This window comes from Chiloscyllium plagiosum, unplaced genomic scaffold (assembly GCF_037043375.1).
Source record: "Chiloscyllium plagiosum isolate Xiang-an unplaced genomic scaffold, Cpla_swu_hap1 HiC_scaffold_21, whole genome shotgun sequence".
In the NCBI taxonomy this organism is placed as follows: domain Eukaryota; kingdom Metazoa; phylum Chordata; class Chondrichthyes; order Orectolobiformes; family Hemiscylliidae; genus Chiloscyllium; species Chiloscyllium plagiosum.
Window position 1 is genome coordinate 97,356,836 of NW_028270159.1, and position 144,179 is coordinate 97,501,014.

Here is a 144,179-nt window from a genome sequence, read left to right on the forward strand (position 1 = left end):
TGACAAGTCGCCAAACTGAAAAGAAAATCACTTTAAACTTAGTAAGCGAGAATATTGATTTGGCATGGGCATTTGTCCTGGCAACTGGAAATAAAGTCATTACTTTTTTTAAATTTGAATGATTCAGTTCAGCGATTTATACATGTTCAATTTTTACAACGCCTACCAGGAGTACCAACAACTGCAAGGACAGTCTCGTAAACCTTTTCGACCCTTTCCACAAGACGACGCATTTTGTTGCTTGACAGACAACCTCTCTCTTCCTGAAATCTGTATGAAGTGGAACATTGCCTTGAAATTTCTGATGACACCGTGCAAGGGACATTATTTTAAGTTGTGTTGTATGCCCAAAGGGAAACTATGATTCCATCTTCAGTTTATTTCATTTTTCGTTATTTGAATAAACTGATTCTGAGAACATATTTATTTTAATGATGTGGCACCATTGGGATTTAAGTCTGCAATTGAATACCCCAAAGATCTGGTGAATATTAAACCTACTAATTAGCAAATGTAAATTGCAATTTGTCGTTAAACAACAATCTCTACATTCTTTCAAAATCGCTATCAATCCCATAAACCTCTCAATATCTTTTGACATTCTGTTTCGTGATAACCTTCATTTAGCTGAGGTTATTCTGTCATTCAGTACCTCATGTTGTGCAGCTCCTTGAGAGCTATTCTATTGCACACAGTTATTTTTTTCCCACTGCTTTTGTCGTTAGTTCACTCGTGTGGGAAATTCTATGTGTGAATGTATACTTCAATATAGAAAGTGAAGCTGAAATCTTGATCTTCTACTAGGTATGTTTTCTCAAAATACATGCAAAACAATTCAGAACTTTAAATTCAGAATCATTGAATGATGGCAACATGCAAGATCTTAAAGTTACACTAAAAGCTACACAAGTTTCATATTACGGCACTTAGTCTGTAGTCTTGAATATTATGTCACTCCAAATACGCATTTAAGTAATCTTTAAAGGCTGTGATGTTTCCCGCCTCAACTACCTTCCTGAGAAAGGCATTGCAGGTCCCTTCCATTATCTACATGAGACAATGTTTCCTCATGTTCCTCTAAAGCTCTCGGTTTTTCATTTTAAAAACTTGCCATCCTGTTATTAGCTCTTCGAATAAGAGGACCAAGTGTTCACTGATACAATTGATGACATCCAGATAAGATGTAAAAGGTCTTAGCCCCCGTGTTCTGTTGTCTGTGCCTTACTGTTTCGACTGATTCCAATATAAATTAAAATTAGTTAACAGTGTCTTACATGGATTCATGCAGTTTTTGAGCAAAGTACAATGTAAAACTGCAAGTACAAATTCACCCAACAAACGTGTATATGTGTGTGAAACACACATCTGAAACACTCGGGGACCCTCTGGGATTCCCAATCTCTCACACACACTCGGGAAGTCTCTGGGATTCCCTATCTCTCACACACACTCGGGGACTCTCTGGAATTCCCTATCTCTCACACACACTCTGTGATACTCTGGGATTCCCTATCTCTCTCACACTATCTGGGATTCCCTATCTCTCACACACACTCTGGGATTCCCTATCTCTCACACACACTCTGGCATTCCCTATCTCTCACACACACTCTGGCATTCCCTATCACTCACACAAACTCGGGGATTCCCCATCTCTCACACACACTCTGGGATTCCCTATCTCTCACACACACTCGGGGATTCCCTATCTCTCACACACACTCTGGGATTCCCTATCTCTCACACACACTCTGGCATTCCCTATCACTCACACAAACTCGGGGATTCCCCATCTCTCACAAACACTCGGGGATTCCCCATCTCTCACACACACTCTGGGATTCCCTATCTCTCACACGCACTCGGGGATTCCCTATCTCTCACACACACTCTGGGATTCCCTATCTCTCACACAAACTCTGGCATTCCCTATCACTCACACAAACTCGGGGATTCCCCATCTCTCACACACACTCGGGGATTCCCCATCTCTCACACACACTCGGGGATTCCCCATCTCTCACACACACTCGAGGACTCTCTGGGATTCCCTATCTCTCACACACTCTCTGCGATTCCCTATCTCTCACACACACTCTGGGATTCCCTATCTCTCACACACACTCTGGGATTCCCTATCTCTCACACACACTCTGGGATTCCCTATCTCTCACACACACTCGGGGACTCACTGGGATTCCCTATCTCTCACACACACTCGGGGACTATGTGGGATTCCCTATCTCTCACACACACTCGGGGACACTCTGGGAATCCCTATCTCTCACACACACTCGGGGACACTCTGGGAATCCCTATCTCTCACAGACACTCGGGGACACTCTGGGAATCCCTATCTCTCACACACACTCTGGGATTCTCTGGGATTCACTATCTCTCACACACACTCTGGGATTCTCTGGGATTCACTATCTCTCACACACACTCTGGGATTCCCACTCTCACACACACTGGGATTCCCTATCTCTCACACGCACTCGGGGACTCTCTGGGATTCCCTATCTCTCACACACACTCGGGGACTCTCTGGGATTCCCTATCTCTCACACTCACTCGGGGACAGTCTGGGATTCCCTCTCTCACACACACTCGGGGATTCCCTATCTCTCACACACACTCGGGGACTCTCTGGGATTCCCTATCTCTGACACACTCGGGGACACTCTGGGATTCCCTATCTCTCACACACACTCTGGGACACTGTGGGATTCCCAATCTCTCACTCATCCTCCGGAATTCGCTATCTCTCATACACACTCGGGGACAGTCTGGGATTCCCTCTCTCACACACACTCGGGGATTCCCTATCTCTCACACACACTCGGGGACTCTCTGGGATTCCCTATCTCTGACACACTCGGGTACCCTCTGGGATTCCCAATCTCTCACACACACTCCGGGAGTCTCTGGGATTCCCTATCTCTCACACACACTCGGGGACTCTCTGGAATTCCCTATCTCTCTCACACACTCTGGGATACTCTGGGATTCCCTATCTCTCTCACACACTCAGGGATTCCCTATCTCTCACACACACTCTGGGATTCCCTATCTCTCACACACACTCTGGCATTCCCTATCTCTCACACACACTCGGGGACTCTCTGGAATTCCCTATCTCTCTCACACACTCTGGGATACTCTGGGATTCCCTATCTCTCTCACACACTCAGGGATTCCCTATCTCTCACACACACTCTGGGATTCCCTATCTCTCACACACACTCTGGCATTCCCTATCTCTCACACACACTCTGGCATTCCCTATCTCTCACACACACTCGGGGACTCTCTGGGATTCCCTATCTCTCTCACACACTCTGGGATACTCTGGGATTCCCTATCTCTCTCACACACTCAGGGATTCCCTATCTCTCACACACACTCTGGGATTCCCTATCTCTCACACACACTGTGGCATTCCCTATCTCTCACACACACTCTGGCATTCCCTATCTCTCACACACACTCTGGGATACTCTGGGATTCCCTATCTCTCACACACACTCAGGGATTCCCTATCTCTCACACACACTCTGGGATTCCCTATCTCTCACTCACACTCTGGAATTCCCTATCTCTCACACACACTCGGGGATTCGCCATCTCTCACACACACTCGGGGACTCTCTGGGATCCCCTATCTCTCACTCACCCTCGGGAATTCCCTATCTCTCACACACCCACGGGGATTCCCTATCTCTCACACACACTCGGGGATTCCCTATCTCTCACACACCCTCGGGGATTCCCTGTCTCTCACACACCCTCGGGGATTCCCCATCTCTCGCACACACTCGGGAACTCTTGGGATTCCCTTTCTCTCACACACACTCGGGGATTCCCTATTTCTCTCACACACTCGGGGATTCCCCATCTCACACACACACTCGGGAACTCTCTGGGATTCCCTATCTCTCTCACACACTCTGGGATTCCCTATCTCTCACACACACTCTGGGATTCCCTATCTCTCACACACACTCTGGGATTCCCCATCTCTCACACACCCTCGAGAATTCCCCATCTCTCACACTCCCTCGGGGATTCCCCATCTCTCACACACCCTCGGGGAATCTCTGGGATTCCCTTTCTCTCACACACCCTCGGGGTTCCCTATCTCTCACACACCCTCGGGGATTCCCCATCTCTCACACACACTCGTGGACACTCTGGGATTCCCAATCTCTCACTCACCCTCGGGGATCCCCTATCTCTCACACACACTTCGGGACAGTCTGGGATTCCCTCTCTCACACACACTCGGCGACACTCTGGGATTCCCTATCTCTCACACACACTCGGGGACACTCCGGGATTCCCTATCTCTGACACACACTCGGGGACACTCTGGGATTCCCAATCTCTAACACACCCTCGGGGATTCCCCATCTCTCACACACACTCGGGGTCACTCTGGGATTCCCAATCTCTCACTCACCCTCGGAGATCCCCTATCTCTCACACACACTCGGGGACAGTCTGGGATTCCCTCTCTCACACACACTCGGGGACACTCTGGGATTCCCAATCTCTCACACACAGTCGGGGACACTCCGGGATTCCCTATCTCTCACTCACCCTCGGGGATTCCCTATCTCTCACGCACTCTCGGGGACACTCCGGGATTCCCTATCTCCCACACACTCTCGGGGACACTCCAGGATTCCCTATCTCTCACACACACTCTGGGATTCCCTATCTCTCACACACACTCGGGGCGACATTCTGGCATTCCCAATCTCTTACTCACCTTCGGTGCTTCCCTATCTCTCACGCACTCTCGGGTACACTCCAGGATTCCCTATCTCTCACACACACTCGGGGACTCTCTGGGATTCCCTATCTCTCACACACACTCGATGACTCTCTGGGATTCCCTATCTCTCACACACACTCGATGACTCTCTGGGATTCCCTATCTCTCACACACACTCGATGACTCTCTGGGATTCCCTATCTCTCACAAACACTCGGGGACTTTGTGGGATTCCCTATCTCTCACACACACTCGGGGATTCCCGATCTCTCAGACACACTCGCGGACACTCTGGGATTCCATATCTCTCACACACACTCCGGGACTCTGGGATTCCCTATCTCTCACACACACTTGGGGACTTCTCGGATTCCCTACCTCTCTCACACACTCGGGGACTCTGGGATTCCCTATCTCTCACACACACTCGGGGACTCTGGGATTCCCTACCTCTCACACACACTCAGGGACTCTGGGATTCCCTATCTCTCACACACACTCGGGGACTCTGGGATTCCCTATCTCTCACACACACTCGGGGACTCTGGGATTCCCTATCTCTCACACACACTCGGGGACTCTGGGATTCCCTATCTCTCACACACACTCGGGGACTCTCTGGGATTCCCTATTCTCACACACACTCGGGGACTATGTGGGAATCCCTATCTCTCACACACACTCGGGGACACTCTGGGTATCCCTATCTCTCACACACACTCGGGGACACTCTGGGAATCCCTATCTCTCACACACACTCGGGGATTCCCTCTCTCTCACCCACTCTGGGATTCCCGCTCTCACACACACTTGGGGATTCTCTGGGATTCACTATCTCTCACACACACTTGGGGATTCTCTCTCTCACACACACACTCGGGAACTCTCTGGGATTCACCATCTCTCACACACACTCGGGGACAGTCTGGGATTCCCTCTCTCACACACACTCGGGGATTCCCTATGTCTCATACACACTCGGGGACTCTCTGGGATTCCCTATCTCACACACACATTCGGGGACTCTCTGGGATTCCCTACCTCTCACTCACACCTGGGGACACTCTGGGATTCCCTATCTCTAACACACACTCGGGGACTCTCTGGTATTCCCTATCTCTCACACACACTCGGGGACTATGTGGGAATCCCTATCTCTCACACACACTCGGGGACTCTGGGATTCCCTACCTCTCACACACACTCGGGGACTCTGGGATTCCCTACCTCTCACACACACTCAGGGACTCTGGGATTCCCTATCTCTAACACACACTCGGGGACTCTGGGATTCCCTATCTCTCACACACACTCGGGGACTCTGGGATTCCCTACCTCTCACACACACTCAGGGACTCTGGGATTCCCTATCTCTCACACACACTCGGGGACTCTGGGATTCCCTATCTCTCACACACACTCGGGGACTCTGGGATTCCCTATCTCTCACACACACTCGGGGACTCTGGGATTCCCTATCTCTCACACACACTCGGGGACTCTCTGGGATTCCCTATTCTCACACACACTCGGGGACTATGTGGGAATCCCTATCTCTCACACACACTCGGGGACACTCTGGGTATCCCTATCTCTCACACACACTCGGGGACACTCTGGGAATCCCTATCTCTCACACACACTCGGGGATTCCCTCTCTCTCACCCACTCTGGGATTCCCGCTCTCACACACACTCGGGGATTCTCTGGGATTCACTATCTCTCACACACACTTGGGGATTCTCTCTCTCACACACACACTCGGGAACTCTCTGGGATTCACCGTCTCTCACACACACTCGGGGACAGTCTGGCATTCCCTCTCTCACACACACTCGGGGATTCCCTATGTCTCATACACACTCGGGGACTCTCTGGGATTCCCTATCTCACACACACATTCGGGGACTCTCTGGGATTCCCTACCTCTCACTCACACCTGGGGACACTCTGCGATTCCCTATCTCTCACACACACTCGGGGACAGTCTGGGATTCCCTCTCTCACACACACTCGGGGATTCCCTATCTCTCACACACACTCGGGGACAGTTTTGGATTCCCTCTCTCACACACACTCGTGGATTCCCTATCTCTGACACACTCGGGGACACTCTGGGATTCCCTATCTCTCACACACACTCTGGGACTCTCTGGGATTCCCTATCTCTCACACACACTCGGGGACAGTCGGGGATTCCCTATCTCTCGCACACACTCATAGAACATAGAACATAGAAGAATACAGCGCAGTACAGACCCTTTGGCCCTCGATGTTGCGCCGATCCAAGCCCACCTAACCTATACTAACCCACTATCCTCCATATACCTATCCAATGCCCGCTTAAATGCCCATAAAGAGGGAGAGTCCACCACTGCTACTGGCAGGGCATTCCATGAACTTACGACTCGCTGAGTGAAGAACCTACCCCTAACTTCAGTCCTATATCTACCCCCACTTAATTTAAAGCTATGCCCCCTTGTAATACCCGACTCCATACGCGGGAAAAGGTTCACACTGTCAACCCTATCTAACCCCCTAATCATCTTGTACACCTCAATCAAGTCACCCCTAAACCTTCTTTTCTCTAATGAAAACAGCCCCACGTGTCTCAATCTTTCCTCATACGATCTTCCTTCCATACCAGGCAACATCCTGGTAAACCTCCTCTGCACCCGTTCCAGTGCCTCCACATCCTTCCTATAGTATGGCGACCAAAACTGCACACAATATTCCAGATGCGGCCGCACCAGAGTCTTATACAACTGCATCATGACCTCAGGACTCCGGAACTCAATTCCTCTACCAATAAAAGCCAGTACGCCATATGCCTTCCTCACTGCACTATTTACCTGGGTGGCAACTTTCAGAGATCTGTGTACATGGACACCAAGATCCCTCTGCTCATCCACACTACCAAGTATCTGACCATTAGCCCAGTACCCCATCTTTTTGTTATTCTTCCCAAAGTGAATCACCTCACACTTAGCTACATTGAATTCCATTTGCCACCTTTCTGCCCAGCTCTGCAGCTTCTCTATATCCTGCTGTAACCTGCCACATCCTTCCTCACTGTCAACAACCCCTCCGACTTTCGTATCATCCGCAAACTTGCTCACCCAACCTTCTAACCCCTCTTCCAGGTCATTTATAAAAATGACAAACAGCAATGGTCCCAAAACAGATCCTTGCGGAACACCGCTAGTGACGGCACTCCATGAAGAAACTTTGCCATCAACTACTACCCTCTGTCTTCTTCCATCCAGCCAATTCCTAATCCAAACCTCCAACTCACCCTCAATGCCATATCTCCGTATTTTCTGCAGTAGCCTACCATGGGGAACCTTATCAAACGCCTTACTAAAATCCATATATACCACATCTACCGCTTTCCCCTCATCAACCTCCTTCGTCACCTTTTCAAAGAATACAATAAGGTTTGTGAGGCACGACCTGCCCTTCACAAAACCATGCTGACTATCCTTGATCACATTATTCCTATCCAGATGTGCATAAATCCTATCCCTTACAATTCTCTCTAAGACTTTGCCCACAACAGAAGTGAGACTCACCGGCCTATAGTTACTAGGGTTATCCCTAGTCCCCTTTTTGAACAAGGGAACCACATTTGCTATCCTCCAGTCTTCTGGCACTACTCCAGTAGACAAAGAGGACATAAAAATCAAGGCCAATGGCTCTGCAATCTCCTCCCTTGCTTCCCAGAGAATCCTAGGATAAATGCCATCAGGCCCAGGGGACTTATCTATTTTCACCTTTTCCAGGATTTCCAACACCTCTTCTCTACATACCTCAAAGCCATCCATTCTACTTATTTGTGACTCAGTATTCACATCGACGACAATGCCCTGTTCCTGAGTAAATACTGAAGAAAAGTATTCATTCAGTGTCTCCCCAATCTCTTCCGCCTCCACACGCAACTTCCCACTGCTATCCTTGACTGGACCTATTCCTACCCTAGTCATTCTTTTATTCCTAACATACCTATAGAAAGCCTTAGGGTTTTCCCTAATCCTACCGACTAAGGACCTTTCATGTCCCCTCCTTGCTGCTCTTAGCTCTCTCTTCAGGTCCTTCCTGGCTACCCTATAACTCTCAATCGCCCCAATTGAACCTTCACGTCTCATCTTGAGATAGGCCGCCCTCTTCCATTTAACAAGGGATTCCAATTCCTTATTAAACCACGGCTCCCTCGCACAACCCTTTCCTCCCTGCCTGACAGGTACATAATTATCAAGGACACTCAATAGTTGCTCCTTGAACAAGCTCCACATATCATTTACACTCTTGCCTTGGAGTCTACTTTTCCAAGCCACACATCCTAAGTCATGCCTCACCGCATCATAATTTCCCTGACCCCAGCTATAACTCTTGCCCTGTAGTACACACTTATCCCTCTCCATCACGAGTGTAAAAATCACCGAATTATGGTCACTATCCCCAAAGTGCTCACCTACCTCTAATTCTAACACCTGGCCTGGTTCGTTACCCAGAACCAAATCCAGTATGGCCTCACCTCTTGTTGGCCTGTCTACATATTGTGTCAGGAAACTCTCCTGCAGACATTGAACAAACACTGACCCATCTAACGAACTTGAGCTATAGCTTTCCCAATCAATATCAGGAAAGTTAAAGTCCCCCATAACAACCACCCTATTACTGTCACTCATCTCCTGAATCACCTTCCCTATCCTTTCTTCAATGATTCTAGGACTATTAGGAGGCCTGTAAAAGACTCCTAACAGGGTGACCTCACCTTTCCTATTCCTAACCTCATCCCAAACTACCTCAGATGGCAAGTCCTCATCCATCGTCCTTTCCACCACTGTAATACTATCTTTGACAAGCAATGCCACACCTCCCCCTCTTTTACCCCCAACTCTGACCCTACTAAAACATTTAAATCCTGGAACCTGCAACAGCCAATCCTGTCCCTGTTCTAGCCATGTCTCCGTAATAGCCACAACATCGAAGTCCCAGGTACCAACCCACGCTGCAAGTTCACCTACCTTATTTCGTATACTTCTTGCATTGAAGTATACACACTTCAAGCCACTTTCCTGTTTACAGACACCCTCCTTGGAAATTGATGCCATGTTCCTAACCTCCCTACACTCCAGGCCCTGCACCCTGAAGCTACAATCTGGGTTCCCATGCCCCTGCAGAGTTAGTTTAAACCCCCCCCCAAGAGCACTAGCAAACCTCCCCCCAAGGATACTGGTGCCCCTCAGGTTCAGGTGTAGACCATCCTGTTTATAGAGGTCCCACCGTCCCCAGAAAGAACCCCAGTTATCCAAAAACCGGAATCCCTCCCTCCTGCACCATCCCTGTAGCCACGCATTTAAGTGTTCTCTTTCCCTATTCCTCGAATCTCTATCACGTGGCACGGGTAACAAACCAGAGACAACAACTCTGTTCGTTCTAACTCTGAGCTTCCAACCTAGCTCCCTGAAAGCCTGTCTAACACCCTCGGCACTCCTCCTACCTATGTCGTTGGTGCCAATATGGACCACGACTTCGGGCTGCTCCCCCTCCCCCTCCAGGACCCGGAAAACACGATCAGAGACATCACGTACCCTTGCACCTGGGAGACAACATACCAAACGTGAGTCTCTCTCGTTCCCACAAAACCGCCTATCTGTGCCCCTAACTATCGAGTCCCCAATTACTACTGCTCTGCACTTCTTCACCCTTCCCTTCTGAGTAACGGGGACAGGCTCCGTGCCAGAGACCTGAGCCCCGTTACTTACCCCTGGTAAGTCATCCCCCCCACAAGTATCCAAAACGGTATACTTGTTCTTGAGGGGAATGGCCGCAGGGGGTCCCTGCTCTGGCTGCTTCCTCCCAGTCCCCCTCACTGTCACCCATCTATCTGCCATCTTTGGAGTTACCACCTCCCTATAACTCTGATCTATGACCCCCTCTGCCTCCTGGGGACTCTCTGGGATTCCCTATCTCTGACACACTCAGGGACACTCTGGGATTCCCTATCTCTCACCCACACTCGGGGACTCTCTGGGATTCACTATCTCTCACACACACTCGGGGACTCTCTGGGATTCCCTACCTCACACTCACACTCGGGGACACTCTGGGATTCCCTATCTCTCACACACAGTCAGGGACACTCTGGGATCCCGTATCTCTCACACACACTCGGGGATTCCCTATCTCTCACACACACTCGGGGACTCTCTGGGATTCTCTCACACACTCTCGGGGATTCCCTATATCTCACACACACTCGGGAACTCTCTGAGATTCTCTCACACACACTCGGGGACTCTCTGGGATTCCCTATCTCTCACACACACTCGGGGACGCTCTGGGATTCCCTATCTCTCACACACACTCGGGGATTCCCTATCTCTCACACACACTCGGGGACATTCTGGGAATCCCTATCTCTCACACACACTCGGGGACACTCTGGGATTCCCTATCTCTCTCACACACTCGGGGAGACTCTGGGATTCCCTATCTCTCACACACACTCTGGACTCCCTATCTCTCACACACACTCGGGGACTCTGTGATTCCCTATCTCTCACACACACTCGGGGACTCTCTGGGATTCCCTATCTCTCACACACACTCGGGGACTATGTGGGATTCCCTATCTCTCACACACACTCGGGGACAATCTGGGAATCCCTGTCTCTCACAGACACTCGGGGACACTCTGGGAATCCCTATCTCTCACACACACTCGGGGACTCACTCTCTCTCACCCACTCTGGGATTCCCGCTCTCACACACACTCTGGGATTCCCTCTCTCACACACACTCTGGGATTCCCTTCTCTCTCACCATTCTGGGATTCCCTCTCTCACTCACACTCTGGGATTCCCTTCGTTCTCACCCACTCTGGGATTCCCTCTCTCACACACACTCTGGGATTCCCTCTCTAACACGCACTCTGGGATTCCCACTCTCACACACACACTAGGATTCCCTATCTCTCACACACACTCGGGGACTCTCTCGGATTCCCTATCTCTCACACACACTCGGGGACTCCCTGGGATTCCATATCTCTCACACACACTCGGGGATTCTCTCGGATTCACTATCTCTCACACACACTCTGGGATTCCCACTCTCACACACACACTGGGATTCCCTATCTCTCACACACATTCGGGGACTCTCTGGTATTCCCTATCGCTCACACACACTCGGGGACTCTCTGGGATTCCCTATCTCTCACTCACACTTGTGGACACTCTGGGAATCCCTATCTCTCGCACACACTCGGGGACATTCATGGATTTCCAATCTCTCACTCATCCTCGGGGATTCCCTATCTCTCACACACACTCGGGGACAATCTGGGATTCCCTCTCTCACACACACTCGGGGATTCCCTATCTCTCACACACACTCGGGGACAGTTTCGGATTCCCTCTCTCACACACACTCGTGGATTCCCTATCTCTGACACAGACTCGGGGACTCTGTGGGATTCCCTATCTCTGACACACTCTGGGACACTCTGGGATTCCCTATCTCTCACACACACTCGGGGACTCTCTGGGATTCCCTATCTCTCACACACACTCGGGGACTCTCTGGGATTCCCTATCTCTCACACACTCGGGGACACTCTGCGATTTCCTATCTCTCACACACACTCTGGGACAGTCTGGGATTCCCTCTCTCACACACACTCGGGGATTCCCTATCTCTCACACACACTCGGGGACTCTCTGGGATTCCCTATCTCTGCCACACTCGGGGACACTCTGGGATTCCCTATCTCTCACACACACTCGGGGACTCTCTGGGATTCCCTATCTCTCACTCATCCTCGGGAATTCGCTATGTCTCATACACACTCGGGGACAGTCTGGGATTCCCACTCTCACACATACTCGGGGATTCCCTATCTCTCACACACACTCGGGGACTCTCTGGGATTCCCTATCTCTGACACACTCGGGGACACTCTGGGATTCCCTTTCTCTCACACACACTCGGGGACACTGTGGGAGTCCCAATCTCTCACTCATCCTCGGGAATTCGCTATCTCTCATACACACTCGGGGACAGTCTGGGATTCCCTCTCTCACACACACTCGGGGATTCCCTATCTCTCACACGCACTCTGGGATTCCCCATCTCTCACACGCACTCTGGGATTCCCCATCTCACACACACCCTCTGGGATTCCCCATCTCACACACACCCTCTGGGATTCCCCATCTCTCACACACCCTCGGGGATTCCCCATATCTCACACATCCTCGGGGATTCCCCATCTCTCACATACCCTCGGGGATTCCCCATCTCTCACACACCCTCGGGGATTCCCTATCTCTCACACACCCTCGGGGATTCCCTATCTCTCACACACCCTCGGGGATTCCACAGGATGGAATTGCATTGCACAGGGTGGGGGGGGGGGGAAGCGTTGCACGGGGTGGGGTGGAACGGCGTTGCACGGGGTTGGGGTGACGGGGTTGGGTGGAACAGCATTGGGGGTAGGGCGTTGCACGGGGTTTGGGGAACGGCGTTGCACGAGGTTGGGGGAACAGCGTTGCACGAGGTTGGGGGAACAGCGTTGCACGAGATTTGGGGGAACGGCGTTGCACGGGGTTGGGGGGACGGGGTTGGGTGGAACAGCATTGGGGGTAGGGCATTGCACGGTGTTGGGGGGTCGGGGTTGCACGGTGTTGGGGGAACAGCGTTGCACGGGGTTTGGGGGGGGGAACTGCGTTGCATGTGGTGGGGGGGACGGGATTGGGGGAACTGCGTTGCACGGGGTTGGGGAAACGGCGTTGCACGGGGTTGGTTTTACGGCGTTGCACGGGGTTGGGGATACGGCGTTGCACGGGGTTGGGGATACGGCGTTGCACAGGGTTGGGGAAACGGCGTTGCACGGGTTTGGGGAGAATGGAGTTGTACGCAGCTGGGGGATGGGGTTGGGGGAAAGGCGTTGCACGGAGTTGGGGGATGGAGTGAAGGGGAATGGCATTGTACGGGGTGGGGGGAAAAGCGTTGCACGGGGTGGGGGGGATCGGCATTGAACGGGGTGGGGGGGAACTGCGTTTCACGGGGTGGAGGGGACGGGGTTGGGGACGAACGGCGTTGGAGGAGAACAGTATTACATGTGGTGCGGGGGAACGGCGTTGCATGGGGTTGGGGGAAACGGCGTTGCATGGGGTTGCGGGGACAGGGTTGGGTGGAGCAGCGTTGCACGAGGTTGGCGGGATGGGGTTGGGGGAGCGGGGTTGCACGGGGTGGGGGGACCGGGTTGGGGGAAATGGCGTTGCACGGGGTTGGGGGGAATGGTGTTGGAGGAGGTTGGGAGGAACTGTGTTGCGCGCGGTTGTGGGGACGTGGTTGGGGGGAACGGCATTGCACAGGATTGGGGAATGGACGTCGCACGGGGTGGGGGAACGGCGTTGCACGGGATTGGGGGAACGGCGTCGCACGAGGTTGGGGGGAACGGCGTCGCACGGGGTTGGTGGAACGGCGTCGCACGGGGTTGGGGGGAACGGCGTCGCACGGGGTTGGGGGAACGGCGTCGCACGGGGTTGGTGGAACGGCGTCGCACGGGGTTGGGGGGACGGCGTTGCACGGGGTTGGGGGACGGCGTTGCACGTGGTGGGGGGGACGGGATTGGAGGAACGTCGTTGCACAGTGTTGGGGGATGGAGATGGGGGAATGGCGTTGCACGGGGTTGGGGGACGGGGTTGGTGAGAATGGCATTGCACAGGGTGGGGGGGGAGGGCGTTGCACGGGGTGGTGGGTGAAACGGCGTTGCACGGGGTTGGGAGGAACGGTATTGCACAGGGTGGGTCGGTCGGGGTTGGGGGTAAACGGCATTGGGGGAGAACAGTGTTGCACGTGGTGAGGGAACGGCATTGCATGGGGTTGGGGGGACAGGGTTTGGGGAGCAGCCTTGCGCGGTGTTGGCGGGACGGGGTTGGGGGCATGCGGTTGCACGGGGTGGGGGGACAGGGTTGGGGGAACGGCATTGCACGGGGTTGGAGGGGAACGGTGTTGCACGGGGTTGGGGAACAGCGATGCAGGGGGTTGGGGGAATGGCATTGGGGGTACGGCATTGCACAGCGTGGGGGGAACGGCGTTGCACAGGATTGGGGGAACGCCATTGCACGGGGTTGGGGGAAACGGTGTAGCACGGGGTTGGAGGGACGGGGTTGGGGGAACGGCGTTGCACGGGGTTGGGGGAACGGCGTTGCACGGTGTTGGGGGAACAGCGTTGCACGATGTTGTGGGAATGGGGATGGGGGAACGCCGTGGGACGGGTTTGGGGGGGATGGAGTTGCACGGGGTTGGGGGAAAGGCGTTGCACGGAGTTGGGGGATGGGGTAGGGGGGAATGGCATTGCACGGGGTGGGGGGAAAAGCGTTTCACGTGGTGGAGGGGACGGGGTTGGGGACGAACGGCGTTGGAGGAGAACAGTATTACATGTGGTGCGGGGGAACGGCGTTGCATGGGGTTGGGGTGGAAACGGTGTTGCATGGGGTTGGGGGGACTGGGTTGGGGGAGCAGCGTTGCACGAGGTTGGCGGGATGGGGTTGGGGGAGCGGGGTTGCACGGGGTGGGGGGACAGGTTTGGGGGGAATGGAGTTGCAAGGGGTTGGGGGGAACGGTGTTGGAGGAGGTTGGGGGGAACTGTGTTACACGCGGTTGTGGGGACGGGGTTGGGGGGGAACGGCATTGCACAGGATTGGGGAATGGACGTCGCACGGGGTTGGGGGAATGGCGTCGCACGGGGTTGGGGGAACGGCGTCGCACCGGGTTGGGGGGAATGGCATCGCACGGGGTTGGGGGGAATGGCGTCGCACGGGGTTGGGGGGAATGGCGTCGCACGAGGTTGGGGGGAATGGCGTCGCACGGGGTTGGGGGGAACGGCGTCGCACGGGGTTGGGGGGAACGGCGTCGCACGGGGTTGGGGGGAACGGCGTCGCACGGGGTTGGGGGAACGGCGTCGCACGGGGTTAGGGGGAACGGCGTCGCACAGGGTTGGGGGAACGGGGCCGCACGGGGTTGGGGGAACGGCATCGCACGGGGTTGGGGGGAATGGCGTCGCACACGGAGTTGGGGGGACGGGATTGGAGGAGGTTGGGGGGAACTGTGTTGCACGCGGTTGTGGGGACGGGGTTGGGAGGAACGGCATTGCACAGGATTGGGGGATGGACGTCGCACGGGGTTGGGGGAACGGCGTCGCACGGGGTTGGGGGAACGGTGTCGCACGGGGTTGGGGGGAACGGCATCGCACGGGGTTGGGGGGAACAGCGTCGCACGGGGTTGGGGGGAACGGCGTCGCAAGGGGTTGGGGGAACGGCGTCGCATGGGGTTGGGGGGAATGGCGTCGCACGGGGTTGGGGGAAACGGCGTCGCACGGGGTTGGGGGAAACGGCGTCGCACGGGGTTGGGGAGAACGGCGTCGCACGGGGTTGGGGGGAACGGCGTCGCACGGGGTTGGGGGGAACGGCGTCGCACGGGGTTGGGGGGAACGGCGTCGCACGGGGTTGGGGGGAACGGCGTCGCACGGGGTTGGGGGGAACGGCGTCGCACGGGGTTGGGGGGAACGGCGTCGCACGGGGTTGGGGGAACGGGGCCGCACGGGGTTGGGGGAACGGCGTCGCACGGGGTTGGGGGTAACGGCGTCGCACGGGGTTGGGGGAACGGCGTCGCACGGGGTTGGGGGGAACGGCGTCGCACGGGGTTGGGGGGAACGGCGTCGCACGGGGTTGGGGGGAACGGCGTCGCACGGGGTTGGGGGGAACGGCGTCGCACGGGGTTGGGGAAACGGCGTCGCACGGGGTTGGGCGGAACAGCATCGCACGGGGTTGGGGGAACGGTGTCGCACGGGGTTGGGGGAACGGTGTCGCACGGGGTTGGGGGGAAGGTGTTGCACGGAGATGGGGGGAAATGTGGATGGGGGAATGGCGATGCACAGGGTTGGGGGGAACTGGGTTCGGGGGAACGGGGTTGTGGGGGGCGGAATGGCATTGCACAGTATTGGGGGGTTCGCCGTCGCACGGGGTTGGGGGAAAGGCGTCGGACGGGGTTGGGGAGAACGGCGTCGCACAGGGTTGGGGAGAACGGCGTCGCACGGGCTTGGGGGGAATGGCGTCGCACGGGGTTGGGGGGAATGGCGTCGCACGGGGTTGGGGGGAACGGCGTCGCACGGGGTTGGGGGGAAACGGCGTCACACAGGGTTGGGGGGAACGGCGTCGCACGGGGTTGAGGGTGAACAGCGTCGCACGGGGTTGGGCGGAACGGAGTCGCACGGGGTTGGGGGGAACGGCGTCGCACGGGGTTGGGGGGCGTTGTTGCACAGGTGTATGGGGAATGTGGTTGGGGGAATGGCGATGCACAGGGTTGGGCGGGGCGGTATTGCACGGGTTTGGGGGGACGGCGTTGCACAGGGTTGGGGGAACGGTGTTGCACGGGGTTGCGGGGACAGTGTTGCACGGGGTTGGGGGTTGTGGTTGGAGGGAAATGCGATGCAGGGGGTTTGGGGGAACGGCATTGTGGGGGTATGACGTTGCACGGGGTTAGGGGGAACGGCGTTGGGGAAACGGTGTTGCACGGGGTTGGGTGGAACGGTGTTGCACGGGATTGGGCGAACGGCGTTGCACCGCGTTGGGGGAACGGCATTGCACGGGGTTGGGGGGAAGGGTGTTGGGGGGAACGGTGTTGCACGCGGTTGGGGGAACGGCGTCGCACGGGGTTAGGGGGAACGGCGTCGCACAGGGTTGTGGGGAACGGCGTCGCACGGGCTTGGGGGGAACGGCGTCGCACGGGCTTGGGGGGAACGGCGTCGCACGGGGTTGGGGGGAAACGGCGTCGCACAGGGTTGGGGGGAACGGCGTCGCACGGGGTTGGGGGAATGGCATCGCACGGTGTTGGGGGGAACGGCGTTTCACGGGGTTGGGGGGTCGGAGTTGGGGGGAATGGTATTTGGGGGTAGGATGTTGCATGGGGTTGGGAGAACGGCGTTGCCCGGGTTTGGGGGAATGGCGTTGCACGGGTTTGGGGGGAACGGCATTGGGGGGTACGGCGTTGCACGGGATTGGGGGGCGAAAGGCGTTGCATGTGGTTGGGGGAAACGGTGTTGCACGGAGTTGGGGGGAACGGCGTTGCACAGGGTTGGGGGAGCGGCGTTGCACGGGGTTGGGAGCATGGGGTTGGGGGGACCGGCATTGCGGGGTACGGCACTGCACGGTGTTGGGGGGGCAGGGTTGCACGGGGTTGGGGGTGAATGGCGTTGCACGGGGTTGGGGGAACGGCGTTGCACGGGGTTGGGGGAACGGCTTTGCACGGGGTTGGGGGGAACGGCATTGCACGGGGTTGGGGGGACGGGGTTGAGGTGGAACGGGGTTGCACAGTGTTGGCGGGACGGTGTTGGGGGGAACGGGGTTGCTCAGTGTTGGAGGCCGGTGTTGGGGGGAACGGTGTTGCGCGGGGTTGGGGGGACAGGGTTGGGGGAACAGCGTTGCACGGGGTTGGGGGACAGGGTTGGGGGGAACGGCGTTGGGGGGAACGGCGTCGCACGGGGTTGGGGGGAACGGCGTCGCACGGTGTTGGGGGGATGGGGAAGGGGACGGCATGGGACGGGTTTGGGGAGAAACAGCGTTGCACGGGATTGGGGGTACGGCGTTGCACTGGGTTATGGGGGTGGTGTTGCATGGGGTTGAGGGGAACGGGGTTGTGTGTGGGGAAACGGCATTGCACAGGCTTGGGGCAACGACGTTGCACGGGGTTGCGGGGACGGTGTTGCACAGGGTTGGGGGGAACGGCATTGCACGGGGTTGGGGGGAACGGCGTTTCACGGGGTTGGGGGAACGGCGTTTCACGGGGTTGGGGGGACGGGGTTGAGGGGGAACGGGGTTGCACAGTGTTGGGAGAACGGTGTTGGAGTGAACGGCGTTGCACGGGGTTGGGGGAACGGCGTTGTACTGGGTTAGGGGGAAAGGCATTGCATGGGGTTGGGGGGAGAACGGCGTGTCACGGGGTTGGGGGGAATGGCGTTTCACGGGGTTGGGGGACGGGGTTGAGGGGGAACGGGGTTGCACAGTGTTGGGGGGACGGGGTTGGGGGGTACGGGGTTGCTCAGTGTTGGTGGAAGGTGTTGGGGGACCGGCGTTGCACGGGGTTGGGGGAACGGCGTTGTACTGGGTTAGGGGGAAAGGCATTGCATGGGGTTGTGGGGGAACGGCGTTTCACGGGGTTGGGGGGAATGGCGTTTCACGGGGTTGGGGGGACGGGGTTGAGGTGGAACGGGGTTGCACAGTGTTGGCGGGACGGTGTTGGGGGGAACGGGGTTGCTCAGTGTTGGAGGCCGGTGTTGGGGGGAACGGTGTTGCGCGGGGTTGGGGGGACAGGGTTGGGGGAACAGCGTTGCACGGGGTTGGGGGACAGGGTTGGGGGGAACGGCGTTGGGGGGAACGGCGTCGCACGGGGTTGGGGGAACGGCGTCGCACGGGGTTGGGGGGATGGGGAAGGGGACGGCATGGGACGGGTTTGGGGAGAAACAGCGTTGCACGGGATTGGGGGTACGGCGTTGCACTGGGTTATGGGGGTGGTGTTGCACGGGGTTGAGGGGAACGGGGTTGTGTGTGGGGAAACGGCATTGCACAGGCTTGGGGCAACGACGTTGCACGGGGTTGCGGGGACGGTGTTGCACAGGGTTGGGGGAACGGCGTTGCACGGAGATGGGGGGAACGGCGTTGCACGGGGTTGGGGGGAATGGCGTTGCACGGGGTTGGGGGAACAGCGTTGCACAGGGTTGGGTGGAACGGCGTTGCACGGTGTTGTGGGGACAGGGTTGGGGAAACGGGGTTGCTCAGTGTTGGGGGACGGGGTTGGGTGGGGACGGGGTTGGGAGGAACGGGTTTGTGGGGAACGGTTTTGGGCGGGGACGGCGTTGCACAGGGTTGGGAGAACGGGGTTGGGGGGTCGTTACATGGGGTTGGACGGGGACGGGGTTAGGGGAATGGGGTTGGGGGAACGGGGTTGCACAGGGTTGGGGGGAATAGCATTGCACGGGGTTGGGGGAACAGCGTTGCACAGTGTTGGGGTACGGGTTTGGGCAGGAATGGCATTGCACGGTGTTGGACGGGTACGGGGATGGGGGAACGAGGTTGGGGGGAACGGGGTTGTGGGGGAACGGCGTTGCACGGGATTAGGGGGAACTGCGTTGCACAAGGTTGGGGGGACGGGGTTGGGAGGGCGGCGTTGGGGGGGGGCGGGGTTGGGGGGACGGTGTCAGACGTGGTTGATGGGAGCAGCGTTGGACGCGGTTCGGGGTGGGTGGGGAGACAGGAGCCCCCTGTAAATTGAGGTACATCCCACCCAGCCCCTCAGAGTCCCCTGTACCCACTGACACATTCCCCCTCCTCACCCCCCCCAACTCGGAGCCCCCTGGAAACACTGACACATTCCCCCCGCCCACCCCTCTCGGAGCCCCCTGGAAACACTGACACATTCCCCCCGCCCACCCCTCTCGGAGCCCCCTCGAAACACTGACACAATCCCCCCACCCCTCTCGGAGCCCCCGGGAAACACTGACACATTCCTCTGGTGTATTAATCCGTTCCTGAAAGTTAGTGTCAACATCCCCACAACCACGATCAATCAGCTTCTCTCAAGCTCCCACTCACAATGAAAGCAATAGTTCCCTCTACAAATGGGTGAAATGAACAATCCAAATGATACCCTTCCATTTCCTACACCAAAGCAGTGACTACTCTTCAAGCTGACAATCTGGGCCTCCAATTAATCTCTCTGTTCTAGGAATTCACTGAGTAAATATTAAAGAAATATCCATTATGAACCTGACAGACCACTTTTCAGGGATTCCCCCTGAGGGAGAATGTGTATATTGGGTATCTCCTGAATTGTCGCAACTGCTGGAAGTGTTTCTCCATCGAGATCCTCTGATTCAGAGTCCAGAAGCCAGGATGTGTGGAAGGACAGGACTGTGAGAGCTACTGTATACCACATCTGACTGTGTCAGTCACAAAAATAAATCTCTCGGTTTGAATCCTGTCATGGTCAGTGAGGATCAGTAATGGACGTCTGATTCCCTGTCTGGGAGAAAACTTTGCTATTTTGCAAGATCAACATTTTGAATTGAATATTCCCATATATCAGAACTGCCTCCAGAGTCAGCGATGAACAATGGGCCCTAATTTACACCCAGACATCAATGAAACCCAGAAAGAGTCCTTGCTGTTTCAATAGCGCAATCACAGTGCCACAGCCAAGCAAATGAGGGGATTGTTTCTCCCAAAAAAAACTTTAGCAACACAGACAGAACGATACCATTTAGCCCCTGGAGCCTGACTGGACCTTAATAACATTCTTTGTTCTGATTAAAAGTTTGTAGGTAGCACGGTGGCACAGTGGTTAGAACTGCTGCCTCACAACGCCAGAGACCCGGGTTCATTTCCCGCCTTAGGCGACTAACTGTGCAAACTCCACCCATTCTCCCTGTGTCTGCATGGGTTTCCTCTGGGTGCTTGGGTTTCTTCCCACAGTCACAAAGATGTGCAGGTTAGCTGAATTGGCCGTAGTGTTAGGTGTAGGAGAAAGGATCTGGGTGGGTTGCGCTTCGACGGGTCGGTGTGGACTTGTTGGGCCGAAGGGCCTGTTTACACACTGTAAGTAATCTAATCTAATCAAATGCAAAGCATTTACTCTGCTTCTCTCTCTCTACATTAGCTGACGGTCTGTTTCAAATTTCTAGCAGCCACAGCATTTGTGTTCATTTTAGTAACATCATCTTTAACTTTTCAGAACTCACCCAGTTTCTGCAACATCTTTTGATCCACTTAGTATTGCAAACATTGCAAATTATTCTCTGGAATGTAGTCAGTGATTCCGTTCTTGAGGTGGAAATGATCACAGATTCCCAGGTGTTTGAGTGAAGTCATTTCTCCTTATCTCAGTCACTCAGGCTGCTCTCCAGTCCTGAGCTGTGACCCATCGTAGATTCCTATCAGCAGAGACAACTGCCAACATCAATCCTGCCAATCTCTTTGGTCATAATATCCAATTCAACGAAAACACCTCTTATCACATGCAGTACAGGATATCTGAATCTCACCCACTTATTCAACAATCTCCAGATCCAGTAATAAGTTGGTGCCCCTCTGTTACAAACACTCTGATGGCAACGTGTGCTTCCTTCAGTGAGGAAAACAAATTTGCACCCATCCGGGTCTATCTGTCTGCCTGAGGTTCCAATAAGTGCATTGATGGAAATCACATTGGAAAACCAAATCCCTTTCCAGGTGTTTAAATCACTTCATGCAGAATTTACAAAGGAAATCTGCATTATTGGGAGCATAATCTTATTAGTGACAGTCTGTTGCACACATCAACATGATCCTCTCACAAACACAAGCTATTGTTTTATGTTGAAATTGAAATATTAAGCCAAAAAGGTTATGTAAACAATCTACTGCTTGTCACTTTAATAAACGAACTTTCTGATAAGGTAATGCTCAAAGTGTTATAAAGTTGAAGGTGTGTACTCTATCTTTAAGAGGGAGAGAACACTCTTCTGAACTGTGTACTGTATATGACTAGCCAGCAAGCCAAAGTGTACTGGGAAAAGAAACAAATGTAACATTTGGCTGTGAAATATAGACCTATGTTGGTTGCTGTTTTGACAAAATTCAAAATTAACCTATCAGTTTAAATTATACCCCAAGATTCTAAAACCCAATTGAGTTTGAATTTATTGTTTTGCCAGCATCAAGCCAATGAGATGATCTGATGGGGGCGTATAAAATGTGGACATTTTAAAAATTGGTCAGAGAGTAACTGCTGTCTGGGAGAGTCAACATCTTGCTCACCAATAAATTAGGAAAGTCTCTCAATCAAAGGGTACCTTTTCATATGAAACAAACTCGGAGTAAAAGAAGACAACGACGACCCAGGGAGATCCTCAGCCAGAAACAGAAAGACACAAAAATCACGAGTCACTGTGTGGGTTAGATATTAAATTGATGTAATTTTAATAAGTGTCTTATTGAAATAACGTATAGTTATAGAGCTGGAGGCAGATAATATGCAGTGAAGAGAAAGGGAGAGCTAAGATTTATGAATAGTTGTTTAATATTCACTTGGAGTTAAAAATAGATTAATGCTATTTTCTTTAAATAGTGGAATGTGTGAGTTTTCTGTCACTCATACTTTAACAGATTATGTGGGGAGGTGAACTTTTCTGGGTGTTTGGTTTAACTAACAGAGGGGGTCACCGTCATGTTGTAACAAAAGAAACACGACAAAGAACAGCACAGCACAGGAGCGGGCCCTTCAGTCCAGAATGTTGTGCTGAATGTGACACCAAATTAAATTCATTGTTTCTTCCTATCTTTGTTCCATATCCTTGCATATTCACATGGTCACCCAAAAACCCCTTAAACAACCCTCTCATTTCTGCCTCCTCCACCATCCCTGGCAACATGTTCCAGATTCCGACCACTCTCTGTGGAAAACATATTACCCCTCACATCTCCTTTGAGCTCTCCTCCTCTCACCTTAAATGCACATTCTCTAGTAAAGATATTTCAACTCTGGGTAAAACATTTTGACCAGCAACCTTGTGCATCTCATGGCGCTGCGCTGACTGTCCCTAATTAGGTCATTCTTTACCAAATGCACATAAATCCTATCCGTAAAAATTCTGTCCAAAGCTTCCCAACCACTGAGGTGAGACTCACCAGGCTATAACTTCCTGGATTGTCCCTATTTCCCTTCTTGAAGAGAGGAACACCATAAGCTACTCACCAGTCCTCTGCGACCATTACACTGGCAAGTGAGGACTCAAAAATCATGTCCAAGACCCCAAAAATCTCCTGTCTTGCCTTTCTCAATAACCTGGGGTATCTACCGTCGGGCCCTCAGGATTAATCCACTTTAATGCTGTTCAAGAAATCTAATGCTTCTTTCTCGACCTCAAAAATGCCCGAGTACATTAGCATACTCCACACAAATCTCATTATCCCCAATATCCTTTTCCTGGGTGAATGCCGATACAAAGTAATTATTTAGGATCTCGTCCACTTCCACTGACTTCAAGCACAAGTTCCTTCCTTTAGTCTTGACTGGCCCGACTTCTTTCCAAGTTATGTGGAAGCTGTGGAAAGAGTGCAGAGTAGATTTACTAGGATATTGCCTGGAATGAAAGGAAGGTCTTACAAGGAAAGGCTGAGGAAATGGAGGCTGTTTTAGTTGGAAAGAAGAAGGTCGAGAGGTGACTTAATTGCCTGCAACAGTAGTAGAATCGCCGACGCAAAGGACATTTAAAAAGGCATTGGACATACATATGGGTAATATAGGAAGGGTGTTGGTTAGATAGGCATCAGATTATTTTCCCAGGGCGGTGCAACATTGAGGGCCAAAAGGCCTGTACTGCGCTGTAACGATCCATGTTCACATCCTCTTGTGGGTAATTATCTCCAGAACGATTTGGGATGCTCTTTAACCTTCCTTGCGAAGGGCATGCCCCTCCTTGCTCTGCTCATTCCCTGTTCAGGTTCCTTCCAGCTTTTGTTTTTTTACGTTCCTCACATGCCATGCCCGATTCTAGCTTCCCAAACCTTGCATAGGCTTGTTTTTTCCCCTTTTGACTAAATTCCCAGCCTCCCTTGTTATCCAAGGGGCCCTTACATTACCAGCCTTATCCCTCCTCCTTACTGGAACATGCTGGTCGTGAACTCCAATCAGCAAGCCTTTAACTAACTCCCACGTGCCCAATATGGCATTGTCTGATGACAGCTCCTCCCAATTAACACTCCCTAGAGCCTGCCTAATACTAACATCATTTGCAATCCCACAATTTAGAAATATCCCATTTATTCGTAGCTGCCTTAAAAAAATCTTAAGTTGTGATCACTGTTTCCAAAATGGTCTCCCACTGAAAGGTCAGTCACCTGGCCAGGCTCATTCAGCAATATAAGGTCCACTATGGCCCCAACCCCTCCTTTACACTACCATTTCAAGAAACCCTCTTGGATACACTTAATAAACTCTGCGCTGTCTCAGCCTCTTGTTCTAAAGTAGTGCCAGCAAATGGTGGGGAAGTTAAAGACACTTTGAGAACTCTGTTGTTATTGCCTCTGCCGAGATATTCTGCCAAGATATTTGTACCTCGAGGTATCGTTGGCAGATTGAGGGTCCTATAGCATAATCCCATTAACTGCATCCTTCTTATCCACATTGCCTCAGTGGGCGAGCCCCTCCAATATGTCCTGAGTGCAGACATAACATTCACCCGATTGGTAATGCAACTCCTCCACCTCTTTTACCCTCCTCTCCATCTCATCTGAAACAATAAAACCCTGGAATATTGAGCAGCCAGTCCTATCCTTCTCCGAACCAAATCTCTGGAATGGCCACAATATCGGATCTGTGCTCATCTACCTTAACTATGTTGCGCCTTGTGTTGAAATTAACACAATCAGCCTATTCGTACAATGGTGTTCATTTCTCTGTATTTCCTTTCTGATTGACTCGTATACATCTTCCGACCTTCCTTACCCCCCACGTGCTGCCCTGCTGCTGTGATTCCAAGGACCTTGCCATTCTAGGTTAAACCCTTCCCTTGTAGCAGGAACAAGCCTCCCAGTGAGGATATCAGTTCCCCTCTAGTTCAGGTCCCAATTATTCAAGATCCTGAAACTCTCCCCCTATACCAGCTCTTCAGCCATGCATTAATCTCTGCTATCTTTCAATTCCTTGTCTCACAAGCACATGGGACTGGTGGTAACGCAATGATTACTAGCCTCAAGGTCCTGCTTTTCAGTCGTTCCCTACTTCCTGTGCTTACTGCTCAGGATCTCATCCCTCTTTCTATTCGTGTCGTTGGGAGCAATGACCTCTGGCCTCCCATTCTCCCAATTCAGAATTTCAAGCAAATGCTCAGAGATGTCCTTGACTCAGGCACCAGAGATACAACAGTCTCAGACGCAGCCACAGTAACACCTGTCTATGCCCCCAACTAGTGCTTCTCCTCCCATTTTCGCTCCCTTGGATTTTGCCCGACCTTGGTCTACAGCAGAGTCAGTTATAGAGTCATAGAGTCCTACAGCACAGAGAGAGGCCCTCAGGGCCAGACTGATCCCTGGCAACCATAATGTCCATCCATGGCAACCCCATTTCCCTACCCATGCCCCATATCCTTCTAATCCTTTCCTATCCATGTATTTGTCCAAATGCCTTTTAAATGTTGTTAATGTACCTGCCTCAGCCACTTCCACTGACAGCTCATTCCGTATGAGAATCAGCATCTGTGTAAAAAAGTTGCTGCTAACGTTCCCTTTTATTCTTTCCCCTCTAACGTTAATCTAATGCCCTCTAGTCCTCAATTCTTCAACCCTGGGAAAAAGACTGAATGCATTCACCCTATCCATGCCTCTCATGATCATATACATTTCTATAAGATCTCCCTTATGTCTCCTGTGCTCTGAAGAAAAATGTCCCAGCGTGTCCAACCTCTTCCGATAACTCAGGCCATTGAGTATTATAGACCTGGCTACCGCTGTGCTACTCCCCTGAGAAGCTATCCCCAACAATACACCAGCTCTCTCTCCTTAAACATCCCGCATCCAACCCCATCTTTGTCCCCTGTGCGATCCTCAGTTTCCTGCTCTTGCTCCAACCCAACCACGCGGACACCCACCTACCTGATGGAACCTGGATGCTTGGACAGGACAAGATCATGGGTGTTTTTAAACGCAATGAATGGAATTCTGAAATTATATTTGGACTGAATGTAATGTAGAGCAGCGTGAAATGGAGGTGGATGACTTACGTGACTTGCTGTAAGGATACTGACAGTAGAATCTGAGGTGATCGTGAGTATATGAAGGTAGAATGTGGGAGACGAGCTGGGACAGTATTGGAGTAGTCATGGTGAGAGGGAACAAATGCTGGATGGAGGGTTTCAGCAGCTGACGGCCTGACATTGAGGTCAACCATCGGAAACTGTGCAAGTGGCCACCATCTAATAGGACAGAGAAACTGATCCATCAGCCTGAAACTGACTGACCACATGGCTGTCAATGAATCCAAGACAAGTGAATGGATTCTCATACGGAAACATTGCTCAGAGTCTGTTTCTGTAACATTCAACACAACCAGGAAATGGAAAGTGAATACTGAGCTGAAAACAAGGCCACTGCTCTGTTAGAGTCAAAATCATTCAAAGTTCAGTCACTGAATATTCTCACCTGCAGAAAGGAATCTCCCAGAATCACAGCAGAAGGAGAAAACAAACTTGGCAGAGACAGAATGAAGCCACCGCCTGCATCACAACAGCTCAGAACAAAGAGACTGAATTCTCAACCAACTGACAAGCAATACAGATACTTTCAGAGTTACAGATAGAGTTCAGAATTATTCAGGAAACAGACTTACCAGATACATTGGTAGGTGGTGTGTGCCAGAAATCCATGAAATAGCTTTGTGATGTGCCGTTTTTTCGTTGATAAATGATTCTTTGTTTTCGCCAAGAAGAGCAGATGCATAGTTCACTGATCATTAGATTTACAGACAAAGGAAACCTGATCTAGGACTCACAGGTCAATTACACTGTTAGTGACAGTCCATCGCACACAACAACAGCCTGTTACACAGATAACAGAACAGATTCTAGTTTAACAGAGACATTCTCACAATGAACATCTGCTGCTTTAATAAAAATGTTACCTGTTTGAAGAAAAGGAACATATCACCAATACAGCGAGACTTTTAAACTGCCCAATGTAACTGCGGAGTTTTTACCCAATTCAGTGATCACTGTTTCTATGTATTTTGAAGCTATTTTGAGCAGGGTATGTATCGCGGGTCGGTGTGGACTTGCTAGACTAAGGGCCTGTTTCCACATTGGAGGGATACTATTCAATATAATTATCAACCTGTCCCACAGCAGGATGGGTAAGGCCCGAGGGGACTCTGAACTGGGGAGGGGTTGTGTCCCACAGCAGGGTGGGTAAGGCCCGAGGGGAGTCTGTACCGGGCAGGGGTTGTGTCCCACAGCAGGATGGGTAAGGCCAGAAGGGAGTCTGTACCGGGCAGAGGTTGTGTCCCACAGCAGGATGGGAAAGGCCCGAGGGGAGTCTGTACTGGGGAGGGGTTGTGTCCCACAGCAGGGTGGGTAAGGCCCGAGGGGAGTCTGTACCGGGCAGGGGTTGTGTCCCACAGCAGGATGGGAAAGGCCCGAGGGGAGTCTGTACTGGGGAGGGGTTGTGTCCCACAGCAGGATGGGTAAGGCCCGAGGGGACTCTATACCGGGAAGGGGTTGTGTCCCACAGCAGGATGGGTAAGGCCCGAGGGGAGTCTGAACTGGGGAGGGGTTGTGTCCCACAGCAGGATGGGTAAGGCCAGAGGGGGGTCTGTACCGGGAAGGGGTTGTGTCCCACAGCAGGATGGGGAAGGCTCGAGGGGACTCTGAACTGGGGAGGGGTTGTGTCCCACAGCAGGATGGGTAAGGCCCGAGGGGAGTCTGTACCCGGCAGGGGTTGTGTCCCACAGCAGGATGGGTAAGGCCCGAGGGGACTCTGTACCCGGCAGGGGTTGTGTCCCACAGCTGGATGGGTAAGGCCCAAGGGGACTCTGTAACGGGGAGTGGCTGTGTCCCACAGCAGGATGGGTAAGGCCCGAGGGGAGTCTGTACCCGGCAGGGGTTGTGCCCCACAGCAGGATGGGTAAGGCCCGAGGGGATCTGTACTGGGGAGGGGTTGTGTCCCACAGCAGGATGGGTAAGGCCCGAGGGGAGTCTGTACTGGGGAGGGGTTGTGTCCCACAGCAGGATGGGTAAGGCCCGAGGGGAGTCTGTACTGGGGAGGGGTTGTGTCCCACAGCAGGATGGGTAAGGCCCGAGGGGAGTCTGTAACCGGCAGGGGTTGTGTCCCACAGCAGGATGGGTAAGGCCCGAGGGGAGTCTGTAACCGGCAGGGGTTGTGTCCCACAGCAGGATGGGTAAGGCCCGAGGGGAGTCTGTACCCGGCAGGTGTTGTGCCCCACAGCAGGATGGGTAAGGCCAGTCAAGAGTCTATGCCGGGGAGGGGTTGTGTCCCACGGCAGGAAGGGTGAGGCCCGAGGGTACTCTGTACCAGGGAAAGTATGCGACCCAAAGTAGGACAGATAAGGCTCAAGGGTAGACTGTACTGGGGAGGGGTTGTGTCCCACAGCCAGACGGTTAAGGCCCGAGGGGAGTCTGTACCTCGGAGGGGATGTGTCCCACAGCAGGATGGGTAAAGCCCGAGGGGAGTCTGCACCAGGGAGGGGTTGTGTCTCACAGCAGGATGGGTAAGGCTCGAGGGGAGTCTGTACCCGGCAGGGGTTGTGCCCCACAGCAGGATGGGTAAGGCCCGAGGGGAGTCTGTAACCGGCAGGGGTTGTGTCCCACAGCAGGATGGGTAAGGCCCGAGGAGAGTCTGTACCCGGCAGGGGTTGTGCCCCACAGCAGGATGGGTAAGGCCAGTCAGGAGTCTATGCCGGGAAGGGGTTGTGTCCCACGGCAGGAAGGGTGAGGCCCGAGGGTACTCTGTACCAGGGAAGGTATGCGACCCAAAGCAGGACAGGTAAGTCTCAAGGGTAGACTGTACTGGGGAGGGGTTGTGTCCCACAGCCAGACGGTTAAGGCCCGAGGGGAGTCTGTACCTCGGAGGGGATGTGTCCCACAGCAGGATGGGTAAAGCCCGAGGGGAGTCTGCACCAGGGAGGGGTTGTGTCTCACAGCAGGATGGGTAAGGCTCGAGGGGAAGTCTGTTCCTCGGAGGGGTTGTGTCCCACAGCAAGACGGTTAAGGCCAGAGAGTAATCTGTACTGGGGAGGGTATGCGTCGCAAATTAGGATGGGTAAGCCTCAAGGGTAGACTGTACCAGGGAGGAGTTCGGTCCCACAGCAAGATGCGAAAGGCCTGAGGACAGTCTGTACTGGGGATGGAATGTGTTGCACAGCAGAATGGGTAAGGCCAGAGGGAAAACTGTACCCAAGTGGGGTTGTGTCCAACAGCAGGGTGGGCAAGGCTCAAGATTAGACTTTACCAGGGAGGAATTTAGTCCCACAGCAGGATGGGTAAAGCATAAGGGGTGTCTGTATCAGGGAGGTGTTGTGTCCCACAGCAGAATGGGTAAGGCCCGAAGGGAGTCTGTACCGGGGAGGAGTTCAGTCCCACAGCAGAATGGGTAAGGCCCGAGGGCCATCTGTACCGGTGAGGGATTGTGTCCCACTTCAGGAAGGGTAATTAGATTAGATTACATTACAGTGTGGAAACAGGCCCTTCGGCCCAACAAGTCCACACCGACCCACCGAAGCGCAACCCACCCATACCCCTACATTTACCCCTTACCTAACACTACGGGCAATTTAGCATGGCCAATTCACCTGACCTGCACATCTTTGGACTGTGGGAGGAAACCGGAGCACCCGGAGGAAACCCACGCAGACACGGGGAGAACGTGCAAACTCCACACAGTCAGTCGCCTGAGGTGGGAATTGAACCCGGGTCTCTGGCGCTGTGAGGCAGCTGTGCTAACCACTGTGCCACCATGCCACCCACAAATGTCCGAGGGAAGTCTGTACCGGGGAGGGTTTGTGTCCCACAGCAGAATGGGTAAGGCCTGAGGAGTGACCGAGAGCAAAGATTTACTTAGGGAGCTGAGGGGCAACATTTTCCACAGAGGACGGTTCATATACAGAATGGACTGCCAGTGGCACATGGGAGAAACAAGAACAATTACAACATGGAAAAGACATTTGGGCAGGAACATGGAGGGGAGAAAGTTTGAAGGGCCATGGGCCAAACGCAGGGAAATGCAACTCATTCAGTTCAGGAAACCTGGCCAGCATTGGTGACTTCGGCCAGAGAGTCATGCAGCACAGAAACAGATCCTAAGTCTTGCGTTATTGGGGGAGTGGACTCTCGTGACAAGGCATGTTATCGAGACTGAAGTAAGTTACAGAGATATGGATGGTCGTCTGGACTGGAGCAGGTTCAAACGTATGAAGTGATTGGTGAGAGGGGAGGAAAGTACAGAGATAGGAACTGTTTTTAGCATTAGAATAACTGATCCACATGACAAGCCATAGATACAGTGTGGGAGAGGGAACACAGAATGGAACATTCCCAGACAGCATTCCCACCGTCTCATGGAAGGCCTGCTTTCCCCTCTTTTGTACTGATGCTCACGAAGACAGCACAGGCTTGGATTGATAACTGTGACACTCCCGATGTTGTCTTAGTACAACAAAACTTGCAGTAAAGGCGGTGACCGAACCTGGGGTGTGTCTGTATTGTGCTCCCCTTCCAGCACTATAGCTATGTCATGTCCTGTTAACTGATGTTTGGAGCCCTCTCATTGCTCTCTGCACTGTGAGTGATCTTACCTCACTGCAGGATTTATTGAAGGCTCCAGATCTCCCTGCCCTGTGTCTCTCTGGCTGACAAACCATCTTCAATGAGGGATGGATGAGACACCCAGCAGCTGGGAAGTCTATTAGGTCAGGACCTTCCTGAGTACCTACAGACAGATAAACAGAATTGGAAATTAGAATGATGCAGTGATGGCTACACATGTCAAATGGCACTGAGTCCGACAGAAATCTGGAACACCCCAGTCTCCATCGTCTATCTGGAGTGGAGAATTCTGTTTGCTCAGGATCTGGAGTAGCTGCAAGAGCGAGGGACACTGACAGAGGCAACAATTCGACCCACACAGTGAGGGATACCACATGGAGAGTTACTAAGTAATATCACCAGAGTGCAAGATCAAACAATTGTGCAAGAAGAAAGGGTTTTGATTCTTGTTGCACTGGGATGCACAACTTGTGAGCAGGCGAAGTGATGGCCTATTGGCATTATTGTGGAACAATTTATCCAGAAACTCAGCAAGTGTGCTCTGGACACAGGTTCAAATCCCACCATTGCAAATGATTGAATGTGAATTAAATGCTTCAAAAAAGATGTAACTAAAAACCTGTGAGTGAGTATTAAACAATTGCTAATGTTAAGAAAAATCCACCGGGTGCATTCATGTCTTTAGTGAAGTAATCTAAGGTGGGTCTTTCCTCCAATTGTCCTCGACCCCAATAGCCCCGCCCACCTGCACATTGACCTTCTCAAGATGGCGGCTCTGAGGCCCGCGCTCCCTCTTCCCTCAAACAAATGGCGGCCGTCACCCTGGGCCGCTTTCCCGACAGAGACCACCATCTCCTTATCAGGGCCTGGAGGGTCTTTTTCGGGTTTTTTCACCTATATCCGCGTCTTGTGAATTCTCTCCGCTCCTTTCTCCCAGTGAGTCTCCCACACGCCACTCTCTGAAGCCGAGCGTAGCCGCACCCGGAGAAAGCTGCTCTATGTCTCGCCGTGTCCTGGTTAATGTGACACTGCGCATGCCCTTCATAGAAACCAAACTGCGCGTGCATCGAAGATTATCAGTGGGTTTATAGAGAATATTCATAACTGCATAGAATCACGGGAGAAATATTAGACATTAACAATTGCTCTGTCGAGTTACAGTCATTGAGATGGTTCATATCCAAATAGATTTTTCCATCCAACTTAATCATACCGGCCAGGTATATAAATTTCCAATCATTCTGGGAATTTGAAAATAAGTTTGTTACTCGAGTTGTGTAAATCGATTGGAAATATGTACATTGTCATATTTACATCTTAACTATGTTGTCAGATTTACATCTTAACGATTTCTTTAAAACCTCACATTGTTTTATGAGAGGGGATAATACTCCACTATGTCGTGAGAATGATCAATCCTGCAAAACAGTTTACTTTCTGACCAATGCTGAAGCGTTCACTCCCGAGAATGCATTGGTCCCGCTCCTCACTCACTCTGTTTGGAGGACCGGACGCTGCTCTGTCCTCCAGTTCCGCCCCTTCCTCCCAATTGCAGTGTTGATTGTGGCGCGACTCAGCAGCTAAGCAACAGAAACATTAAGGGACAAGGGAATAAGAGAGAATCTGGATAAAGTAGACTGGAAACAAAAATTTTATGGTGGGAAGTTGATGAGCAGTGGAAGAGTTTCAAAGACATTTTACAAAGGTCTATTCCAGTGAAATGGAAGGACTGTATGAAAAGGCATACTCAGCAATGGGTATCTGAGGAAAGTGATCAAATTAGACCATAAGACCATAAAACATAGGAGTGGAAGTAAGGCCATTCGGCCCATCAAGTCAACTCCGCCATTTAATTATGGCTGATGGACATTTCAAGTTCACTTACCCACATTCTCCCCGTAGCTCTTAATTCCTTGTGACATCAAGAATTTATCAATCTCTGCCTTGAAGACATTTAGCGTCCCAGCCTCCACTGCACTCCATGGCAATGAATTCCACAGGCCCCACGCTCTGGCTGAAAAAATGTTTCCGCATTTCTGTTCTGAATTTATCCCCTCTAATTCTAAGGCAGTGCCCACCGGTCCTAGTCTCCTCACCTAACAGAAACAATTTCCGAGTGTCCACCCTTTCCAAGCCATGTATTATCTTGTAAGTTTCTAATAGATCTCCCTTAACCTTCTAAACTCCAATGAATACAATCCCAGGATCCTCAGCTATTCCTCATATGTTAGACCTACCATTCCAGGGATCATCCGTGTGAATCTCCGCTGGACACGCTCTAGTGCCAGTATGCCCTTCCTGAGGTGTGGGGATCAAAACTGGACACAGTACTCCAAATGGGTCCTAACCAGAGCTTTTTAAAGTCCCAGTAGCACATCGCTGTTTTTCTCTTCCAACCCTCTTGAGATAAATGACAACATCGCATTCGCTTTCTTAATCACAGATTCAATCTGCATGTTTACCTTTAGAGAATCCTCGACTAGCACTCCCAGATCCCTTTGTACTTTGGCTTTATGAATTTTCTCACCGTTTAGAAAGTAGTCCATGTTTGTATTCATTTTTCCAAAGTGCAAGACCTCGCATTTGCTCACGTTGAATTCCATCAGCCATTTCCTGGACCACTCTCCCAAACTGTCTAGATCCTTCTGCAGCCTCCCCACTTCCTTAGTACTACTTGCCTGTCCACCTAACTTTGTATCATCAGCAAACTTCGTTGGAATGCCCCCATCCCTTCATCCAGATCATTAATATATCATGTGAACATGCAGGAAACCATGCCTGGGATCCAATGAACAACAAGTCCAGCAGTAACTTTAGTGCAATTGCCGAATGGGCAGACTGTTCAAGTCCAAGTCGTTATCCAAGCAGCTCAGTCCTCAGTCACGCAGTCCCCTCAAGTTCAGACTGCTCAGATTTCTACTATACTTTAAAATGAAGACTCCCAGGAATCGGTGGATAGCACGACTGACTCTCAGAAACCTAGAGAAATTCTATCGAGACAGCCTTCATACAGGAAAATCCTGAATGAACTTTCTTCTGATCCCCCCAGTGTACCAAGAAATCGATGAGGAGAAATCAGAAGAAGAGACTGTCTCAACCATTACTACAACAATGATGCAGACACCCATCTATCAGGTTAGCAGTGGACAATACATTGCTATGACACAGGGGGAAGCAATTCAGCTGGCCAACAATGGTACAGATTAAATGCAAGGACTCCACACATGAACAATGACCAATATAGCGACAGCCAAGGTTGGAGCAGCCATTATACAGTATGCACAGAGCTCTGATGGACCACAAATCTTTGTGCCGGGCAGCCAAATGCTTGTTCAAGTTGCTGCTGGAGATGTCCAAACCTATCAGATCCGTGCAACTCCTAACTCTACTGCTGACCAGGGAATGGTTATGGCATCTTCACCAGTCCTGCAAAGCCAGCCCCAGAATGCTGAAGAAACCACTCGTAAACGTGAGGTCTGCCTCATGAGAAACAGGGAAGCAGCTCGAGAGTACCATCGCAAGAAGAAATAGTATGTGAAATGCTTGGAGAATTGGGTTGCTGTTCTGGAAAATCAAGTTGAAAAAGAAGTCGGACAAAGTGGCCAAAAACAGCATGAAACTAGAACTGGGAAAATGTTAAAGGTCAACCGAAAGCCACAGGAGCTATAAAGAAAAGTAATATAGAACATGAGAAAAATAAACTAGCACAGATTACAAAGACAGAAAGGAAAAGTTTATATAAATATATATAACAAGAAAAGAATGGCTAAAGTAAATGTTGGTCCTTTGGAAAATGAGAAGAAGCATTTAGTTATGGGATATCACAGTGGAGGATACTAATATCTTTCCAGTAACTAGCAAAGAGACAAAGGTAGGTGAGGATTTGGAAACTATCATTATTACAGAACAGCTAGCTTTAGACTGTTTTGAGGTAATTGAGCTAACGATAGAATAGTCTCCTCACCTTGATGGAATGCATCCCAGCGTACTAAAAGAGATGCTAGGAAAAATAGCAAATTCACTGGCAGTAATTTTCCAAAATTCACTGGAGCCTGTGGCAGTCCCAGCAGACTGCAAAACAGCAAAAGTGACACCAATGTTTTTAAAAGGAGGTAGACAAAAAGTGGGGAATTATGTACCAGTTACTTTATTCTCTGTAGTGGAAAAGATGCTTGGGTCTATTATCAAGGAAGAAATAATAGAGAATCTCGATAGAAATTGTCCCATTGTACAGACACAGCATGAGGGGCAGGTCATGCTTGACCAATCTTTTTGAATTCTATGAAGACTTTTCAAGTAAGGTAGACAACGGGGACCCAGTGGATGCGGTGTACCTGGATTTCCAAAAGACCATCAACAAGGTGCTGTGCAAGAGGCTGTTGCATAATATAAGGGTGCATGGCGTTACCGGCAGAGTATTAGCATGGATAGAAGATTGGTTGACTAATAGGAAGCAAAGTGTGGGGATAAATGAGCATTATTCTGGCTGGCAATCATTGACAATTAGTGTGCCTCAGGGATCGGTGTTGTGACTGCAATTATTTACAACTGATACAGATGATTTGGAGTTGGAACCACATGTAGGGTGTCAACGTTTGCATGTGACACTAAGATGATTAGCGGAACAAAGTGAGCGGAGGACTGTGAAACTTTGCAGAGGAACATAGATACATGGAGTGAGTGGGTAATGGTCTGTAAAATGAAATAGAATGTTTGTAAATATAAAGTTTATACTCTTTGGTTGTAGTAACATTTTTTAAAAAAATCACTTGAATGTTAAAAAGTTGCATTATTTGCTCTACAGAGTGACCTAAGCATCCTTCTACATGAAGGTTGGTCACCAGATACAATAATCAGTTCAGAAAGCAAATGGAATTTTGTCCTTCATTGCTGAAGGGATTATGTTTAAAAGCAGAGGTTTTGTTTCAGCTGTATTTGGGTGTTGGTGAGGCCACACCTGGCGTACTGCATGTAGTTTTTGTCTCCTTACTTGAGAAAGGATGTACTGGCACTAGAGGGGGTGCAGAGGAGGTTAACTGGGTTGATTCCAGAGTTGAGAGGTTCGACTTAACAGAGACTGAGTAGATTGGGATTATATTCATTGGAATTCAGAAGAATGAAAACATATAAAATAATGAATGGAATAGATAAAATAGAAGTAGAGAGCTGTTTCCATTGGCAGGTGAAGCTAGGACAAGAGGACATCACCGCAAGACTAGAGGCAGCAAATTTAAGACTGAATTGACAAGGAACTTCTTGACCTCTATGGAATTCACTGCCCAGGGAAGTAGTTGGTGCTCGTTCAGAAAACGTTTTTAAAACTAGGTTAGATTTTTAAAAATGTAATTAATTAATGAACACGGTGAGAACGTGGGTAAATGGTTCTGTGTCCACGAAATGATCAGCCATGATCTTATTGAATGGCAGAGCAGGCTCGAAGGGCAGGACGGCCTTCTACTGTTCCTAGATCTTAGGTTATACATCCCCCGCTCATTCGTGACTTGGAGGTGTTGGTGTTGGATTGGGATGGATAAAAGTAAAATTCACAGAACACCAGGCTATTGGTCAACAGGATTATTTGGAAGCACTAGGTTTGCTGCTTCTTCATCAGGGGGTTTTGAGATGCTGTTGTCATTTTTGTAACTCATGAACAGCAACAAAAGCCACGAAGCAATCCGCATGCTCCAGCCAACAATGCGCCCCGGGTGATTGATGTCAGCGGCGGACCAATGGAAAGGCAGGGACAGAGCTGGAGGACCTGGCGCACAGTTGGTCCTCCGACCAATCAGGGTGAATGAGGGGCGGGACTAGACTAGACCACTTGATCATCCTCGCGGTCTGTTCGGGATGTGTGGATGGAGAGCTGTTGGTAAAGATAGAAAGAAACAGCAGAAAGCGGGAGGGAAATGGTGTCGGTATGGGTTGAGAGGGTTTACAGACATTTGGTGCACATCGAAAATACAAATTTGAAACTCAGTCCCGTTTTTGCAGTAAACGGGAAAATGCCTCATCCAGCGATTGATTCGAGTAAGCACCACCATCTTTATTCGGGGCAACGATTCACTGGACCCGTGCAGCCGCCAGCTTTGTAGGGGGCAAAGTTCAGCGGGACGCATGTGCAGCCCTCTCTGGTAGGGAATCACAGGGCAGGATTTGCACAGAGCATATTCACACCCAGAGAAATGGATTTTTTTTTCTGGATTTGTTTTTTCATTTAAATGATTTGGATGTGAATAGAGGCGGTACAGTTAGTAAGTTTGCAGGTGACACCAAAATTGGAGGTATTGTGGACAGTGATAAAGGATATCTCAAAGTACAATGGGATATTGATCGAATGGAACAATGGGCTGGGGAGTGGCAGATAGGGTTTAATTTAGATAAATGTGAGGTGCTGCATTTTAGAAAAGCAAAACAGAGCAGGACTCACACACTGAATTGTAAGATCTTGGAAAATCTTGTGAACAAAGAGACCTTGGAATGTAGGTTCATATTTCCTTGAAAGTAGAGTTGCAGGTAGATACGTCAGTGAAGAAGGCATTTGGTATGCTTCCCCTTATTGGTCAGAGCATTGGGTAAAGGAGCTGGACAGGTCATTGGTTAGGTCACTTTTGGAATATTGTGTGTAGTTCTGGTCTCCCTCCTATCAGAAGGAGGCACTGAAACTTGAAAGGTTTGAGAATTGATTTTCAAGGATGTTGCCAGTGTTGGAGGATATGAGTTGCGGGAGAGGCATAATAGGCTGGGGCCATTTTCCCTGCAGTGTCATAGGCTGAGGTGTGATGTTATAGAGGCTTATAAAAATCGTGAGGGACATTGATAGCGTAAGTAGACAAGGGTTGGTGGAGCCCAGAACTAGACGATATAGGTTTAGGGTGGGGGGGCGGGGGGAAGAATTCAAAAGGAGCCTAAAGGGCAACTGAAATTGTAACATTTCAAAGGCATTTGAATAGGAAGGGTTCAGAGGGATGTTGGCTATGTGCTGGCAAATGGGAATAGATTAGGTTAGAATATCTGGTTTGCATAGATGGGTTGGACCGAAAAGTCTGTTTCTGTGCGAGACATCTGACTGTGGGATCATAAAAGTGAACATTGCTCTGATTCATCTCTGGGCTCCTTGATGTCCACTTGTTTGTTATCTAGCTTTCTCAGTCTCTCGTGTGTATTTTTGCTCTGTGTAGTATTTTACTATTACGTTCACAGTCCTCTTTGTAAATGAATTGTCCACTGCTGCCTGGCTCCTGACCATATACTCTATTATCAGGTTATTTTTTCCACAATATCTTTGACGGTCAAGAGTTCTTTTTTTTTCCAATAAGTGAGTGGATTTTCCTTCCATTTCTGACAGTCAAATTCTGCACCATTTTCATTCCCCCATAAATCATATTGCACTCCCTGAAACATGATGTGTATTTCTCCTTCCACAGATACCAGTGATCAAGGCCAAAGCTCTGTTGCCTGTTGAGAAGGTGATGTTTGACTTCCTTGTACTGCTGCAGTTGGTATGGTGAAGGTGCTCCCACAACGTGGTTGGGTAGGAGACATTACAGATTATGCACTCAGAGATAGTGAAGAGTAGAAGATATCTGTATAAATCAACACATTTTTAATTTCACAAAATATTGAGAACTTTTGACATAAGGCTACAGATGGAGAATATTATGTCCGGTGACCAAACCTTTGCGAAATAAGCAATTTTTCAGGAATGACTTAAAGGAAGAAAGCAGATCTTAGAGGGTGGGAATTCCAGACCGTGTTGCCTTGGAATCTGTAGAAACAGTCACACAGCTGAACTCAAAAATAAACATATCATTGGGAGTCTAAACTGAAATGAGTTATTGAGATGTGAAAGTGTGTCTGGTGCATGGAGATAGGAATGATTACAGCCAGGAATTAAGTCAAGGGTGTGAAAGTAAATTGCTGTTGCTTATAAATGGGAGCCTTTTGATGGATCAGCAAGTTCTGGTACAAGTGAACACTTGGGCAGTAGAGTTTTCAATATTCTGGAGATTATAGGGAGGATGATTGTGGGATGCTGGCCAGGAGTTGGTTTAGATAATGAAATCTAGAGTTCATAAAATGAATGAATGAGAATTTCATTAAATTAGCTGAGACTGTGGTGAGGTCAGATGATATCACTGAAGTCGAAATAGTGGTCTTGGAGTGGGACGGGCTGTTACCTTCAGCTGTTTGTCAGTTTGTGAATCAAGTCTGTAACAAGCTCAGAAGCTGATTGGCCCTGCAAGAACCCAAACTGAGCGTCACTGAGCAGGTTATTGTGAGCATGTGCTTGACAGCACTATCGATGACAACGTCTATCACTTCACTGCTGAGCGAGTGTGGACTGATGGAGGGAAATTGGCTGGGTTGGATGTGTCCTGCGGTTTTGTGTTGAACAACACTGGGAAACATTTCCCAATATCGGTAGGTGCCAGTGCTGGAGCAGCACTTGTCTTGGTGGGCAGCAAGTTCTGGAGAAGAAAGTGAGGACTGCAGATGCTGGAGATCAGAGCTGAAAATGTGTAGCTGGAAAAACGCAGCAGGTCAGGCAGCATTCAGAAACTCATTCCTGAAGAAAGGCTCATGCCCGAAACGTCAATTCTTCTGCCCCTTGGATGCTGCCTGACCTGCCTGCGCTTTTCCAGCAACACATTTTCAGCAAGTTCTGGAGCACAGCTATCAGTATATATTGCCACAATGCTAGCAGGGCCCATAGCCTTTACACTACTTGTCCATTTCTTGATCTGATTTGAAATGGGTTTTCAACCAATTCGATTCACATCTGTGATGTCATGGACAAATGGAGAAGCCTCATCCACTTGGTACTGCTGGCTGAAAATTGCTGAAAATGCTGTCGTCTTATCTGTTGTATGAATGTGTGAGGCCCCTCCATCATTCAGGGTGGGGATATCTGTGATGCTTCCTGCAGTGAGTTGTTTAATTGCCCATCACCATTCCTGACTAGGTGTGACAAAATTGCAGAGCTCAGATCTGATCCACTGGTTGTTGGATCACATAGTTCTATTTGGTGTTGCTTGCACTGTACCTTCACCAGGTTGGCACCACATTTTCAGGTATGTCTGGTATTGCTCCTGGCATGCCCTGCGGAACTCTCCATTGAAGTAGTGTTGATTCCCCTGGCTTGATGTTAATGGTTGAGTGGGGGATATACCAGGCCATTAGATTACAAAATTGGGCTGGGGTACAGTTCTGGTACTGCTGTTGGCCCACAGTGAGACAGAGGTTGTAGGGTCAAGAGGGCTGATTGTGTTGTTGTATTTTCCAGTGCATTGGTAGATGTAATGTGGTCCATCCAGTTTCATTCCTTTGTTGAGACTGTGCAGTGACTAATACAATGAGTGATTTGATGGGCCACTGTCAGGAATGCAACTTTTGAAAGAAAGGTTTTGTGATTTACACATGAAAGAAGTGAAACTATCATGGTATTCGAACAGATGAAAGACTCAACATACAACCAAGGTATTTTTCAATGGACAATTTCAGTTACGTCACACTATAAATTTTTGCTATAAATGCTGTGCCTTAGAATTGTGCCCTCCACACTCACCTGATGAAGGAGCGGTGCTCCGAAAGCTAGTTTGCTTCCAATTAAACCTGATGGACTATAACCGGTGTTGTGTGATTCTTAACTTAGAATATTACAGCACTACTAACAGGGCTGCATGTAAACAGGCTCAGTCCAGTTAGTCAATACATTCGGAAGGATTGCCTCCAAGTTTGATAACGCAATATTCGTCAAAACCGTCAACTTCAACCTGCAATGTTGTTATTAACAAAAACTTCAGGCTGACATAAAGCTCCCCACCCCACAGCAATGTGGTAACCGGGCCCGGCCCAGGAATTGGAACTGGGACATTTGTGGACCGTGATCTCAAAGGAAGCGAGCAAACACAATTCTGACAGATGAGTTCTCAAAGATGAGTAGCAGGTTTGAGACAAGGCCGGTGGTATACCATCTTGCATTCAGCTTAATTGCATTTTTTATTTACAGTAGTGTTTTGAAAAGTATAAAGAACCAGTTTGTTTTCTGTGGTTGGGGAGTTTTATCCTCGTTGATCACAGTTGCTGCCTCTCGCTCCACAAGTCAAATCATAGGATCTAAACAATAAACTGCAGGTGCTGGTGATCTAAACCCAGAAACAAAGTGCTGGAGAAACTCAGCAGTTCTGAGGGCATTGGTGAAGAGAAAAAAAATTGTTACATTTCAAGTTTTTGTCTGAATGGACAAAAGGTCATTGGACTTGGAACTTAGAATGTTTTATTCCCCTCAGAGATGCTGCTGGGCCTGCAGTTCTCCATCACTGTGCTTTCGATATTCAACTTTATTTACAAAACAGATCGGAAAAATACTAATCTGCAAAAGTGAAAGGTTCATTGCAAACATGAGTATAGTTTCCACACTTGAGTTACACAAGCACGCCTCAGTTTAAAAACAAGATTTAACTCAAAGTAATATTCCATTTCAAAATTAGCCGAGTTACACCAGTAATAAAGCTCACCAGAAACAAAGTGCTGGAGGCACTTCAGCACAACATCCTGCAGTGTTGCACACAGCCACCTTTACCGAAGAATGATCACATGTCACAAAATTGAAGGCAAAGAGCGTGTCTCTTTACAGGAGCTGAAGTCAAACTCTCAATTTTTGGAAAGATTTTTATTAAACCTGATTGAACATTTAAATCTCAGAGCAAAATCTTTGCTTTTTTTAAACAAAGTGTGTGGGAAACATCCCACATCTTGCTAAAGGTTCAGTTCAGTCTGATACATAGAGCCAAAGGTCAAACAAACATCACACTTTCTTTCACTTCTACAAAGGGCTGACATCACATTTCTTCAGGATTTAAAGTATTTTATAAATTGTTTGTAAAATCATTTGTCACGTTAAAGAACTGGACAATAACTACCATTGTATACAATAAGAGTGAAGCCTGTGACAGCAGATTGAGCTTTGGAGGGCAGTGAATGCACTTTCTAAATTCTGGGAGCACTTTTGGAGACTGCTCCCAGGTGGTGATAGTGAGCATATCTGGAATGCACTGTTTAGATTTGGGAATCCTTGGGAAACAGTCTGTGGTTTCACTGATACTTGGTTTGCGTTGTTGGTGTACAGTAAGCAATTCATAAAGTTACTTATGTATTATTGTTGACTACCTGAATGGTATTCAAATCTGCCAGGTTGCCTTCAATAGTGTGAATGCATCTATTGTAAATATTTCGAATATTCCAGAACTGCCCAGTGCTTGGCAAATTCAGGGGGGACAAAAAAATCACATTGAGTAATTTGAAATTAAGAATGCAAGAGGATTTAACCACTGAAATATTCAATTCAAATAGTTAAATGGAGTGCTCACATCTAAAATACCTGTGATCCATAGGAATGGATGGACTGACCAAATTCCTAGCTGGGGAGTGTGAAATGTGCTTTGATAAAGTCACCTGCATTTACCAACAATAATTTGGCAAGCTCGGAAATTTAAAAAAACAACACGAGCTTCATTGCTGCTCCAGTCGGGTCCCAAGCTCTGTGAAAAAATAACAATGTTCAGGTTTATTGCATACATTCTGAAACACGTGTTTCTTCAATAGATCTTGCAAGTTTACCAATGAGCATAGCAACATCATTTGGATGGACAAACTTTTGCCAACTCATTTCTTTCCGAGCCTCTATAGCCTGAAGAGTGACCAGAAGCAATTACTCCCCATATGTGGGAACATATGGGGAGTAATTGGGGTGGCACAGTGGTTAGCACTGTTGCCTCACAGCACCAGAGACCCGGGTTCAATTCCCGTCTCAGGTGACTGATTGTGTGGAGATTGCACATTCTCCCCGTGTCTGCGTGGGTTTCCTCCAGGTACTCCGGTTTCCTCCAACAGTCCAAAAATGTGCAGATCAGGTAAATTGGACATGCTAAATTGTGTTAGGTGTAGGGGAATGGGTCTGGATGGGTTGCGCTTCGGCGGGTCGGTGTTACTTGTTGGGCCGAAGGGCCTGTTTCCACACTCTAAGTAATCGAAAAAAAAATTACCGTCGAGGATTTTTTCCTTCAGAATTGATTTCCATATATTCAGTGCCCAGAAAAGATAAAAAGCTTGTCACCTTTTATAGAGCAATGATTCAGTGGGAGTAAAACACTCACCTTTTCTTGCTTAATAATCACGCTGCCTAAATTTTAAACATGAACACTTCTTAATAGTTCACGAGATCCTAACAAAATATTTTGTGCAAAACAAATCACATGATACATAGTTATTCAGATAATAAAACAAGTTTGTTCATTGAAGAACCCAGAGGAAAAGGTCATGAAACAATGTGAGTTTGATACACCTCAATTATCATTTCAAGTGCATTCTCTGCATAAATTCTCCTTTTCCTCCTCGAAGTATTCAAATTCTTGAATAATTGAGAGAATGAAGTCACAGTTGTACAACACACAATCAGACCCTTCAGTCCAACTTGCCCGTGCTGACCAGATATCCTAAATTAATCTAATCCCAGCATTTGTTCCAGCATTTGTTCCATATCCATCTTAAACCCTTTCTACTGATTATCATTTTATTTTACTTTATCAGCACTTGAAATACTGACGTTGTTTTCTCTAACATTGGTTAAAGAAATCATAAGTTCATTCATCCAAGTTAATTTTGTAATCTTTCACAAAGAAACAATTGAGAACAAAATATAGCCGAGTGCAAAACAAAATACTGCAGCTGTGCGATATCTGGGAACACTCTAAAGCTGAGGCACTGATACTGCACAAGTTTGTCAGCACAGTTTCAATTACTGACAATAATTTATTAATGTCTTAGCCTTCACATAGTTAAGGTAAATGTGAGATATCTGAATTTCATGAATTGGTTCCTATTGCACTTTGATCAACAAAAAATATTCTTGGTTTAATCTACTCAAAGGAGAAAGTGACAACCAAAGAAGCTGGACATCAGAGTTGAAAAGTGTCATGCTGGAAAAGCACAACAAGTCAGGCAGCATCCGAGAAGCAGGAGAGTTGATGGTTCAGGCATAAGCCCTTCATCAGCAATCACAGGCTTCAGAAAAATAACTGGCATAGACTTATGGCAACACATACGTAGAAAGGTCGAAGCACGTTACTATCTGATTAGAGACTAATTTCAGATTTGTTACCATTCAGTGCAACATTTCAGTATGATATTTACATATGTACCTAAAAGATAAGTTTGGTTAAAATTACAAGCTCTAGAATGATTATAGGATTAAACCTGGAAATAAAGCTGGTGAACAAGAATGGCAAAGTGAAGTCCCACCAGTATCGCCTTGGGCAGTGTCAAGTAAGAATTTGAGAGCAGAGTTGCCACTTTGGAGTAACCTGCAGTCTGGCCAAATTGCAGCAAAAAGCTGTTCAATTTTATCTGCAATCTATTGAATGCAAAATCCTCCTTGCACAATAATGAGGCAGTATTTTGGGATGTCATTTTTAAAATATATTATTTTCAAAGTTACTCACAATTGAGAGTAACAGCTTGGCGCTGTCTGCATAACACAGTACATAAAGGAATTAACAGAAAAAATATTATTACCCAAATTCAGAGTCACTAATTTATTGATATTGCATGGGTCCAGCATTGATAAGTAATCGATTTTTAAAAATAAATATAGATACATTTACTAACTACATTGGGATACAGTCAAGTTTCTTACTGAACAGTGACAGGATTGGACAGAGTCCGCGTGGATTTAAGAGAGGGGAATCATACTTAACAAAGCTACTGAAAGAATCTACAGAGTCAAATATTAAAGTAAGAAATTGCAGGACATTTAGAAAAGCTTATCATTAAACATGGTAGACTGGGTTTTGTGAAAGAGAAATTATATTTGACAAATTTGCGACAGTTCATTGAGGAGATAACAAGCAGGGCTGATAAAGGGCAATCCAATGATGTTCTGTATTTGGATTTTAAAAATGCAAATGATAAGGTGCTACATAAAAGTCAATTGCTCAATTTAGGAGCTCATGGTATCGGCGTAATGTATTAGCATGGATTGACGATTGGTTTACCACACTGACTGTTGGTGAGTCCTCACTTGCAGTGTTGTATACAATGTTAGCTCCCATATTTAATATAGGATAAACCAACATCGGAGACCATTAAAAAAAGATTCAATTAGATGTTTCGAGGACGAAAGTGTTGACCTATCAAGAATAGATAAGCAGGAGTGATCTTATGGAAACAAGATTCTGAGGAGCTTGACAGAGTAGATGTTGACTAGATTTTCTAGCACCAGTGAAGTCTCAAACCAAGGGACATTACATAAGGGAACATTCATTTTAGAAAAAGTAAAGAACTTTTTCTCTGTGAATGGCTAGAATTTCCGCACCCAAACAATTGTGAAAGTTAAGTGTGGGAGGGGAATGGTTGGCTTACTCTTCGGAGGGTTGTTCTGGCTTGTTGGGCTGAAGGACCTGTTTCCACATAGTAGGGAATCTATGATTCTATCTCAAATTATTTTAAAAAAGGGCAAATAGATTTTTGAAATATTGAGCAGTTGAGGGCTATGCGGATCAAGCATAAAAGAGGTATTGAGGTCTGGGTTGGCCAAGCCATGATCTGATAGAATGGGGGAACAAGCTGAAGGCGATGAATGCCCTACTCCTGCACCGATTCCTTGAGGCTCTATTTCATGTTTTTTTTTTATTTCCAAAGAAGAGCGTGATACAATGTGCTTAAAATCTCAGATGTTGTGTAAAGGAGTGAAAATGGGGTGTTTATGTACTGATTCAGAAGGCATTGATTCATCAATCACAGCTATACAGTCATGAGTAGGAAGGCAATCCCCTCCATGAATAAAGGAAATCTACTGCAGAGCTCACACAAAGGGAATTCTTACCCTCAGTAAACTCTCCCATCACATGACCCAACATATCAGCTGAAGGAGGACACACTGCGCATGTTCTCGCCAACAAAGGGACTCCGGGTGATTGATGTCAGCACCGGACCAATGAAAGGCTGGGGGGCGGAGCTGGATGACCTAGCGGGATGTTGGTCCTCCAACCAATCAAAGTGAATGTCGGGCGGAGCTAAACTAAACCATGTGATCACTCGCGCGCGGCGCAGAGTCGCTGTAATGAATGCTCGGGAAGTTATGGAAAGAAAGGATACGGTAAGGAAAAAGATAAACAGGGAAACTGGAGAAAAACTGTGTTGCCGTGAGCGGAGAGGTTTTACAAACAAATTGTGCACGTCGGAAAACACAAATTTGAACGTCCCAGTCCCGTGTTTGCAGTAAATGGGGAATTGCCTCAGCGCGGCTGCAGGCCTGAGTGAGCGCCGCCATCTTTATTCGGGACAACGATTCACTGGAAACCTGCGCGGCCGCCATCTTTGTAGGGGGCAAGGTGCAGCCAGGCGCATGTGCAGCCTTTCTCTGGTACAGAGTCTTTGTGATCATAGCAGCCAATACTGCTCTGATTCACCTCTGGGCTCCCTCATCACCGCTTTGTCAATATCTAGCTTCCTCAGTCTCGAACCATGGGTCTATTTTTGGTCTGTTTACTACTGTATTATTACTTTTATAGACCTTTGCAAATGAGTTTTTCACTGTGGCCCAGCCCCTGACCATGTGCTGCTAGATTATCAGATTACTTTTTTCTTGAATATTTTTGACAGTCAAGAATTCTTTTTTCCAAAAAGCAAGTGTATTTTCCTTCCATTTCTGGCTGTCAAATTCTGCACCATTTTCATTCCCTGTAATCCATTTTGCATTCCCTGAAACATCAACTGTGTTTCTCCTTCCACAGATACCAGTGATTAATGCCAAAGCCCTGTTGCTTGTGGAGAGGGTGATGTTTGACTTTCTTGTACAGCTGCAGTTTGTGTGGTGAAGGTGCTCCCACAACGTGGTTGGGTAAGAGACATTATAGATTATTCATTACAGCAACAGTGATGATTTGAAAATAATGTCAAATCAACAACAGTTTGTATTTTTATTATCATGCTTATAATTTCACAAAAATACTATTGAGAACTTTAGACATAAGGCCAGAGATGGAGATATTGGGTCAGGTGACCAAAAGCAGGTTTTGAGGGATGTCTTAAAGGTGGAAAACAGACCTGTGAGATTTTGGTTGCGAATTTCAGACCATGCTGCTTCAGCAACTGTAGAAACAGCCACACAGATGAAGTAATGAATTAACAAATTGCTGGGAGTCTCAAAGAAAATGGGTTGTCGAGGTCTCAAAATGTGTGTGGTGCAGGGAGCTAGGGATTATCACAGCCAGGAATTAAATCAAGTGTGAGAAATTTAAATTGAGGGATATTGGCCACATGCTGGCAGGTGAGACTAGATTGGGTTGGGATATCTGTTTGGCATGGATGGGTTGGACCGAAGGGTCTGTTTCCATGCTGTACATCTCTATGACTCTATGTTGTTGCTTATGAATAGGAGACTTTTGATGAATCAACAAGCAGATATTTAGATGTTCTTGAGATTACAGGGAGGTTGAATGTGGGAAGCTGGCCAGGGAGTGAGTTTGGATAATGAAGTCTAGAGATAGCTCATATACTTTCATCACATTGTGTTGAGACAAGGGTGAAATCAGCTGGTTGTCAGTTTGTGAATCAGGCGGTGACACAATCGTGAGCTCATTGGCCCTGGTGGAGCCTAAAGTGAGTGTCGCTCAGCTGGCTGTTGCAGAGCAGCTGTTGCTTGGTAGCCCTGGTGATGACATCTTCCATCACTTTGCTGCTGATCGAGTGTAGACTGACAGAGGGAAATTGCCTGGGTTGGATTGTTCTGTGCTTTTGTGTTGAACATCCCTGGGCAATGTTCCACATTGTCGGTAGATGCCAGTGCTGGAGCGGTACGTGGCTCGGTGGGTGGCAAGTTCTGGAGCACAAGCCATCAGTATGATTGCCAGAATATTGGCAGGGCCCGTAGCCTTTGCACTACTTAACCATTTCTTGATGTGATTCAAACTGAATCGAACTGGTTTAAAACTCACATCTGTGATGTTAGAAACCACTGGAGAAGGCTGAGATGGATCATCCCACTTTGCACTTCCGGCTGCAGATTGCTGCAAATGCTGTCATCTTATCTGGTGCATGGATGTGTGAGGCCCCTCCATCAGTAAGGGTGGGGATTTCTGTGATGCTTCCCCCAGTGAGTTGTTTAATTGTCCATCACCGTTCACAACTGGATGTGGCAGAACTGCAGAGCTCCGATCTGTTCCATTGGATGTTGGATCACTTAGCTCTGTTGCTTGCTGCTGATGCTGTTTGATATGCAGGTAATTCAGTTTGATAGCTTCACCAGATTAGCACTTCATTTTTAGGACTACCTGGTGCTGCTCATGGCATGCCCTCCTTTACTGTCCATTGTGATGGGTGAGAGCAGGATTTACAAACCCATGAGATTACAGATTGCTGCTGTTGCTGTCCCCCAGTACCTTATAGATACCCTATTTGAGATTCTACATCTCTTTGAAGTCTGTCCCATTTAGAACGGTGATAGTGCCACTCAACACAGCGGAGGTTTTCTCAACTTTAAGGCAAGGCATTGTCTCCAAAAGGAACATGTGATGGTCGTTCTTACCGATAACTGTCATGGCCAGGCGTATCTGCAGCTTGTCAATTCATAACAATGAGATCAAGTATGTTTTTTTCCTTCTTGTTGGTTCCCTCACCACCCGCTGCAGACTCAGTTGAGCAGCTATGTCCTTTAGGACCTGGCCAGCTCAGTCAGTAATTCTGTTGCAGAGCCAGTCTCGATTGTGGACATTGAAATCCTGTACCCAGAGTATGTTTGACACCATTTTGTTGCCTCAGTGCTTCCTCCAAATGTTGTTCAACACGAAGGAGAACTGATCCATCAGCCAAGGGAGGACGATACATGGTAATCAGCAGGAGCCATGAGACCCCCAGGGCGAATCCTCCCTGTCTGTACACCACTGTGCCACCACCTCTGTCTGGTCTGTGCTGCCGGTGGGACAGGACATATCCAGAGATTTTAGGAGAAATTGAAGACTGCAGATGCTGGAGGTCAGAGTCGATAGTGTGGTGCTGGAAAAGCACACCAGATCAGACTGATGAAGGGCTGAGGCTCAAAACGTCGATTCTCCTGCTCCTCGGATGCTGCCTGACTGTTGTGCTTTTCCAGCACCACACTCTCGATATCTAGGATGGTGATGGTGGTGTCTGGTCATTGTCTGTAAGGGATGATTCCGTGAATATGACTATGTCAGGCTGCTTCTTGACTAGTCTGAGGTACAGCTCTCCACATTTTGGCACCAAAAACTAGATGTTAGTGAGGAGGACGTTGCACCATTGAGAGGGCTGATTCTGTGGTTGTAATTTCTGGTGCCTTGTTAGATGCCACATGGTCAATCCAGTTTCATTCCTGTGTTGAGACTTTGCAGTGATTAGTACAGTGAGTAGCTGGATGGGCTGCTGTCAGGTTGGCAGGATTTTTTTTACCATTGACAATGGTTTCATGGAAATCAGGAGATTCCTAATTCCAGTTATTTTTTCGTGAATTCAGATTCCACCATCTGCCAAGATGGGATTCGAACCAGGACTTCAGTCGTTTGTTTTAATATTCTGGATAAAAGCTAAACACATCAGGTTTGTTCACTCATTTTAAATATCACTAACCCTGGATTTGTTTCTTTGTAAAACACTGTCCATCATCCTGTCTCCTCTATCCTCCCCTCCAATAACATGAGTGAGGAGCACATGGAGTTTCTCTGTCACCATGACTGAGATAATCCGATCTGCTGCTTCCCTCCCTCCCACTAGCCCAGTGAGCCAAACTGCCTCACGTGGTGTTCCTGGTTTTTGTCCTAAACCTACATCGTTCTCCAGTCTCTTGTTAAGCCTTATCAGAGCTCATCTTTACAATTTACCCAAAGCTTGCTAAATCACAGACTTTCCAACACTCTGTTTCCTCCTCCTCCTCACCGATTCACAGATATTGTTCCTTGTTCTGGCTGTCTGTCTTTTCTGGTTATGCCCTTCTCTCCCCTTCTTTGAAAAACTTCCTTTTGACCTCACGGTTTTTGGAAAATCCTGCTCCATTTCCACTCTCTCTTTCCTTTCTGAATTCCTTGCATTTGGTGTCCCTCCAGTATCTATCCTTGCTCTCTCCTGTATCTCACCTACATACTGCCAGGAGTTGACATTGTGAAAGAGCACCATGTTAGGTTTCACATGTACACTGACACTGCCCAGCTCTCCCTCCCCACCATCCCTCTCCATTGTTCCACTGTTACTCAGTTACCAAACTGCTTATCACATTCCCACTACTCGATTAGCTGCAGTTTCCTCCAATGAAACATTGTAACGGTTAAACCCATTGCCTTCAGTTGTTATTCCAAACTCCTTTCTCTTACTGCTGAGCCTCTCCCTCTCCCTGGTAACTGTCTGAGGCAGAAATACGTTCTTCACAATATTGCTGTTATATCTGACCCCAAGGTGACCTTCTGATCAGACATCTGCACAATCCCAAACACCAGGAATTCCAATCTCTTAAACATTGTTTGTCTCCACCTCACCCCAGCTCCATTGCTACTGAAACCCCTTACCCGCCTCTGTGTCGCCTTAAACTTGACGAATCTGAAGCAGAACCCTTGATTCCGCGACTGACCCAGAATCTGGTTCCAGACTCCCTTTTCAGTATTAACACTCGGAAACATCCACTCAGTATTTATCCTGTCAAACCCCTTAAGAATCCCATCTGTCTCAATGAGATCACCTCTCTTTCTCCAAAATCCAGTGCGTAGAGTCCCAACCTGTTCAGCCTTTATTTAAAAGATAATCCCTCCAAACCAGGGATCATCCCAGTGAATCTTCCCTGCTGAAAAATGTGTTGCTGGAAAAGCACAGCAGGTCAGGCAGCATCCAAGGAGCAGGAGAATCAATGTTTCGGGCATAAGCCCTTCTTCAGCTTATGCCCAAAACGTTGATTCTCCTTCTGCTTGGATGCTGCCTGACCTGCTGCGCTTTTCCAGCAACACATTTTTCAGCTCTGATCTCCAGCATCTGCAGTCCGCACTTTCTACTAGTGAATCTTCCCTGAAATGCCTCCAATAAAGTGACACATTTCCTTATCTAAAGGGACCAAAACTGCTCACTTTACTCTAGATATGGTGGTCTCACCACCACTTCCTCACATTACTCTCAGGTATATACTCCAAACTCTCATACTGAAAACCCTCTAAACAAAACATTCCATTCCCCTTCCTGATGACCTGTTGTAACTATGTACAGTAATCCTGCGCCAGGAGGAGGGGATGGTGTGGGTTTCTAACTTGAAATGAGAGTGACAGATTTTATAAACTTGTATTACAGGATATTACAGGTGGACATTCAGATGGTAATCTCAGTAAATGTTCTGCCAAACTCTGAATTACTCAGTCCATCAGGACCTGGATATTCGCATTATGAGTATTGCGTTCCAGATCAATCCCTTTTGCTGCTTAAAAATTCTCCTTTGAATCATCACATTCTCTCAAAAGGTCTCCCCAAACCATCATGTGTTATGTAATCCTTTTATAATGATGTGATGAGTGTAAGGTTTATTATTCGAATGTGTAACTTTTGTACAAGGATGCCTCAGAGAGGGAGCAGAATATTCTTAAAGGGGAGAATAACCATTTTGAGGGGAGGCTGTTGTTTATTGGTATCAATGACATAGGAATAGAAGAGTTCACATTGTTGGATCATTCGAATCTCTTGTGGGGTAGAATTGACCTTCATCAGAAGGATGGATTGTACCTGCACTGAAAGGGAAGAGTTGCTAGTGCTATTCAGGAGGCATTAAACCAGTGAAGGAATGGAGGTAAACTCAAAGAGTGAGGAAAGAGCCAAGTCTGCGGCTGGTACAGTTCAGGCGTCAAACAGTCAAGGCAGGCAAGGGCAAGGCACAGAATGAGGTAGGACTGAGCAGTTACACTGCATTTATTTCAATGCAGGAGGCCCGATAGGTCGGGCAGAGGAGCTCAGGGTATGGTTTTGAACATGGCACTGGGATATTACAGCAATTACAGAGGCATGACTTAGGAATGGTTAGGACCAGCAGCTTAATGTTCCAAGGTATAGATGCTATAGCAAGGATAGAAAGTGGGCAACAGAGCAGGGGGGTGAAGTGGTTTTGATGAGGGATAACATTATGGCTGGGCTTCAGGAGGATATTCCTGGAAGTACATCCAGGCAAGTTGTGCAGGTGGAACTGAGAAATAAATAGTCAGCCGGGAATTGAGAAGCAAATTTACTAACAGATCACTTATCTGTAAGAATAGTATGGTTGTATACAAGACTTGACCTTTTTTAATTCATTCACAGGATGAGGGTGTCACTGGCTGGGCCTCAAGGGCAGTTAAGATTCAACCACGTTGCTGTGGGTCTGGAGTCACATGTAGGTCAGACCAGGTAAGGATGGCAGATTCCTTCCCTGAAGGATATTAGTGAATCTCATGGTTTTTTCTTTGCAACAATCAACAATGGATTCATGGTCTTTAATAGATTCTTACTTCCAAATTTTTATTGAATTCACATTCCACTGTCTGCTGTGACGGGATCCAAACTCTAGGCCCCAGAACGTTATCTGGGTGTCTGGATTATCCATCTAGTGATAGTATCACTAGACCATTGGGCAGGGTGAGTGATTGAGGTATCAGTGGGGCAGCACATCAGCACCAAATATCCCATGGTCTCTGTGGAACATAGAAAGGGCTGGGGAGGGAAATATATGCCTGGTGGTGGGGTCTGACTGTAGGTAGTGGAAATTGCAGAGGTTAATGCGCTGTATCTGGAGATTCGTAGGGTGGCAGGTGAGGACCGGTGGATTATATTCTTATTGTGGTTGGAGGGGTGGGGGGAAGGTGGAGGTAAGGGAAGTGGAGGATATGCATTGGAGGGAATTTTTGATCACGTGAGAGGGAAATGCAGTCCTTGAAATAGGAATCCTTTCTGGGATGTCCTGGAGTAGAATTGCTTCTCCTGGAAGCAGATATGGCAGAGGCGGAGGAATTGGGAGTACAGGTTCATGTTTTTACAGGAATATACTCAAGGGAAATCAGATGAGCAAAAAGGGGACTTGAAATATCTCTAGGAAATGGTTTAAGTAGAATCCAAAGCGATTCTACAAATATATCAAGGATAAAAGAAAAAACAGACAAAGAATACAACTTCTTAAAGACCAAGAAGGCCATCTGTGGAACAACAGGAGGTGGGAGAGATACTATGCTACTCTTTTCTGGAGAGTTTGGAGAACTTGATAGTTAACAACAGTGATAACTTGAAAAGTGTCCATGTTACAGAGGAGGTGGTACTGGATGTCTTAAATGGCATCAAGGTGGATAAATCTCTGGGTCCTGATCAGGTGTATCCCAGAAATTTGTGGAAAGCTAGGAAAGCAGTGCCCCTCCCTGAGGTATTTATATCATCGTTTGTGACAGGTGAGGTGCTGGAAGACAGGTGTCGTTATTTTAAAAAGGTGGTAAGGAAAGGCCAGGGAACAAGAGAACAGGCAGCCTGAAGTCAGTGGTAGGCAAGTTGTTGGAAGGGATTCTGAGGGATAGGATTTACATGTATTTGGAAAGACCAGGAAAGATTAAGGATAGTCAACATGACTTTGTGTGAGTAATTCTCTCTTTCTAACTTGATTGAGTTTTTTTGAAGATGTGACAAAGATGATTGATGAAGGCAGACTGTGGACGTTGTCTATGTGGACACTGAACGATGTTCCACAAAGCAGACTGGTTAGCAAGGTTAGATAACATGGAATGTTGGGAGAACTAGCCATTTGGATACAAAACTGGCTTGAAGGTAGGAGGCAGAGGGTGGTGATGGAGGGTTGCTTTGTGGACTGGAGACCTGTGAGCAGCAGTGTGCTGCAGGAATGGATATTCGGTCCTCAAATAAATGACTTGGATGTGAATATATGAGATATAGTCAGTGGTTTTACAGAAGACACCAACATTGGAGGTGTAGTGGACAGCGAAGAAGGTTAGTTCAGAATACAACAGGATCTTGATCAGATGGGCCATTGGAGCAAAGAATGGCAGACGGAGTTCAATTTAGACAAATGCGAGGTGCTGCATTTTGGAAAGGCAAATCAGGGCAGGACTTATACACTTAATGGTAAAGTCCTTTGGAGTGTTGCTGAACAAAGAGACCATGGAGTTCAGATTCATTGTTCGTTGTAAGTAGAGTCGCAGATAGGCAGACTAGTGAAGGTGGTGTTTGGTATGCTTATATTTATTGGTCGATGCATTGAATACAGAAGCTGGGGCATCATATTGTGGCTGGACAGGACATTGATTAAGCCATTTCAGGAATTCTGTTTTAAGTTCAAAATCCCCTGTTCTGGGAAGGATGTTCTGAATCTTGAAAGAGTTCAGACAAGATTGACAAAGACTTTGCCAGGGTTGGAGGATTTGGGCTACAAGGAGAGGCTGGGGGTAATTTCCCTGGAGAGTCAAAGACTGAGAGGTGACTTCATGTAGATTTGTAAAATCATGAGGGGCATGGATAAGGTGAACAGCCAGGGTCTTTCCCCCCCCAGGTTAGGTGGTTCCAAAACAAGATCACATGGGCTTAAGTCAAGAGAGCAAAGATTTAAAAGGGATCTGAGGAGCAAAGTTTTCAAGCTGGGTGTGGTGTGTGTATTGGATGAGCTGCCAGATGAAGTAGTGGAGGCTGATACAATTACAACATTTGAAAGGCATCTGATTGGGTAATGAATAGGAAGGGTTTCGAGGGATAGGGATCAATAGCTGGGAATAGGATTCCATTAGTTTAGGATTCCTAGTTGGCATGGACAAATTGGACCAAAGGTCTGTTTCTGTGCTGTACATCTCTATGACACGAATAAATGAAAATAAGATGTGTTCCTCTTTTGTAGAAAGCTAGCAGAAGCACAGATAATTGTATTTGGAGCTGAGAAGGTTAAGCAGTGAGTTTGACCAGCTGCAAATTTGTGTCCAGGATATTTAATTTGCAGAGAGAAGGGAATTGTTAACAATGTCACAATTTTTGTAACTATTTTCAGGTAATTGGCAAATAATATGTGAACATGTGAACATTATTTTATTCAGTAAGGTCTGAGCATCTGGAACAGTCTGATTGGCAGCTGGACACAGACTCAGCAGTTATTCATAAACAGATTTGGAATTTTACTTTTTAGGGGAAGATTTGGGGGGCTATGGGCAAATGGGAAGGGAATTGGGACAGATGTGCAGCATCTCCAGAGGGAGAGAGTACAGTCCCAACGGGCTGAATAGCCCCCAGCCCCTGTGCTCTGTGATACTGCACCATTCACTGAATGATGAACCTCATCCCATGGCAGATAGAGGGAGGATCCCACTACTCACCTCACAATGGGTCTCGTGTGATTGATGTCAGCGCAGGCCAATAGGGGGCAGAGGGCCGTACTGGAGGACCAGGTCGTACCAGTTTGTCTTCCAACCAATCGGAGTGAATGAGGGCATCCTCAAGGCTGGAACTAAAGAAAGGCACATATCGCAGAGATTTGAGAAACTGGAGGACATGAGATAGGGAGCGTTCTGTGGCTGGTGAGGAATTATATAAATAAGGAAGAGTTGTGAGGCTGGATGAGGTGACAGTGATCGGGAGAGTTGAGGATGGAGGAATTTAGAGTTAGTAAGGGTTAGAGTCATCATGTTATACAGCAAGGAAACAGGCCCTGAGGTCCAACCAGTCCATGCCAACCATAATTACAAACTGAACGAATTGTACCTGCCTCCGCTTGGTCCACATCCATCCAAATATTTCCTATTTATGTACTTATCTGAATGTCTTTTAAATATTGTAATTGTATTCACAGCTACCACTTCCTCTGAAAATTCATTCCACATGTATATATTTTTTTAAAACCCTCATGTCTTTTCTCAAACCTTTCTCATTTCTTCTCAAAATGGATGCACCCGAGTTTTGAATCCCCCTCTCCCACCTTATCTACACTCTTTTTTTCTGATTTTATAAACCTCTAATAAGGTCACCCCTCAACCTTGTGCATGCCAGTGAAAAAAATTCCCAGCCTATCCAGCCTCTCCTTAGAACACAATCCCTCCATTCATGGCAACATGCTGGTAAATCTCTTCTGAACCTGCTCCAATTTAATAATATCCTTCCTATAACAGCACAACCAGAACTGGACAGAGTATTCCAGAAGAGGCCTTTCCAACGTCCTGTACATCCTCAACATAACGTCCCAACTCCTGTACTCAAAGGTCTGAACAATGAAGGTAAGTGTGCTAAGCACCTTCTTAACCACCCTGTCTACATGTGACACAAACTTCCAAGACGTGAAGCCCTCGGTCTCTTCGTTCCCATATCACTACTCAAGGCCCTACTTTTATTGAGTGTCAGTACTACCCTCGTTTGTTTTGTCAGGATGTAATATTTTGCATTTATTCCAATCCAAAAGTCCTTCAAGTATAAAGGCAGTAGGAGTATAATTAAGAGGGAAATCAGGAGGCAAAAAGGGGACGTGAGATAGCTTTGGCGAATAGGGTTAAGGATAATCCAAAGGGCTTTTATAAATACATTAAGAACAAAAGGCTAACTAGGAGAAAATAGAGATCAGCAAGGCAGTCTTTGTGTGGGGCTTCAGGTGATGGGCGAGATAGGGAAACAAGTACTTTGCATTAGTGTTTACTGTGAAGAAGTACATGGGCGATATAGAATGTGGGGAAATAAATGGTGACATCTTGAAAAATGTCCATATTACAGAGGAGGAGGTGCTGGATGAGTTGCTAAGGAGCTGGTGCAGGGGAAAATGATTCACATTTTTGGATCATTGTGATCTCCTCTGGAGTAGAGTTGACCTGCATAAGAAGGATGGATTGTATCTGATTTGGAAGGTGTCTAATATCTGGGCAGGGAGATTTGTTAATGCCACTCAGGAGGCATTAAACCAGTGAGGGAGTGGGTGTGATTGCAAATAGATAGTGAGAAAAGAGGTATGTCTGAGGCTGGTGCAGTTCTGAGGTCAAATAGTCAAGGCAGGCAAGGGCAAAGCAGAGGATGAGGTCAGACTGAGCAGTTACACTGCATTTATTTCAATGCAAGAGGCCTGACAGGGAAGGCAGATGGGCTTAGGGTATGGTTTTGAACATGGCACTGGGATATTATGGGTATTACAGAAACGTGGCTCAGGGATGGATAGGACTGGCAGCTTAATGTTTCAGAGTATAGATGCTATAGGAAGAATAGAAACGGGGCCAAGAGAGGAGGGGGAGTAGCGTTTTTTATTAGGGATAGCATTATGTTTGTGCTTAGGGAATATATTCATGGGAGTACGCCCAGTGAAGTTATTTGGGTGGAACTGGGAAATAAGAAAGGGATGATCACCTTATTGGGGTTGTCTGCGTGGATTTCATCCGGGTTCTCTGGTTTCCTCCCACAGTGCAACAATGTGCAGGGTAGATTGGATTATCCAGGCTGAATTTCCCGTAGTGTTCGGGGATGTGTAGGTTGGGTGGCCCTGGAAAATGCAACGTTACAGGGGGAGGTTAGGAGGCTCTGAGCGTCAGTATCGATGTGATGGGCTGAATGGTCTCATTCCACACTGTTGGGATTCTGGGATTCTCTGATAATTCTACTAGTTTTAAAATAGTTACAGAAAATAATAGACCAGATTGTCCAATTTAGAAACTTAACTTTTCAAAGGTCAATTTTGATGGCACAAGGCAAAAACTTTCATCTGACCCCTCAAACCTGCTCTGCCATTCAATAAGATCAGGGTTGATCTTTTCATGGCCTCAGCTCCACATTCCTGCTCTCTCACCATAATCCTTAATCCTTTCCTGTTCACAAATCTACCTTTTGCCTTAAAGGCAAATAAAGTTGATAGCTCAACTGCTTCACTCAGCAGGGAATTCCACAGATTCACAACCCTTTAGCTGAAGAAGTTACTCCTAAACTCAGTCCTAAATCTGCTCCACCTTATTTTGACGCTATGTTCTCTAGTTTCACCCACGCCTGGTGAAAATAAACTCCCTGCTTCTATCTTACTTACTCCCTTCATAATTTTGTTTTTTTACCCCATCCAACCTCCCATTCTTCTAAATTACAATGAGTATAGAACCAGTTTTCTCAATCTCTCCACATACACCAACCCTCTCAACTCCAGGCCCAAACTAGTGACCCTCCTCTGCACCCCCTCCAGTGCTAGTACATCCTTGCTGAAGTAAGGAGATCAAACCTGTACACAGGACTCCAGGTGTGGCCTCCCCAGCACTCTGTACAGCTGCAGCATAACCATCCCTCTAGCAAGGAAGCACAATATTCCCTTCACTGCCTTAATTACCTGCTGCACCTGCAAACCAACTTCCTGTGATTCATGCAGAAGGGCACCCAGCTCCCTCTGCACAGCAGCCTGCTGCACGTTTTCACCATTTCATCATCCAGTTTGCTGTGAGTTCGACCAAAATGGATGACCCCACATTTCCCAACATTGTCCTCCATCTGCCAGATCCTTACCCACTCACATAACTGATCTGTATCCCTGTGCAGACTTACGGTGGCCTCTGCACACATTGCTCTACCTCATCTTTGTATCAAATCTGAACTCTGACACCGTACACTTGGTCCTCAACTCCAAAACATTTGTGTAAATTGTAAACAGTTGTAGTGCCAACACTAATCCAAACACCCGTTTATCCCCATTCTTTACTTTTTGTTGGTTAACCGATCCTATATCCATGCTAATACATTACCCGTAACGCCGTGCAGCCTTTATCTTATACAGCAGCCTTTCATGTGGCAACTTGTCGATTACTTTCTGGAAATTCAGATACACCACATCCACTGGGTCCCCCTTGTCCAACGCATTTGTGATGTCCTCAAATAGTTCAAGTAAATGCGTTAAACATGAGCTGCCTTTCATGAATCCATGCTTTGTCTGCTCAATGGGATAGTTTCTGCCCAGATAACTCGCTACTACTTCCTTGAGAGGTTCAAGCATTTTCCCCACTACAGAAGTTAAACTAATGGGTGTTTTTTTTTAAATAGTGGCAACACATTTGCAGCTTTCCAATCTGTCAGATACGTCCCAGAGTCCAGCAAATTTTCGCGAATTATCTTGAACACATTTGCTATTTTCCCGGCCATCTCTTTTAGCCCCTGGGATGCATTCCATCACGGCCAGGCGCCCCTTTTACCTTTGGGCTGTTACCTTTCCCAACACTTCCTCTTTACTGAGAATGATTGATTCTCTGTCCATATCTGCTATTGCCTCCATAGACCTGTAAAAATGAGACAATGAGAGTACACAGACAGTATGTTCCTGTTAAGGGCAAGGCTGGGAGGCGTAGAGAATGCTGCCTGTCGAGAGAAATTGAGGCTCTGGTCAAGAAAATGAAGGAGGGATATGGCAGGTACAGACAGCTGGGTTTTAGTGGATCCCTGGAGGAGTATAGAGACAGTAGGAGAATACTTGAGGGAAACCAGGAGGGCAAAAAGGGGACAAGCGATGGCTTTGGGAAATAGGTTTAAGGAGAATCCAAAGAGATTCTAGAAATACACTAAGGACAAAGAGTGACCAGGCAGAGAATAGGGATCCTCAAAGATCAACAAGACTGACTATGGAACCGCAGGAGGTTGGAAAGATTCTATATGAATATTACACATTGGTTTTTTACTGAAAAACGATATGGAAGCTAGAGAATTTGCACAAATAAATAGTGATAACTTGGCAAGTGTCCATGTTACAGAGGAGGATACTCTGAATGTCTTAAAATGGATAAAGGTGGATAAATCCCTGGGACCTGATCAGATGTATCCCAGAAATTTGTGGGAAGCTAGGGAAGTTATTGTTGGGCCCCTCCCTGAGATATTTGTGTCATCAATAACCACAGGTGAGGTGCTGGAAGATGTGTGCCATTATTTGAGAAAGGTGGTAAGGAAAAGCCAGGGAACTATAGACCGGTGAGCCTGAAGTCAGTGGCAGGCAAGTTGTTGGAAGGGATTCTAAGGGACAGGATTTGCATGTAATTGGAAAGGCAAATAATTGGGGAGAATCAGCATGGCTTTGTGCATGGACATCGTTAACTTGGACTTCAGGAAGACACAATGTTCCACATAACAACAGACTGGTTAGCAAGTTCAACATCATAGAATACGGGGAGAACTAGCTATTTGGATAAAATTCATCACAGAGATATACAGCACAGAAACAGACCCTTCGGTCCAACCCATCCATGCCAACCAGATATTCCAGCCCAATCTATACCACCTTCCAGCACCCGGCCCATATCCCTCCAAATCTTTCCTATTCATATACGTATCTAGATGCCTTTTAAATGTTGCAATTGTACTAGCCTCCACCACTTCCTCTGGAAACTCATTCCACACACGTACCACCCTCTGCGTGTAAACGTTGCCCCTCAGGGCTCTTTTATATCTTTCCCCTCCCACCCTAAACCAATGCCCTCTAGTTCTGGAAGCCCCCACTCCAGGGGGGAGACTTTGTCTATTTATCTTATTTATCCTGTCCATGCCGCTCATGATTTTATGTACCTCTGTGAGATCACCCCTCAGCCTCCGACACTCCAGGGAAAACAGCCCCAGCCTATTCAACCTCCCCTTGTCGTGATTTCGACCAGGAGCAGATTTGTCTCCAGGATATTTAGTTGACAGAGAGGGAAAGTAGAAAGTTTGTCACAATTTTTAGTAACTGCATTCATGTAACTGGCAAATAATGCAAGGTAAAAATGTGAAGATTATTTTACTGAGTCAGTTCTGAGCATCTGGAACAGTTGAACAACAGCTGAATGCAGATTCAACAGTTACTGTCAAAACAAATTTGGAATTCAACTTTTTAAGGAAAGATTTGGAGGGCTATGGACAGATGGGAGGGGAGTTGGGACAGATTTGCAGCATCTGCAGAGGGAGAAAGTACAGCTCAAATGGGCTGAATAGCCCCCAGCCCTTATACTCTGTGATAATGCCCCATTCACTGTGAATGATGAAGCTCATCCCACCGCAGAGCCATCGAGCCATAGAGATGTACTGCACAGAAACAGACCCTTCGGTCAAACTCGTCCATGCTGACCAGATGTCTTAACCTAATCAAGTCCTATTTGCCAGCACTTGGCATATATCCCTCTATACCCTTCCTATTTATATACCCATTCAGATGCGTTTCAGATGGTGTAATTGTACCAGGCTCCACCACTTGTCCTGACCGAAAATTCCATGCATGCAGCATCCTCTGATTGACAGAAGTTGCCCCTTAGGTCCCTTTTAAATATTTTCCCTGTCAACTTAAACCTATGCCCTCTCTTCTGGACCTGTCTATTTATCCCATTCATGCCCCTCATGGTTTTATAAAACTCAATGAGGTCACCCTTCAGCCTACAACACTTATGGGAGGATCCCACCAACATGACACAATGGGGCCCAGGTGATTGACAGCAGCTGCAGACCAATAGGAGAGTTGGCGTGATCCTCCAGCCAATAGAGGTGAATGAGGGGTGTGGCCAGCAGGCCAACACGTGACCATGAGCTGTGCAGGCGCAGTGTCACTGTGAGGGGGGGACTCAGTGAGTGTGAAGGGAGTGGCATAGACTGGGAGAAAAATGGATTTTGTGGGTACTGGGGCGGTTTATAAACACACGATGTAGGCTGCTTGACATGAATTACAAGCTCCCGCTAAATAAAAACCAGAAAAAACTGTGGATGATGGAAATGATAAACAACAACCAGAAAGTGCTGGAAAAGCTCAGCAGGTCTGGCAGCATCTGTGAAGACAAGTCATAGTTAACATTTCTGATCCTATGAACCTTCCTCAGAACTGATGTGACTGAGGAAAAAATGTTGGTTTATATGCAGAAGGTATAGGTTAAAGAGTAAATGATTGGGAATAGAGCCCAAAGAGAGAGAGAGGAGAAATTGGACAAAGGAGTGTATATCGATCTGGCTGGGGGAGGGTGAATAGCTGTTTATGGGGACTGTTAGTGGCTAATCACAGATAGTGTGTAATAGCAGGCTATATAATAACAAGGCCTGGTGTGTGGGGTAGGGGGCTAGGATGCTAGGACGTGGGAGAGTTCAGCATCTGAAATTATTGAATTTGATATTGAGGCCAAAGGGCTGAAGGGTCCCCGGTGATGAGGTTTTCTTCTTCCAGCTTCATTAACATGTGGCACTGGAAACGCACAGCAGGTCAGGCAGCATCCAAGTAGCTGGAGAATCGACATTTTAGGTATATGCCCTTCATCAGGAATGTGCGGTGTGGGAAAGAGTGCTGAGAAATAAATAGGAGGGGGTGTGTAGGTTGGGGGGGAAGGGAGCTAGGAAGGCAATAGGTAGATGCAGATGGGAGGTAATGGTGAGAGGGTGGAGTGGATAATGGGGAAGGAAGATGGACAGATGGGTCAGTTCAAGAGGCCAGTGCCGAGTTGGAGGGTTGGAGCTAGGATAAGGTGGGGTGAGGGGAGATGAGGAAACATTGATGCTGTGTGGTTGAAGGGTCCCAAGACGGACAATGAGGTGTTATTCCTCCAGGCTTCGGATGGGTCGATTTGGCGATGGAGGCAGCCCAGAATCTGCATGTCCTTGGCGGAGTGGGAGGGGCTGTTGAAGTTGTCGGTCACAGGGCAGTGTGGTTGGTTGGTACGTGTCCCAGAAATGTTCCCTGAAATATTCCGCAAGTTGGCGTCCTGTCTCCCCACTGTAGAGGAGACCACATCGAGAGCAAAGGACTCAATAGGTGAAATGTTTGAATGTAAGAACTATCTCTGCTGAATGTGGAAGGATCCTGTGGTGCCTTGGATGGAGGTGAGGGGAAGGTGTGGGCACAGGTTTTCCACCTCTTGCTATGGCGAGCGAAGGTGCTGGGAGTAGAGGATGGGTTGGTGGGGAGCGTGGATCTAACAAGGAAGTCACAGAGAGAATGGTCTCCGATGAATGCTGAAAGGACTGGGGAGGGAAATATATCTCTGATGGGGTCTGATTGTAGGTGGTGGAAATGGTGGAGGACGATGTGTTGTACCTGGGTGGAATGTGAGGACTTGGGGGATTCTATCCTTGTTGCAGTTGAAGGAGTTGGGTTCAAGGGCGGAGGTGTGGGAAGTAGAGGAGATATGGTGGAGGGTATTGTTGACCACATGGGAGGGGAAATTGCTGTAATTGAAATACGGAGCAATTTGGTATGTTCTGGAGTGTTCTGCCAGTTTGTATCAAGCTTCACTGGAACATTGCAGTAAGTATGAGACAGGGATGTTGCCCAGGGAACAGGCTCGTGTGTTGAAGTGGCAGGCAACTGGAATGTCAGGGTCCTTTTTGCGGCAGAACGTTCATCAGCCACCATTTCCATCACATCCACTGAGATGCTGCCAGACACCAGTTCCTGTTCCCTCCATTAACAGCTATGCACTCTCCCAGCCAAATCGCTATCCAGTCCTTTTTCTTTCCAAATGTTCCTTTGGGCTCTGTCCCCACCTATTATTCACTCTTTAACCCCTATCTCCTTTGCCATTGCACTGGGAGCTAAATTGCCCATAGTTTTCAGAGACGTGTAGGTTAGATGCAAGATAAATATTTGTCTTTACTATTCATCCTGCACTGACTGTGAGTTTTGTTGTGTGAATTCATTTTATGGGATATTAATTGAGACTGGGATCTCAAAAACAGGTTTTTACAGTCGGCAGAGACATCAGGACCTGAATATAATTGGCATTTAACTGTGGAAACAGAAAGGTTTTTCTGTTCTGTTCTGTCTGTGAGAAAATATCATTTAGTGGGCGGCACGGTGGCACAGTGGTTAGCACTGCTGCCTCACAGTGCCTGAGACCTGGGTTCAATTCCTGCCTCAGGCGACTGACTGTGTGGAGTTTGCACGTTCTCCCCGTGTCTGCGTGGGTTCCCTCCGGGTGCTCCGGTTTCCTCCCACAGTCCAAAGATGTGTAGTGTCAGGTGAATTGGCCATACTAAATTGCCCGTAGTGTTAGGTAAGGGGTAAATGTAGGGGTATGGGTGGGTTTCACTTCGGCGGGTCGGTGTGGACTTGTTGGGCAGAAGGGCCTGTTTCCACACTGTAAAGTAATCTAAATCTAATCTTCAATACTTTTGTAAAGCAAAAATCAGAGAAATGGACAAATTTGTGGCTGGATCACCCTTTGGGTGTGTGCTCTGTTCTGGGCCCTGCAGCTGAGGAAGGGGATATTGCCCTGAAAGGGAGCACAGATTTATCCAAATTGCACCTCATCTCTTTGCAGGAACTGTCAGATTTAGTCCCCAATCACCCACTTCGTAATGTTAACCTGTAAATTCTTTATTTTCAGTTCTCTGCAAACTACCCATTAAAATTCCTATGGACTAAAATTCCAGCATCTTTTCAGGTGGAATGTTCCAGATTCTGACAACTGAAAATGACAGGGCTGTACTGAGAATGCTGCTTGGCTCAGTGAGTGTGTTTTGGAGTTGGGTGAAAACAATGAGATGAGACAGGGAGAAGGTGAAGCTGAAACTCAGGTTTAGTTCAGGCCATTCAGAAATTCACATGGCCCCAATGGGAATAGCCAATTTTTATGAGATACCTGCTGAATATTTTGTAACAGATTTTAAAGTATAACATGTCAGCTTAAGTAACGGTCGGGGATTTAGATTATAATGGACATGCTTGAAGTGAAGAAAGGTTGCTAGCTCATTTAAGTTCTCGCGATGGGAGAACTAGCTGAATCTAGAGAGACATTGTTACAGGAGACCTCAGATCCACGGTATTCTTCTCTTGTACAATGTGGGAAATAAGGGATGCTTCCAGTGTCCCTGGCGACAATATGTGCAGGAAGTGTGCCCATCTGCAGTTACTGGGAAACTGCTTTTCAGATCTGAAGCTGCGAGTGGACTCACTGTAGCTCATCTGCAATACTGAGGATGTTATGGACACCACGTTCAGTGAGTTAGGAAAGGGAATGGATGACTATCAGATCAAGTAAAAGGCTCAGGAAGGAAATGCAGGAGTTCCCAGTGATCATCCCGTTATCAAACAGATACTGTATCCAGCTTCGGATTCTGCAAAGAACAGGAGGAAAGAGAGTGACGGGGATTCAATAGTCAGGGGTACAGACAGGCACTTCTGTGGCCACAGACATGAATCCAGGATAGTATGTTACCTCCCTGGTGCCAGGATCCGTGATAGCATGGATAGGTTATTGGACATTGTGGAGCTGGAGGGTAAACAGCCAGTGGTGGTGGAATCCTCTCACGATGCAGACTGTGTATCATTTACATTCTCCACTGCTTCTCACTCATGTCTGCTTCAAAAAAAGGGAATCACTAGAAACACGGAATAAAATGGGGTCAGAGTCTCTGATATTAAACTGTTGAACACAATGCCCCCATCTTCTCCATATTGGTCATCAAGCACACATGCCCGCTGCGATCATCTAATACCTTTTTGATATTAGAATAGATGATAGATGATTGGTTAATGTTTTGGGAAGGCAAATGAGCAGAGAGGTTTAGTAGGAAATTCTGGAGCTCAGGGTGCAGGAATCTGAGTTAAAAATGGGCTATCCTCAAGGCTGGAATTACAGAAAGGCACTTAGCAGAGAGATTTGTGGGGATCGAGATTACAGAGATAGGGAGGATTGTGTGATTGGAGGATGTTACAGAGATGCTTATGATAGCAGAGATAAGGAAGAGTTGTGAAGCTTCATGAGGTGACAGTGATAGGGAGAGTTGTGAACACGAAGACACCGAGAGTTAGAGTTTGAAAGGTATATATCATGGAAACGGACCCTGTGGTCTAACCAATCCATGTCGACTATAATTCCACCTAAACTAATCACACCTGCCTCTGCTTGGCCTATATCCCTCCAAATATTTCCTATTTATGTACTTATCCAAATATCTTTTTAAGTATTGTAATTGTATTCACAGCTACCACTTCCTCTGGAAGTTCAACCCATAAGTGCAAAAATAGAAAAACTCATGTCTTTTTAAAATCTTTGTCATCTCTTCTCAAACTGTATGCACCGGTGTCTTGAATCTCCCTCCCATGCAGCTATTCATCTTATCTACACACTCCATGCTTTTATAAACCTCAAAAAAGGTCACCCCTCAACCTCCTAATCTCCAGTGACAGACATCCCAGCCTATCCATCCTCTCCTTCTAAAACAATCCCTGCATTCATGGCAACATCCTGGGAAACATCTTCTGAACCTTCTCCAATTTAATAACATCCTTCCTCTAACAGGGGGACCAGAACTGAACACAGTGAAGAGGCCTCACCAACATCATGTATAACCTCATGACAGTGTCCCAACTCCTATACCTAAAGGTCTGAGCAATGAAGGTAAGCGTGCTAAACACCCACTTAACCACCCTGTCTACATGTGACACAAACTGCAAAGACCTGAACCCCTCGGTCTCTTTGTTCCACATCACTATTCAAGGCCTTACTTTTAATTAGTGTAATTAATTAATGAGGCTAAAGGAGATGTTTGTTTTATTAAATATAATATCTTACATTTATTCAAATTAAATTCCATCTGCCACATTTCAGCCCATTCACCCAATTGATCAGGATCCCTCTGTATTCATGGATAACCTTTTGTTACTGTCGACCTTAACAGTTTTTGATGTCACCCACAAACAAACCATGCTTTGTATATTCTAATTCAAACCATCTACACACATGACAAACAAAATGGACCCAGCACCGATTCCTGGAGAACACTGCTGGTCATGGGCCTCCAGTGTGAAAAACAACCCTCCACTATTACTGGCTCCTATTGTTAAGCTAATTTTGTATCCAGTTGGCAAGCTCTTGCTGAATCCCATGGGATCGAACTTTACAACTTCGTCTACCCCTGCACAACCTTTTTAAAGGCTTTACTAAAGTCCAAATAAACAATGTCTGCCGCTCTGCCCTCATCGATCTTCTTGGTGACTACCTTAAAAATCTCAATCAGGTCTGTGAGACACCCTGTTAAGTAACCATGGTGAGTGTCCCTAATCATTCCTTAACTCTCCAAATACATGCAAATCCTATCCTTCTGAATCGCCTCCTACGGCTTACCCACCACTGAGGTCTACAGTTCCTAGGCTGCTCCTTATATCCCTTCTTTAACAAAGGTACAACATTAACCACTCTCCAGTCATCAGGCAGCTCACCTGTAGTTATCGATTATACAAATATTTCTCCATGGTGCCCACAATTACCTCTCACCCAAACTGTTCCCGTCCTATCACTTCCGTCACTTGCCCTGTCTGATCAGACAAGAAAAGGTCAGGTGTTGCTTGCTTCCTGATAGGAACATTTAAATATTGATAAAGAACATTTCTTGAACTCATTTAACACATTCTTTACCAACCAAACCTTTCACACTATCGTAATCACCTACTACTATAACCTTATTGTTGTGACTGTATACCGGAGATCTCTCTGTATATTTGTTCCTTATATTCTCCCTGATTATTGCAGCGTCTATAGTGCCATCTGACCAAGGTGATTTTTTTTAAAGTTTGAAAACACAATTTTGTTTTTAAAAAAGCTTTCCTCTGCGATTTAAATATAAATCTCTTTTTGTTTATTCACTCAGATGTGGATGTTTACCCTGAGGGCAGTTGGGATCTAACCACATTGCTGTGGGTCTGGAGTCACATGTTGGCCAGACCGGGTGAGGATGACAGTTTGCTTCCCTAAAGGGCATTAATGAACCAGATGGGTTTTTTCCTAACAGTCGACAATAGTTTCATGGTCATCATGAGCCTTTTCATTAGAGAATTTACTGATATCAGATGCCACCATCAGCCATGATGCTACCATCTAACCCTATCCCTCGGAAGATTGCTCATATTACTCGTCTAGCAAGAATATCATCTGGCCATTGCCTCCCTTTTTAGCAATGTATTTTTTAAAAAAAGCTCCATCATTCTACGTGTACAATTTGAGGTAAAATTACACACACGCAATTTCTGAAGCTGGAGAGGGATTACAGAGACAGGGAGGGATGTGGGTCTAGTGGGGGATTGTTGTCCAAACATCACTGTGGTGTACATGGACTGCAACATTTCACGGAGGCCGTTCACCACCATTTCTCCAAGACACTTAAAGGTGGTCAATAAGTACTGGTCTGGGCAGCAAAGACAACCTCCAGTGAATAAAACCGAGCAGTGACCTCTCCCAGCTGACTTCTTGTGAAGGTATGAACCTCTCTGGAAATGCAGCTTGGAGAAAAGAGAAACAAACAGTGACATTTCACAGCTGCCTTCAGAGAGACCTCGCTCTGTGAGCTGCTCACAGCCGGGATCAGCTCAGTGGGTTTCAGTCTCTTGAAACATCAATTTTAGACGGTTTTATTATATTAATAGTGAGAAAGGTGAGGGTTTCTTTTTCATGTCTTTCGGTCTGTTGTTAAAATGTTTAAAATATAAAGCGTAAGCATTAAGTTATTCTCAGGCAGTATTTTTCGAGCAGTAAGACTGTGCCTTTGTCTTGGTCTGTAGATTGTTAAGGCGGAGAGATGGCCTGTTGTAGAGTGGTGTGCTGTTCCTGTCGGATGTTGGAGTCTAGAGAGAGTTTCAATGATCCTGATGATTGTGTCTGCAGGAAGTGTCTTTGCAAATCCTATCAAATCACATGGATTGGTGAAGGAGTGATTAAAGGCAGTGAGGAATTGACAGGGGTCAGGGGTGTGAGAGGTGGCAGTCTCAGGATTGCAGGATACTGCAGATACAGTCAGGTAGGTGGGTTACCTCCAGGAAAGCTAGGAGGGGTAGGCAAGTACTGCAGGAATATCCCCTGAGTGGTTATCCCCAGCTCAAACAAGTGTACTGTTTTGGAAAATGTAGGGGGTAATAGATTTTCTGGGGAATATAGCACTGACAGCCAAGTTACTGCAACTGAGACTGGCTCTAACATAATGTAAGGTATACCCAGTTCCACGCAAACGATGGTGATAGGGGACACTCTAGTCAGGGGCACAGTCTGCCATTTCTGCAGCTGACAGTGAGACATCAGAATGGGGTGGTGCCTCCCAGATGCTAGGGTCAGTGATGCCTTGGAGAGGGTGCAGAATATTCTCAAAGGGGAGAATAGCCAGTGGGAGGACATTGTACATTGGTACCAATGGCATAGGAAGGGGAAAGTATGGGGTCCTGATGAGCAGGGAGATTTGCTAGTTCCACTCGGGAGGGAGTTGGGGTAAACCTAAAGAGATAGTGAGAAAAGAGGTATGTCCGAGGCTGGTACTGTTCAGATTAGACTGTCAAGGCAGGCAAGAGCAAGCCACAGAACAAAGCGGGACGGACCAATTACACTGAATTCATTTCAGTACAAGAGGCCTGACAGGTCAGGCAGGTGGGCTCAGGGTATGGTTTTGAACATGGCACTGGGATATTATAGCAATTACAGAGGCATCACTCAGGGATGGATAGGACTAGCAGCTTAATATTCCAGGGTGTAGATGCGATAGAAAGGGGGCAACAGTACAGGGGGAGTGGCATCTTTGATTAGGGATAACATTACAGCTGGGCTTCGGGAGGATATTCCTGAGAGTACATCCAGGCAAGTTACTTGGGTGGTACTGAGAAATAAGGAAGGGATGACCGTCTTACTGGGATTGTATTATAGACTCTCTCCCAATAGTCAGCGGGGAATTGAGACACAATTTTACCAGGAGACCTCAGTTATCTGTAAGAATAATATGGATGCAATGATAAGGGGTTTTAACTTTACAGCACTCCGAGGCCATGTTGGTAGTGTTAAGGGCTTGGATGAAAAGGTATTTGTTCAGTGTGTACGAGAACGTTTCAGATTCAGTTTGTAGGATGTACCTACTAGAGAAGGAACAAAACTTGACCTGTTTTCTTTATTCATTCACAGGATGAGGCTGTCACTGGCTCGGCCAGCATTTATTGCTTCGTTTAACCAGAGGGCAGTTAAGAATCAACCACGTTGCTATAGGTCTGGAGTCACATGCAGACCAGACCAGGTAAGGATGGCATTTTCCTTCCCTAAAGGTCATGAGTGAACCAGATGGGATTTCCCAACAATTGACAATGGATTCATTGTCGTCACAAAATTAATTTTTCCAGATATTTATTGAATTCACGTTCCAAAATCTGCCGTGATGGGATTCAAACCCATGTCCCCAGAACGTTATCTGGTTCTCGGGATTAACTGTCTAGCGATAATTTCACTCCCTCATCACTGCCACTTCGAAAATGAGGCAGGGTGAGTGACTGAGTTATCAGTGGGGCAGCACATCAGCACCAAAGATCTTGTGGCTTAGTGGTTAGCGCTGCTTCCTTAGCACCAGGGACCTGGGTTTGATTCCAGCCTCGGGCGACTCTGTGTTGGAGTTGGCACGTTCTCCCCAGTGTCTGTGAGGGTTTCCTTCGGGTGTTCCAGTTTGCTCCCACAGTCCAAAGATGTGTAGGTTAGTTGGATGAACCATGTTAAATTTCCCATAGTGTCCAGATGCAGTAGATGAGGTTTTGGGATGTGCAGAGAAATCTCTGCCTGATGTGAAAAGATCCTTTTCAGGTCTTGGACAGAGGTCAGAGGGAGGTGTGACCGCATGTTTTATATCTCCCGTGGCGGCAAGGGAGGGTCAAGGGTGTGGAGCATGGGTTGGTGGTAGGGAGTGGACCTAACAAGGGTGTTGCCGAGGGAATGGTCTCTGTGGAACGCAGATAGGGGTGAAGAGGGAGATATGTCTGTGGTGGTGGGATCCAACTTTAGGTAGCATAAATAACAGCGGTTAATGCACTGTATCTGGAGATTAGTGGGGTGGAAGGTGAAGATTGCAGGGTTATAATCTTTTGTGGTTGAAGAGGTGGGATAAAGGTGCAGGAAGTGGAGGGTACGCATTGGAGGGCATTGTTGATCAAGTGAGAGGGAAATTGTGGTCCTTGAAGTAGGAGGCATTTCTGGGATGTCCTGGGGTGGAATTGCTCCTCCTGGGAGCAGATATGGCAGAAGCAGAGGAATTGGGAGTACAGGATCACGCTTTTATACTTGAGGGAAATCAGGAGAGCAAAAAAAAGACATGAAATAGCTTCAGGCACTGGTTTAAGTAGAATCCAAAGACATTAAACAAATATATCACAGACAAAAGATTAACTGGACCAGAGAATAGGACCCCTTAAAGATCAACAAGGCTGTCTATGGAACCACAGGGAGTGGGAAAGGTATGCAAATATTTCATGTCATTTTTTACTGGAGAAGGATATGGAAACTCGAGAGTTTGGAGAAATAAACAGAGATAACTTGAAAAGTGTCCATGTTACAGAGGAGGTGGTACTGGATGTCTTAAATGGCATCAAGGTTGATAAAGTCCTGGGACCTGATCAGGTGTATCCCAGAACTTTCTGGAAATTGAGAAGTGATTGTTGGGCCTCTCCCCAGGTAATTGTATCGTTGATAGCGACAGGTGAGGTGCCATTATTTTAAAAAGATGGTAAGGAGAGGCCATGGAACAAGAGAACAGTGAGCCTGAAGTCAGTGGCAGGCAAGTTGTTGGAAGGGATTCTGAGGGACAGGATATCCATCTATTAGGAAAGGTAAGGAATGAATGATCAGGGAGAGTCAATGTGGCTTTGTACATGCCCAATTGTGTCTCACTAACGTGACTGAATGTTTTGAAGTGACAAAGAAAATTGATTAATCCAGGCGGTGAATGTTGTTTATATGGACATTCAACAAGGTTCCACAAAGCAGACTGGTTAGCAGGGTTAGATAACATGGAATGCAGGGAGAGCATGCCATTACAAAACTGCCTTGAAGGTAGGAGACAGAGAATGATGGAGGGTTGCTTTGCGGACTGGAGGCCTGTGGGCAGCAATGTGTTACAAGGATCGATATTGGGTCCTTAAATAATTGACTTGGATGTGAATGTGCAAGGTATGGTCAGTAGGTTTACAGATGGCACCAAAATTGGAGGTGTAGTGGACAGTGAAGAAGGTTAGTTCAGAATTCAACAGGATCTTGACCAGATGGGCCAATGGAGCAAGGAATGGCAGACAGAGTTCAATTTAGATAAATGTGAGCTGTTGGATTTCGGAAAGGCAAATCAGGGCAGGACTTGTGCACTTAATGGTAAAGTCTGGGGAGCATTGCTGAATAAAGAGACCTTGGAGTCCAGGTTCATAGTTCCTTGAAAGTCGAGTCACAGGTAGGCGGGGTAGTGAATGCAGTGTTTGGTACACTCCCCGTTATTGGTCAATGCATTGAATGCAGCTGTTGTGACGTCATATTGTGGTTGTATAGGACATTGATTAATGCTCTTCTGCGATTCTGTTTTCAGTTCCAATCTCCCTGTTCTCGGAATGATGTTGTGAAACTTCAAAGGTTTCAGAAAAGGTTTGCAAGGACTTTGCCAGGGTTGGACGGGTTGAGCTATTGGGAAATGCTGAATAGGCTGGGACTATTTTCCTGGAGAGTTAGAGACTGAGAGGTGACCTTATAAATGTTTATAAAATCATGATGGATCTGGATAAGGTGAGCAGTCAGGGACTTTTTCCCAGGTTCTGTGGGTTCAGAACTAGAGGACACAGGCTTAAGATGAGAGGGAAAAGATTTAAAAGGGATCTTAAGGCATCTTTTTCTCAATGAACAGAGTTATCAGAATCTGGAACATTCCACCTGAAAAGCTGCTAGGATTTGAGTCCATAAGGAGTTTACATGTTAACATTATGAATTGGGTGATTGGAACTAAATCTGACAGTTCCTACAAAGAAATGAAGTGCAATTTGGATCAATCTGTGCTCCCTCTCAGGCCAAAAAAGTCCCTGAGCTCCAGGTTGCCTGCCACTTTAACACATGAGCGTGTTCCCTGGCCAACATCTGTCTCATGCTTAGGTGCAGTGTTCCAGTGAAGCTTGATGCAAGCTGGCAGAACACTCCAGAACATACCAAATGGACCATATTTCAAGGACTGCAATTTCCCCTCTCATGTGGTCAACCCCAATGCCCTCCAGTGTATCTCCTCCACTTCCGACACCACTGCCCTTGAACCCCACCCCTCCAACCCTTAACTCACACACATTGTTATCACATTGCCTGCCATTACACACTACCCACGATTAACCACTAATTGTCTCCGTTGACAGCTATCCCCCACCTACATCACTCCACAATTGGAGCTGCCAAGGACACAAACCTCTGGAATATCCTCCCTAACCCCCTCTGTCCTCCTTTAAGATTGTTGGGCCTCTCCTGAGATATTTGTATCATTGATAGCGACAGGTGAGGTGCCATTATTTTTAAAAAGGTGGTAAGGAAAGGCCATGGAACAAGAGAACAGTGAGCCTGAAGTCAGTGGCAGGCAAGGTTGTTGGAAGGGATTCTGAGGGACAGGATATACGTGTATTTGGAAATGTTTAGGAAGAGTTAAAGTGGCTTTGTTTGTGCAAAATCGTGTCTCACTAACTTGAGTATTTTTTTTCTTGAAGAAGTGACAAAGATGATTGATGATGGCAGCCTGTGAACGTTGTCTCCATGGGAATTGAACAGGGTTCCACAAAGCAGACTGGTTAGCAAGGTTAGATAACATGGAATGCTGGGAGAACGAGCCATATGGATACAAAACTGGCTTGAAGGTAGGAGACAGAGAGTGGTGATGTAGGGTTGTTTTGTGGACTGGAGGCCTGTGAGCAGCAGTGTGCTGCAGCAATGGATATTGGGGCCTTCAATAAATGACTTGGATGTGAATATATGAGATATGGTCAGAAGGCACCAAAATTGGATGGGTAGTGGGCAGTGTAGAAAGTTAGTTCAGAATACAACAGGATCTTGATCAGATGGGCCATTGGAACGAAAAATGGTAGACTGAGTTCAATTTAGATAAATGTGAGCTGTTGTATTTTGGAAAGGCAAATCAGGACAGGACTTATGCACTTAATGGTAAAGTCCTGGGGAGTGTTGCTGAACAAAGAGACCTTGGAGTTCAGGTTCATTGTTCCTTGAAAGTAGAGTCGCAGGTAGGCAGACAAGTGAAGGTGGTGTATGGTATGCTTATATTTATTAGTCAATGCATTGAATACGGAAGCTGGGACGTCATATTGTGGCTTCACAGGACATTGATTAAGCCATTTCAGGAATTCTGCTTTCAGTTCGAATATCCCTGTTCTGGGAAGGATGTTATGAAATTTGAAAGGAGTCAGACAAGATTTGCAAAAACATTGCCAGGGTTGAAGGATTTGGGCTACAGGGAGAGACTGGGGCTATTTTCCTTGAAGAGTCAAAGACAGAGGTGACTTTATGGAGATTTATAAATCATGAGGGGCATGGATACGGTGAACAGCCGGGGTCTTTCCCCCCCAGGTGAGGTGGGCCCAAAACAAGAGCACATGGGCTTAAGTTGAGAGGGCAAAGATTTAAAAGGGATCTAAGGGGCAAGTGGTGTGGTGTGTGTGTGTGGAATGAGCTGCCAGATGAAGTAGTGGAGACTGATACCATTACAACATTTGAAAGGCATCCGTGAATGGGATGGGTTTTGAGGGATAGGGCCCAATAGCTGGCAAATGGGACTCCAGTAGTTTAGGATTCCGAGTCGGCATGAACGAATTGGACCGAAGGTCTGTTTCTGTGCTGTCCATCTCTATGACACTAATAAATTAAGATGTGTTCCTCTTTTGTGGAGAGCGAGCAGAAGCACAGATAATTGTCCTTGGAGCTGAGACGGTTAAGCAGTGATTTGGACCAGGTGCAGATTTGTTTCCAAACAATTAATTTGCAGAGAGAGAGGAATTGTTAGCACGATCACAATTTTTCGTAACTACTTTCAGGTAACTGGCAAATAATGCAGAGTGAAAATGGGAACATTATTTCACTCAGTAAGTTCTGCGCACCTGGAATAGGCTGAACGGCAGCTGGACACAGATTCAGCAGGTGTTCGCAAACAGATTTATAATTTTACTTTTTAAGGAAGGACTTAGTGGGCTTTGGGCAAGTGAGAGGGGAGTTGGGACAGATTTGCAGCATCTCCAGAGGGAGAGAGTACAGTCCCAATGGGCTGAATAGCCCCCAGCCCCTGTGCTCTGTGATACTGCCCCATTCACTGTGAATGATGAAGCTCATCACAGGGCAGAGAGAGAGAGGATCCCACCACTTACCTCTCAATGGGGCCCGGCTGATTGATCTCAAACAAGTACACTGTTTCGGAAAGCGTCGGAGGTCACCCTCTCAGGGGCATATCGCACTGACAAGCAAGGTACTGGTACAGAGACTGGCTCCAATGTAATGTGAGGTATATGAGGTTCCTGGTGATCGATGGTGATAGGAGATTTTCTGGTATAGGGCACAGACTGCCGTTTCTGCAGCTGACAGTGAGACATCAGAATGGGTGGTACCTCCCTGGTGCCAGGGACAAGGATGTCTCGGAGAGGGAGCAGAGTATTCTCAAAAGGGAGTATGATCAGTGGGAGCTCATTATACATTAGTACCAATGACATCGGAAGAGGAAAGGATGAGGTTCTGACGAGAGAATATAGCAAATTATCCTGGAGGATAAAAAGTAGGTCTTCGTGGGTAGTAATATCTGGATTACTCTTTGTGCCGCATGCTAGTGAGAGTAGGAACAGCAGGATAGAGCAGATGAATGTGTGGGTAAGGATCTGGTGCAGGGGAGAAGGATTGCCATGTTTGGATCATTGGAATCTCTGCTGGGGTAGAATTGACGTGCATAAGAAGGATGGATTGTACCTGAATTCGAAGGTGTCTAATACCCAGGAAGGGAGATTTGCTAGTGCTACTCAGGAGGCATTAAACCAGTGAGGGAGTGGGGGGTAAACCTAAAGAGATAGTGAGAGAAGAGGTATGTCTGAGGCTGATACAGTTGAGAAGTTAGACAGTCAAGGCAGGCAAGGGCAAGGCACAGAACGAGGTGGGACAGAGCAGTTTCACTGCATTTATTTCAGTGCAAGAGGCCCGTCAGGGAAGGCAGATGAGCTGAGGATATGGTTTTGAACATGGGACTGGGATATCATGGATATTACAGAAACGTGGCTCAGTGATGGATAGGACTGGCAGCTTAATGTTCTAGGGTGCAATGGGAAGGATAGAAAGGGGGACGAGAGGAGGCAGAATGGCGTTTTGGATTAGGGATACCTTTATAGTTGTGCTCAGGGAGGATATTGGGAGTATTTCCAGTGAAGTTACTTGGATAGAATTGGGAAATAAGAAAGGGATGATCACCTTGTTGTGGTTGTCTGCTTGGGTTTCGTCTGGTTGCTCTGGTTTCCTCCCACAGATGTGTAGGATGGGTGGGTTATCCAGGCTGAATTGCCCATAGTGTTCAGGGATGTGCTGGCCAGGTGGATTGCTCATTGGAATTGCAACGTTATAGGGGTAGGGTAGAAGGCTCTGATGTTCAGTGTGGATGTGATGGGCTGAATGGCCCGCTTCCACGCTGTCTGGATTCTCTGATAATTCTACTAGCTTTAAAATAGTTACAGAAAATAATAGACCAGATCTAATAGGTAGCCTTCTAAATTGGACAATTTCGATGGCACAAGGTAAGTAAGAACTTGCAAAATTTGTTTGCGGGAGGTTATTTCCAGGGAAAGGGATGGCTGGACAAAAGAGTAACCAGGCAGAGAATAGCAACCCTCAAAAATCAGTAAGGCTGTCTATGGAACCGCAGGCGGTGGGAGAGATTCTGTAAGTATTTCACATCAGTTTTTACTGAAAAATGATATGGAAGCTAGAGAGTTTGGAGAAATAAATAGTGATAATTTGGCAATTGTTCATATTATAGTGGAGGAGCTACTGGATGTCTTAAAAAGCAGAAAGGTGGATATATCCCAGGAATCTGAGCAGGCGTATCCCAGAACTTTGTGGGAAGCCAGGGAAGTGATTGCTGGGCCCCTTGCTGAGATATTTGTATCATCAATTGCCACAGACAAGGTGCTGGAAGATGGGTGCCATTATTTGAGAAAGTTAAAAATCACACACCAGGTTATAGTCAAACAGGTTTATTTGGAAGTGTGCTTCCATTTAAACCGTTTGGACTATAACCTGGTGTTGTGTGATTTCTAACTTTGTACACCCCAGTCCAACACTGGCATCTCCAAATCATTATTTGAGAAAGGTAGTAAGGAAAAGCCAGGGAACTATAGACCGGTGAGCCTGAAGTCAGTGGCAGGCAAGTTGTTGGAAGGGATTCTCAGGGACAGGATTTACATGTCATTGGAAAGGCAAGAAAAGATTAGGGATAGTCAGCATGGCTTTGTGCATGGAAGTCATTAACTTGGACTTGAGAAAGACACAAAGTTCCACATAACAGGCTGGTTAGCAAGTTCAACACCATAGAATATAGGCGGAACTAGCTATTTGGATACAAAATTGTTTGGAAGATCAAAGAGTCATAGATGTACAACACAGAAGCAGAGACCCTTCGGTCCAACCAGTACATGCTGACCAGATATCCCAACGCAATGTAGACCCACCTGCCTGCACCCGGCCCATATCCTTCCTATTCATATACCCAATAAGATGCCTTATAAATGTTGCATTCGTCCAACCTCCACCACTTCCTCTGGCAGCTCATTCCATACACGTACCACCCTCTGTGAAAACGTTGCCCCACAAGTCTCTTTAAAGTCTTTCCCCTCTCACCCTAAACCTATGCCCTCTAGTGCTGGGATCCACCACCCCAGGGAAGAGACTTTGTCTATTTATCCTATCCATGCCCCTCATGATTTTATATACCTCTATAAACTCACCTCTCAGCTTCCGACGCTCCAGGGAAAATAGCCCCAGTCTATTCAAAATCTATTCAACCCCCAGCTATGCTCAAATCCTCCAATCCTGGTAACTTTCTTGTAAATCTTTTCTGAACCCTTTCAAGTTTCACAACATCCTTCCGATAGGAAGGAGACCAGATTTGTACGCAATATTCCAATAGTGGCCTCACCAATGCCCTGTACAGCCACAACATGACCTCCCAACTCCTGTACTTAATGTTCTAACCATATGCCGCCTTCACTATCCTATCTACCTGTGGCTACACTTTCAAGGAGCGATGAACCCGCACTCCAAGGTCTCTTTGTTCAGTAACACTCCTCAGGACCTTACCATTAAGTGTATAAGTCCTGCTAAGATTTGATTTCCCCAAATGCCACTCCTCAGCTCATTCACTCATCTGATCAAGATCCCGTTGTACTCTGAGGTGATTGTTTTCACTGTCCACTACACCTCCAACTTTGGTGTCATCTCACTAACTATGCCTGCTATGTTCACATCCAAGTCATTCATATAAATGACGAAAAGTAGTGGATCCAGCACCGACCCTTGTGGCACTCCACTGGTCACAGGCCTCCAGTCTGAAAAACAACCTTCCACCACCACCCTCTGTCTTCTGCCTTTGAGCGAGTTCTGGATCCCAATTGGCTAGTTCTCCCTGTATTCCATGAGCTCTAACCTTGCTGAGCAGTCAGTGTCTTGGTGGAGGGTGCTTTTAGGACTGGAAGCCTGTGGTGAGCAAAATGCTGTCAGGCTGGGTGCTGGGTCCATTGCTTTTTGTCATTTATATCAATGATTTCCATGTGAATATAGGAGCTATGGTTAGTAGGTTTACAGTAGACACCAAAATATGAGGTGCAGTGGACAGTAAAGTTACCTCAGAGTACAATGAGACTCCGATCAAATGGGCTGAGGAGTGGCAAATGAAGTTTAATTTTGATAAATGTGAGGTTCTGCATTTTGGAAAAGCAAATCAGGGCCGGACTTCTACACTTAATGGGAAGGTCCTGGGCAGTGTTGCTGAACTAAGAGATCTTGGAGTGCAGGTTCATAGTTCCTTGAAAGTGGAATCATAGGCAGGGTAGTGAAGAAGGTGTTTCGTATTCTTGCCTTTATCGGTGAGTGCATTGAGTACAGGAGTTGTGATGTCATTTTGCGGCTGTACAGGACATTGATTCAGTCACTTCTGGAATTCTGCTTTCAGTCCTGGTCTCCCCACTATCGGAATGATATTGTGAAACTTGAAAGGATTCAGAAAAGATGTGCAAAGATGTTTCCAGGGTTGAGGGATTGAGCTATAGGGAGAGGCTGAATAGGCTGAGGCTGTTTTCACTGGAGAATCGGATGCTGAGGGGTGACCATAGAGGTTGATAAAATCGTGAGGGGCATGGATAAGGTAAACAGCTCGGGTCTTATTCCTGTTTAAGTGAGTCCAAAACTAGAAAGCACAGGCGTGAGGGAAAAGATTGAAAAGGGATATTAGGGGCAAAGTTTCAAGCTGAACGTGATACGTGTATGGAATAAGCTGCCAGAGAAAGTGTGGAGGCTGGTATAGTTCCAACATTTAAAAGGCATCTCATTGGATATGTGATTGGGAAAGGTTTAGAAGGTTATGGGCCAAGTACTGGCATATGGGACGAGATTAATTTAGGATATCTGGTCGGCATGGACAATTTGGACTGAAGGGTTTGTTTCTGTGTTGTCCATCTCTTCAACACTAATAAATTAAAATTAAGATGGGTTTCTCTTTTATGGAGCGTTAGCAGAAGGTCAGACAATTCTCCTTGGAGCTGAGAAGGTTAAGCAGTGATTTTGACCAGGAGTTGATTTGTTTCCAGGATATTTCATTTATAGAGAGACAGAGTGAGAAATTTTTAACGTCACAATTTTTAGTAACTACTTTCAGGTAACTGGCAAATAATGCAGGTTAACGATGTGAAGATTATTTTACTCACTAAGTTCTGAGCATCTGGAACAGTTTGAAAGACAGCTGAATGCAGATTCAGTAGCTATTGTCAAAACAAATTTGAAATTTAACTTTTTCAGGAAGAATTTGGAAGGCTATGTCCAAATGGGAGGTGAGTTGGAACTGACTGGCACTATCTCCAGAGGGAGAGAGTACAGCCCCAATGGGCTGAATAGCTCCCAGCCCCTGTGCTCTGTGATACTGCCTCATTCACTGTGAATGATGAAGCTCATCACAGGGCAGAGCCGTAGAGATGTACAGCATGAAAATACACCCTTTGGTTAAACTGGTCCATGCTGACCAGATATCCCAACCTAATCTAAGTCCCATTTGCCAGCACTTGGCACATACACCCTTCCTATTCATATACCCATCCAGATGCCAAATGGTATAATTGTACCAACATCCTCCACTTCCCGACAGAAGATTCCATACACGCACCAACCTCGGTGGGAAAAGAAATTGCCCCTCTGATCCATTTTAAATTCTTCCCCTCTCATGTTAAACCTATGCTGTCTCATTCTGGACTCCCCCACCCCAGGGAAACGACCTTGTCTATTTATCCTACCCATGCCCCTCATGATTTTATAAACCTCTGTGAGGTCACCCCTCAGCCTCTGATGCACCTGGGAGGATCCCACCACTCAGGTCACAATGGGGCCTGGCTGATTGACACAGCTTCAGACCAATAGGAGAGTTGGCGTGATCCTCCAGCCAATGGGAGTGAATGAGGGGTGGGTCCAGCAGGCCAACACATGACCATCAGCTTTGCAGGCGCAGTGTCACTGTGAGGGGGAACTGAATGTGAAGGAGTGGGAGAGACAGCAGAGACTGGGAGAGAGATGGAGGTGGTGTGGACTGGGAAGGTTGATAAACACTGTTTCAGTCTGCTAGACCTGAATTAGATACTCCGGGTAAATTGAAAGAACTGTGGATGCTGTAAATCACACATAACAACTGAAAGTACTGGAAAAGCTCAGCAGATCTGGCAGCATCTGTGAATTGAAATCTGTTCGCAATTTGGATTCGGTGACACATCCTCAGGAACTGATGCTACTGAGAAAAAATGTTGTTTTTTATGCAGAAGGGGTTAAGGAGTAAATATAGGGGGGGAATAGAGTCCAAAGAGAGAGATAAGAACAATTGGACAAAAAGAGTGGATAACGATCTGAGGGGGAGGGTGAATAGCTGTTTATGGGGACTGTTAGTGGCTAACCATAGGTAGTGTGTAATGCCAGGCTATGTAATAACAAGGCCTGGTGTGTGGAGTAAGGGGCAAAGACACTAGGACGTGGGAGAGTTCAGGACCTAAAATTATTGAATTTGATGTTGAAGCCAGAGGATTGTAGGGTCCCCGACTGGGAGATGAGGTGTTGTTCTTCCAGCTTCTGGTGCTGGAAAAGCACAGCAGGTCAGGCAGCATCCAAGGAGCAGGAGAATTGACATATTGGGCATGTAAGCACTTCATCAGAAATGTGGGAGGTGGGAGAAGAGGGCTGAGAGATAAATAGGGAGGGGTGTTTGGGGTTGGGGGGGAAGGGAGCTACGAAGAGACTAGGTAGATGTAGATGGGGTAGTGGTGAGAGGGTGGAATGGATAATTGGGAAGGAAGATGGACAGGTGGGACAGTTCAGGAGGCCAGTGCCGAGTTGGAGGGTTGAATCTGTGATGAGGTGGGGGAGAGGAGATGAGGAAACCTTGATGCCGTGTGGTTGAAAGGTTCCAAGATAGAAGATGAGGTGTTCTTCTTCCAGGCGTCGGGTGGCTCGGATTTGGGCGTGGAGGACACCCAGGACTTGCATGTCCTTGGCAGCGTGGCAGCGGAGGGGATGTAGCTGAAGTGGTCGGCCACAAGGTGGTGGGGTTGGTTGGTGCATGTGTCCCAGAAATATTCCCTGAAATATTCCACAAGTTGGGGTCCTGACTCCCCAGTGTAGAGGAGACCACGTTGAGAGCAAAGGACACAATAGTTGAGGTGTTTGGGTGGGCAGGGAATTCTCTGCTGGATGTGGGAGCATCCTTTGGTGCCTTGGATGGAGGTGAGGGGGAGTTGTGGGCACAGGTTTTACACTACTTGCAGTGGCAAGCGAAGGTGCTGGGTGTGGAGGATGGGTTCTGGGGAGCGTGGACCTAACGAGGAAGTCACAGAGGGAATGGTCTCTGTGGAATGCTGAAAGGGGAGGGGAGGGAAACATATCTCTGGTGGGGTCTGATTGTAGGTGGTGGAAATGGCAGAGGATGATGTGTTGTATCTGGGTGGAAGGTGAGGAGTGGGGGGATCCCATCCTTGTTGGGGTTGGAAGGGTGGGGTTCAAGGGCAGTGGTGTGGGAAGGGGAGGAGATACACTGGAGGGCATTGTTGACCACATGGGAGGGGAAATTGCAGTCCTTGAAATAGGAGACCATTTGGTATGTTCTGGAGTGTTCTGCCAGCTTGTATCAAGCTTCACTGGAACACTGCAGTAAGCATGAGACAGAGATGTTGGACAGGGAACAGCCTTGTGTGTTAAAGTGACAGGCAACTTGAAGCTCCGGGACCTTTTTGCAGCCACAATGTAACTCATCAGTCACCATTTCCACCACAGCCACTCAGATGCTACCAGGTTCCTGTCTCCTCCACTAACAGCTTTCCACCCTCCCACCAGATCGTTATTCACTCCTTTGTCTTTACAAATGTTCCTGTCTCTCTTTGCACTCTGTCCCCACCTATTATTTACTCTTTAACCCCTATCTCCTGTAGTCCAAAGATGTGCAGGTTCAGTGAATTGGCCCAGCTAAATTTCTCGTAGTGTTCAGCGATGTGCATTAGTCTGGGGAAATGGAGAGTAATAGGGAGGGGAATGGGTCTGGGTGAAATGAACTTCGGAAGGTGGGTGTGTAATTGTTGGGCCGAAGAGCCCGTTTCCACGCTATAGTGATTCTACTTTTCCCAGCTGTTTTCGGTTCTAATGAAGGGTCACAGAACCCGTGATGACCCTTGGTGTTTGCAGGAGGCAGAAAGGGGAGAGTGGGAGCAGAAACCGGATGAGATGTATCCATGTAGACTGGGAGGGTTTAGTCATACTCTGTGCAGGTTGTTAATCTGAATTAGAAAATCTTGGTCCCACATTTGCAGCAAAGGGGAAAACAGCTGTGGGCCTCAGGCAGTGAGAGGTCCTGGGTTATGGCCGCCATCTTTATTTGGGGCAAGGTACAGCAAGGCGCATGCACATGTCCTCTTTTTGGGGGGCGGGGTGATTTCAAGAGGAGTGTTTACACATCAAACACATTCCAAGAGAAGTGTTCGCCTTCACTATTCATCTGGCACTGATTGTGAGCTTTGTTTTGAGAATTCATTTTATAGGATATTAATTGAGAATAATTGAGACTGGGATCTCAAAAACAAGTTTCTACAGTCCACGGAGTCATCACGATCTGAATATCATTGGCATTTAACTGTGGAACGAGAAAGGTTTGTTCAGTCTGGGAAAATATCACCAATAGTTTTGTCAAGCAAAAAGCAGAAAGATGTTCAAGTTCATGGTCAGATCACCCTTTGGGTATGTGTTCAATTCTTGGCCCTGCAGCTGTGGAAGGAGATATTGGCCTGAGAGAGAGCACAGATTTATCCAAATGCCAGTTTTAGTCCCAGTCACCCATTTCATGATGTTAACCTGTAAACCCTCTACTTCCAATTCCCTGCAAGCTTCTCATTGAATTTCCTTGTGGACTCAAATTCCAGCACCATTTCAGGTGGAACATTCCAGATTCTGACAACTGTCTGTTCATCCAGAAACTGCTGAAGTCCATGTTGACTCTGGGGTTACAAAGGGCTGAACTGAAAGATGAGATGCTGTTCCTGAGCTCCCATTGAGATGCATTAGAACAGTACAGGAGGCTGAGGGCAGTGTAGGTGTGAGCAGATATTGAAAATGACAAGGCTGTACTGAGAGTGCTGCTTGGCTCAATGAGAGTGTTTTGGAGTTGGGTGTAAACAGAGTGAGGTGAGACTGGGAGAAGGTGAAGCTGAAACTCAAGTTTAGTCCAGGCCGTTCAGTAATTCACGTGGTCCCAATGGGAACAGCCAATTTCTCAGTGATACCTGTGGAGTATTTAAGTTTTTAAAGTATGACATATCTGCTGAAGTGAAGATTTTTTTTTATTATAATGTACATGTTTGAAGTGAAGGAAGGTTGCTCACTCATTTAAATTTTCTTAATGGGAGTAACGAGATGAATGTAGAGAGATGTTGTGATAGGGCACCTCAGACCCGTGGTGTGGTCCTCTTTTACAGTGTGGGAAATAAGGGACGCTTCCAGTGTCCCTGACGGCTATGTGTGCTGCAAGTGTGTTCATCTGCAGTTACTGGGAAACTGCTTTTCAGACCTGGAGCTGTGAGTGGACTCACTGCGGAGAATCTGAGAATGTTATGGACAGCATGTTTAGTGAGTTAGTCACACTGCAGGTGAGGGCTACACAAGCAGAAAGGGAATGGGTGACCATCAGATCAAGTAAAAGGCTCAGGAAGGGGGTGCACGAGTCCCCAGTGGTCATCCCCTTCTCATACAGATACTGTATCCTGCTTGGGATTCTGTGAGGGCGGGAATGGGTGGGGTAGCTTCTCGGGAAATCAGCACCAGCCAGGGTCATGCCACCACAGAGAGCTCCGCTGCACAGAGCGGGAGGAAAGAGAGGAAACACGGCTATAGTGACAGGGGATTCAATGCTCAGGGTTAGGGCGGGCACTGCTGTGACCACAGACATGAATCCAGGATGGTATGTTACCTCCATAAAGCTAGGATCCGCAATATCATGGGGCGGCTGCAGGACTTTCTGGAGCTGGAGTTAAACAGCCCGTAGTGGTGGAACACACAGATACCAACGACATCGCTAAACAGGGGGATGAGGGCCTGAAAGCTAGATATAGGGAGAGCAGAGATGCATTAAAATGTAGATCCTGAAATGTAATAAGGTCAGACTTACTCCCAGTGCCATGTGCTCGTGAGAGCAGGAATAAGAGGGTAGATCCGCTGGATGTGTGGCTGGGGAAATGGTGTACCAGAGAAAGGTTTAGATTCTTCAGGCACTGGGACTGTTTCTGGGTGGGTCCTATACCAGCCTGACCGGTTACCCCTGGGCAGAGCTGAGACAAATCTGATGGGGGCTTTTGCAGTTCCATTGGTGAGGTTTTAACTAGTCTGGCAGGGGGTTGGGAACTAAAGTGTCGGCTTAGATGGGTCAGATTCAGGTCAGGGAATGGGAGGTAGAATATTAGTGATGTAGTCAGCAGCTCAGAAAGCCAAAGAAAAGGAGGATTAAACGAGGATTGAGTCCCTCTTCAGCCATCAGTCCTGCCATCTCAGAAATGTGAGTCAACAAAATATGGAGCTGTATACATGTCTATGACTCTATGTGCTTCAGCAAAATGGTGGAAATCTGCAATAAGAACATAAATTGCTGGACATCCTCAGCAAGTCTGTCAGCATCTGAAATGGTGACAGATGCAGGAAACATTGCAGCCTTGAAGAAGTGTTTAGATGATCACACCAAGATGTTACACTGAGTGCAAGAACGTGGGACTAGAATAAATAGGCGTTTGATGACCAGCATGGATACGATGGGGCTGGAAAATTGATGTTTCGGGTCAGGACTAGTCATCCGGACTGACAAACTGTCCTGACCCAAAGCATCAACTTTCCTGCCCCTCTGATGCTGCCTGACCTGCTGCACTTCCCCAGATCAACATTGTATAAACTCTGACTTCCAGCATCTGCAGCCCTTAACTATCTCCACCTCCCAGGACTCAGGCTGGTGACCCTCCTTTACTCTCTCTCAGTAACCAGGATAGCTCTCCTTGGGAAAGGGGAACAAAGGTACACACAGTACTCCAGGTGTGGTCTCGCCAAGGCCCTTCCAGAAAGGGATCCCTGCTCCGGTACTCGAATCCTCTCACTAGGAAGGTCACACATCATTTACATTCTCCACTGCTTCCCACTCCTACCTGCTTCTGAAAAGAGGGAATCTCAGAGAAACACGGAATAAAATGGGGTCAGAGTCTCTGGTATAAAACTGTTCATCACAATGCCCCCATCTTCTCCATACCGGTCATCAAGCACACATGCCTGGTGTGATCATCTAAACACTTCTTCCAGGCTGCAATGTTTCCTGCATCTGTCACCATTTCAGATGCTGCCAGACCTGCTGAGTATCTCCAGCACTTTTTGTTTTCTCTGTTGTAGAGTACTGAAAGGGGGAATTTGTAGTTGAGAAATTCACATTGAATTTCATGTTCAGTTTTGATAATTACTTGATCCGTGCCGATCTGGATATCATTGGCCTTTTCATCTGGAACGAAAGGTGTGCATTCTGCCTGTGGACGAATAGCACAAATGTCAGCGTGACTGGAAAAAGTACTGAGACAGCGAAGTCCATGTTAGCGTGGGGACTGTGGAGAGAAATTTCATTTGGTTTTTGAAAGTCTAAAAAATCATGGCACATTTCCCAGGAACAGTTAAGCCCCAGATTGGTTTTGTATGAGGACAATTTACCATGAAACCAGAAAGACAAAAGGATTCCTGCATCATGGAAAAAGCTGTGAAAATGGAATTGTTGTAACGGAGTTAATTATCGATCATGGATTGTAATCCATTGGTGTTGTCACGTCGGTTCCAGTGCCATGGGGAAACACTGGAAATGTGATGGATGCAGTGTAGGTTTCAGTTATGAAACTGGAAGGGTGCAGAAGAAATTTACAAGGATGATGCCAGATCTCAGGCGTCTGAGTTACAGGGAGAGGTTAGACAAGCGAGGACTTTTTTGTTTAGAGCAGAGGAAACCGAGGGGGAATACATTAACGATGTGTATAAGATCATGAGAGGCATAGGTAAGGTGAATGCACTCAGTCTTTTTCCCAGGGAATAAGGACTGAAGGGTATCAGTTTAAGGTTAGAGGAGAAAGACTAAAAGGGTACCCTGAGGGGCAACTGTTCTACACAGAGGGTGGTATGTATATGGAATGAACTGCCAGTGGAAGTGGTTGAGGCGGGTCTGTTAACAACATCTAAAGGGCATTTGGACAAATACATGGATAGGAAAGTTTCAGAAGCAGATGAGCTAAGTGCATGGAAATAGGGTTAGCGTGGATGGGCATTCTGATCGGCATGGGCCAGTTTGGGCCAAAGTGCCTGTCTATGCTGTAGGATTCTATGACTAAGTGCATTTGCTATTTCTCCCCCTAACTCTGTTGGTATCTTGGGATGTATTCCATCAGGGCAAAGAGACTTGACTACCTTTAGCTCTATTAGGTTGCCCAGCTCTAACTCTTTCATGATAACGGTTATTTATAGGTCCTCACCTTCCTCAGTCTCCTTATTCATGCCAATTCCTGGCATGTTCTTCATATCCTCCACTGTGAAGTCTGACTGCTGTGTCCTCATATTCCTGAACCCTGCTGAGTAGGAATAAATAGGCACAGAACTCTGAGAGGTCTTCTTTGAGTCTTTATTGATGAGACATGGTAGTTACCTGGATATTTTACGTGCAAAATGCCTCCAGACAGCATCAGGTAACTCCCCGCCTGTCCGGTGTACGGCTCCCATTCTTCTACCTTTGTGGTTTGTGACTTTGAATAGAGACTATCTCTCCATGGCAACAGCAGTTTAAAAAGTCTAGTTCTGTTCAGCACTTTGTGGTTAAACCACATACCCCTCCCCCCACGCCCCTTTGGCTCCCTCAAGTGCCTGACAGGCGCTTCAGTTTCAGTGGGGCTGTCTATCAGGATTCTGATTTGGAGGAGCCGGGGTTGAGGTGGGATCAACAAAGTTAAAAACCACACAACACTAGGTTATAGTCCAACAGGTTTATTTGTAAATACAAGTTTTTGGAGTGTGCTGTGATTTTTAACTTGATCAGGATTATCTCTATGGTAACAGTTAAGTGCTTCAACAATTACAGAGGTCATATGTTCCCCAAACAATAGGTTCCCTGCTATTCTGTCCCTGGAGATAGCTACTCATTACATTTTATCCCGAATCCCATCAAGCTTTCTGTTGATCTTTGAAGTTTTTCTAATCGCCTGGTTTCTCCTTGGTTTTTACCAATTTGTATGCCTTCTATTTCAATTTGACAGACTCCATTATTTCCTTACCCACCCACGGCAGATTACTCCTTTTCCTACAGTCCTTCCTTTTCACTGATATATGTTTTTGCTGAGCAGTTTGAAAAATTCTTTGATATTCCTCCACTGTCTGTCAACTGTCCCACCCTAAAGTCTTTGCTTCCAGTCTATATTAGCCAAATCCTGCCTCATCCTATTGTCGTCTCCTTTGTTTAAGCACAGGATCTTGGGATTGGATTTAATCTTCCCGTTTTCCATCTGTGTTCTAAATTCAACCAGACTTCTCAAGTCTTTTATCAGATTACGTGGGGAGGCGGTGTTTTGGGTTTCATTGTCAGAGACCTTGGCTTTGTAGTAAAGTACAGGATAGATATTCACAACAGAGTATTCTGGACGGTGTGAATGTCTTACACAGTCGAAAACCATAAATCACTGTGTCCCCTCAGTGTAAAATTGCAAAATCATTATCTCCTACTCGCTTCCTCACTATCTAAGTTTGGAATGCTAATCCATCTGAGTATCCTGCATTTTCTGAAGGTGGTGATGTTTGGATTCAGCTTTCCAATTATTACCGTAAGAAGATAAGCACTGGGCACAGGAGAGTCAATGCAGCCCTTCGAACCATCTCCACCATTTAATACGGTGATGATTGAGCTCACCTTGCTCTCAGCTGGATTTTCCCGCCTGCGCTCTCTCACCCTTCAACTCATTGCAAATTAAACATCTGTATCTTTTCATTAAGTTTGCTCATTGCCCAGGCATCCACTGCATTTTGAATAGGGAATTCCACAAATTCAGAACACATTGAGATAGGTACATTCTTCTTCATGAGAATAGAATAGAATTCCTATAGTGCAGAAACAGGGTATTCATCCATCGAGTCCACGCCAACCCTATAGTGAGCATCCCATTCAGACCCATCCATTCCCAGTAACCCTGCGTTTCCTGTTGTTAATTGTCTAACTGGCACATGCGTGGACCCTGTAGGCAATTTAGCATGGCCAATCCATCAAACTTGCACATCTAAGGACTGTGGAAAGAAACCGGAACACCCAGAGGGAACCCACGCAGACATAGGGAGAATGTGTAAACTCCACACAGTTGTCTAAGGCTGGAATCAAACCCGGGTCTCTGACGCTGTGAGGCAGCAGTGCTAGCCACTGAGCCACCTCTCTTAAAATTTGCTGCCTCTTATTAACCTCCCCACCCCGCAATTGGCTGAATGTATATTCCTTACATCAGAAATCGAGTTTTCTAAGCGGATGTCTCAGTAAAACCCAGTGACAACCCACATGTCCTGTGTGTCTGAATGGGGATCGGATACACAACACCCTCCACCCCACACTTTTCATTCACTTTCCAGCAACAGGTCTCCAGAGGCTTCATGGGGACTATAACTCCCACAATCCCTGAGGCAGGGATCACATGTGTGCAGGGAAACCTGGTACTGTACATGTACAGAATGTGGATGGGTTTTGGAGCATGTGTTTTGGGTAACCAGCAGAAAGCATTCACACTGATTGGGTGGAGAAGGGGCACATCTGCTTATAGTATTCATCAGTTGGGGGGGGGGGGGGGGTTGGGTCAAAGTGCCATCACACTCACGTGGAACCAAGTTCCATCCCCAACTTGTTGTAATGCTGGGAATCGACATCTGAGAAACAAAGAAGGATCTGACCCATTCTCCCAGACTAAAGATTCCTCTTCTGTCCAGGATCTGCCACCTCCCTTTCTGTTTCCTTTTGTTTCATTCTGCTGTTACATTATTCACTTGCAGCAACTGAAGGGAAAGGAAGTGAACCCAGAAAGGGTGCAGAGTCTAACCAGGGACGGAAAGTGGTGGCATGGATCTGTTTATCAGTTACTCCATGAGAATGGGGAGGGTGTACATTAGGGGACAGCAGAGTCAGAATGGTGGGAGAGAGTAAGTGGGCTGGACGGTTACAGCTTTGGGGGAACAAAGGGGAAAAATATACCAGAGAAATTAGAATTATCTGTTCTGAATTTCTAATCTGTACATATTCCTTTATACAGGGTGCGAGATGGTGAAGATTTGCAGACTGGTGATTAAATTTAACAATATTTGAAGAACCAAAGATAGAGAATCACTGGGCCAAAATCCTGCAACCCTCTCCCTCCCAGCATTGTCGGTCTCTCTGCACCAAATGGACTGCGAGTGGTTCAAGACAGCAGCTCACTACCGTGTTCTCAAGGGTAACTAGAGATGGCGAATAAATGTTGGCTGAGTCAGTGATGCCCATATCCTGGAAATGGTCTCTATCTCTCGTTGCTGAACCCCGGTTGATGTTACTGCAGGATGATGAGGGATGCTGAGTACATCCTCCAGGAGGCAGCACAATCACATTACCCCTGCCTACACCCACACAGTAACACAGCAACATCACTGGAACAAAAGACAGTGAAGCCAAAGGAGGACTTCGATATAGTTCTTCGAGGTAAAGTCATGAAAGGGGATTGGAGCACAGCAGGAGCAGGAGACTGAGCTGGATGGTCAGCTGTTTCCCATTGAATGGTGGAGCAGGATTAAAAGGCTGAATGGCCTCCTGCTGCTATCTACCAGGTATGTATGTAGTCATGAAACCCGGGTAGGAAGAAGTGAGCAGGGATTCTCCAGGAGATTGCACCTCCACAACAGTTTTCAGTGAGGGATGGTTTGATGGATTTTATTTAACATTTATCTTTAACACAAGGTTTGTACATTTTGGCTTTAAAATGTTGTAAAAGTTTTTTGCACAGCAAATAAAATTAAAGAAAATAAATTGAAATGTCTGAATATAACAGTTTTAAAACTTTCAACCTCCTGTAAAACAAAATCCTGTCTATTCCCAGACACCATCACTTTCCAGTTACTCAAACTCCAGGGAAATATTGCCTCCCTGTCTGAGGTTTGATTTAAAAGCTTTTCAGTTCTCGTTCAGTGAGCTGTGAAGCGTTCTTTTTCCCCATTTCTCTGACCCAGAAATGTGATCACAGCAACCTTCCCACCATCAAAATCATCATTACGCCATTTTGCTTTTGGCTAACATATAATCACCAGCAGTGCAAAAGTGAGGACTGCAGATGCTGGAAACCAGAGCCTAGGTTAGAGTGGTGCTGGAAAAGGGCTTTTGCCAAGACATTGATTTTCTGGCTCCTCGGATCCTGCCTGACCTGCTGTGCTTTTCCAGCACCACTCTAATCTAGACATATAATCACCAGCAGTAAACCATTTGTGTTACCAATTGAATATTTATAAACAAAGCCAATTACGGGACAAGCAAACCATTACAAGTGACAGAATGAGAAGGGACAAAATCAAGGTAGAGTTGTGGGGAGGAGGGCAATGGTGGAGATAAAGCACTGTATCCCCTGAGATGCCCACCTCTATCTGAAGGCATCGAGAGCACTGATACACACCACATGTTCCTTCTCCAAGGACACCGTGCTGTGTAGCCTTTATCCTCAATCATAGAATAGAATCCCGACAGTGTGGAAGGAGAGCATTGGCCCATCAAACCCCACTGACCATCCGAAGAACATCACGCCCAGAGCACTCTATCACTGTAACACTGCATTTCCCATGGCTGATCCACCTCGTCTGCACAATCCAGGATACTGTGGACAATTTAGCATGACTGATCCATCTAACCTGCACATCTTTGGACTGTGGGAGGAAACCAGAGCAGCTGGAGGGGACCCACACTATCATGGGGAGAATGTGGGAACTCCACACAGGCTATTGACCAAGACTGGACTCCAACCTTGTACCTGATGCTGTGAAGCACCTGTGCTGCAATCACAATTTAAATCAAAACAGATGATCCCTGCTCCTTGTCACATTGCTGTTTGTGGAGACTTACTTCCCAGAGAGGCATCCTGAGGTTCAGAAAGTGGCAATGTAAGTTCAGTCAATTCCAGCCCAGTTAATGTGGTTAACAACAACAACATCAATACTCCAATAGTGTCATCATGTACAAGGTCCACTCCTGACTCTGATGGACAGTAACATCAGAATGAGAATCCTGCAGTCAACACGGTGTAGGGGTGTATGACCACTTCCCTGTGAGCACTCACTGGTCTCTCAATCGTGTTGAAGATGCAGCAAATCCCTTGTCACACAGAGGGGTGAACAGCTCCTACCCAGAGTAAACCCGCTGGAGTCTCTGGGGCAGGAATAATCACTGAATCCCTTCTCCCACACTAAGCATCTGAATGGCCTCTCCTCAGTATGGACTCCTTGGAGTCTCAGCAGGAGCGATGAATCACTGAATCCCTTCTCCCACACTAAGCAACTGAATGGCCTCTCCTTGGTGTGGGCTCCTTGGGAGTCTCAGCAGGAGCAATGAATCACTGAATCGCTTCTCCCATACTGAGCATCTGAATGAGCTCTCCCGCGGTTTGGGCTCACTGGGTTCTCAGTGGGGCAGGATGAATTACTGAATCCCCTCTCAGACACTGACCATCTGAATGGCCCCTCCCCCTTTGTGGGATCGCTGGGGTCTCGGGGGGGGGATGAATCACTGAATCCTCTCTCACACACTGATCATCTGAATGGCCTCTCCCCCTGTGTGGGCTCACTGGGGACTCCGCAGGTGCTGCATTTGAGTGAATCTCCCCCCACACAGGGAACAAGTGAATGACCTTTCCCCAGTGTGAGCTCACTGGTGTTTAAGCAGGTCAGAGGACTGAGCAGGTGAATGGCCTCTACCCAGTGGGAATGCACTAATGTCTCCGCTGGTGAGAGATTTGAATGAATCCTTTCTCACACATGGAGCAGGTGAAGGGTCTAAATCCACTGTGTCATCTCTGGTGCTTCAGCAGATTGTAAGATGGAGTAAATCCCTTCCCATACGTGGGGCAGGTGAACGGCCTCTCCGCAGTGTGACTTTGTCGGTGTGTGTCCCACTGGGAGGGGTAAGTGAATTCCTAATTCTGATTGAGTACGTCCTCTTGTTTTCTCAGTTGTTATTGACAATCTCATTTCCCTCGCACCAGAACCTGTTCCAGTGTTACAGAAACAGCAGAATGGACAGCTGTAGCTGGTCACCGGACTGGTCACTGGACACGAACGGTTCACTCTCCACCGATGCTGCCAGAACTACTGAATTTTTCCAGCAATTTCTGATTTTGTTTCTGATGTCCCAGCATTTGCAGATGTTTAGTTTTACAATACTCATCTTGTGTGTTGCAGAAGAGTTTATTGATGAAATTAGAGGGTTTTGAAAGTTGTACGTTAGGTCACACATCAGCTATGATCATCATGAATGGCAGAGCAGGGTTGAGGGGCTGAATGGCCTCCTCCTGTTCCAATGCAAGTTATCCATCGGCAGCTTGTGGTAACATTTCCCCTCACTGTTCACTTCACATCCATGTCGAACACACTGTTACTGACTGAACAAACCTCCTGTGTTTGAACTAAACCTGCCCATGTTCAGTGTCTCCCTGATTGCAACCCAGGTTTAACTCATCATGGAATGCTGTCTTGTATTACTGCAGGAATTCCCACAAGGACTAATCCTGGAGTCTGTATCCCCTGGGATCCACAATCATCTTTTATTTTCTTCTTTCTATTTCATTCTGGCTATTGAACTCTCGGTTTCAACCCAATCTCCTGTCATGCTCGACAACATGTCCATGTGGGTGGGCTAGAGGCAGCTGGGATTTAATGAAGGGAAGTCGGGGTTAGGCGGAAGCACGAGGAGAGGCGACAGCAAAAACAGTTCTCATTGTAACGGCAGAGTTTCCCCATGACCCAGTGAGTGGTGAGGCACCTGAGTTTGTGGGGGGAGACATTCAATCAGGGATTTGGTAAGACACTCAGACATTGACCTGTCCATCTGATTGTTAACTCAGACAGATAGAAAGAAAGATGCACATTTAGATAGCACCTTTGATGATCTGGGGCAATGAAACATGCTTCCAACCCAATGATTTCAACCACAAATCTCTGAAAACACAGACACAAAGCTTTCTACTTGTACCAGGCTGTCTCTGAGCCTCCCCTTTTCTTCCAAAAAGCGTTTTCAGCTGTTCAGCCTTTCCTGGTTCCTGTAAGATTTGTGACTGAACCTTTATTTTCCTGTTCCTTGTGAGTGATGAAAGTAGCAGAAACAGGTCCTGACCTGTGAGGGGTTTCGGTTGGAGTATTTATATTTACACACCCATTCCCACCCTCACATTCAGTGTGAAATTGATGTAAAACTGAAGGGAAGGAGTGAGTGAGCACCCACAGAATCATATGTATCTGAGTTGAATGAACCTGGCATGAGGAAAATATGACAACAATCACAACTAGTTAGAATCACAGAATCCAGTGGGTGCAGAAAGAGTCTATTTGGCCCATCGAGTCCATAATGACCTGCTCACCCACCCTACCCCCATAACCCCACATTAACAATGGCTAGCCCAACCCACCTAAATTGCACACTGCGGCCATGTCAGCATGGCCAATCCAGTAACGTTACACATCTGTGGGAGGGTCACAAATTACATCCAAATGCTGGGAATTGTGGATGAAGGCTCACAAATAGTTGACTCTGACACAAATGCTCTGCTTTTCAAAATAAAATCTGGCGGAAACTGCAACCGGAAAGATTTCTGATTATCTCAGGAGGAAGAGAATTCAAAACTCGCGCCATTGACCCAGGGGGCGCAGTGATAGTTACAGAGGTCTGGGAACCATCAGAAATGTCACAAGTTGCGAGCAAGGTGGGAGTGAGACAAGGACAAAAAGGCAGTCTGTCACACGGGGGAATGCAGGAGAGATTAAACAGCAGAAAGGGTCGTCCCGCAAGGCCAAGGGAATGGAGTAAGGGCTGGGAAAGAAACAAGGAAACAAGGTGTGCAGCTGTCAAAGAAATACATTTATAAAACAGATTATAAAAGCATATTTGGCAGAGTTCACAGTCTGAAATTGTTGCTTTCAATGGTGAGTACAAAAAGCTGTAAAGCCTAGGGAGTTCTATTACAGTCAACACATATGGGATGGGCCAAGTGGCCTCGATCTGTGCTTTAACTTCCTGATAATTTTTTTCTGACATTTGTAGTTCAAGTCTGATGACGCTAATAACTTTTCAAATTGTACTGGAGTTTAATATTCTGGAGAAATGTTAAATAAATCACACTGATCACATTCTGCCAATCTTAGTCCATAACCCTGCATGTCCCAGCATTTCAGTTACATCCATGTCCTGCCGGTGGGACAGGACATGCAGGGATGGTGACGGTGGTGTCTAGGACATTGTAAGCTAACATTCTGAGCGTATGACTGTGTCAGGTTGTTCCTTGACTAGTCTGCATTCCAGCTCACCCAATAAGATGATAGCAGGGTGAGACACTACATTTGGAGCTCCTCTGCTCGCCAGTTCCTTTCCTTTCTGCTTTTTTAAAATTTCTTTCTCTCTCACTCTCCCCTTTGCAGACTCTGACACAAGTGTCTCAACATTGAATCATGACAATTAAAAAAAACCCATGTCTCTACAAGAAAACCAATGGAGGAAAATATATTATTCTTGCATCAACTGCATTTTTAAACAAAAACAATCCTTTTCAATAAACACTGTCTCATTTTTTCCCTCAATTCTATCAAGTGAGCTATTATATTTTGTCCCTCAGTTTACGGATCTTAATAAATATCCAATCAATTTCAGAGCAACAGGCTGACAAATTATTGAACCAATGTATCTGTTTAGGATTTAGCATTAGTTATTAAGTCATTACCATTACAATAATTTGCATAATAATTGGTCTGGGTAACAAGTATACTGAGATTCACAATTTAATTTATTGACTGTTTGAAAAATGGTGCAATATATCTTTTTTCCAGAATTCTAACAGTAATTATTAAGGCATTTGCATGATAATAATTATTATATGCTTTAGTTTAGTCTTGCTTACACAGCAGTGAAGTTTATATCTGAATTTAATCCAATATTCCCCAGTACCTATACAGTAATATAAAAATCAATTTTATTTCCAATCAATGCACCTACAAAAGAATCCATTATTTCTGCTGCAACTCGCACTGTTAAAAATATGACTTTTGCTCATTTGAATGATCTGTGTAATCCCAGCCTTATAAATTTAGAAAAGCCTAATTACTTTTCCCTACAATAATTCCTGGTCATTTTTGCAGATAGCACAGTCAAATAGCAAGATGAAATTTATCATTATTCTTAAGTATGCTAATAGAGTTTTGAAAATCTATATGTTGCTAATATGTAATAATTGTTCATTTCAGTCCATAGAATATAGAACAATACAGCACAGTACAGGCCCTTTGGCCACGATGTTGTTCCGATCCTTTATCCTACTCTAAGATCAAACTAACCAACATGCCCTTCAGTTACTATCATCCATGTGCCTATCCAAGAGTCGCTTAGATGTCCCTGATGGATCTGAATCTACTACCACCACTGGCAGTGCATTCCACGCACCCACCACTATCTATAAAGAAACTATCTCTGACATCTCCACACAACTTTCCCAATTCACCTTAAAATTATGCCACTTTGTTGGGAAAAGTCTTTCATCATCCACTCTATCTATGCCTCTCATCATCTTACACAAAGCTATCAAGTAAGCTCTCACCCTCTTTCACTGCAATAAGCAAAGCCCCAGCTCCCTCAATATTTCTTCAGAAGACATGCCTTCCAGTCCAGGCAACATCTTGATAAATCTCATCTGCACCTTCTCTAAGGCTTCCGCATCCTATATATAATGAGGTGACCAGAACCGAACACAATATTCTAAGTGTAGTCTCACCACTGATCCATAGAGCTGCAGCATAAACACGTGGCTCTTAGACTCAATATCCCTGCTAATGAAAGCCAACACACCATACACTGTCTTAATAACCCTATCACCTCGGATGTCAGCTATGAGGGATATATGGACGTGCACCCCACAATCCCTCTTTTCCACCACATTGTCAAGAATCCTGCATTTAATCTGAAAATATGCACTCAAATTTGAAATTCCAAAATGAATAACTCACATTTTCCCAGGTAGAATTCCATCTGCCACTTCTCAGCCCAGCTCTGCATTATGTCAATGTCCTCTAGCAGCCTACAAAGGCTCTCCACACTATCCACAACTCCACCAACTCTCGTGTCATTGGAAACTTCCTAACCCACCCTTCCACTTCCTCATCCAAGTCATTTATAAAAGATCACAAAGAGCAGAGGCCCCAGAACTAATCCCTTCAGAACACCATTGGTCACCGTGCTCCAAGCTGAAAACTATCCATTTAATCTCACCCTGTCTTCTATGGGCCAGCCAATTTATTATTTAACCAGGCAGGTTTCCCTGTATCCCAGACCTCATTACTTTCTAAATGAGCCTACCATGTGGAACCTAATCAAACACCTTGCTAAAGTCCAGACATACCACATCCACTACTCTGTCCTCACCAATGTGTTTGTCACATCCTCAAATAATTCAATAAGGTTTGTGAGACATAACCTGCCGCTCACAAAGCCATGCTGACCATCTCTAATCAATCTATCCTTTTCCAAATAATCATAAATCCTGTCTCTCAGAATCCTCTCCAATAATTTGCCCACAACTGATGTAAGACTGACTCATCGATGATTCCCAGGAATATTTCAGTTGCCTTTCTTGAATGAGGGAATGACGTTTGCCACCCTCCAATCATCTGGTATGACTCCAGTGGACCGTGAGGATGCAAAGATCATCGCCAAAACACAGTAATCCCTTGACTCCCTTCCCATAACAACCTAAGTTATATCCTTTCTGGCCCAGGGGACTTATCTATCCCCATGATTTTTCAATATTTTCAGCACATTCTCCGTCTTAATATCGACCTGTTCGACCATATCAGCCTGTTTCACATTGTTCTCACAAAGAACAAGGTCCCACTCACTCGTGAATACTTAAGCAAAGTACTCATTCAGGACCTCCCCTACCCCCTCTGACTCCTGGCACAAGTTTGCTTCACTCTAAGGGGTATAAATGTGGAATTATATCTCAGCACTGAATTAAAGATATTGCAGTGTACAATCACTCGATTACTTTGAGTATTGAACTGTATTTTAACTGAGAAAACACAGTTAAATTGTTTTGATTATATTTCACTTCATGCTCACATTTATTGTATTTCGAACCACAATAAGTTTCCTTTTTACGTATATAAAACTTACTTAAAATTAATCGCATGTTTATGTAAAGAAAATCGAATTACCATCTGCTTGTTCCTTCCTTTTTCAATGCCTGTTCAGTTTGAATTTGTGAAAGTTGTACGTTGTTGAAAGGAAGGGAAATTGTCTTCAGCTGAATATTCACATTGAGTGACTGATGCATATTAGAAATCAAAGTACAATGATCACACAGTTTTGTCAATTTGTCTTTCAAAGAATTGTCATGAGATTCCTGTTTATTTAAGTTTATCATTCCTTTATTCCATTGTTATTGTAAAATATTGTTTAATTTCCAGTCCATTACACACAGAAACTACCTGATTAATTCCCATCCAAATTACTGCAATAAACAGCTGATGAGTTTTGATTTGAGTTACCACATTAAACATAATATTGCAGTCCTGCCGTCCTGAGTGGTAACATTATGAAAGGAGCTTGTGGAGCTGTGGCAGGGTCTCTATTACTAGACCCGAGGGAAGGTTTCAAATCACAACTTCAACAGAAATATATCAAGAGCTGCTCTGAATGGTGATTAGAGAGTACACAAGCACAGATTGAATTGCTTTTCAATCCAACATTAGATCTGCTTTTATCTATTATAAGAATAATCACAAAATGTGATACTTATTTGAGTCAGGTTACCAAGAAATATGTGTACACATATCCCCTACTTTTGGAAAGTTTGCTTTAGCCACTTTGCTTTTACAAAAGACTTACATCTGTCCCTGCTTTCTCTAACTGGAAGAAATCTGAAGAGGATTTTCACTTTTACGAAAAAAAAGGAAAAAGATTAAAGCTTCTTCGATTTACGCCTTTTCAGCTTATGCAAGGTTTCATAATAACGCTGTACTTTCAGATAATGGGGATACCTGTATCTAATTCTATTGCTTATAAGTTCCTGGAGAATATTTGAAAATGTTGCAGAATTAAAGATTACGATGAGATTGATCCTTTATTTTGTTGCAAAGGGGCAAGTTCAAACAATTGATACACATTAAACATTATTCTGTCGTGCTATAAATTGGAAATAAAGTTGATATCTTCTTCAGGAAACTAACAAATGCTCCCACTTATTACTTGTCAGTCAGCTGGTTACCTACTATGTAACTAAATGTTGTGATTCATCTAAATATTCCTCTGTCCTTTGATCAAAGTGAATATGTAATTGTTGTTCAGTTTATGAATTGTCAGAAGCTTGTTTTTATTTTTCCATTCACCTGTTCATTTTGACCGTAAGATTGAAATGCTTTGAAAATATTCGAGTTTGTTAATTTAAAAATAAGATTTGCACATCTCTCACATATCTCACTTCTTGTATTATGATTCAAGAATGTTTTCTGGTGGGATTCTAGTAAATACCAAACATTTGTTGGCTTCAAATAAGGTCTTTAACACCCAGTTATCAATCTATTGTTAATGTTTCAGCTGTTACATTGACATTGATTAGGTGCTCATTCAGAGAGATCAACTGACAATTATAAACTACTTGCAGGATTATTGAATTGAGAAAACGATACAGACGTGGAAACATTTTTTTTAGAAGGAATTGCTTTTTCATTCACATGTGTAGGCTGTTCAAGAATTCTATATCGCCTTCCATTGGTTTTCTTGCCCAGAATGTAAATTTATAATTCATATGAATTTTATTGTGTTCTGTATTTTGAAATTTGTATCAGATTTAAGAAGAAAAAGAGGAGCAATTAACATGAAAACTTCAGTGAATAGAAAGCGCAGTAAATTAAATTGACAGAGGTAAGTTTTAGTATTGTCTCTGAATGTTCAGTCAAATATTTCCAATAGCAAGAGCGTTGTGCCTGTAAAGCACAGCAGGTCAGATAGCATTCAAGAGAAGCAGAATCAACGTTTTGGGCATAAGCCCTTCAGGAATCTTTTCGATACACCGGGTTTGGAGTAGTGAATCCTATATAAGATATGTATTTGCTAAACTCTGTGTGCCTTATTCCAGGCACCACGCTTGCAAGCGTCTAATAAACAAACTGATTGCTTCAGATCTTGTCTTGGGCTGAAATTATTGAAGTAAGTGAGCATTGTTTCTCACAGTCTGTAATTTAAATTTACTGTGCTTTCTATTCTCTCTTCTCATATTAATTGCTCCTCGTTTTCTTCTTAACTTTGAGACAAATCTCAAAATTCCGGGCACAATTAAAGCGATATCAATTATAAATTAGTATCTGGACAAGAGAACCAATGAACAGCTACATAGACCTCTTGAACATGGGGGCTGGGCATTGAGAACAGAGGATCAGTGGTTAACACTCCTGTCTTACAGTGTTATGCACTTGGGTTTGATTCCATCCTCGGCCATATGTTTGTGTGGAGTTTGCATGTTCTGGTTTTCTCCTACAATCCAAAGATATGCAGGTTAGGTACATTGGCCATGCTAAGCTATACGTTCTGTTCAGGGATGTGTAGGTTATGTGCATTAGTCAGGGGTAAATGTCCAGTAATCTGAGAGCAGAATGGTGCCGAGTGGATTATTCTTTGGAACGTCAGTGTAGACTTGTTGGGCCAAATGGCCTGTTTCCACACAGTAGAGATTTCATAAACTTAGAATTGTGTTTCGCTAAACAAAACTGACAATTTTTTTAAATGTTACCTTTAAAACTTATCTTTAACTGTCAATTGTCAATCTTGTAAAATATCTCATGTTACTGAAATCAATGTTCAAACAAAACACTGCACATAAAGCCACACAAAGATCTTCATGACCATCTAATTACTGTTCAGTGGAATAATCACAGTAAATATCTTATTGTTCCTGAGATCAATTCCCACTATCACAATAAGGATCTGGTTATCATTCCCTTCAATAAATGCAATCGTTATCCTCTGGTATTTCAGTTCAGTCGTTATACACCATACTGGTTGGTCAAAGCATGGTTATTCTTTATTATGAAGGGCCAAGGGTTCTAACGGCAAGAGATGTTGTTCGATCTGATTTGTTGTATGTTCTCAAACAAGTTTTCACTATAGATATTTCAAAAAATATGTTTATTTGGTCTTGTTCAACTGCTGATGCTAACATTTTCAGTTCATGTTCATTAAGCATATTTGGAGAAAGTGAGGAAGCTGTGGTGTTGGAAAAGTGCAGGCACATTCAAATTTGTCTGTCACATCTACCATTGTCTGCAGGCACGTTTCATTCTTGTATGCACATTTTAGCTAATACAAAACAATTATATATTTCCTTCACATAGTTTTCATTCTTGATGAGTAGTGCTGGAAGAGCACAGCAGTTCAGGCAGCATCCAAGTAGCTTCGAAATCGACGTTTCGGGCAAATGCCCGAAACGTCGATTTCGAAGCTACTTGGATGCTGCCTGAAACGCTGTGCTCTTCCAGAACCACTAATCCAGAATCTGGTTTCCAGCATCTGCAGTCATTGTTTTTACATAGTTTTCATTCTTGTTGACTCAGCTCTTGGTTGAAACCATTATACACTGGTGTGAGTGCATAAACCTTGCATAAATAATTATGTTGCAGAAGTGACTCTACTTTACCTATATCCCAAAATTTCCCCCTTTTTCTTTAATTACCATTTGTTATCTTCTGCATTTTTCTTTTAAGCATTGCCCCCAAAATTCAGAAGCATCATTCCGGAGATTTCATCCATCTTGGACTCACTCATCCCCTCATTATTTAATCGACAAAGTTCCTCTGCCTGATTCCATTTTAAGGGTATCTGTTTTATTAAGGCTGTCTGAATCAGTCTTTGGGTGAGTCCTCGTATACAGGGCATGATGCAACAGCCAATGGCTACCAATACCCCGGCTACTACTATCAGGGAAGTAAGGATGGAAACCACCACCCCCTTCCATTTTCCAAACCATGATTCACGCCATCCAGTGAGAGATGTATCTACTCCTGAATTCTCAGCCAGTTCCTCTGCTAAGGTAGTCAATCCCCTTAGCACCCGAGTAATTGAACCATCAGGTGCAGTGTTATTAGGAATAAAGGTGCAACAGTTTCCTCCTAACATCACACATACACACCCTTTTTCTGCTAAAATCATATCGAGGGCCATTCTGTTTTCCCATGCCATCCTATTTGTTGCATCAAGCTGTTCTGATATTCCTTTAACCACATCTATTGTATAATTTATAAATCGCTGTTGATTATAGAAAATGTAATTTATCTAATCTACATTTTTATTAATTGTTACCCACCAAAAGAGAGCTGACTCATAGGCTGCTGCAATATGATTACGAGCCTTGAACTCATCAGGTACCCTCCTAGGGACTCCTACAGAATCGAGATAAATCCTGTCATCGAAAGAAGTGTCTAACAGTGATCTCTTACTCCTTCCCTTTTTCCCCACTATCTTTTCCTCCTCAAATGCCAGGATAAATGGAATTACCAATTGTACAATTGCACATATCCCTCTCCAATCTGGTGGTAGGGTGGGTCTCAATATTTCGCCTCCACAGTACCACCACAGATCCGCTCGGGGTGCCTTTGGTGCTGAGTAGTTCCCTCCCTTGTCCGTTTTGGTGACATTCTTAATCTCTGTACATACTTTCAGCTCCCCCAAATCTCTAGACCGATTTGTACCTCCTCTACCCACACACGACGTGTGATTTCCAACTGCGGTTGAAAACATAGCGGGGCTTTTGAATCTTTCTTCTCCAAGGGAGCGAAAATAAGAGATAGGGAGGTACAATTCCTATCATTCCATGCAGTCTTATCCTGATACAGGGCTATCATACATTTCATGTCCTTCCTGTCTCACTTCCACTCAAGCGGAAAGGGAACCACCTGGGCCACTGGACTACTGGAGGCACATGCATAGCAATTGCTCTTGTTCAGACTTTTTACACTATACTTTAACCATTCAACCCAGGCATTTGCATCCCCGTATCCAGTTTCTATTTTGATGGTCTGTTTCTAGTCCTTCATCTCTATAATTTTTACTACTTTAGGATCATCGGGAGGGGTGAAAGGTTGTACCTTATTATCCAATAGTTCTGCCCGTTTTCCCTGTCCTACGCTAATTTGAAAACAACAGCCCGAGAAATCCTTCCCGTTTGCTTACATTTCTATCCCAAATGTTTTATCTAATTGTATTTCATAGGTGCCCACACCCTCCCCCCACCTCCCAGAATTGCTTTGAGCCATGTGGTTTTCTTTATCATTAGGTATATTGGGTTACACTTTTTATCGGGACAATCGCAAACTGGTCGGAAGGAGGGCCCAGTGTACTGTGACGAGACCATTATACCAAGTACCATCCCCAATGGACTTAAGATGTATCTCTGAGCTGCGGTACTGTCTCTGATTATCTACATCCCCACAATTTACTAAGTTACATGCATCAGATCTATTGCTTGCTGATTATCAGACTCAGGTACCGTTAATAACACATATGAAAATTATATTTGACAAAATCCCAATACTAAGAGAGCTAGCATCATAACTCTAAGCATCCCCAACATTCTAAAAATTGTGCTGAAGCACAAAAAACCTTAATACACAATCCTACATAAATAATCCCGCGCTCGTATCGCCACTGTATAATCAGTTACTCTCAGTCTCTTCAGCCTGAGTTTCAGCGGGTCTTGCGTTGATTCGGCTGTCCAGACTTCTTCCTCAACTGGACATTTTACTAGCCCTTTGATCCGTGTGTAGTGAGTCCAGCCTTTCTCCGCTGTCCTTATTGCCGTTTCGGTCAAAGGATCCTGATATGGCCCTTCCCAGTCCGGCTGCAATTTAGTCTCTGTCCATGATTTTACTAAGCCCCAATCTCCCGGCCGGATGGGATGGGCGGTGAATTCAAGGGGCGGCGTCTGTGCCAATAAACCTTGTTTCCTGAGGAAAGACAAAGCGGCGGACAAGCCCAGTATATACTTCTTTAGAACAAGTCTTCAGTTTCGGGAATTGTCAATTCTCCGTTCTTTCCCAGATAAGGTAATGCAAATATGATTTCATCGGGGTTAGTCCCAAATCTTTCCTTGGGGATGTTCGTACTTGCAAGAAAGCTATAGGTAAACATTTGTTCCAAGGGAGTCTGGTTTCTATTATCAATTTCGAGTGCTGTCGTTTGAGTGTTTGGTTCATTCTCTCAAGCCTTCCTGATGATGGTGGGTGCCATGGAGCATGGAACTCCCAGAAAATTCCCAAACCTTCCATTACCCCCTGTAACACTTCAGAGGTAAAATGAGTTCCTTGGTCGGAATCTATATGGTTCACGAGCCCATATCGGGGAATTATGTGCTCTAATATTGTTTTAGACATCACACTTGCAGTGGCAGTAGCTAGAGGGTATGCCCCAACCTAACCAGGTAGATGATCTACTATGACCAGCATATATTTTAGTCTTCCTACTCTGGGTAGTTCAGTATAATCTTCTTATACACTCTGAAGGGTCTCAATCCTGGGTCTCTTCCTCCCGGGGTCTGTTTTCTCAGGACTTTCTTATTTACCTTTGTGCATATTATACATCCTTCACATATTTGTTTAGCAATTGTATATATTCCTTTACATCCATATTCCCTAAGAACTAAATCACACATTGCTTGTACTCCCCAATGGCTGCCTTGATGTAGGACGGCCATAATCTCCCGCATCATCATTTTGTTTAACATTTCCCTTCCATCAGGTAACTTCCAATGCCCGTCAGCTGTCTTTGTAGCCCCTAAATCTCTCAATTCTCTTTCTTCTCTTTCAGTAAGTATAGAAGCTTCCGGGGATCAGGGACAGTAGGTATTAGGGAATGAATCAGCACTCCTTGTGGGTCCAGGTCTGCTTCCTTAGCCACTTCATCGGCTAATCTATTCCCCCTAACTTCTGGTCCATTTCCTTTCTGATGACCATTTACATGCACTACCACTATTTCTCGGGGGAGTAATAGGGACTCCAAGACCCATTTAATCAGCTCCTCATGTGCTAATTCCTTCCCCCGGCTATTGATCAGTCCTCTTTCCTGCCAATTCTTTCCAAAAGTGTGCACAACACCAAATGCATATTTGAGTCACTGTATGCTGCTCCCTCTTTATTTTCTAATGCCCTAAGGGCTCTTTCCAATGCATAGAGTTCGCAGGTCTGAGCTGACCACCTATTTGGCAACCTTCCTGTCTCTACCACACTACCTTTCGTCCCGTCTACGACTGCATACTCATTATTTCTTTTCCCTTCAGTCTCCCGGGATGATCCGTCTATAAAAAGTCAGGCTCCTGCATGAAGTGGAACATCTCTCAGGTCCATGTGGACCTTAGTTTGTTATTCTATAACGTCAAGGCAGTTGTGTTCTGGATTCTGAGGAGATTCTCCTTCCCTTTCCAAAGAAAGGCAGCTGGATTTAAACAATTGTCCGTGACCAACACTAGATCATCCTTTTGTATTAATATTGCTTCATACTTCAGAATCCGCGAGTCTGTCAACCATCGCCCAGGTTTTTGGTTTAGGATCATTCTCACTTGGTGTGGGGTACTTACTATTAGGGCTCCCCCAAATGTAAGCTTTCTGCTTTCCTCCACCAACAGTGCAGTGGCAGCCAGGGCCTGCACACACTCAGGCCACCCCCAGGATACTGGATCCAAGAGCTTCGAAAGATATGCTACTGGCTGTTTCATTCCTCTCCACCTCTGGGTTAATACACCCAAAGCCGCTCCCTTATCAACGGTAGCAAAGAGCTGGAAAGGTTTATCTAGAGAAGGTAAGGCTAACATGGGGAGAAAGTGACGTCTGCAGACGCTGGAGATCAAAGCTGAAACTTTATTGCTGGAACAGCACAGCAGGTCAGACAGCATCTAGGGAAAAGGAGATTCGACGTTTCGGGCACATGCCCTTCCTCAGGAATGAGCAGAGAGTGTTCAGCAGGAGAAGATAAATGGATCAGATCTGTTTTGAATTACTTAAATTGTTATTTTTCCTCTTCTTCCCAACTCAGACACTTTGGTTCCTCCTCTAATGGTTTGAGATCTAATTTATTCGTCTTTTGAGCATAAGAATCAATCCACAATCTGCAGTATCCAGTTAAACCCAAACAATTAAGATATTTCCGTTTATTCCTGGGCAACGGAATCCCCACTATTCCCTTTAACCGTTCCGGGCTTACCTTTCTCTTTCCCTCACTAACAAAATGTCCCAAGTATTTCACTTCTCGCTCCACATATTGTATTTTGTTTTTAGATACTCGCAGTCCCTGCTGACGCAGGAAATTCAACATTTTTTTTTTAGTGGCTTCTACTACTCTTTCTCTTCTCTTTCCTGTTACTAAGAGGTCGTCTAAATACTGCAACAGGGTAGTTCCTTTGGGGCTGCTAAATTTCTCCAATATTTGTTCTGACATCTGTCCAAATAAATTCGGGGATTGCGTAAACCCCTGGGGGAGCGCGGTCCACCGGTATTGCTGTTTCCGTCCTGTCTTGGGATCTTCCCATTCAAAGGCGAACAAATTTCTACTTTCCTCCGCCAAGGGACAAGCCTAAAAGGCATCCTTTAAATCTATCACACTAAACCATTTGTGGTCATGAGGGATCTTACTTTATAACGTACAGGGATTTGGCACCACTGGGTGCCTGATCTGTACTATTCGATTCAATGTTGTCAAATCCTGCACCAATCGATACGTTCCATCAGATTTCCGCACTGGTAGAATTAGGATATTATAAGGAGACATACATGGCTCCAACAGTCCATCTCTAGCCCCTCAATTACTGGCTGCAGTCCTCGTTTACCTTCTATGGAAATGGGATAATGTCGCTCATAAACAACGTCCCCTTTCCATTTTAAAGTTATTTCTAGGGGACGGATCTGTATTTTTCCACAATTCCCTTCTCTAGCCCATATAATAGGGTCTATCTCTCTCTCCACATCTTCTGTCAACATTGCCATTTGTACAACTAATTCTTTTTCCTGAATTCAAATCTCCAGTCCTAAGAGGATAATTAAATCTATCCCTAGTAAGTTACTTCCTATATCAGGGATATACAACAGTTCCCCTGTGACTGTATCCGTCGGAACTTCTATCATCATAGGTTCAAATACTGGAACAGTAAATCTTTCCCCTTTTACCCCGAAAACAGTAATTGACCGTGTTGACATTCCTACTTTCTTTGGTTTAAAATTCAGTGATGACCGTGCTACCCCCGTATCTACTAGGAAGACTACCTCTTCCCCACAGGGTCCCACCTTCAAATTTATCCTGGTGGCTCCCCGGGGGCAGGCACCCCTAACACCCCTAATCTTCATCAAAATTCATGAGCGGAATTGCCCTTTCTTCCCTTTGTAGATCAGTACACTCCCGCTTAAAATACCCGAGTTTCTGCAATAACAACATTCTGCCTGTGGAGACTTCCATCTCTGTCCCTGTCGCCAGAACCCTCTATCAAATGCTCCCCCTTTTCCTCTCCCTCTCCCTCTTTCTCTCTGTCCTACATGTTGCCACCCACCGCTCCGGTTGCTCATTATTGGTTCCATTCTTTTCTTAACTACTTCATCAATCGTAGCTACCATCATTTTTGCATTCTGTTTTTGTCTCTCAACGTCTCTCTTTGCAAACACTTTCTGTGCCTCTCTTAATAATTCATCTAATGGTTTTTCACTCCTCCCTTCTATCTTCCGTATCTTTCTCTGTATGTCTGGCCATGCCTTTGTCACAAAATATACTTTCAAACGACCCTGTGCCACTGGGTCCTCAGGGTTCATTCCAGAATATTTCCGCATTGAGTCTCTTAATCTTTGCAAGAAAGCTGAGGGTGTCTCATCTTTCTCCTCTTCAACTTCAAAGGCTTTAGTCAAATTCTGCGACTTCGGAACTGCCTCTCTTCTTCCTTTTAGAATCAGGTCTTTCAATTTCTTCATTTCTTCCCTATGCTCCGGGTTTTGATTTTCCCGCTGGGTGTCTCTGAGAGGAAACTCCGTCTCTCCCTGTTCAGTATCCCCATCTCCAATGGGAAGTTCCCTGTCCCATATTTCAATAACTGCTCCTGGTCCCCTTTCTTCCCCAGTAAATAGTACATTCAAAATAGACATTTTCTCAGTCCACGTATACAGACTGGGCCCCAAGAATTGATCAATTTGTTCAGACAGCCCTACCGGATCCTCAACCAGGACCTTCATCTTCTTTTTAAACGTTCTGACCTCCCCACTGGAGAGGGGGCACTTACAAATCCAATCCCTTTGTCCCCTACTGGTACCTCCGAAACGGGATAAGTCTTTATATTCTTCCCCTTTTTTGTTTTTGTTTTTCCCCCTTAGGCTCCAAAGACCTCCTCTACGTCTACTTTATCTTCCCTTCCTTTTGTTGTGGATTGAGGGTCGGGAACAACAACATCCCCGTCCATCGCCCCTTCGTTCTCCTCTTGTGGGTCATCCGTTCCCTGTCCCTGTCTGTCTGTCTGTCTCTCCTCCTCCTCCATTTTCACCTTATCTGATTTTATGGTACGGGGGTGGGGCGGGAGTGCAAACAGGAAAAACTATCCCAGGAACTGGGTGGGGCAGAGGGGGAATCCTTTGGCTTTACTACCATCATTCCCAAACTGCCCTTCCAACAGGACGCATAGTCCGCCTCTTCTTGACTAAAAGTTTATTTTTTATTCACATACAAATGTAAATACTGACACACCCAATCCTCATCCGAATCATACTTTGGCCAGAAGACAGCTGGATGGAGGATTGGTTCTTTGGTCCATACTAAACAACAATATTCAATCATTTTCTTTTTATCTTTTTCCCTTGTACAAGTGTTACTTGTCCATTCCCTCGACATCCTCCCCAACGGACTTTCAGGAGAATGTTACCAGGGACTTTTTCTTCCTTTACTCCGTGACAGTTCGACTTACTCTGCCTACCCCCCATTTCTCGGGCCGCTCACCAGTCCCTCAGCGATTAAATACCCCTTTTCCCGGCCACCAAGTTAATACTTAAAATTCAGTTTTCTGACGTTGGTCTGTGCACAGAGTTGCCTGGCCCCTTTTTTTCCATATTTTTTATCGACCTTCTTTCACTGTCTGATTCAGATGACTCTCTTGTGGGATACATACCAGCCGCCCAAGGGAGCGGACAAAACCGGGACAAGAAACCGCTCCTCAATTGTGAATGGGAGGCCTCCTCCCAGTGTCCAGGGCCAACCACTCCTCCCGGCGATGGAAGAATATCCCAGACAATCCCCCAATTGTTAGAAACTAAGCCCACTCACTTCAATAATTTCATGCGAAACAAGATATGAAGCAGTCAGTATGTTTATTATACACTTGCAAGCGTGGTCCCTGAAATAGACTCGCAGAGTTTAGCAAGTACATAGGATTCACTACTCCAAACCCGGTGCCCATTACTATTGTTTCTCTCTTGCCTTATCCGGCCTTGTGCATAACAAAGTACAGGTTTTACTTGCCCTTTTCACCACATCCTGGCTGTGGTTAACTGTTAGGTATATCCTCCTTCACTGCGATCTATTTCCCCCACTTGTGACATTTCCTCCCTTACCCCAACCATATTGAACCTTAAAACCTTTCAATTGGGTTTCTTTTTTGTTTTTTTTTTGCAGAAATGGGAAACAAATGCTTATAACTACTGCTTGTACAAGCATATCTGGCTTAACCTACACCCTCACAGCACCTTATCTATTTGTCTGTACGATCTACCATTGTTTGCAGTCACCTTTCATTCTTGTATGCACATTTTAGCTAATATGAAAACAATTATATATTTCCTTCACAAAGGTTTCATTCTTGTTGACTCAGCTCTTGCTTGAAACAATTGTGCACTGGTGTGAGTTCATTTATCTTGCATAAGTAATTATGATTGCAGAAGTAACACTCCTTCACCTGTAACCCACAGTTGGTAGTGTAGTGAACAAAGAAGAACAAAGAATACAGAAAATGTTCAGCCCAGGAACAGGCCCTTTGGACGGCCAAGCCTCAGCCGGTCCAAATCAACTATCTAAACATGTCGCCCAATTTCTAAGCATCCGTATCCCTCTGCTTCTCACTTACTCATGCATCTGTCCAGGCGCACCTGAAATGAATCTACCATGCCTGCCTCTACTACCTCTGCTGGCAACGCATTGCAGCACCTGCCAACCTCTGTGTAAAATACTTTCCATGTCTATCTCCCTTAAACATTTCACCTCTCTCATTTAACGTGTGGCCTCTCATTATTGAATTACTCATCTTGGAAAAAAGCTTATCTTTAGCCACCCTGTCTGTACCCTTCATTATATTGTAGACCTCAATCAGGTCCCAGCAATCTCGTTTATTCTAATGAAAGCAGAAGTAACCTACTCAACCTCTCTTCAGAGCTTGCATCTTCCATACCAGGCAACATCTGCGTAAATCTTCTCCGCATTCTCTCCTAAACGTCCACATAATTTTGATAATTTGGATACCAGAACTGTGCAGAGTATTCTAAACGCGGCCGAATCAAACTCCTGTACAATTTTAGCAGGACCTGCCTGCTGTTATACTCAATGCCCTATCCGGTGAAGGCAAGCATGCCATATGCCTTCTTGACCACTCTATCCACCTGTGCAGTCACCTTCAGGGTACAAAGAACCTGAACTCCCAGATCTCTCTTCTCATCAAGTTTACCCAAGGCTGTTCCGTTTACAGTATACTTGGCTCTGGAATTAGACTTCCCTAAATCATCACTTCACATTTGCTTGAATGGAACACCATTTGCCAATTCTCCGCTCAACCCTTCTGTCTATCTATGTTCCCCTTCATTCTTTGACAGTCCCCTATGATTTCTGGCTTCTCCACCAATCTTTGTGTCATCTGCAAATGTAGTGGCGAGATACTGGGTTAGCAACCCTTGGAGATTGGAACATGGCAGTTGTTCATCCCATGCAGCAAGGAACCATGTTTGGAAGATTTTTCCCAGTGAAGTACCACTGTTTCCTGATGACGATCAATAAATCAAACTTTTTTATTAGGAGTCATGATTTAGAAGTTTACTGACGATACATAGTTGACTATAATGAATATTGTCAGTGACCGCAGGGATGTATCCATCAGGTGGAAAGGAAAAGTGGTGAATGGAATTGAATCCAGACCAATGAGTGGTAGTGAATTTGGGGAGTTGGAACAATAACAGTGAGCATTCTGAGTGGTGTATAGGAACAAAGAGATCTTGGAGTGGACATTCACAGATCCCTGAAGATTGTTGGACAGGGAGATCAGTTGTTCGAGAGGTTTTTGGGTATTTTCTATTGTTGACCACAGACTGTGGATGATATTCGATCTTTAGCAACCGCCAGTTTAGGAAACAACGAAAGGAATGAGCACAAGTCTGGTCCATGCAATAATCTACATTTTTAAAAATTGAAAGATGAAAGATAGAGGGCTGAAGTATAAATCTTTGCCCATCAACCTACTTCACCACTCAATGAATTTACCAGTGATTCCTCTCCAGGTAATGCTGGTATGTGCCTCAGAGGGTAATTTGCAAATGGTGGAGGTTCAGTGCATCTTCAACCTTGTCCTTATAGTCAGTACAATTTTTGAGCTTTGAAGGTTCTGTCAACAAAGCCTGGATGACTCACTCCAGTGAATCTTCTCGGTGGTGCACTCTGCTGCAATTGTGCCTGAGCAGTTAAGGGAATAAAAGTTCAGGTGTTGAACAATATACAGTGAAGTGACTGCATTGTCGTGGAGGATTCCCAGTTCCTTCAGTGGCATTGAAGCTGCACCCACCGCGGCAAATGGAGACAGTTCTGTTAAACATCTAATTTGTACGTTGCGGACGATGTAGGCTTCACGGAGACAAGAGTTGTGTTAATAATCAAACAAAGTCGACCCACGGACAGGTGTTTGTCGTCAACTTCTTTATATGGGCGGTCAGGTTCTATTTCTCCTAAATACTAGCTCCCAGGACGATTACACGGAGGAATTCAGTTACATTGAAGCCATTGAATGTCAATCGAATATGATTAGATTCTCATTTGTCAGAGTTATCTTCGCTGCATTTGGTCCTTCTGTGGGTCAATCCGATTCTAATCGCTTTCTGATTTCAATTCCAATTCCCGTCTGCACCTGAAATTTCAACCCGTTTCCTCACCGAAATTTCTCCACCTGTCTTAATAATATATAAGGACGCTATAAGGGACAGCGCAAACTTACTAACATGTTGCTAACTCTGTATACAGTAGAACTTCGTGGAATGATTGGTTAGGCTGGGATTATTCTCCTTGAAACAAAGGAGGAGGAGGGGAACTTTATAATCACATAATAACGTTCAATATTCGTGGGATCTTGACAGGGTAGATACGGGCAGGTGGCTTGCCCTATGCTCTGAGGAGAGCACCAGAGGACATAATCTCAGAATTAGATATTGCCCATTTAATTCAGAAATGAGGAGTAATTTCTTTGCTCAGGGATCAAAGAATCTGTGGCATTTTCCAGTACCCGCTGTTGAGACTGTGTGGTTGGGTATTTTCAACAGTGCCAGATAGTTAATCAGAAAGATGATGAAACTTTGTCGAACTAAGTGAGCTGAAAGGAATTCAAGATTATCAGATCGACTATGTTAAAAATCACACAACACCAGGTTATAGTCCAACAGGTTTAATTGGAAGCACACTAGCTTTCTGAGCGACGCTCCTTCATCAGGTGATAGTCAGGTGACTATCAGGTGTTGTGTAATTTTTAACTTTGTATACCCCAGCCCAACACCGGCATCTCCAAAACAGATCAACCATTGAGTGGTTGAGCAGACTCCTTGGGCTGAATAGCATACTTCCATTTGGTTTAACATTTCGTCTAACGCCTTATTTTATTCATGAGTTCAGAATTATGAGGGGATGTGATGAAGTGACAGAAAAGGTTTATTAAACAGATCAGACAGATCAGGAACAAGGCTCATAAACTCAGGAAGAACAAATATGCTGTGACCTGGGGGCAACAACTGACACTGGGCACAGCACAGGTGGCTGTGTACAGAAGCTGCGATTGCTGAAGGAAGTTGCTAGATCTTATACAGTTGGAAAGTCAGTGATCACGTTGGATGATGGATTGTTGTATGATTCACATACAGCAGAAATTTGTGAAAGAAAGAAGTTTTTTCCATTGGAGAAATTTTCTGCGGTTCCAATTCCGAGTGACTGTTTGAAATAATGATAGATCTTTGTGAGAAGTGTTAGGTTAAAATACTCATGAACAACCCCAATGGATAAACTTGTGCTCCCAATCTCTTGTTTTTTTTTTCTCTTTCTTTCGATGTAAATTCATAGAAAGACAAGATGGAATGTAGGGCGGAAAGAAAAATGCGTTCCTTCTCATTCCACCAATTTCATCTCCAATTGAATAGAATGACTGCTCTCACTCTTCATTTCGACTTTAATGTGGTGTCGATTATTTGTGAGTCTCACGTGCAGTGAAGGGCAAGAACAAGATTCTCTATCCAGTGTATACCAGAGTGTGAGGTGCAAAGAAAAACTGCCAGAGCGGTGTGTAAAGTTAACAACCAGAGTGTGACTCGAACCAGTGAATGTGGAGCACAGCGGTATAATAACCCACCACCATCATTTCTCGGTCTCCTCAGCACATTGTGTAGAGGGATGACATGTGACCTCATCAGGTTACATGTGGTGAACGTCATGTATGAGAAAGTTCCAGAGCGGAATCGAATCCACACCATTGTGTTTCTGCTTTCACTTGAATTATAATAAGAGGAAATTCCAATAAATAGCCATGCTGGTCAGAATGAATAGCTGTCAGTGATACATTCTGAGTCATAACTGAGTCAGAATGAAACAGGACAAAATTTACCGTCATAATTACAACTCCATTTGACACATAATTTCTTCAGTCACTTTCTCTCTCACGTGAAGAAGCCATGGTGAGGGAAATAAAGGCGACGTTGTCGCTCAATGGCCTTTCTCATATGGCTAAACCTGAATTGGATTAAATCGCAAGACATGCTGATTTGTTCGTTTCATTTTAATTTTGCTGAAACCTCACAATGTTCATTGTAATAATCAGAAGTGAATTAGATCTATCTCATTGGAACGATTAATGTTGTATTCAAATTTGCTCTGACTTTTTTTCAGCTTAAGGAAAATACTGCTTAGAAAAACAGAGGGTTAAAGTGCAAAATAAAACCCACCAGTTTCGTTGCTCGTTGTTTTGGCAGATTTCACTGAGTATTAAATGGACCAAACATCATGGTGTTTGTTCTCACATCCTTAACGCATGTGATGAAAGCAGGAAGTCGATCTCCAAGCAATTGGTAACTTCCCATTCATTATGTAACATATTCTTCTTCACAATAAATAAAAATCCACTCAGTTCCATTTACAATGCTTTAGGTGGAATATTATGCCAAATCTTTCAAAATGCAGAGTTTTGGACCCGAATCTTATTCAGCTGCACACATTAAAGAAATGTCTTTACATTTAAAGTCAACCAACTGAGACATTGTTTCCCCGCAACTTCCGACCGACTACACGCCAGCCCTACACCTTTACCTAGCCACACGCTGTCTCTCTCCTTGTGAAATTTATTCCTTGTATGTCACCAAATGTCCAAATATTTTGAAAAAAAAACAGATTCTCGGAGTGACAGCGATTCTGTTCTCATCATTGCTTTGTCCTTCAAAGGGTTTATCAAAGGTATTGAATGCCTGACATCTAGATGTTTACTTACTTGAAAGAGGGAATTTTCCACCTATTTACTCTGTCCAAACATTTCATCACCTGAAAACCCCCATTAAGTCTTTCTTGGATCAGGGATAACTGTTCTCAATTTTCAAAGAAGACAAGTGAATAAAATCTCATCCTCAGTACACCCCCATCAGCATCCTATCTAATGGCTTTACACCTCAGTAAACACCGTCATTAACAATTCATAGAATCACTAAATTCTACAGTGCAGAAAGAGCATTTCAGTCAATTTAGCCGGTGTTGACTCTCTGAAGAGCATCTCAACCAAACCTAGCTCCCCTCCCTATTTCCTTATATTTCACCTGAAGAAGGAGAATCCCTCCCTCTTATGATTTCAAATAAACCTGTTGGAGTATAACCTGACGTCCTGTGACTGCTGACCTTATCCCCGCGTTACCCATGGCTAATTCACCTAACTTACTTAATTCACTCCCTGGACACGAGAGGGCAATTTAACTTTGCCAATCAAAATAACCCTCCCTCTGAACAGCAGTGCGAATTACTGAGACAATGTTCCATCATACTGAGCAAATGCTGTATCATTTTTTAATGGTTTTATACCCTGGTAATAACCTCATCAAAATAAATGAACCCAAATTCACTGTATCGAAACGCCCCTCTGTCCTTTACAATTTAATTCGTGCTGCAGGAAATGTTTCTGCACTCATACTTGAATGTGTTTATGTTGTTTCTTCCTCAGCTTTCTGCTTCTTGTAAACACTTCAATCCGGAACAAGTCTGTCAAATGCTTTTCATTCCAACACAGTCACAAGGTGAAGTTTGCAGAAGTCACGTGTTTGGCCGTTCACTGACACTCTGCCTCCCTGAGAGTTGCAGTCCTTCCCCACCTTTATTCAGGCAGCACTGTCCTTCGTGTGATATGGCTCATCGAGAATGGAAGGACAGGTATCAATACCCGCACTTGGGAATGGAGCGACAGTTTTAAAACGTTTACATTGTCCCCAGCGGAGAATTGAGCCCTGTGACAGGCGGGGACACTAACCATTATACTACCGAGGGCAAAAGTGTCAAAGGAGGCCCTTCAACCAAATGTGGCCACACTTGTCAAAAAACAACTGCCTAATGAACTGAATCCATTTCAGAATGCTTACCTCACAGCCTTATATATCTTGGCATCAAAAGTTCACATCTGAATATTTATTCAGGTTATGAAGCTTTCTGCCGCTCTGAAAAATGTAGACAGTGTATTCCAAATTCCAACCACCCACTAGCTGATAAAGCTTTTTCGCACATCTTCTCAAACGTTTCTGTCTTTCTCCTTAAGTCTCTGGCCCCTGCTGATCGATCCCTCCATCAATGGGAAACTCGTTTATTCAACCCTGTCCGTGCCCTAACTCAATCATGTCGTGTACACATCTCCTTTGCACTGCAAGAAACACTCCACTCTGCCCTGTCTTTCTTCACAACTGAAACTCTTCAACCCAAACAGTATCCCGGTAAATATCTCCTGCAATTTTCTCAGTACGATCACATCCCTGCTATAATGTGACTTGCAAAACTGCAAACAACACTCTTGCTTGAGCCTAATGAGCATTTGTTTTAAAATTTCTGGATTTGTATGAGGGCGATTCTAGCTGAACAGCATTTATTATCCATTCCTAATTGCCCAGAGGGCAGTTGAGACTCAACTATATTGCTATGGGTCTGAAGTCACATGCAGCCCAGGCCATGTAAGGATAGCAAATTCCATCCCGCAATGACATCAGTGAAACAGATTTTTTTTTCAACAATTGTCAATGGATCTATAGTAGTCATTAGATTCTTCCTTGCAGATAATTTTTTAATCCAAATTTGACAATTATGGCATGATGGGATTCAAGCCCGAGTACCCAGACTATTACCTCGGTCTCTGGATTATCAGTCCTATGAAATTATCACAAGACCAACGCAGAAAGCCATAAAAGCTGATCTTAAACAATAAAATGTATTTTCACCAAAACTGTCCTGGTATTTTCCATGAGCCTGACGCTACAATTGTCTCTGGTCAGTAAAAGCTGCTACATGGGGATTGATTTCACAACCCCGGTATCCAAATGGATCGATTTGTTTGAAGGTCCCGATGGTGGTACTGGGGCACGTTCACCCAACAACAGTGACCGCAGCAGCAGCACAGACAGAACAGTATGAATGTGAAAGAGAGTGATAGATTGTGCATTGCCCCAGAGAAATGGGAGGAGGGACGGAAAGGAGGTTTAATGATCGTGGGAAGGAGAGAAATCTCCGACAACGGGTATGTTTGAATCCTGATATATGAAACGCAGAGATGTAAGAGAGCGGAATTTGAAGGTAAAACAATTAATATCTTAGCATGTGTCACAAAAAGGACAACGGAGAGAACACTTAGTGCCGTGATTTGGTTTCAAATCGAGGTTGCTGTGGTCACAATGCAAAATACCGACAACCACGATCACAGTAAACACAGAACAGGATGCTTGCAAGCAGCAATAAGTATACTAGCAGAGGAAATGTTCGGAAGAACAGCAAATATACAGTATCAGTACTCAGCGAACAGTGACAGACATGTGGGAACTGAGAATGAGCTGAATTTTTCAGTTCGATGTCCTCAGAGGCTGTGGAGATCCCTTGAATGAGAATGATGAAAACTGAGATTGATCGATTTCGACAAAACATCAAAGACTCAGGAGACAGTACAGGATATTGTTGAAATGTTTGCTTCAATAGCATTTTAGCTTAACATCGGCACAGTCGCCCAGATCCAACTGGAAATGGGGATGGGAATGAGTGCGCAGAGTGACTCTCTGGCTCCAGTGATGCAATAGGTGAGCGCCTTGTCCTTCTGTGATGGTACAGAGGCGCAAGAAATTCCTCGGTTAAGTGTGCTCCTGCTCAAGGGAATGGTTGTCCCCGTTTATACTACCATAGCGATTTCCGGTGCATCTTTCTAAGACAGCTGAGTGGCACAAGTGGAGCGTGATGAGCCCTTAACTTTGCAGTGGTGGGTTTAAAAGATTATTTTGCTATTTGGATCTGTGTTTCCAATACTGGCGGTGGCAGCTACATTTGCTCGCATCTGCTCAGTATCAGTTTCTTCCACACAGTCAAGGTTTCAACCTGGAGAAGGTGGTGTTGGGTTGATATTTTAAACTAGTCATCCTTGGCGACTGGAACACGGAAAAGGTGATGTTTACGTTCGACGAATAAAACCTGAAATGCAAGCCTGACCTCAGGAACAGAGATCATGATTTAAATTTCCTGCAATCTCATTCATTCATGTCCCTTATGCAGTGGATTCAACCATCTTTACCCAGTCCGGCCTACGAGAGACTCCAGGACCAGAAAAAAAAACATGAGCTGACCCTTAATTCAGGAATCCCCATCATGTGGGAAAGCAGGCTTGTCGGCCCTTCCAGTTCACAGGGTACATCGGAAGCGCATCCTACCAGACCCCAGGGTATTCCCTGCCCCATAAGCCTGCATTTCCCATTGTTGATCGCTGTAACAGGCACACCTTTGGTCAGAGGGAGAAATAAAAACGCAAACACACAGAGAATGTGCAGACTGCCCACAGACAGACACCGGAGGTTGGGATCGCACCCAGGTTTGTGGTGTAGCCAGACAGCAACGAACGAGGGGCGAAAAATAAGTGTTGTCCTGACCAGTGATACTCACACCCTGTGGGTGAATAAGGAAGAATGAAAACACATTAACAACATGGAAAACGGGATTTGTACCTGTGTGGACACAATGTGAAAGGATCGTTCACCCTGTGTAGAAAAAAGGACACTGATACCGCAGAGAAAGCAGGGCAATGTGGGAACTGCTGGAAGGGATTCAATTAACCACAGAAATGGAAACTCATTTAATCAGTAACACTGGGGAGAGGCCGTTCACCAGTCCCGTGTGTGGGAAGGGATGACTGATCAAAACAACCTCCCAGACTCCAGCAGGATTACATATCCCATCAGGTGTTCGATTATGCTGTCAGTGCTGCTGTTAATCCCAACCAGATATTTGCTCCATAGCGTCAATCATAGAGTCATGCAGCATGAAGGCATACAGACCCGTCAGTGCAACCAATCCATGCTGAACATACTGCCAAACTAATCTACTCCCATCTGCCTCCTCCTGTACCCGTTGAGCGGTTATAATGCCCTTGTAGTTTTATTACTGTGTTGTTAATCCAAAAAACCAGGTAATATTTTGAGGACAAAGAGTTAAGGTCCTGGCATGACAGATGGTGGAGTTTGAATTCAATAAGCACCTGGAATTGAAGAATCTCGTGATGACCTAAATCAGTTGTATGGAAAATCCCATCTGATTCACTCATGCCAGTTCGGGAAGCAAATTGTCATATTCAACTGCTCTTTCCCACAGGAGACTCCAGATGTATAATACCGCGGTTGACTCTTAAATGTCCTCTGGGAAATTACTGATGTACTAGGCATGAATAAATTTATTTTAAAAATCCCACTTTCCCATTCATATTTGGAATCAATTGTCCATTAAATGTTGCAAACATACCCTCATCCATCACTTCCTCAGCAAGTTAATTGCACACGTAAAACACCTTCCTTAAAAAAAAAGCCTCACATGACTTTTTAAAAAAAACCTCTGTCTTTTCATCTTAAACATATGCCCTCTCACCTTGAAATCCCCATCCTGAGAAAAGGCAGCTATCGTTAACTCTAACTTGCCTCTCAATAATTCATAAACTTCTGTCAGGTTGTTGTGGTTCTGTTCGCCGAGCTGGAAATGTTTGTTGCAAACGTTTCGTCCCCTGTCTAGGTGACATCCTCAGTGCTTGGGAGCCTCCTGTGAAGCGCTTCTGTGGTGTTTCCTCCGGCATTTAAGTGGCCTGTCCCTGCCGCTTCCGGTTGTCAGTTTCAGCTGTCCGCTGTAGTGGCCTGTATATTGGGTCCAGGTCGATGTGTTTGTTGATGGAGTTTGTGGATGAGTGCCATGCTTCTAGGAATTCCCTGGCTGTTCTTTGTTTGGCTTGCCCTATGATGGTAGTGTTTCCCAGTCGAATTCATGTTGCTTGTCGTCTGCGTGTGTGGCTACTAAGGATAGCTGGTCGTGGCGTTTCGTGGCTCGTTGATGTTCATGGATGCGGATCGTTAGCTGTCTTCCTGTTTGTCCTATATAGTGTTTTGTGCAGTCCTTGCATGGGATTTTGTACACTACATTAGTTTTGCTCATGCTGGGTATCGGGTCCTTCGTTCTGGTGAGTTGTTGTCTGAGGGTGGCTGTTGGTTTGTGTGCTGTTATAAGTCCTAGTGGTCGCAGTAGTCTGGCTGTCAGTTCTGAAATGCTCCTGATGTATGGTAGTGTGGCTAATCTTTTGGGTTGCGGCATGTCCTCGTTCCGTTGTCTTTCCCTTAGGCATCTGTTGATGAAATTGCGAGGATATCCGTTTTTGGCGAATACCTTGTACATGTGTTCCTCTTCCTCTTTTTGCAGTTCTGGTGTGCTGCAGTGTGCCGGACTGACAACCGGAAGCGGCTCGGACAGGCCTCTATAAATGCCGGAGGAAACACCACAGAAGCGCTTCACAGGGGGCTCCCAAGCACTGAGGATGTCACCTAGACAGGGGACGAAACATTTGCAACAAAAATTTCCAGCTCGGCAAACAGAACCACAACAACGAGCATCTGAGCTACAAATCTTCTCCCAAATTCTGTCAGGTCGCCGTTCAAACCCCTAACCTAGAGTGAAAACAGTCTCAACTTCGGGACAGTGAGAACTGAGATGAGAGATCAGAATCCAGAGTTTTGTGCTGGGATGCACAACAGGTCATGCAGCATTTGAGGAGCGGGAGAATCGACATTTCGGGGAAGAGCCTGATGAAGAACACTTGCGCAAAAAAATTATTCTCCTGCTCCTGGGATGTTGCCTTACCTGTTGTGGTTTTCCAGCACCCAGATCTCGAAGCTGAAAATAGTCTCAGCCTATCCAGCCTTTCATTATAACTCAAACCTTCCACACACAGCAACATGCGTGCATACTTTTTTGAACCTGCTCCAGCTGAATAATATCATTCCTACAACTGGGCGACCGGAACTGGACATAATATTCAAGAAGAGGCCTCATCAATGTCCTGCAAAGCTTCAACATAACGTCCCAACTCCTATACACGAAGGACTGAACAATGAAGGGAAGTATGTTAAATGCCTTTGAACCACCTTATCTGTAGGTGATGAAAACTACAAGGAATTATGCACCTGCACCCCGAGCTTCCGTGTTCTCCAACACGACGCAACTTGTTGTTGTACCAAAATGCAATACCTTCCATTTATCCAGATTGAACTCCATGTTACATTTTTCAGTCCAACGACTCATTGGATGAAGATCCTTTTGAAACTTCGATAATCTTCCTCACTATCTACAATTCTGGCGTCGCCTGCAAACCGACAAAGCATGCCTGCAGTGAGTTCCACTGTTTTCTCATATAGATCAATGATTCATATTTACTTGGAGTGGCCGTGATTTAGCAGTGTGCAGATCATACAACAGTTAGTCATGCAATTAACCATGAGGAACAAAGCCGCAGACTGCAGGGAGATATTAAACAATTGGAAATGAAAATGGTGAAGGAAATTCATTCCAGGCAAGTTGGTGATAGTGAAGCAAGTTCAAACTTCAAACCAGCCGTTCACGCTCCAGTTGTGGCACACAGCTGTCTCAGCAAGCTGCTCTGTAGATTGCTATAAACGGCAAAAAATTTTCCCTTGTCTCCCGCCTTTGGCCAGGAGCACTCCCAACCTCGGAATTACTTGCGCCTCGAAACCGTCATAGAAATGCCCTGCATTCTCCGGTTGTGTCACTGGAGTTTTCGAGTATCTGTGCGACCTCATTCCCATCCCGACTTCCAGGTGGATCTTCGCGACTGCGCCACTCCATTCCTCAGATTCTGGGGCTGGGAATTGGGACTATGTGGCAGCAGTGGTTACTGCCTTGTGTGGGGAAACTGGTGAAGTAGCCGATGTTAAACTGCATTACTATTGAAGCATACATTTCAACAACACCTGCACTGTCCCCGGAGTTTTTGATGTTTTCGAGAAATCTATTTATCTCAGCCTACAGTATATAAATAATGGAATCACCACAGCCACTGGGGGAACCGATATTAAACGGTGAGCCCATTCTGAGTTCCCACGTATCTGCCACTGTTCGCTCATCACTGATATTGTGCATTTGGTGCGCTGCCTAACATTTCCTGTGATACAGTACTTATTGCATGCTGCTGGTGCGCCTCTGTGGGACGCCGTGATCGTAAAGTGGTTAGTACTCTGCGTTGTGGCCGCAGAAACCTCGGTTCGAATCCGAGTCATGGCACTAATCGCTCTAAGTGTCCCAGTTTTTGTGAAACACAAAGGAATCAGTTGCTTTAACGTGGTAATTTTCTCCAATGTGATGATCTTTTCCCTTCAAATTCTGCTTGCTCACATCCCTGTGTTTCATATGTCAGAATTCAAATCCACCCGTTCTCAGAAATTTCTCTCCCTCCTTCGATCACTAACTGAACGTTCCGTCCCACACCCCCATTTCATTAATTTAGCGATGCCGGTGTTGGACTATGGTGTACAAAGTTAAAAATCACACAACACTGCCTTGTATGTTAAGTATGTTAAGTATGGAAGTATGTTAAATGCCTTAGAACCATCTTGTCTGTAGGTGATGCAAACTACAAGGAATTATGCACCTGCACCCCGAGCTTCTGTGTTCTCCAACACTACGCAAAGCCCTACTCTTGTTGTTGTACCAAAATGCAATACCTTCCATTTATCCAGATTGAACTCCATGTTACATTTTTCAGTCCAACGACTCATTGGATTAAGATCCTTTTGAAACTTAGATAATCTTCCTCACTGTCTACAATTCTGGCGTCGCCTGCAAACCGACAAAGCATGCCTGCGGTGAGTTCCACTGTTTTCTCATATAGATCAATGATTCATATTACTTGTAGTGGCCGTGATTTAGCAGTGTGCAGATCATACAACAGTTAGTCATGCAATTAACCATGAGGAAGAAAGCCGCAGACTGCAGGGAGATATTAAACAATTGGAAATGAAAATGGTGAGAGCAATTCATTCCAGGCAAATTGGTGATAGTGAAGCAAGTTCAAACTTCAAACCAGCCGCCCTCGCTCCAGTTGTGGCACTCAGCTGTCTCAGCAAGATGCACTGTAGATTGCAATAAACGGCAAAAAAATTACCCTTCTGCCCCGCCTTTGACCAGAAGCACTCCCAACCTCGCAATTGCTTGCGCCTCTAAACTGTCATAGAAATGCCCTGCATTCACCGGTTGTGTCACTGGAGTTTTCGAGTATCTGTGCGACCTCATTCCCATCCCGACTTCCAGTTGGATCTTCGCGACTGCGCTACTCCATTCCTCAGATTCTGGGGCTGGGAATTGGGACGATGTGGCAGCAGTGGTTACTGCCTTGTGTGGGGAAACTGGTGAAGTAGCCGATGTTAAACTGCATTACTATTGAAGCATACATTTCAACAACACCTGTACTGTCCCCGGAGTTTTTGATGTTTTCGAGAAATCTGTTTATCTCAGCCTACAGCATATAAATAATGGAATCACCACAGCCACTGGGGGAACCGATATTAAACGGTCAGCCCATTCTGAGTTCCCAGGTATCTGCCACTGTTCGCTCATCACTGATATTGTTCATTTGTTGCGCTGCCTAACATTTCCTATGATACAGTACTTATTGCGCAGTGCCAGCGTGCGCGTCTGTGCAGTGCCGTGATCGTATAGTGGTTAGTACTCTGCGTTGTGTCCGCAGCAACTACGGTTCGAATCCGAGTCCCGGCACTAATTGCTCTATCTGCCCCAGTTTTTGCGAAACACAAAGGAATCAGTGGTTTTCACATGGTAATTTTCTCCAAAGGTGATTATCTTTTCCCTTCAAATTCTGCTCGCTTACATCTCTGTGTTTCATATGTCCGAATTCAAATCCACACGTTCTCAGAGATTTCTCTCTCTCCTTCGATCATTAACCGAACTTTCCGTCTCACACCCCCATTTCATTAATTTAGAGATGCCAGTGTTCGACTATGGTGTACAAAGTTAAAAATCACACAACAGCAGGTTTGAGTGTAACAGGTTTAACTGGGCACTAGTTTTGGGAGCGCTGCTCTTTCATCATGTGGTTGTGGAGTCATTTCCTATTTCATTAAGGCACTGCAGAATCTTACACTGACTCTCACATTGATACTCTTCACTCTGTGCTGCTGCGGTCACTGTTGCTGGGTGAACGTGCCCCAACCCCACCATGGGGACCTGCAGACCAGTTGCTTCATTTGCTTACCGCTGTTGTGAGGCCAATCCTCAGGTAGCAGCTTTTACTGATATGGACTTGCGATTATTGGGAGTCAAGCTCAGGAAAATGACACAGGACAATATCGAGGAAAAGTGACTTCATTGAGAAAGATTAGTTTCACGGGTTTTCTGCAATGGCTGAGCACTACTACCACTGGACTCTTAATTAAGACAATAAGCAAACGAACCAGGGACCCGCGTTTGACTCCAACCATGCCAGGTGTTAGAATTGAGATTCAATAAATATCTGGAATTACGAATCTAATAACACCTATACATCCATGGTCAACTGTTGAAAAAACAAAACCATCGGGTTCACTAACGTCCTTTGAGGAAGGAACCTGCCATTCCTACCTGGTCGGGCCTCAATGTGACTCCAGACTCACTGCAATACGGTTGAGTGTCAACTGCCCGCTGTGCAATTAGGGATCACAATCAATCCTGCCGAGCCAGCGACGCCCTCATACTGTAACAGAATAGAAAAAAAAAGTTAATTCGGCTCTAGCTAGATTACTGTGTGCAGTTCTGCAATTCACAGTATAGCAATGATGTGATCGCACTGGGAACGTTGCAGGAGAGATTCAATGGGATATTGTCTGGGCTGAAGAGTTTCAGTTATGTCGAGAGATTGGACAGACTGGGGTTGTTTGTCGCTGAGCAGAAGAGATTGGAGAAGATATGACTGAGATGTACAAAATAATGAGGGATATGGATAATATAGACTGAAAAAAACGTTTGTTATTGATGGAGGGATCGAACACTGGGGCCAAGAGATTTCGGGAAAAGGCAGAAGGTTTTGGGTAGATGTGCGGAAAGAGTCAGAGAGGTGGAGACCCTTCCGACCTGAAAAAATTGAGATGTTAATTTGTGATGCCAAAACATATAAGACTATAGGCTAAACAATGAAAAACTTGATTCAGGTCGTTAAGCAGTTGTGTTGGACAAGTGCAGCCACAACAGGCTAAAGGGCTTCCTTCGATGTTTTTGTCCTCCACAGTATCGTGGTTAGTGTTCCCTCCTGTCACAGAGCTCAATTCTCCGCTGGGGGCACCGTGAAAGTTTTAAACCTGTAGCTCTGTTCCCCAGTGAAGGTTATTAATGCCTGGCCTTCCATTCTCGATTGGATATGTCACAGGAAGGACAGTGCTGTCTAAATCAGCTGGGGAAGGACTGCAGCCCCTGGGGCAGAGAGCGTCAGTGAAAGTGCAAGCACGTAATTTCTGTAAACTGCACATTGTGTTTGTGTTGCAATGAAAACCATTATATAGAGTTGTTCCTGACTGATATGTTTACTTAAAGCAGGAATCTGAGTAAGAAAAAAGAGTAAACTCACTCAGATCCGAGTGCAAAAACATTTCCGGCAGCACTAATGAGGATGTACAGCGTAGAACCGCGTTTGAATGCATTGAATTCGGGTTGACGGGGGCCGCTTGCTTTCACTAGGCGGACTTACCAGTGTGTAAAGCCATTACACATGATACAGCTAGTGTTCAATGTGATGGTACATTTGCTCAGTGGGTCGCACTGCTGTTAAGTCTATAGGTTAGGTGGATTGGCAATGCTACATTGCGCCGATGTGTCCAGGGGGAGTGAATTCAGTAAGTTAAGTGAATTAGCCATGGGTAACGCAGTGATAAGGTCAGCAGTCACACGATGCCAGGTTTTATTGCAGCAGGTTTATTTAAAATTACAAGCCAGAGGCCTGCAGTAATAGAGAGGGGAGCTAGGTCTGGTTGAGATGCTGTTCAGAGTGTCCCGACAGACTCGATTGGCTGAATTGGACTTTCTGCCTTGTAGAGAATCTGTGATTCTATCAGAGAGGACACTGCCAGCTTTTACTGGGGAGCTAAGGCATTAGAGATGATGCTGACGGCGTTTAGTGGGGATGGCATTTTAGTTATTTGTGTTTTGGAAAACTTGAATCTGAACCAAGGAAAACCGAATGCAAGTTTTCCAGGGTATGTGAGGTTTGGAGAGAGTAAATAGGTGGTAAATTCACTATTTCAAGTTCGTATATTTCTGAACGTCAGGCTTTCAAAACCATCGATGTAGGACAAAGAAATGATGGGAGCAGAATTTATGTCACTCAGAGAATCCGTTTCCAAAATATTTGGAAAGGCACATTTAGAGACACACAAGCAGTGAGTTTTTCCAGGAGAGAGACAACCTGTGGCTCGGTAAAAGTGTAAAAGTGGGATGTGGGGGTGGAAGGTGCGAGGAAACAATGTCTAATTTGGACGACTTCAGATATAAAGAAATATCGCAAACGTATGCAGCTGAATAAGATTCAGCAAAAAAAAATACTTCAGAGTTTTGAAAGATTTCTATTAATATTTCACATGCAGCATTACAAATGGAACTGAGCAGATTTTGTATATTATCAAGGAAAGAAATTCCATAATGAATAGGAAGTGACCCGTTTCTTAGAGATCGATTTCGTGCTTTAATCCCATGGTTTAAAGGTGGGACGACAATCGCCATGATGTTGGGTTCATTTGATACCCACTGAAATCTGCCAACGTAACTGAGCATCAAAACTGGCATCTTGTTTTGTAATTTAGCCTTCTGTTTTCTCATCAATATTTTCTTTAAGCTGGAATGAATTCGGAGCAAAATTCAATACAACATTAAACATTTCAATCATGTAAATGCAATTCACTTCCGATCATTCCAATGAACAAAGTGAAGTTGCAGCAAAATTAATAATATGAAACGAACAACACCGCATTTCCGGGAATTTTACCCACTTCAGGTTCATCCATTTGAGAAAGTCCATCGATCTAAAACATCACCTTCACTTCTCTCTCCGTATATACTTCTTCACGTGAGAGAGAAACTGTCTGAAGAAATTATGCGTCAAGACCAAATGAATGAACGTGACGGGAATTACATGTTTGCTGGTTCATTCTGAGACAGTACCGACTCGGAATAAATCAAGGACAGGGTATTCCTTCCAAGGACAAGTCAATTCCTTGGATTTTGCTGATATTATTATTCCGCTGAAAGAAGAAACATAATGGTGTGAATTCGATTCTGCTCAGGGAATTTCTTCTCCCCGAGGTGCACCATATGTAATCTTGATGTGGTTATATGTGAGCCCCTTTTCCATGGACTTAAGTGGCCCAGAGTTTAACGCATCAGGTTGCTCTTTCACTGTGCATGTGTGGATTTGAATCCTACTCTGGCTGTTACTTATATCAAACATACCTGTGGTTTCCCTTTGTACCTCGCATCTTTAGGATACACTGGATGGAGAATCTTGCTCTTGTCCTTCATTGCATTGGAGATTTGTGATAAATTGATACCTCATCAAAGTCGAAATAAAGCAATTTGATTCTGTTGTAAGTTAAATTGGGATAATGAAAAGGAGTGCAAACGTTTCTTTCCTCCTTTCATTCCATCTTGACTTTCTATAAATTTACTTCGAATGAAAGTGAAACAAATATGGAGAGATTGGGTGCAATAGTTTATCCAGTGGGATTGTGAATTTTAATGTAACATTCCACACAACTTTCTGATCAGTATTTCAAATAGTCAATTGGAATTGGAACCACAGAAAACCTTTCCAATGAAACGAAACTTTCATTCTTTCACAACCTTTTGCTGTGTGAATCATACCGCGATCCATCATCCAGCATGACGCCAATTTGGCAACAATATTAGATCCACCAATTTTCTTTAGCAAATACAACTTCTGCACATACCCATCTGCGGTGTGCCCAGTGCCATTTGTTGTCTCCAGGCCACAGCACATTTCTTGTTCATGAGGTTATGAGCCTAGTTCCTAATCTGTCTGATCAGTTTGGAAACATTTTCTATCACTTCATCCCATCCCCTCAAAATTCTAAATTTATCGATAAAGTAAGGAGTTAGACCAAATGATGTAAGATTGGAAGTAGGCCATTCAGCCCATCGAGTCAACTCCACCATTCAATGAACTCATGGCTGATCTGATAATCCTCAACTCCATTCTCCTGCATTGCCTCGACAAAGCTTCATCGTCTTTCTCGTTAAATATCTGTCTGGCACAGTTTGAAAATACACAGCAACTCAGCCTCAACAACAGTTTTGGTAAGGGGTTCCACGTATTCACTGGCCCCTGAGCAAAGAAATTACTCCCCATTTCTGAATTAATTTGGCAATACCTAATTCTGAGTTTATGTCCTCTGGTGCTCCCCTCATACCAGAGTAAACCACATGCCAGTAACTACCCTGTCAAGTTCCCATGAATATTGAACGTGTATAAATGTTATTACGTGATTATAGAGCTGCACTCAGCGTCCTTTGTTTCAAGGAGAATAATCCCAGCCTAACCAATCATCCCACAAAGCTCCATTTTCTCCTGTGTTGACAACATGTTCATTAATCTCTGCTGTCCCCTGCAGCGTCCTTACATATTATTAAGGCACGTGGAGACATTTATGCAAAGAAACCATTGAAATTTCAAGCACAGACGGGAATTGAAACTTGAAATCAGACAGCGACTGGAATCAGATTGGTCCACACAAGGACGAAATAGAATAATGATAACTCTGACAAATGAGGATCTAATCATATCCCACTGACATTCAATGGCTTTACTGTAACCAAATTATCCAATGTAATAGTCCACAGAGCTAGTATTTAGAAAAATAAACAGATAGAAACTGGCTATATAAACAATTTGCCAACAAAAACATGTCCTTTGGTAGTCATTTTTTGATTATAAACTCAGCTTGTGTCTCCGTGAATCTTAAATCGTTTGCAAGGCACAAATGAGACGTGGAACATAACTCTCTCCATTTGCCTCGATAGGTGTAACTTCAGTAACACTTAAGGAACTGGACACGGTCCACGGCAATGCAGTCACTTGATTGTACCCTCGTCAATACCTGCAATATTCATTCTCTTCACCGCTTAGGCACACTTGCAACAGAGTGCACCAACTAAAGGATGCACTGGAGTAATTCATGTGGGCATATTTGACAGAACCTTCAAAGCTCAATAGCTGTACTGACCAAAAGGACAAGATCGGAGGTTGCAACGAAACACCACCATTTTCAAGTTCCCCTCCAAGGCCCATAGCACTCTGATCTGGAAAGGAATCAGTGATAAACTCATTGGTGAAACAGTATTGATGGGCAAATTTGCATACTTCTGCTTTCCATGTTTTATCTTACAATTAAAAAAAAATGTTTATGTGGTGACTTGACTTGTGCTCAGTCCTTTAGCTGTTCCCTAAACTGGTAGCTGCTAAAGTGGTCAACAATAGAAAATATCCGAAAACGCTCCCAATCAACTGATTCCCCTCAAGATTAGAGTGGTGTTGGAGAAGCACAGCAGGTCCGGCAGCATCTGATGAGCATGAAAAATGAACATTACAGGGAAAAGCCCTTCATCAGGAATGGGACTGGGAGCATATTGGTTGGAGAGATAAATGGGAGTGGGGCGGGGCTGGGGAGAAGGTAGCTGCGAGTGCAGTAAGTGGATAGAGGTGGAGGGTGAACATGATATTTCAGGGAAGAGGTGTAGTGAAAAGGTGGGAATGAAGATGCACAGGTGTGACAGGTCAGGAGGACGGTGATGAGCTGGAAGTTTGGAATTGGGGTAAGGTAGGGGGAGGGGAAATGAGGAAACTGGTGAAGTTCCAATTGATGCCCTGGGTTTGAAGGGTCCCGAGGCGGAAGATGAGGAGGCCCAATGGAGGAGGCCCAAGATCTGCATGTGCTCGGGAGAGTGGGAGGGGGAGTTGAAATGTTTGGCCATGAGGGCACTGGGATTGATTCTTGTGGGTGTCCTGGCGATATTCTCTGAAGTGCTCTATGAGAAGACATCCGGTCTCCCCAATTTAGAGTAGACCGCATCGGGAGCAACGGACACAAGAAATGATATGTGTGGAAGTGCAGGTGAAACTTTGATGGATTTGTAAGCCTCCATTCGAGCCTTGGACAGAGATGAAAGGGTAGATGTGGGCGCAGGTTTTGCAATTCCTGCGGTGGCAGAGGAAGGTGCTGGGAGGGAAGGGTTGGACATTGGAGGGCGTGGACTTGACTAGGTAGTCACAGAGCGAATGGTCTTGGTGGAAAGTGGATAGGGCTGGGGAGGAGAACCTATCCCTGGTGATGGGATCCGTTTTGAGTTGGCGAAACTGTCAGCGGATGATGTGATTTATGCAGAGGTTGGTGGGATAGAAGATGAGGACCTGGGGGTTCTGTCTTGTTGTGGTTGGAGGTTTGGGGTTCATGGGTGGAGTACGGAACATGGATGAGGTGCGTTGGAGGGCATCTTCAACCACATAGATTGCGAAGTTCCGGTCTTTAAAGAAGGAGGCCATCTGGTTTGTTCTGTGGTGGAACTTGTCCTTTGGGAGCAGAGCGTAAAAACGATGATTGCAGATGCTGGAAAGCAGAGTTTAGATTAGAGCGGTGCTGGAAAAGCACAACAGTTCAAGCAGAATCCGAGGAGCAGAAAAATCGAAGTTTCGGGCAAACGCCCTTCATCAGGAATACAGGCAGAGAACCTGAAGGGTGGAGAGATAAATGAGAGTAGGGTGGGGGTGGAGAGAAAGTAGCATAGAATACAGAACACACCAGATGGTCTCCTTCTTTAGAGACCGCAATTTCCCTTCGCATGTGGTTCAAGATGCCCTCCAATGCATCTTGTCCATATCCTGAACCTCCGCCCTCAGACTCAACCCCTCCAACAATAACAAGGTGCTCACCTTCTACCCTACCAACCTTCGCAGAAACAAAATCATCCGCCGACATTTCCACCACCTCCAACGGACCCCACCACCAGGGATATATTTCCCTCCCTATCCCATTTCACCTTCCACAAAGACCGTTCCCTCCGTGACTATCTGGTCAGGTCCACGCCCCCCAACAACCCATCCTCCCGTCCTGGCACCTTCCCCTGCCACCGCAATAATTGCAAAATCTGCGTCCACACCTTCTCCCTCGCCTCCATCCATGGCCCCAAAGGAGCCATCCACAGGCATCAAAGTTTTACCTGCACATCCACCAATATAATTTATTGTATCCGTTGCTCCTGATGCGGTCTACTCTACATTAGGGAGACAGGACGCCTCCTAGCAGAGCGCTTTATGGAACATCTCTGGGCCACACGCACCAAGCAACCACACTGCCCAGTGGCCCAACAGTTCAACTCACCTTCTAACTGAGCTGAGGGCATGGAGCTCCTCGGCTTCCTACACCGCCACTCCCTCACAACCGACGCCTGGAGGAAGAACACCTCATCTTCTGCTCAGAACACTGCAACCCCAGGGCATCAATGTAGACTTGACCAGTTTATTCATTTACCGTTCCCCCACCTCACCCCAGCTCCAAACTTCCAGCTCAGCAATGTCCCCATGACTTGTCTTACCTGCCTATCTTCCTTTCCACCGATCCACTCCACCTTCCTCCCTGACCCATCACCTTCATCACCTCTCCCACTCACCTATTGTACTCTATGCTACTTTCTCCCCACCCCAAACCTCCTCTCATTTATCTCTCCAGCCTTCAGGCTCTCTGACTGTATTCCTGACGAAGGGCTTTAGCCCAAAACGTCGATTTTACTGCTCCTCGGATGCTGCCTGAAACGCTGTGATTCTCCTTTGGGAGCAGATACGATGGAGGTGGAAGAATTGGGAATATAGGATCACATTTGTGCAAGAGACGGGGTGGGAGGAGGTATAATCCAGGCAGCTGTGGGAGTCAGTGAGTTTGTAAAAGGTGTCAGTAACACTGAACTTGAGGGATATATTTCCCTCGCCACCCCTACCCACTTTTCACTAAGACTGTTTCCTGCACGACTACCTAGTCAAGTCCACGCCCTCCAATGACCCACCCTCCCCTCCCGGCACCTTCCCTTGCCACCACAGGAATTGCAAAACCTGCACCCACATCTTCCCCATCACATCCTTCCAAGGCTCCAATAGATCCTTCCACATCCATCAAATGTGAATCTGCACTGCCACACATGTCATTTATTGCATCGGTTGGTCTCCTCTACATTGGGGCCAACAGACACCTTCTCGCAGAGCACTTCAGCGAACATTTCCAGTACACCTGCAACATTCAACCTCAACTCCCCATAACCAAACGCATCAACTCCCTCCCTCCCCCCCCCCACTCTCCCATGGACATGCAGTTCCTGCGCCTCTTCCACCGCCATTCCGTCAACACCTGACGCCTCATCGTCCACCTTGGGATGTTCAACCCCAGGGCATCAATATGGTCTTCACCAGCTTCCTTATCTCTCCACGCCCACCTTATCCGAGTTCCAGCCTTCTAGACTGGCACCATCCTATTGACCTGTCCCATCTGTCTATCTTACTTCCCACCTATCCGCTCCACCCTCTCCTCTGACCTATCACCTTTAACCCCATCTCTATCCACCTATTGCACTCTCAGCTAAATTCTTCCCAGACCCAGTCCTCCTGTTTATCTCTGCACCCTCGAGGCTCGCAGCTTTATTCCTGATGAAGGGCTTTTGACCGATACGTCATTTTTTTCTGCAACTCAGATGCTGCCTGACCTGCTGTGCTTCTTCAGCACCACTCTAATATTGATTCTGATTCCCAAAATCTGCAGAACGTACTTTCTTCCAAATGATTCCCCTGTCCATTGAACTTTAGCGATCGTGAATTCCCACTCCATGATCTTTTTGTCCGTCTACACCACACAGAATACTCACTGTTATTGTTTCTTCTCCCAAAATTCATTAACTTTCATTGATCTGGATTCAAATCTATTGAGCATTTTACCTTTCTACCTGATTGATGCATCCCTGCAGTCCCTGGCATTCTTCACCATAATCAATTATTGCATCATCAGCAAAGTTCTAAACCATGGCTCCTACAACTAAGTCTAAATCACTGATCTACATCAGAAAACAGTGGAACTCCACTGGAAACACACATGCGAACAGGTTTCATTGCTGGTTGGGATTAACGACTGCAATAACAGCAGAATCGAACTTCTGCTGTCATTTGTAAACTTGCTGGTGACTTTGCCAGTTGGTCTTCTGCGGGATCACTTCTCACATATGGGAGTGGTGAATGACTTATGCGCACTGTGACTGAGTAAGTGAGTTTACACCTCAGCGCGTAATTGAATCCCTTCCTGCCGTCACCCTATGGCCCTGACTTCTTGGCGCTATGGGTATCCTTGTGTCTATTTAGTTTGATAATCAGTTGAATTCGAGTCCACACAAACACGATTCCCCCTTCGCCTGTTGTCCATGCATTTTTATTCTTCCTTAATCTCCCACGGAATGTGGCTATCATTGGTCTGAAGAGCATTTATTGTTCATTCTAATTCACCTCGAACTGAGTCAGAGGGCATTCATGGCTGAACCACATTGTTGTGGGTCTGGAGTCACATGTTGACAGGACTGTTGACAGTCGGCAGATTTCCCTTTCGAAGGGACATTAATGAATAAGTTTTCAGCAATATAAAGTTGTTGTCTCTGTTCCTGAGATTGGGTTTATTTTCCAGATTTTATTCATCGAATTTAATGAACAGCAGCAGCCACGTTCCAGTCTCCAAAAATTACTAGCCCAATAGACCACCGCTGCACTAACAACTCCCTGCTGCATTTCTCCATTCAAAGAATGACATTGTCAATTCAGATTATCCCAGATGGGGCGAGAATAGGACGCGTTTCTTTGTGGAATGGAAGCAATGTACGCTGGATTGGAGTGTTTACTGGAGCAAGAGACTGATGTGGGGACGATGTGAGCAAAAGCAGTTCTTACTGTCAAAGTAACAAAATACTACTTTGTTAAGGAAAATCTCTTAGAACGCTTTTAATACATCGACCTCTCACTTGAAGCTCCAGCACGCTTCTTCTGAGCCAATTGACCAGAAGCACTCCCAGCCTCAGCATTTCACGCTCTTGGATAAGTCGACAAAGTCTTTTCCCTGGGGTCGCGAGTCCAGAATGCGAGGGCATAGATTTAGATTGAGAAGGAAAAGATATAAAAGAGACATCAGGGGTAACTTTTTCACATACAGGGTGGTGCATGTATGGAATAAGCTGCCATATGAAGTGGTGGAGGCTGGCACAATTGCAAAATTTCAATGGCATTTGGATGGGTATATGAATAGGAAGGGTTTGAAGGGATATGGGCCGGGTGACAGGTGGGACTAGATTGGGTTGGGATATCTGGTCGGCATGGACCAAATAGTCTGCTTCCATACTGTCTATCTCTATGACTCTATGACTCCATGAAGGCGCCTTTACCAATCATGTCACTGGTGCCACAGAATAGCTTCACATGCTCATTTCCACCCCCACTTCCAGTTTGGTATTCGCGGCTGCGCCACGAAGTTTGTCTGATTCCGGGTCTAGGGACTAGGGTTATGTGACTGACTGCAGCAATGGGTGCTTCCTTGTGTGGGGAAGTTGGTGAAGAAACTGTTATTAACACAATGTTAATAACACATTGTTATTGAAACATAAATTACACCAATATCCCGCCCTATCCCCTGAACCTTTTGTTTTCTAGAAATCTATCAAACTCAGTCTCCAACACGCAGTCCTCGATGGAACCACCACAGCGTCTGGGGATATCGAATTTAAAGATTCAGCTAATTCTGAATTCCCACATATCTGCTATTGCGCACCGAATATTCCTGTTGTGCATCTGCTACTCTTCCTAACATCTCCTCTGTCACTGTAATTATTGCTGTTTTTAAACGCGTGTCTCTGCATGACTCAGTGATGGTTTGAATGTTAAAATATTCTGCATTGTGGCCTCAGTAAGCTCGTACGAATCCGAATCACTGCATTTCACTCCTTGTGACTCATGCTGAAGAAACACAGAAAGGAATTAGTTGATTTTACATGAAAGCATTCTCAGAGATTATCATTTTTTTCTCATCAAACCCCTCTCTCTCTCACATCTCTGTGAGTCATATATCAGGATTGAGACTCACCCCTTCTCGGAGAATTCCCTCCCTCCCGCAATCACTTAACTCCTTTAGGTTCCCCCTCCCATTTCCCTTACAAACACTTTCACATTGATCTCGTTCAGCCTGTGCTGCTGTGCTCACAGTTGCTGTGTGACCATGCCCAAGTCTCACCATCGGGACCTTCAAACCAGTTGATCCATTTTGATGCCGCGGTTGTGAGATCAATCCTCATGTCGTAGCTATTACTGACATGGATCAGCGATTATTGAAACATCAGGCTCAGGTAAAGGGCACAGGACAGCAGTGAGGAAAAGAAACTTTATTCTAAAAAACATCAGTTTCTGTGGACTTTCGCATCATTTATTTTACTTGTTCATTCAGCTCTAGCGAGACTGTTGTATGTAGTTATGCAATTCACATTATAGCAGGGATGTGACAGCGCTGGAAACGATGCAGGGGAGATTCGCCAGGATATTGTCTGGGCTGAAGAAGAGAGAGTGGACAAGTTGGAGCAGAGGAGATTGGGTGGGGTGGGGGGGGGGGTGTTGGCGGCATGATTATGATGTACAAAGTACTGAGGGATATGAATAGCGTAGACTGAAATAAATGTTTTACTTTGATAGAGCTTTCGATCACGGGGGGACACCGATTTAAGGTCAGAGGCGGAAAGGTTATAGTGAATGCGTGGAAAAACGTTTTCAAACAGTGGGTGGTTGAAATCTCGAACACAGTGTATGCAAGACTCGGAGAGGCAAAAATCCACATAACTTTCCGAAGTATTTAGATGTGAATTTGTGATGCCAAGACATACAAGGCTATGGGTCAAGTGACTTTAAAAAGGAGTTAGAATAGTTACGCGATTCTTATTGAGCAATACAGATATTCCGTTCTAAGTAAAGGTTATTAATAGCTGTCCTTCCATTCTCGAAGGGATATATCACAGGAAGAACTGTGTTGTCTTAATCAGCGAGGGGGACTACTACTGCTCCCAGGGAGACAGACTGACAGTGACAGTGTAAGCACGTGACTTCTGTCAGCTGTACCTAGTGTCGGTGTTGGCATGAAAATCATTAAGTAGTTTTGCTCCGTAACTAGGTATTTGCTTATAACAGGAAGCTCAGGAAGATATGCATTTTACTGCCCTTTCCCCACTTGCCCATATAACTGAATATCGGCACAATGCGGGACAACTTCTCTCTGTACATCCTCGTCCAATCCTCCTTGACCCCCAACACTTTCCCATATGGCACCATTCCACAAAATCTCAGAAGGTGTAATGCTGCACGGTTATGATGTCCCTCCTCATTGTGTAAGGTTCCAGTGATTTATCTGCCCATCACTCAATTTAGCAAACTGTATTTTCTGCTCATAATGTAATCTCGTCTGGACTGGGGAAACACATAGCGGGTGGCAAACGCATGTACACCTACGTTCTGTCTGCAAGCAAAAAATGACCCTGAGCTTCCAGGTTCCTGTCACTGCAACAGCCCAATGTGTTCCCATGTCTCCATTTCAGTTTGGTCTGCTGTACAGCTCCCGCACAGCACAGCGCGAGTTGGAAGAGCGGCACGTCATTTCCTGCTGACAGACCTACAATCTTCAATATCCAACATCGAGTTCAATCATTTTAGACCCTATCCACCTTCTTTCACATTCCTGCCCCACCTACACATACATTCATTCCAAAAGCGGATCGTTTGGTTCGAAAATCTCTCCTAGATGCACTAAACCTGCTGATTTTGTTCAGATATTTCTGCTTTTCTTCGGATAATTTTGTTCTGTTCTGATTGCCAGCCTTAAGGAATCGTGTGTTTACATGGGGGCGTGGTCAGAGTAGATTTACCAAGGTGGTGCCTGAGCTAGACCATTCCCTCTGCGAAGATAAGCGGAAGTGAGGGCTGCAGGTGCTGGAGCTCAGAGTCGAGAGTGTAGTGCTGCAAAAGCACAGCACGTCAGACAACATCTGAGGAGAAGAGAATCGATGTTTCGGGCACGAGCCACTGCCATTCCATTATCCCAGTCCCAACTAGGCTCTGCTGTCCGGATCCGTCCATCAATTCTCCTTCTGAACTATCACATTCTCCCTCACCTTCATTCACTTTCCCATCACCTGACCACGAACCCCATTCCTCTCCCTCAACCCCGACTCAAAATCCTCATTCCTGATGAAGGGCTTATGACCGAAACATCGATTCTCCTGCTCCACGGATGTTGCCTGACCGGCTGTGCTTTTAAAGCACGACACTCACGCCACTGCAAAGATGGATGAGCTCGTCTGGGCCTCTTTATCTGAGAGCGGAGAAAGCTGAGAGAGAAATTGATTAATGTGCACAGAAAGGGATTAGGTATGTGTGACAGTAATAAACTTCTTATGGAAAGGGTTAATAACCAGGGATATAGATGAAAAGCTAGAGAGAGAATGTTCAGAGAAGATTTAGGAAGAATGTTTACATCCTGAGAGTGTTGTTTTTCTGGAACTCACTATTTGAACTTGTGGTAAAGCTAAGAGTCATCAAAACACTTCAGGAGTATTCAGCTGAACACTTGAGGAGCTAGAGCATGCACGGACAAGGCCCAGGTACTGGGAAGTGGTGCGAGGATAAACCGAAGTTTGATGAAAGACTTGAACACCGTAACTTTGAGTGCAGTGAAATGGAGGTTAGCGCAGCTCTGCAGCCCAATGAAAGACGTGTTGGACCTCTACTGCATTGTTAAGATTGCGATTCAAAGTTTGTTGGTTTGGGACCCACCAGAATCGGAGTGTTGTTCAGATTCCAGCTGAATCAATGATTATTCTGCTGACTCATCATCAGTTCCCATCGCCTAGAGTTCTCGTCCCTGCTACTGACCAGAGAAGACTCCTCACCTTCTTGGTGGTGAATTTTGAGGGAATCGTATCATTTGAAACATGATCAGCCAAGAATCCCATTGCATGATCTGACTGTCTCTAAACACATTTTGCTCCCACAGTTGCACAGAGTTTTTCAGTTTATTCAGTGTCTTTTCCATTTGGGCGACAGGTTGATGTAGATGGACTGGGAAAAGACATTGACGTGCTGAAAATGTGTTGCTGGAACAGCACAGCAGGTCAGACAGCATCCAGGGAACAGGAGAATCGACGTTTCGGGCATAAGCCTTTCTTCAGGAATGAGGAGGTGTGTCCAGCAGGCTAAGATAAAAGGTAGGGAGGAGGGACTTGGGGAGGGGCGTTGGAAATGCGATAGGTGGAAAGAGGTCAAGGTGAGGATGAGAGGTCAGAGTGGGGTGGGGGTGCAGAGGTCAGGAAGAAGATTGCAGGTTAGGAAAGCGGTGCTGAGTTTGAGGGATTTGAGGTGCGGGGAGGGCTAATGAGGAAACTGGTGAAATCCGAGTTCATCCCTTGTGGTTGGAGGGTTCCTAGGCGGAAGATCAGGCGATCTTCCTCCAACTGTCGTGTTGTTGTGGTCTTGCGGTGGAGGAGTCCAAAGACCTGCATATCCTTGGTGGAGTGGGAGGGGGAGTTGAAGTGTTGAGCCACAGGGTGGTTGGGCTGGTTGGACACTTTCCTCATTCCTAAAAAATGGCTTATGCCCGAGACGTCAATTCTCCTGTTCCCGAGATGCTGTCTGACCTGCTGTGTTGTTCCAGCAACACATTTTCAGCTCTGATCTCCAGCATCTTCAGACCTCACTTTCTCCTCGAAGATTTTAACCTACTGCAAATCCTCTTACAAGGATGCCTTCCTTGGAGAAGCTCTCTTCCTCCCTCTATCTTAGCCTGCTGGACACACTTTCCTCATTCCTGAAGAAGGGTTTATGCCCGAAACATCGATTCTCCTGTTCCCTGGATGCTGTCTGACCTGCTGTGCTGTTCCAGCAACACATTTTCAGCACGTCAGCGGACTGAGCTAACCGGCTTCCATTTAATGCAAAGCTAAACAAACAGCTCAGTACATTAACAATTTTTAGTAGTTCACGTCGAATTAGCTGCTACACCTTTCAACACCACCAGCTCTTCTTACACTTAACATGTTCAGTTGCAGATATTATGCAATTTCTTTCCGATGAACGCTAAATAATTTGTGAGTGTGTCACTTTTGCCTCCCCATCCAGGAAGCCCAGAATCTCTGCCCCTGTTAAATTCGCTCCTTGTGTGTCTGCAACTGGCCTTTGAAATATGCTGGAATCATCTTCTAATTTTATTTGCTGTCTGAAAAGTAATCTCCGATTTCAAAATCTCAGAATAAAAAGTACCTGCTGCAAATTTCGTTGTCGTTCATCGCTGGTTTTGAAGCTCTAACCTCTAGTTATACACTTACCTGAACGAGGTAATTTCCCTCTTATTTACCCTGACCAACCTCACATCCGCTGGAAAATCTCCATTAGGACACAACTCAGTCATTCCTGATATATGTCGCATGAATCTTCATCTATTCCACCATCCCATTAAATCACTTATTTTCTTCCTCGTGGCTATACCTCCCAGTAAATCTCATTTCCATCGTCTCTAACGATTTTGTATCAAGGGAACTCGGATCATACCCGTCCTAACCAAATTGAACTCCCCAACCCCCGTGTATTTCATCAGTAAATTTCACCCCGAGAAATGATGCTGGATCTAATTCAACTCATGACAACTTACCACAATGCTATGCAATCTCATTTCTGGTACAGGAAAGATGAAGGCTATTTCACTTAAAGCTGAAATCTGTTGGCTGCAACAGCATTGGGTCAAATCAGAGTCAAACAGGTGACTGTTTTTCTCATTTTTATTTCTTCTCAACGTGTGCTGAAGAAATACACGGCGACAAAACTTAATATTGTTAGACAGAAGTAAGGTGGCGTGTTAAATCTGAGGCTCTGAGAATAGGGCAGTTTTGATTAACATTAACCACAGATTGTTCAAATCTCAGGCACATGAGATTGATAGAGAGCGATGTTGAGAGAAATAAACTATCTTGGCAAATGCCGTTGTTATGAAGTTGTGGGTGTAATGTACTTTTAATGGTGCTGAAATGCCTGGCTGCACAAAGAGTTCAGAACAAGGCAACAACATGACATTTGATGAAAACAACTAAGAACTGTGTTACATGGATACAAAAATCAAATTTTAATTCGGCCAATCAGTTTAAATTATGTCCCAATCAAGTTTGAATTTGGTATTTTTACAATGTTAAAATAAATGAAACGGTCCGACGTTTTGTGGGACAAATATCGGACATTTGGAACAGTTATCCAGAGCGACAAAGAACAGCAAAGAGAACAGTTAAAAGACCAACAGATGTAGGATGCTAGTAAAATCTCCAAGAAGTGCTTATCTGGAGAAATAGATTGCATAGAAAAAAAGCATCAACACCGACCTGGAGAAAAAATCTACAGAGGAATATACAAAGAGAACATTCGACAACTATCTGCTTTTTAAATTTGAACCTTTTTGGAAATGTTATTGGGATCGGAGTGAGGGAAGGCATTGTAGAGCAGAAGGTTTCGAGAAAGGAGTGGTAGGTTGATTATTCTCTGTCAATAAAAAGCAATAAATTTGTTCTTTTTAACTTTAAGTAGTGATTTTTGGGTTGGTTCTTTGCCTCTGGAATTTTAACAGAATACAGCACGGCGGTGAATCATTTCTGTGTTGCTGGTTTACATTAGCAGAGGGGGTTTACCCCCTCACGTAACACCAGATTCTGTGGTTGCTTTGTTCTTTCGCTCATTTGTGCATTTTGCCTCAGTAACGATTTTGAAGTTGTCCCCTCTACACAAAACGTCCGTGCTTTTGTACCATTGTACAAAAGGTGCAGTGTGTCGAAGCGACAGGGATCCCGACAATAACATTTGACGCTTATTCAATCTATCTGTCGTGTTATTGACCCATGGAAACAGCACTGCGCACTCTCCCCGAGTCTGGAAAACGATCCCAGATAATGTTACATCCCGCTCTCAAGGGCCTTTTCATTCCATCGCTTTCAATTCCTCACAGAATCCGTTTCAACAGATTTCGTCACTGAGTCATTTCTTTGTTTGTGTTCAAATCTGGTGAGCAGAGGGTCACAGTTGGAGCTGAGCCCATCACCCAGAGGGCAGACCATACTCTGTGAACTGAACTCTGCTGTTCATCATTTCACTAACAGCATGTAGATGTATCTATGCTCTGCAAATTTTCACGCCTGTTTTAAGAAGCATGATAAACAGTTCCTGGTTCCTGCTTTTGTTGTCACACAGACCAAGATTGGAAATGCTGGGAACATGAGATTGTCTACTCACCCACATCCGTTTCCTCTCCAGCAGGTGGTAAGATGATGGTCTGAATCACTTCCTTCTGTTCCCTGTCACTCTGGGATGATGTGAGCTTTGAAATCTGTTCTCTGAGCTGGCGGTAACGTGACAAAACTTATACACATCAGGTGCAACGTGCCTGAGCGACAGGACTCGCTGCAGTAACATCCCATGCTGATTCAGACAGCAGAGCCTTCGCTGTGACTTCGAGAAGGACGCAAACACAGATGACAGGGAGAGATTCTCTCTTTCCCTGCAGTTATTCACATTTCTATCTGTCTCAGATGGCGTTATTTGCACAAGGTTCCCTGAAGAATATTAAGTCCTGTGCATGTGCGATCTCTCTTTTGTACAGCTTTCCAGAATTTCCATAACTCCCACTACCTCTAACCCCCTCCCGCGCTCCACAGCCCCGTGTTTGATAGTGGGCTGAAAAGCGTGTTCATGTTTCTCTTCCACAACACTAATTGGCAATTGAAGATGAGTTCGTCCAGCTGCCAATGATGGGAGCCCGCTCGCAAAAGAAGTGGCTCGCACAGCCTCCGGGGAACCGGAAGTCAGAATGGCAAGGAGCTGTTATTAAAACTCACTGCGGCCTTCCCTCCGAAGCAACAGAAAACCCCTATTTTTTAAGCAAGGAAACTCACCTGATTTATGGATCATGCTTCTGTTCCGGTTCTGGCTTGTTGGTTTTGGGTGCAATATCGCCTCGGGTGGGTGATGTACGTGTGAGAAGTCATACTTGAGCACTGGAGTTTTGCATTTGGTTCTATGTATGACGCAGAATGTATAATTTTGATGAGCTCGAGTTCAGAACAAGGCACCGAAGCTTAAAGACACACAACAGCAACTTCTTCGAGGTCGTTACAAGACTGAGAAATGGATTCGCTAACTTCAAACGATGCTGATCCTGTTAATGTGGATTTTGCCGAGTGCACGTCCTGTGCGGAGTAACCTGAAAGCCTTAATCTGTCCAAAATGTTTTACTTATGCTGTGATCTGCATGTCCTTGATTTGTATGATCTGCCTTTACCAATCGCAAACAAAAGTTTTCTCTGTACTGAGGTTCATGTGACAATCAATCAATCAAATAAAGTCAATCAATCGACCGCCATAGACATTTCTTTATTGGTTGAGGGCTGCATAGCCTCACTTTGAACTGTGACATATTTTGTGATATTGAGTGAAATCACAGTTAAACCAACAGAATGTGGCAAGTTAGGTACAGGTTATATTGACACAGCCGGGACACATCTGCACCACAGAGTGTCACACAATAATAGTGAAGACCTTTTGAAATCATCCTCTGAGGTACATGCCATACGCCAGACGAAATGCTGAAGACTGTGTGAAACTGCTACGGTCAGCGCTAACAGAGCGGCCCAGTGGGAGCGTATTGGGCTCATAACCATGAAATTAATGGATTGAAAACATCCTCTACTCGTTGACAATTCCATGTTTCATTGTGTGTACTGCCCCCTCCAGTGTTTCTCTATAATAGATCTCCATTCTACATATTACATGTTGTTTCACTTCCCACTTCCTTTCATTCAATATATCTGAAATGAATATTTCATACTGATACATACGGGAAATTTACACAAATGAGAAAACACACTTGTGAAGTTTTGGAAGCTCTTTACCTGTTCTCGGTCGGTGTGCTCTGATCTGATTCGCAAAATCTCTTGCCAGAGCTGGTAATAAACTGGTGAAGGTGAGCGATATCAGATGTAGAGTGCTCTATGCACATGACGCCCTGCAGTTATTCCCTATGCTGGTTCGCACAGCAGTGTCCTCCTCTTGAAATGAAAAGCTGTCAATTACAATTCGATCAATTTGTTGGAGACAAAATTGCGATACAGGGACAGCTCCGCATTATTAAGATATACATCACCAACTATGAATAACCACAGGGATACACAAGCGTCAGAGAGTCGCTATGGACTCGATGGGCTGAACAGCTTCTGTCGGCGCGTGAGTGACGCCACACATTGATGCTGCCCCTCTGCCTGTCTCTGGGACAGAGTGGCTGATGGTGAAACAAAGTCTCATTGTTAACCCTATCTTCTGCATTAAACTGTCTGCAGCCCCGCAGCTCAGGGACGTGGGGATGACTCTCAGTGAGTGAGACTTTCACTCGGATTGTCTTTATCTGGGAATGTTGGGTCTCAGATGTTCACTGCTGCCCGATTGCAGCAACGAAGCCGATGTTACTGTTACAAAAGCCTTTCTGCAGGATTGCTGTGTGAAGATGGATTTTGAACAGCAAACAGGCTGCACAAAAATGCCCTCACATGAATTTACCTGAGGGTAGAGAGTTCGGAGTACACTTGTGTCTTACCCATCAGCTCAACATCTTTATCGCTTCTCAGATAAATGATATTTGCAGGAAGATCCTAATCAAACTTGCTGATTCCCAACACTTGAGGGAACTGGCTGTGCCGATGTGAGCGAGGTTTCGAGTGTGTCCGCGCTAGCCTCCCCTCACACTGCTTGCCGGTGGAGGGAAATAGCTGAATACTCTGCCAATGGAGACAACTTAGTGCAAACGGAAGGGATAAACAGCACTGTCCTGTGAACAAGGAGATGGAATGAGAAGGCGATATTCTTAAAACACTTTGATGCTTAGAAATCTGAGAACAAATTGGGATGTAGTTGGACCTGACCGAATCTCAGCTGGTTTGGTGTTGGCAATGTAAGAGTGTCTAGGGCACGATCTTCGCTTACTAGCTTGTGTTAATACTGGCATGGGAGAATGTCTTACTTCAAATCGCCATCGAACCCTGGTTGTTTGATTTCACTTTTGCCCGGTCGTCTGATCAAATATTTGATATAAGGATGTAAATCATTAAGTTGCACCCTTTGAAATTCCTTTGAGTTTTTGGGTCAGAAGTGTCATTGTAGTGGGCATGGCACAGTACCACATGTGGTGAAAGTGAAACAAGTGTTAGAGGATGTTCACCCACACAGTCCCACTCTGAGTAAATCGACCATCTGGATAATCGCATAGT

The 144,179-nt window shown here is 45.9% G+C and overlaps 1 long non-coding RNA gene and 1 pseudogene across 1 annotated transcript; both read left to right on the top strand.

The window, feature by feature from the left end:
- The first annotated feature begins 29,358 nt into the window (after positions 1-29,358).
- Positions 29,359-34,826, top strand: LOC148146508 (cyclic AMP-responsive element-binding protein 1-like; annotated as a pseudogene).
- An 11,418-nt stretch (positions 34,827-46,244) lies between these two features.
- Positions 46,245-90,701, top strand: LOC148146509 (uncharacterized). The gene is made up of 6 exons (XR_015760848.1): positions 46,245-46,311; positions 46,949-47,055; positions 49,687-49,769; positions 52,488-52,574; positions 70,007-70,115; positions 89,965-90,701. It is a non-coding gene; the product is annotated as an uncharacterized LOC148146509 (long non-coding RNA).
- Positions 90,702-144,179: the final 53,478 nt, after the last annotated feature.